This window comes from Schistocerca nitens, chromosome 4 (assembly GCF_023898315.1).
Source record: "Schistocerca nitens isolate TAMUIC-IGC-003100 chromosome 4, iqSchNite1.1, whole genome shotgun sequence".
NCBI lineage: Eukaryota > Metazoa > Arthropoda > Insecta > Orthoptera > Acrididae > Schistocerca > Schistocerca nitens.
This window is the reverse complement of record NC_064617.1, coordinates 338,186,920-338,331,098: the sequence shown is the minus strand read 5'-3', so window position 1 is coordinate 338,331,098 and position 144,179 is coordinate 338,186,920. Positions and strand designations below refer to the sequence as shown.

General features: G+C 39.5%; 4 protein-coding genes across 6 annotated transcripts; 2 read left to right on the top strand and 2 right to left on the bottom strand.

The window, feature by feature from the left end:
• Positions 1 to 38,217: 38,217 nt before the first annotated feature.
• On the bottom strand, positions 38,218 to 73,350 carry LOC126253418 (cytochrome c oxidase subunit 6B1). Of its 3 annotated transcripts, none has more exons than XM_049954741.1 (3): positions 73,203 to 73,350; positions 38,776 to 38,900; positions 38,218 to 38,517 (listed from the first exon to the last, which is right to left on the bottom strand). In XM_049954741.1, exons 2-3 carry the CDS (start codon positions 38,886 to 38,888, stop codon positions 38,346 to 38,348), a joined length of 285 nt encoding a protein of 94 aa, XP_049810698.1. In that variant the 5' UTR covers positions 38,889 to 38,900; positions 73,203 to 73,350; the 3' UTR covers positions 38,218 to 38,345. The 3 variants fall into 3 exon arrangements, with proteins under 3 accessions (XP_049810698.1, XP_049810699.1, XP_049810697.1); XM_049954742.1 differs by lacking the exon at positions 73,203 to 73,350 and adding an exon at positions 73,144 to 73,168; XM_049954740.1 differs by lacking the exon at positions 73,203 to 73,350 and adding an exon at positions 50,852 to 50,875.
• LOC126253416 (sarcoplasmic reticulum histidine-rich calcium-binding protein) lies at positions 51,021 to 52,717 on the bottom strand. The gene has a single exon (XM_049954736.1). The coding sequence runs from the start codon at positions 52,668 to 52,670 to the stop codon at positions 51,381 to 51,383; it is 1,290 nt and encodes a 429-aa protein (XP_049810693.1). The 5' UTR covers positions 52,671 to 52,717; the 3' UTR covers positions 51,021 to 51,380.
• Positions 73,351 to 73,964: 614 nt separating the features above from the next.
• Positions 73,965 to 128,780, top strand: LOC126253417 (uncharacterized). Its single transcript, XM_049954739.1, has 3 exons — positions 73,965 to 74,349; positions 74,465 to 74,598; positions 128,439 to 128,780. The coding sequence occupies exons 1-3, from the start codon at positions 74,191 to 74,193 to the stop codon at positions 128,551 to 128,553; spliced, it is 408 nt and encodes a 135-aa protein (XP_049810696.1). The 5' UTR covers positions 73,965 to 74,190; the 3' UTR covers positions 128,554 to 128,780.
• A 9,981-nt stretch (positions 128,781 to 138,761) lies between these two features.
• LOC126252292 (uncharacterized) lies at positions 138,762 to 139,584 on the top strand. The gene is made up of 3 exons (XM_049953173.1): positions 138,762 to 138,801; positions 138,864 to 138,901; positions 139,099 to 139,584. Exons 1-3 carry the CDS (start codon positions 138,762 to 138,764, stop codon positions 139,582 to 139,584), a joined length of 564 nt encoding a protein of 187 aa, XP_049809130.1.
• The last annotated feature ends 4,595 nt before the right edge of the window (positions 139,585 to 144,179 follow it).

Genomic DNA, 144,179 nt, shown 5'->3' with positions numbered 1-144,179 from the left:
GGGAGAAGAGAAGTTTGTGGCACAACTTGACTAGAAGAAGGGATCGGTTGGTAGGACATGTTTTGAGGCATCGAGGGATCACAAATTTAGCATTGGAGGGCACCGTGGAGGGTAAAAATCGTAGAGGGAGACCAAGAGATGAATACACTAAGCAGATTCAGAAGGATGTAGGTTGCAGTACGTACTGGGAGATGAAGAAGCTTGCACAGGATAGAGTAGCATGGAGAGCTGCATCAAACCAGTCTCAGGACTGAAGACCACAACAACAACAACATGCAGAAGTATGAATTTTGACAATACCACACATTTTACATAAGTCAGAGAAAACTGAAGACTCGAATTGTCGCCCCTGGTCAGTGGTGAGGTAAACAGGTGAGCCAAATCTAGAGATCCACGAATCTAAGAATGCTCGACTTACTGTCTCGGAGGTAATGTTTGGAATAGGCACAGCCTCAGTCCACCGAGTCATCCTGTCAATAGCTGTAAACAAGTAACGGAAACCCTCGGATGGGGGCAAAGGGCCTACGAGGTCGACATGAACATGGTGAAACCGGCCTGGCGGTTGGGCAAAACAGCCAAAGGGTGGAGAAGTGTGCCTGGAAACTTTGTTCTGTTGACACACCATGCATGCCCTTGCCCAAGACTGACAGTCACAGCGCATGTCTCTCCAGACAAACCGTTCAGTTACCAGACGGGTGGAATCTTTGACACCGGGGTGTGCTAATGTGTGTAGTTTGTCAAAGACCTGGCGTTGAAGGGGCTTAGGAATGAATGGCCGCAACGTACCAGTCGATTCATCACACCACACTAAGTCAGATATGCCAGGGAAAGTAGAGCGTACCGGTTGGAGAGAGGAGCTGTGGTCTGAAATTAACTGCATGGTATCGGGGTCTGCCGATTGCAACTGAGGTAGGTCCGTTAAGTCAATTAAGGTTGTGACAGCACCAACACGTGAGAGAAAATCAGCGATCACATTGTCCGCTCCTCGGATGTAGCGAATGTCATTTGTAAATTGCAAGATGTAATCGATGTGACGAAAGCGTCGTGGGGGCGGATCAGCCACAGGATTTTTTATGGCAGGAACCAACGGTTTGTGATCAGTGAGCACATAGAAATATCGTCCCTCAACATCAGTTGTGAAGTGTCTTATGGCCTCGTAAACTGCAAGTAATTCTCTGTCAAATGCTGAGTATTTCTTCTGCGCATTGTTTAGCTTTTTTGAGAAAAACTGCAGGGGGGTTGTAACATTGTTGTATGTCTGACTCAGTACTGCGCCGATAGCATTGTCACTAGCGTCAGTAGTGATAAACATTGTGGCGTCCGCCCGTGGGTGAGCAATAGTGACAGCGGAGGCCAACAGCTGTTTGAGTTCATTAAATGCCTTGTCCATGTCTGGTGTCGATGGTACCTGGCGGGTGCCAGAAGTTTGTGGGCCAGTGAGAGCATCTGTGAGAGGAGCCTGCACCGCAGAAGTGGCTGGCAAATGTTTCCGGTAATAATTAACTGTTCCGATGAACCTGCGTAATTCCCTATGGGTCTGAGGGCGTAGAATCTCGAAAACAGGCTTGATCTTGTCCTGTGGTGGTGTCAGACTGTCCGATGACACAACATAACTTACGAATGTGACGGATGACTGGTGCAATTGAGTCTTTTTATTGTTCAGTTCAGTACCAGCGGCTGCTAAAATATCCGTCACGGCTTGAACACACTCCTCACTCTGTTCTAAAGTAGAAGCAAAAACCAATATGTCGTCCATGTATACGAAACAAAAGTCTAGATGGGATAAAGCTTGATTGAAGTGCCACGTTTGGGGGGCGTTTTTCAACCCAAACGGCATAAATTTGAATTGGAACAGCCCGAAGGGAGTGGTTATGGCAGTCTTTTCAATGTCCTCCGGAGCCATAGGAATCTGATGAAATGCGTGCTTACAGTCCAAAACAGAGAAGTACTTTGCACCTGCGAACACATGATTGAAGTCTGCGATGTGTGGGACCGGATATTTATCAATGATCGTGCAGGCATTTAAACGCCTATAGTCTCCGACCATACGCCAAGTACCGTCTTTCTTTTGGTCAAACAGGATAGGACTAGCCCAGCAACCGGAAGAAGGTTCAATTATTCCCTTTTGTAACAGATCGTCCAATTGTTCTTTTGCAATTTTCATAAATTCCGGCTTGAGGCGGCGTGGACGTTGCGATATGGGCGGCCCATCGGTTACACGTAACCGATGAACTGTGCCGTTAGTGACTACTGCAATAAGTGGCGCGGCACGACAGTCAGATGTCCGTGAAGCAGAGCAGGCAGTGGCGGACAGGCCAAGCTGTGGCTCTGAGGGCACGGAAGTACAGGTGTGCCACCCGCTCGTAGGCTGCGTAAAGGCCGCACACGTGTTAACATGGGCGAGGTTGGTACACTGGTTCTTGGTAGCGGGCCGTGCCACTACGAGCGCTGTAGGCACAAGTGGGCGTGGCCGGACAGCAGATGGCCGTAGTTCATTGCCGCGAGCTTGGCAAGTTAATTGTCCATTCGGAACGCAAGGAGCATGAGCACTCGGGCATACCCTATCATTGCAAAAGGGGGTGCTGACACAGTTTACAGAGTTCACGACATTGTCGTTAACGTGCGCGGGCACGGGAACACCAGATTGGCACGGACTGACCTTGTCTGTAGCCGACGAGTCGTCTGCTTGTAGTGCCGCAAGGTGTTGTTGTGTGGAGGCCAACTCGTGGTGTACGTCGCGGAGATGCAGCAGCATTTCCATACGTTCCATCCGCAACTTCGAAGACTTGGCGCACTCCACTAGCCACTTGTTTGTCCAAGATTGCAGCTCCAAGGATAGGTTTACACACTTCTTAGGACAACACACATGTTTGGTATTAGCCGAACTGTCACTCGGCGAAGCGAAAGGAATATGTTTGTTAAGGGCGGGGTAAAACACAGTATTTTGCACAAAATCTAGTGACAACTGATAGTGCTTGAGGAAATCAGTTCCGAGAATAGGTTCTTCAATTGTTGACACTAGAAACGTCCACTCCAGCTTGCACTCGGGCGAAAGTTTCACTGTATAAAAAGTGGAACCCGAACACTATAGGGTAGACAAGTTCACTGCACGAAGTACTGTTTTGTGTGGTTGCACTTTATTGGTTGCTAAGCGAACCGGCAGCAAAGAGACGTCTGCGCCAGTGTCTACCAGAAAACATACACGTGATCGATAATCGCGAACATAGACTCGACCACACTTAATGTTATTGTCCGAAACGGAGTGCAACGTGGGATGGTGCCCGTTGTTTACATCGCAGGAGGTGGCACCGTAGCCTACCTGCAGTTGGAATTTGGGTAAGAACACGGTGACTGGCATTTGCGAGCTTGCTCCCCGAATCTCGCGTGGAAGAAACAGTAAGGTTGGGCGGGCCTGTGCTCCTGTGGGTAGTTGCTAGGTGACGGAGTATGTGCCCCAGAGTCTTCCACAGAGGCCGATGCACTGGCATTGCGAGGAGTTGAAGGTGCAGGCCGGGCGGCTAGTTTAACAAACTTGTTATTAGCAGCACCAGACAAGGGCGTGAAGTCAGAAAGCGTCTTAGTGCGGTCACGTCCAGAACGCAGTGCACGGAGCTCACGTTGCCTGGCGGAGTATGCTCTGTCGGCGGCGCGTAAACGTTCATTTACTGGCCTATCTTCATACGCAGAGATTGCAGTCTGGACAGGCAAAGGCAGCTTTTCAGTCCAGATTTCTGCGAGCGTGTCATCAGGCATAACTTGCTCTTCGACGAGAAGACGGATGCACCGCCACAGCTGGGACGGAGACCTGTCGCCGAGACGCTCTTCGTAGATGAGCTGTCGCACATTTTCTCTCCTGGTTTTAGAGACGCGCTCCAGTATCATCTGTTTCGCCACAGCATACTTCCCTGCTAGGGGTGGTGCTTTGACCAGATCGTAAATTAAATCGACGCGGTCATGAAGATGGTTCATGAGGCAGGCGAAGCGTGCGTCATCGTCCAAAGCACAGACATTGAATGTTTTCTCAACCAGGTTAAACCAGAACTCCAGGTGAGCGGGTTTGAAGTCTGGTAATTTCGGCAGATTCGGCACTGCAGTCACTGCGGAGGTGCGCCTATTACTTCGGACGGAAGTAGAGCATGCAGAAGATTGCGAGTCTGAATTATTGGCGTCCCGTAATGCGGGAATCGCGAAATTCACTTGACGCGGGGGGGGGGGGGGGGGGGGGGCTGCTGAGAAGCGGCGGATGCTCGAACGGTGTGAGGATCGTAGTCAAAATGTGCATTCTCATTGACGTGGTAGCTCGGAGAGAAGCCACAAGTGCTTAAGTACACCACTGAATGTCCGTTATGCACACAGTATTCACTCGACCATGGGTGGTGGGGCTGGTTGTAGATGTCGGAGTAATTACTGTCCAGCACAGAATTGTTGACTTGATTAGAAGCAACACAAGGATCCCACACACGTCCACTAGGATGCACACTCGGTGTGATATTTGCTGTTTGGCGAGCATTGAACACCTGTTGACTAGCCGGTGCGGAAGGATACACACGTGGCGGGAACTGATTCGAGTTTGAATTTACTACTGGATTTTCCAAAGTAGCAAAACCTCGCTCGACACCACGAACTGTATTGAATTGTGTGTTCGACACACGAGTAGGAATGTTCCGACCAACTCGCTGTGGAGAACACGTGGGAAGGTCCATGCTAACAAAGCCATAGTCCACGACCGTTGGCGGTTGGAAGATACTGGCGGCACTCGATGAATTCCACTGCATGTTCTGGCTGAAGGATTCTGAAGATTCTTGCGGCGTGTCCACTACAACGGCAGGAGTGCTGGAGAGATGTTGCTGGAATCCGGGCGGCGGTGAATACTGAAAGGGCATTGTCTGGGGCTGAACAAAGGCCCTCGCGATCGCGGAGAAACCCGATGCGGTAGGCACGTAAATAACCTTCGGGCGGTAACTCGGACACGTATTATACAAAACGGGGTCACCAGTGAGGGAATATGGTATAGTTGTAGGTAAACAACTAGAATTCTCTCATATACAGATTTATTCACACTTACCGTCTATACAGATACAAGTCCGGAGGCTAACTGCCGTTAGCGTCCAACATCCTGCCCCCAAAGCACTCTCCTCAAAGATAGCACACTTGCGCACCGAACAAATATCGATATTTATGGCGCTCTACGCCACACTTGTAGGTGGGAACGTGTTGTTTTAATAGTTTATGTTGTATGGCAAGTTGTTGATGTATTATTTTTGCTACATTGTCATGTCTTCTGGGGTATTGTGTATTTGCTAGTATTGTACATCTGCTTGTGATGTGATCTACTGTTTCTATTTGTTGTTTGCAAAGTCTGCATTTATCTGTTGTGGTATTGGGATCTTTAATAATATGCTTGCTGTAATATCTGGTGTTTATTGTTTGATCCTGTATTGTAATCATGAATCCTTCTGTCTCACTGTATATATTGCCTTTTCTTAGCCATGTGTTGGATGCGTCTTGACCGATGTGTGGCTGTGTTAGATGATACGGGAGCTTGCCATGTAGTGTTTTCTTTTTCCAATTTACTTTCTTCGTATCTGTTGATGTTATGTGATCTAAAGGGTTGTAGAAGTGGTTATGAAATTTCAATGGTGTAGCCAATGTATTTATATGAGTGATTGCTTTGTGTATTTTGCTAGTTTCTGCTCTTTCTATAAAGAATTTTCTTAAATTGTCTACCTGTCCATAATGTAGGTTTTTTATGTCGATAAATCCCCTTCCTCCTTCCTTTCTGATTAATGTGAATCTTTCTGTTGCTGAATGTATGTGATGTATTCTATATTTGTGGCATTGTGATCGTGTAAGTGTATTGAGTGCTTCTAGGTCTGTGTTACTCCATTTCACTACTCCAAATGAGTAGGTCAATATTGGTATAGCATAAGTATTTATAGCTTCTGTCTTGTTTCTTGCTGTCAATTCTGTTTTCAGTATTTTTGTTAGTCTTTGTCTATATTTTTCTTTTAGTTCTTCTTTAATATTTATATTATCTATTCCTATTTTTTGTCTGTATCCTAGATATTTATAGGCATCTGTTTTTTTCATCGCTTCGATGCAGTCGCTGTGATTATCCAATATGTAATCTTCTTGTTTAGTGTATTTTCCCTTGACTGTGCTATTTTTCTTACATTTGTCTGTTCCAAAAGCCATATTTATATCATTGCTGAATACTTCTGTTATCTTTAGTAATTGGTTTAGTTGTTGATTTGTTGCTGCCAGTAGTTTTAGATCATTCATGTATAGCAAATGTGTGATTTTGTATTGGTATGTTCCAGTAATATTGTATCCATAATTTGTATTATTTAGCATGTTGGATAGTGGGTTCAGAGCAAGGCAGAATCAGAAAGGACTTAATGAGTCTTCTTGGTATATTCCATGCTTAATCTGTATTGGCTGTGATGTGATATTATTTGAATTTGTTTGGATATTAAGTGTGGTTTTCAAATTTTTCATTACTATGTTTAGGAACTGTATCAATTTAGGATCTACTTTGTATATTTCCAATACTTGTAGTGACCATGAGTGGGGTACACTATCAAAAGCTTTTTGGTAATCAATGTATGCGTAGTGTAGCGACCTTTGTTTAGTTTCAGCTTGGTATGTCACCTCTGCATCTATTATCAGTTGCTCTTTACATCCTCATGCTCCTTTGCAACGCCCTTTTTGTTCTTCATTTATAATTTTGTTCTGTGTTGTATGTGTCATTACTTTCTGTGTAATGACTGAAGTTAATATTTTGTATATTGTTGGTAGGCACGTTATGGGGCGATATCTAGCTGGGTTTGCTGTGTCTGCTTGAACCTTAGGTTTCAGATACGTTATTCCATGTGTAAGTGTATCAGAGAATGTGTATGGGTCTGCAATGTAACTGTTAAATAATTTAGTTAGATGTGAATGTGTTGAGGTGAACTTCTTGAGCCATAAATTTTCTATTTTATCTTTTCCCAGGGATTTCCAATTGTGAGTAGAATTAATTGCTTGGGTGACTTCATGTTGCAAAATTATCACTTCAGGCATTTGTGGTAACATCTTGTATGTGTCTGTTTCTGCTTGTATTCACCGTGCATGCCTGTTATGCTGTACCGGGTTTGACCATATGTTGCTCCAGAAGTGTTCCATGTCTGTTATGTTTGGTGGATTGTTCATTTTAATGTGTGTATCTATTGTCTGGTAAAATTTCTTTCTGTTTGTGTTGAATGCTTGGTTTTGTTTCCTTCTATTTTCACTTTCTTTGTATCTTCTAAGTCGTTTGGCCAATGATTGTAATTTCTACTTCTTTTCATCTAATTGCTCTATTGCTTCTTGTTGTGAGATTTTACAAAACCTTTTTCGTTTTATGTCTGATATTTCATTTCTTATAAACTGTGTTAGCTGTCTGACGTCTGTTCTCAGCTTTTCTATTCTGATCTGTACCCTGTGTTGTCATGCTGGTTTTGTGGGTTTCTTCTGTGTGTTGGTTGGTTCTGATCTCTGCCTAGTGTGTATATTTAGTGTAGTGAGTGCTCCTATATAAACCAGTAGTTGTCACTCTTCCATAGTTGCATTTTCATTTATTTTGTTGTGTATGATGATATTGATAGTTGTTATTTTTGTTTCGACTTGTGGGTTATTTGGTGGTCTATGCAAGAATGGTCTGATGTCTATGTTTGTGTCTATATCTAACATGTGTGTCACTTCGTGTTCTATTTGTGCTTGTTCTGGTGGCTGTCTTAAGATTTATTTTTCCTCTGATTGTTTAATTGATGCGTGTTGTTCTTTGTTTGTTTGCTCTGGGATGTTTGAGTCCATTACTGTATTTTCTTCTTCTTCTGATTGCACATTATTTTGTTCCAGTATTTGTTGTACTTGTTGTTTGATGTTTTCTAATTCTGGCTGGGGTATCCTGTTATTTTTGATTATTACACGGATCTGATCAGCTAGTTGTCGTTCTGTTAAAAATTTTAATTCTGGGTATCTGGTAATAAATGTTGTGTATACTTATGATCTGTATCCAGTTGTGTTGGTTCCTAAGTTTGTTGCTTGGTAATAACAGAACATGAGGTGTCGGTTAACTTCATCTTACCATCTCATCCTCTGTCTTTGTTTTCCTTCTAGAGTGGTTTACGAAGCATATCCTGCAAAACACCTCTATTTGGATTTAAATCATTTTCCGTGTGGCTAGTAGTGTCGTTACCATTGTGGACGGGCATAGGGTTCAAGCGTCGTCCCCAACCATGACAGCGCTTGTCCGAGGCTTCATTAGTTCTGTCCTGAATGTTAAGTCCCATAGTGCTCAGAACCATTTAGTTCTGTCCTGAACCAACTAATCACACTAAAAGGGGGGTTAGCCCTATTAGTGGATTGTTCTTTTTGTCGCCTTTTACGACTGGCAGAACATACCGGAGGCCTATTCTTTTCCCCTTATTATTATTATTATTATTATTATTATTATTATATTATTCCTGTGTATTCTGAGGGAATAATTAAATTTAATTGTCATAAAGTGTTTGGATAAAGTCATGGGTGTTGTGCTAAATTGAGTGAAGAGTTGTTTTAATCATGTGTACTGTAAATATTAGGAATAGTATCTTAATGTTTGATATGTGCAATTCAAACACCTATGTATGTTAAACACAGAATTCTAATGTCAGTACATCATGGACTATGGTCCATACCTCATTTTGTAGGCATTCATCAGATGCTGCGTCAGTGCAGTCCAACTTATGTTGCTTGTGTAATAATTTCTTCTAATCCGCTAATTGCTAAGTAAGTGTTACTTCGAGACACCTTTAGTATATCCATGTATATTACCTTACTAGTTCATATTTTCTTTGCATGTAGCTCTGTTTATTAATGTACCATATATATGAACACTTTTTAATCCATTCTAATGTGAACCCTGTATATTTATTTTTTTCAATATAGATAGGCAAAACATACGCTGTGTGATGTGAGGGAGCTACTGAAAATCATACTTAGTACACAAAACAATGTTTCAGGATTCGATGTAAAAGATAGACAGAAATTTACCTATCCGTTGGAGTGTGTGATGAGAAATATAGGGAGGAAACTGAAAGATGTGGGTGGATCCACTCCCACACTCCTGTATGGCTGCACCCTTGTTGGTCCAGTTGACTTACAAGAGATCGTAGGTGCTGGGTAATGTGCTCAAGCATCTGTCAACTACATCAGTCTTGTGACTGAAATTTGTAAAATGCTAGCCAAGAAATTATCCTACAAGAAAAATTCGTGAACTATTTGTACTCACTGCTATGGACAGTGTTATTCCATATAAATGTATTTTTTTCAGGTGGAGGTATTAACTTCCTAATACATTATGTAACTTTAAGTAATGCTGTGGAAGGTTGATGTTCTATGACTGATGATTTGTTATGTTCAACACAGAAATGTGAGAACTTAAAAAGTTCAAGAGTACATTCTATGAACCATGTTGTAAATAATTATCAGAATCTGATAAAATTAGGCACTGTTAGGTTAGTAGTCATACATTTCAATGAATTTTCTTATCTCAACATTCAGTGTGTATTTTTTTATCAATTGTAAATGTATCTTCTAGGCTTCTATGTATGTAGGATAGTTTGTACGAACATTTAGCAAGTAGTGTGGAAGAAATTTATGATTGTGATCATAAATCTAGTACTGACTGCATAACAAGATGTATACATTTCTGATTTTACACTCCAATTTTGGTCTTCAATCTACTTGATTATGTCATCATTCAAAGCTATTTTTTATTCTGATTACCTGTACTTATCCTGAGTACTGCATTAGTGTATCTCATTGGAACTTGAGTTGTGCGCAAATTCGTGCTTAACTCTGTTTTGGGTACCCCTGGTCATTGCGACTGTGTGAGTGTACTCAACGAGTGTGTGTAACTATTGATTGAGGCTAGATACTTCCTCTGATTAGTCTTTACATGTGATTGAACTTATTGATGTATGAATATGAACTTTATTCATTTTGTTGTGTCGAAACATTCCTGCTCGTGTGTACCCAGTGTGGCTTCGATTCATGGGTCGGACCCCAAATTGTAAGCATAGGCTCAAATATTTTTCACTATTTTCTCCTTTCATGAGTCAACATATCCTTACATATTCTGGTTTATGTGGCTGATCGATTTTGTGCTATACTCCTACTTGTAAATGAGTATATTCTTTTGGTCTGTACCCGTCGTTGCGAGTTTTTCAAGTCAGGTCACTCGTCGTACACTTAGGGTCTGAATATTTTCTTTTTCTTCTCTTTTGATTATTTTGAAGATGTGACTTTATAGATGTAAACTTTCAATTTGTAATTCTAGTAATTTACATTGCCTCTGCACTTATTTCTATAGTGTAGTGTTGTAATGTTGTAGTTTTGACCTTGTATCATACATCCTGAGACAGAATGTTCCACAGATCTGAAAATCTAAATGCCATGTCCTCTTACATGTATAGATTATGACTTGTATAGTAGATTTTTTCTTGTGTTTTCTGTAATATGTTATGTATCAGATAGTTCTATCCATCTGTATTCTATCTTTTGTCATAATTTCGTACACTATTTGGCAAAGCTTATAGTAGGTCACAAAACATTGTAAACACATTGTTTCCATATTATGTGAGGAGGATATTGTAATGGGGCATCCTCCTCTAGCATTAGTTTCCCTTAACATAGTTGTCAATACCAGAATTATTTTTCAAATTTTTGACAGGTCAGTATTATCTCAGCTGCTTTTCTGAAAACTTTCATATAATTTTATACACAATACGTTATATTTCAAGGTAATTTTATGAAAAGGAATTACTTTATTTTTGATGTTACAATCGATAAATACTAGCTCTGAATGTACAGTTAAAATTATTTTTTTAGAAACATTTGAAATTAAGAACTATCAGCACACTTAAAATTTCCCTTATTAATTATGCAATCTAGTACTGTTTACTATGCTTATTTCTGGATTCATTTATGAAATAATAATCAAAACTACTAGAAATTCATTTGTCAAGTAAACATGTAAACCCTTTGGAATATTGTTACCCCTGCTGAGTGAGATAGTAGTAAGCATGCCTCTGATTTGATCAGACATATTTTTGTATTTTGGGTGAACAATATAATTTTGGCTTTGTTAATGTGAAAATTTAAAAGAATGTATGATATACTGTGGTTCACCAATAAGTCGAAATCAGACCAAGGCGCTGGGGCAGGGGTGTATGGGGTTCAGCCAAGACTGGAGGGCATCATCTCTCTAGGAAAACCGGCCTCAGTACTCCAGGCTGAAATTACTGCAATCAGGTCATGTGTGGAGGAGAATATGCATAGGTGCTACAAGGACCATAGCATCTACATCTATTCAGATAGCCAGGCAGCCCTGAAATCACTGGCAGCTCCCGCAACAAGATCTAAGATTGTTGCAGAATGCCACAGGGCTCTGGTGGAGCTAAGGGGAAGCAATAGGGTAAACCTAGTGTGGGTCCCTGGCCACTCAGGAAGGGATCTGTGGCAATGAATAAGCTGACAGTGTGTCCAGGATGGCGGCAACGACTCCATTCATTGGACCAGAACCTGTCCTGACAATCACCAAGGCTATGATCAAACTAGAACTACAGAAATGGCTTAGGAAACAGCATGTAGAATATTGGACCAAGGTCTATAAACAAAAACATGGTAAGGTAATGATGCCTAAGCCATGTTTTAAAACAAGCTCTGTAATCCTGGGATAGAACAGGAAAGATATTGAACTCATGACTGGACTGATGACTGGCCATGGGAATTTCAAAAAACAACCTACCGTATTTACTCGAATCTAAGCCGCACTCGAATCTAAGCCGCACCTGAAAAATGAGACTCGAAATCAAGGAAAAAAAATTTTCATGAATCTAAGCCGCACCTGAAATTTGAGACTCGAAATTCAAGGGGAGAGAAAAGTTTTAGGTCGCACCTCCAAATCGAAACAAAGTTCGTCTAATTGTAATATGAGACACAATGAGGTCGAATGAATGACGATACAGCTGCAGTAGTTTGGTTCGAGTCGTAAGCTTAGCAGTTACGGTTTACCAGGTAGCCATTGCTACGCGTCACGCGCTCCGTCCGTATTTATACGGATATCCTTCCTTTTTCACGTGCTTCGTCTGGTTTGAATTGATTGCTTATTTTTCTTTGATCTGATAAGTGCCGTTCTCTTTGTTATAGGTGTTTACGTCACTCTAAGCTGAAAACGCATTACTGTACTGTGTCATGCATTGTTTGTCGCATTCTGATAGTGCGTGTTTACGGCCTGTCGCCGCTCGCGGCGTGGCTTGCTTTTGTGCGCGCTACCGCCGCTTACAAATAAAAAATCAAGAGGAATCGTTTCATTAGCGAAACATTTGTTGTTACCTACACTACTGCTTTCTTTGATAATGATCAACAAGAACCAAATAATAGACTGCGTATGATAGATGATGTACTGAACGAAATTTTAGCGAAAATTTTTCTCCGTTTGAAAATCTTTGCAGGTGCCTTTTTAGTTCATTACATTCTGCACAGAAATTAGTCATCTTAGATTTAAAAATCTAGTCAGTTGCCGTGCTTCATTTCTGACTGTATCACTATCAGGCATAAGAATAATACGAATATAAACATGACATGATATGTATATTCTTCCGCGTTTGCTGTTGTCTCACTCTAGTTTCGTAATTTATTAGGCAGACAGGATTTAAATGAGATAGTAGCAAACACGAAACAATACATGGCAAAATGTTTATATTCGTATTAATCTTATGGCGAAGAGAATACTACATGTGATTCACAATTCATAAAAGCTCCTATTAGCAACCATCTCTTCTCACAGGTAGGAAAAAATTCAGAACGTAGAGTTGGCCATATTGACAAACTTCCCAAACAGTCTTGCCAGTCGGATTTTCGTAGTACATTGAAATGCTGCTACATTCGAAGATCAACAATACAGAATTTGTATTTACTTCGTTGGATAATGTACCAAAATGCAGTGGTCGAAACTCTGGGCGGAGGAAAAAGGCTCGTCTTCCACTTTTTTTTTAATTTATTTACTGACGCAGAGATGTTGGTGCCAGTATTTATCTTTGTGCCTACAAAGCATGCCTGTTTGGCGCTACATATATTCGACGGCAGAAGTTCGTTGTGGCGGCACCCACCAACATTTTTCAGAACTCCCGCTTGCTTTGCACTCGATTCTAAGCCGCAGGCAGTTTTTTGGATTACAAAAACCGGAAAAAAAGTGCGGCTTAGATTCGAGTAAATACGGTACATACAATGGGTATAATGGAAAAAGACCCTAAACGTAGGACCTGTGATGAAGATGAAAAAACTGCATCACGCCTAATCTTTGACTGCATGGCATTGGAGAGCAAGAGATACAGAATTTTTGGGACAACTAGACCTCAAGAAATTGTGTCTAACAAAAAACTGGTATAGGGACTCCTTGCACTATTTAAGGGCATTTGTTGGCTTTACTAGATATACACAGAGCGATATCGCACAATAAACTTGGTTTCGGTGCATGCGGTGGTGGGTTAGACCAAAACTGTTTTAGCTTCCCTGTCAAAATCAAATCAAATCAATGATATATTAAAATGACAAAATATATTAACACGACAACGAAAATTTTGCAACAACAATCTTCAAATTTATTTAGAACATTTCAACCATGAGGACCTAAAACGTGAAGATTCCAGCATCATGAATCAGACCGCTAGACAAGAAGTACTGCTAAGTAAACTACAAAGTTTATTGTAATCTCTGCTCCTCTCACATTTTTCATAAAAGACTTTGCTTATTGTGGACAATAACTGGAACTAGGAAGGAGGGGGGAGATTACAGGGCTAACAGATGTACATGGAAAAAAATGTGGTAATGTGAGCACAAAAACAAAACAAAAGAATATTGTAAATATATTTCCTGGGTCTAAATAGTGTCGCTAGATGAGTCACGAGTGAAATAGAGACTTTATGGACAATAATTAGCCTGCAAATGATTGATAAAATAGTAAGATACATGAACTTATATATTCAGTCTAAGACAGAAAGTGTACAGTATCAAAGAGAAAGGGATGCTGAGGAAACTACTAAGTGTGAAATAATGGCATTGTTGGGATTTCTGTATTAGTTCAGGACTAAGTTAGCTAACCACGCTAATGTTATTGAACTGTGGACAGCAGATGGCACAGGCATGGAGACTATGCGAGCTACAGACGATTTCTGTTCCTTTTACGTTGTATCCATTTTGATGACGAGCAAGAAAGGAGGTAACTGATAAACCTATTGCAGTATGACAAACATTAGATGAGTTTGGAGAGCTGCAAGAACAATTACAATGTAGGCAATTTTGTGGCAATATCATACAATGAAGGCTTTCAGAACCGGGTTGTATGGCCATGGTCCATGGAACTCTTCTATCCCTGATGTTTCGTCCAAAGCTATGTTGGACATCTTCGGAGGTGCTCCTGGTTGTGCTGAGTCTTGCTGACTGACAAGTTGGACGTCGAAGAATGCCCTAAATACCATGGAAAGTGGGCGTGGAGTGGATTTCACGTGATAGCAGAGATGAACCTTGTCAAGGATAAAATATAACTACCGATCATAGTACGCCAAAGATAAAAACTTCTCATCGTTTCTGTAGCACCACTGTCCATATATCACTGAGTTTCATAGCTTCTTCTTTTCTGTTAAAACTATCACCATGTTTATATATTTCGATGGCTTCTCTATATAGCCGTGGATAATAGTTCGTCATAGTATATAAAACTTCAGTTATGAAAATTTCACCACATGATCACCTTACTGAGGAGCATGTTTGCCATGGCTGACTTGTCTGTTTTCTCTAGTCAGCAAAGACTACACAAAAAGTTACGAGATTTCCTGGATCACTGTTCTTTTGTTTCGTATATTACAAACTAACTGGCGAAATATGGGATAAAGATTTTAGTTTTAAGAGATGCTAAAACATTCTCCACAAGTAATGGTTCAAATGACTCTGAGCACTATGGGACTCAACTGCTTGGTCATAAGTCCCCTAGAACTTAGAACTACTTAAACCTAACTAACCTAAGGACAGCACACAACACCCAGCCATCACAAGGCAGAGAAAATCCCTGACCCCGCCGGGAATCGAACCCGGGCGTGGGAAGCGAGAACGCTACCGCACGACCACGAGATGCGGGCTCCACAAGTAATATTGAAGTGTATTGTGGGAAGTAACCTACAGAACCAATTCCCCTGTGCTCTTGTAGGAAGGCTTGTTACTCACATTGAAGCTCTGGAATAAATGTTACAGTGGATAACTGGTACACCAGCTATTCCTTAGGCACCTTCTTGTTGAAAAAAGTGGCTATCATCCATCAGAACATAAATGAAAAAAAGGCAGCTATGCATGATCCTAGAACTGTTGATGAAGTTACAGGTAAACCAGAGATAGATTTAGACTACAGCATAACAAAGGGAGCAGTCAACACAGTCCACCAACAGCTGGGAGGTGTGTATTCCATGGCACGGATGACAAGATGATGGCCATTGGGCATAATTTAGGTGCTAATGGGCATAGCAGGAATCTATACCCAAATCATTTTTCATGAAAATGAGGCAAATCAAAAATAGAAGAGAAGAATTTTCTTGAAATGCTTAGGATTTTCCCTTATGAAGCCTCAGCTAGTGGAAAGAGCAAAGATTCCTTCACTTCCTGCCAACATAGCAACGTTCTTTGTTAAGTACAAAGAATCTTGCCACAAAGAAAAAGAGGACAGTGTGTGGCACGTTGCCAAACAAAAAACACTTCTACTACATTAGGTGTGATCATTCCATAGCTTTGTTTGCAAAGGACATATGAAAACCATGCATACATGTGAGAAGTGTCAAGCAGTTCTTGAAAATTCACAACACAATTAACTGTGCAGTTTGTGATAACTGATACAGTCTCATTATAGAAAGCCTATGTCATGTTATACTGCAATGAAAGAATGTTGTTGTACAGTGCATACTTATGAAGAGTATTGTGCCAGATTAATATAAGTCAGCTGCAGAAACAGTGTGAGATAATGAAGGTTTATTTTATTATTGCTTAAGTAAACCATGAGTTAGCTCATATAATGTAAGTTTAATCAAGTGAGTCATTGCAGACACTTTCTGCAGCAGGTAATTAACACATACTGCACTGGAAGGGTTTGTGATGTAGTCTGTGAAGCCCAGCCATTGTGCAGGAACTCGAGTTAGACAGGTGGTGCTCTGCATATATCAGTGTAAGGAATAACTATTTTTTCATCCCCACTTTAATGGGAGGTAGGTAGTTTTTACCCCCACTGTACTTTTTTCCAGACAGTAAGTGTTATGTGTAGCAAGGCTGGTTGAAATCAACCCAGCAGTTTAGGAGGAGAAGTGGAACATACATATATACATACATTTTCATAATATACAGAGAAGAGATATACTATAATCACTAGAACCAAGAGTGAATGATAAAAATGGATGACCAAAACAGAAATGCCCAGCTCCAAAAAGGCGCAAGGCAATGGTAATATTTCCCCTTTCAACACACCAGACAATTTGTGCATTTTGTTAAAAGTAATATTAAATTTGGACATGGGTTATAAAGTGACATGAGCAGGTCTGGAATTTAGAGGCAGAAAGTGCCCATTCCCATTAGCAGGCACAAACATGCATTATCTGTTGCAACAGATGGTCCAATAGCAGAAAATATTGGGATGAGGACCTATCACTCTCATGCAAAGAACTGCTGGAGCTAGTAATCAAGATCTATTTGCAGTTTGAGGCTAACAATTACATATTTTTATAACAAATATTAACAAAAAAATGGTTCAAATGGCTCTGAGCACTATGGGAATTAACATCTGTGGTCATCAGTCCCCTAGAAGTAGAACTACTTAAACCTAACTAACCTAAGGACATCACACACATCCATGCCCGAGGCAGGATTCGAACCTGCGACCGTAGCGTTCGCGCGGTTCCGGACTGAGCGCCTAGAACCGCTAGACCACTGCAGCCGGCGAAATATTAACAGCCACAGATATGAACCAAGAGATATACCTCCTTATTACTTTCCTGTATTAATTCCATTTGTAGTGCCATTAAAAGCAAAAGTTTTACAAAGCTATTGCCAATATTTGTCAAGCCAAAACAGGTGAAAATGACACTGTTGAAAATCTAATACTGAAACTTATCATGGCAATGAATCAGCACTGAGGTCTGGTCCAGGACACATTAAGTGTCACTCAAGATAACATGTAGTAATATTTTGATTTTGTGTGTCACTATATCAATCAGCTCTTGAGACAGAAAGTAGAGACTTTGAAAATATGCCATATCACAAGTGATTTTTGCATGACATATGTATTGATGACATATGACATATGTATTGATGACATATGTATTGATGACATATGTATTGATGACATATGTATTGATGACAGGTGAAGGCAAAAGAAAGAGTTTTGTGCAAGACTTACTGTTCAGTAGGAAAGTACATTTATTTGGCTACCTTGAATAAATATCAGTTAATGGCATCCCTTTCTGTTATTCAAGATGGCTGCACCATAAACACCATTCAAAACGTCAACCGCATGCAACAGAATATTTTCAGCCAGCAGATGCTATATTTGCCAGAGCAAAGTTAAAGAGTGAGTGGTACATATGTTACTGAGTCCAGACTGCTGCCATCTCAGGATAAGTTCTTTATCTGTACTGCAGGTTCTCATGAGAAGTGTGTCCCACAGCGATTCTATAATGGCACCAGTGCAGCCTATGGGTGAAGCAGAAGGAGAGACTTATGATATCAGCCATGAAGGTAGATCACACAGGACTGTAGTCTGCCTCCACTACTATGCATATTTTGCATTGAAGAAACAATGATGGCAATAAAAGGAAGATTCAGCAGTGAGACTAAAGCCAGGGTTAAAGGATGTCAATGATAAGATTCACTGATGACATTGGTAGCCTCAGTGAAAGTGAGGAAGAATTACAGGACTGTTGAACTGAATGAACAGTCTAATGAGCACAGAATATGGATTCACAGTAAACAAAAAGAAAGAAGGAGTAATGGAAGGTGGCAGAAGTGAGGTTACAAAAAACTCTACACTGAAATTGGGGACCATGTAGCAGATAGAGTAAAGGAATTTTGCCATCAAGGAAGCAAAATAACATATGATGGACATAGCAATGAGAATGTTAAAAGTAGACAACTACAGGCAGAGAATGCATTAGTGACTAGACATGACAAAAAAGGAAAAACAGTTCCACAGGGTCACAGACTGAGCAGTTACACCATTCTTGAAGGGGTATCAACAATGTAGGAAAAGATGTATTGCTACTTACCATAAGAAAAACATGCACAACTAAAAGACACTTAAAGTTTTTGGCCACAGCCTTCATCAGCAAAAAAGAAATACACACCATTCATACATGCAAGCAAGCACACCTCATGCAGACATAACCACATGAACTGGTTCTTGGGGGTGGTGTGACGATGTGGGGGTCCTCTCATCTCCCCCCATTCTCATCTCTCACCCTATTTATTTGCAGCCCTCTACCAACACATCCACCTGTCTTTTGTCTTTCCCCGCTCCTCTCTTTTTTCTCCTTGTTTGCCCACCTAGCTGGCCCACAACCTCCTGACTCTGCACCTGTTGGCAGTCTACTTCCTTATATTTCACCAGATGGCATTTCTCTCTCTCCCCACCTGTCAAATACTACCCCTTCCCCTTCCCTGCCCCTCCACATTGCTGCTTGCATCCCATGTAATAGTTGCATTCCAGCCCAAGATGTTGAAGTTGGCAGTCGTGTATGTGTGAGGTGTGCTTTCTTGCTTGTGTGTGTGTGTGTGTGTGTGTGTGTGTGTGTGTGTGTGTGTGTGTGTTTTACTGAGAAAGGCTGTGGCCTAAAGTTTTGACTGCATCTGTCTGCAACTTGATGTGTCTTCTTTACAGAAAGTAGCATTCTTTCTTTTCCTACATTATTGATAACCCTATCTGGAGTTGCCATTGTTTGCTTCTTCAAAGGGTGCCATGCAATAAGATTATCATTACAGATTATTTCTGGTGGCAATCACTGAAACATAATTTTCATGAGTTTGCTTCTAGAATGCTGTGGCAACATAATCAGAATAGCGTTTTCTTTTTTAATTATGTGTCTTATCACTAAAATATTGAATAAATGGAGCATGTTCACACATAATAGTATGTTACTGAATTCATACTATGTATTTTATGATACAATATACTCTACTCTGGCTGTTAGCCAAAATTTTTAAAATGAGCTTCAAATTGATGCATAGAAGGTGCTTGGGACAACCCATGCTGATTTTTGATAATGGAGCCATTCTCTTTCTGTAACTGCAGTTATGTACAGCACAGAAAACTTCTTATTGTACATACCATAGATTAAATTTTGTTTTCGTAAATGGAATGTGGTTATATGCCTTGTGCAAGTTACTATTAATATTTCTACAGCCCCTGTGGAGGTGGTACCTGGCGGGCTAATCATATTGCAAATATTCTTCTAACCATGTACCAGCAAACATTATTTCAATATTCTGAGCCACTATTTCAAAAGTCATATGCCCCTGTGGCCACTCTTGCTGTCGTGTCCCTCTGTACAGATAAACCTGATATGTGCTTCACACATTTCAGTCAATAAGTATTTTATAAGAAATCATTCTCAAGTACAAATTACAGTTTCTGCGCACGAATGAACCAAAGCCAATAATATGGAGGAATGAATAATATGAAGGATGTTGTGTAATGTACTGGTAAGTAATTGTAGGCGAAACTCACTTATTCACAGGTTGCTACAGTTTTGCAATACATCAAGTATTTAAATTGACATTGTTCCACATTTATAGTTATTACACATTTTTCATACCGCATCCGTACTTTGTCAATATCTGATTGGATATTGTTGTATTGTGTAATGGATCATACAACTTCATGGATAATCACATCATCTACAAAAAGTCTGAGACTATCGCCACTAGTGTACTACTTCTAATGACCCTACACACCTAACATTGCTTTTTTATTTGGGGATGACTCACTGCCCAATATAATACATGTTCTGTCTGTTAGAAGATCCTCAGTCCAGCTGTGGCCCTTGTTAGAAATCAGACGTGAATGAATATTCTTGGGAAGCTATTGATATAATACTGAACAAAAGGTCTAGAAATATTAGATTCTCCAATTATCTTGAAGCATTTGGAGATATATTATTGTTGTGTAACTTGTAGGCCCTACACTTATGATTAGCACGAAATTGGTTTTTAACAATTCACACTGGCTTCCATAATAACTTTTTTAGATAAATCATTATGCATTGATTTTTAAACTATTAAAATATCACTATATAACACTTGTTTCAGAGGCTAGAGAGAGACAATATTTATACTGTTTTGTGTTTTTATACACAACACATCAATTAGCTCTAAGTGAGCTGTTTCTGATTCTTACTATTGTTCATGTACAGGAAAATTAGCGGACGACACACCCAGTTTTGTTATTTCTCTCCCTTTACGATTCCCCCCCCCCCCCCCCCCACACACACACACACACACTTCCCCACCTGTCCCCTGCCCTCTAACATCCAGCACTTCACTGTTCAGATTCCACAAATCCTTAGCCCTCACCAACATAGTCCTGCAAAACCATACCAACCAAGCCCAAACCTAATTGCAGTACCTACTCTCAATATTCTCCTGCTATGCAATACCAAATTCCTGGAACCCATAACACACAACGAAACTCTTTGCCCTGCAGGAACTCGAGCAACATGCACAATGCCACCTCAAAAAGCTTTCCATTCTTATCACTTCCTACTCCCACCTTGGGGTAGCACTGTCCATCACCTCTACAACAACCTACAAACCTTCACCACATCTCTTCAAAGCTGACCAACTCTGCCTCACAGACCTACTACATTTGCCCCACCCCCCAAAAATCCTTCCCACCACCACACAGAATTTAGAACTTAAACAGACCCACAATGCAGTCATGAGCCTTTCCTCCAGAAGCCTTATCCCCACAGAAACATCACTCTTTTCGAAAGGCTTCACGTCTTGCCCCATTCCCAAATTCAATTATGTAGGACCTTCTCTCCTCGTCCCAGTCCCTACAGTGGAAACACTGCCTTATCGCAGTCTGTGCGTCTCACACCGCTGGAGGTTCGAGTCCTCCCCCGGGCATGGATGTGTGTGTTGTCTATAGTGTAAGTTAGTTTAAGTTAGATTAATTAGTGTGTAGGTTTAGGGACCAATGACCTGAGCAGTTTGGTCTCTTAAGACCTTACCGCAAATTTGCATGTTTTCTGAATTGCGTATGTGGGAAATTTCCCTGCAATACATGCTATGTTCGCATAATCCTCCTGGTCTCACCCCTTGGTAGTCACTCTCCTCACCCATCCAGCCCCTCCCTGTTCCCACTGCAGCACTCCAGCACTACACAGCCATTATTCCACCACCACACTCAGTCTTTTTATTTCTCTCCCTTTCCAATTCTTCTCTCCCCCTTTCCCATCTGTCCCCTGCCCTCTGTCTAACTTGCAGCACTTCACTGTCCACCACCCCAACCATACTATCCCCGTCCTTCCCCGACCCAGCCACCTCCTTACCTGCACCCAGTTGCCACACCAACCATGTACTAGTGCTACTGCTCACAGTGTGGTTTCAGTCGCCTGAGACTGCAGTTGTGTGCGTGAGATATGGTTGCATGAATATGTGTGTGTGTGTGTGTGTGTGTGTGTGTGTGTGTGTGTGTGTGTCTATTGTTAACAAAGTCTTTAATGACAGAGTTTTTACTGCGAGAGTCTTTTTGTTGTGGCTATCTGTGACTCAGCATCACCACTGTATGCTGAGTAGCAACTTTCCTTCTCATGACACTTACATTCCATCCGGGATTTTTTATTGTTTGATTTTTGTCTGACAGCTTTCCTTTGATCCTAACCCAGGGCTGATTTCCTTTGCTGCTATTTTCTTTTGCATCACTATACTCAAGGACCATCCTTCTTTCTCTTCTTTCCCGTGTTTCTCTTGTTGCCTTAAAAATCACTCTGCATGCTCTACTTAAGAGACACACTGTATCAACTGTCTCGGCAGCGCACAGCAGCCAGCTGCAAGATCACGCTGATTGTTGGTGCAGCATCTTATGTCCCACTTTATTCCTGCTGATATAATTAATCCTATACTTTCAAACTGATCACTCTTCTTGCATCGTTTCCCATATTGTTATGTGTTAACTCCCACACCTTTCTGGTGCCACACGATCTTATGTCTCATCCTACAGACCTATTCCCACACCCCACACTTTGTCTGTTCTATCCCAGTTCCCACTCACTAATTCCACCTCATCCAGCCATATCTGCCATCCCCCTTCTTCATACTTATCCACCTTCAGACCTGCTACCCACAGTAATATATATAGGTCTTAGTAGTTACTCTTTACTCTGATCCTTCTGACTTCTCGCCAAGTTTAATGACTTTTCGCTTTCGCTATCAACGACTCCCTCAGATTTCATCTTGCTCCCCCTTTTGCATCCATTTCATCCTTTTCGTGAATTTTCACACGTATATGGGTATATTTTTGCGAAATTATTCGCACTTAATTCTACATTATATACATAATTTTTCACATTTTTTTCCACCACTATGGATCCTTGCACCTTCCATCTGCGACAATACAGAAAAGTTTCCTTGTCCCTAGCCAGATCCCAGTCCCACATATTGTTCCTTCGTTGTTGCTTGGCTGATGGAATCCCCCCTCAATGGTCTTCCCATAAAATTACCCATGTCTGGCTGTCACCCCTCCTTCCACAATGACCTCTACCTATTCAGATTCTGCCAATCCTTAGCACTCACCAACATAGTCCTGCAAAACCATATAAACCAAGCCCAAACCTCCTTCTAGTACCTCCTCTCAATGTGCAAAATTCTCCTGCTATGCAATACCAAATTCCTGGAACCTATAACACACATTGAAACTTTTGCCCTACAGGAACTTGAGCAACATGCACAACGCCACCTCAAAAAACTCTCCACCCTGCTCACTTCCTACTCCCACCTTGGAGTAGCACTGTCCATTAACTCTACAAAAACCTACAAACCTTCCCCACATAGCTGACAAACTCTGCCTTGCAGACCTACTACATTTACCCCACCCTCCAAAACTCTCTCCCACCACCACACAGAATCCAGAACCTAAACAGACCCACAATGCAGTCATGAGCCTTTCCTCCGGAAGCCTTATCCCCACAGAAATATCAGTCTTTTCGAAAGGCTTCACGTTTTGCCCCACTCCCAAATTTAATTATGCAGGACATTCTCTCCTCGTCCCAGTCCCTACAGTGGAAACACTTTTATCAATAGCTTCCCAAGAATATTCATTCATGTCTGATTTCTAACAAGGGCCACAGCTGGACGGAGGATCTTGTTAGAAATCAGACGTGAATGAATATTATTGGGAGGCTATTGATATAGTACTGAACAAAAGGTCTAGAAATATTAGATTCTCCAATTACCTTGAAGCATTTGGAGATATATTATTGTTGTGTAACATGTAGGCCCTACACTTATGATTAGCATGAAATTGGTTTTTTACAATCCACACTGGCTTCCATAATAACTTTTTTTAGATAAATCATTATGCATTGGTTTTTAAACTTTTAAAATATCACTGTATAACTCTTGTTTCAGAGGCAAGAGAGAGAGAATTTTATACTGTTTTGTGTTTTTATTCACAACACATCAATTAGCTGTAAATGTGCGGTTTCTGATTCTTACTATTGTTCACGTGCAGGAAAATTAGCAGATGACATTAAGGTTATAGCAATGGTGATAAAAAAAAAGAGAGAAAGCTGAACACCTAGTGCTTTAGAAATGTTTTTATTTTTACTGTCTACTTTCAGTATAACTGTAAATAATTTGTATTTGAAGGAGAATTCAATAAATAAAACTGACTATAAGAATAAGACACAGAAAGATCACAGCATTACAGAGACCACCTTGTGGCTTAGGTGGAACAGTCTTCTAAAGCGGAGGCCGCTGATAGAACTGATCACCATCTAGAATTTTTTACTGTGGGAAAGACTGAAAAAGGATCCCTACTCATTCTTTTGAGACCAAGTGACAAATTGCTTGAATAAATATGATGTAGTGTTTAACACACTAGCCACCTAAGTGAAGCCAAATAAAAAGTTGTACCAGGCCAAAAGTCAGAGAACATACATAATTACAGAAAAAATAAGACAAAGAACTCAGAAAAAGAAAAACTCAATAATGTTTCATAAAATAGCAATAAGGCAATAACAGTAACATATGTATTAGTCCATAATTGTCTAGGGGTACATAACCAGCAGCAGCAAACACAAACAACATAAATTTGTAAAATATGAAAATTCCAACAGGTAAATATTATGGACATCTTTATTTTTAGACTTAGGTCATGCATAAGAAAGTCAGTCTCTAGCTGGTAACCAAAAATTAGGGAGAGGGAAGCAGAAGAAGAGAGGGAGATCAAAGGAATGAAAGAGAGAGTTTAAGAAGGGTAGAGAGAGGAAGAATGAGAAGGGTGGAGCGATGGGGTTAAGGAGAGAGAAGTGGCATAGAGAAGGATAGAGGATGAGAGGGAGAGGGTTACGGATGAAGAAGAAGCTGAGCGCAATGAAGGGGGAGGGGGGATATCAATGAGTATGGAGGGAAAAGGGAAGATAAATGAAGTGGAGGGCAAGAGAGAGAAAGAGAAACAGGGAGAAGAGAGTAAAAAGTAATGATGTAACAAAAGAGGATGATGATGAGGAGGAAGAGAGGAAGATGGAGGAGAGGATGAGAAAGAGAGGGAGGCAGGGTGAGCAAGTGAGTTAGGGATGAGAGGCAAAATGATAGAGGGGGAGCTGAAGTAGAGATGGAGAGAAGGGAGAGAGAAAGGGAGAGGAAAGAAAGGTGAGGGAAGAGCAAGTGAGAGAGAAACATTGAGGAAGACAATGGAAAAACAGAGTGAGACAGAGGGCAGAAGAGAGAAAGTGAACAGTAAGGGAGAGGGTGGGAGGGAAGAGGAGAAGTGAAAGGAGAAGGTGAAAGAGAGAGGGCTTGAGTGTGTGTGTGTGTGTGTGTGTGTGTGTGTGTGTGTGTGTGTGTGTGTGTGTGTTGGGAGGGGGGGATGGAATAGATGAGAAGTGTGAAGAGAATTAAGGCAAGAAGACCGGGGCGAATGACGGACCTAGGTTGTAATAAATTTTAGATATTTTTGTTGTTGCATTGATGAAGATGTAATATCATCATGAGATTATCACAATGTTAAAATGGTTGCAATTTCGTAAGGACCTCATTTTTTTTGGCACCTAAAGCAAACCAATTAGGTGTTCTTGATTTAGTTCACAAGCAAACTTTCCATTCATGCAAGTCTTGGAATAAGATGCTTTTGCTAGTCACTATGCAAGTTGACTGTATTATGTGATCAGGGTTAACATTCATCTAGAAAACCCTGGATATGTCCTACATTTTAACCTGCTGACTGACATCTGGAAGAGACTCTAGAATGATATTGACCATCTTGCAGTCTGACGAACTTTATTAAACATGTATATGCCTTCAGACCCTGTGCTTATTATTTGACTACAGCACTAAATGTAACTCCAAAATATTACGTTGCTGAAATAACTGTGCACCATATCAATGACTTTCTACTTCATGTCAAACAATGGAAAACCCAGGATGGAATGTAACAGTATTAAGAGAAGGAAAGTTGCTACTCACCATATGGAGGGAAATGTTGAGTCGCAGATAGGCACAACAAAAAGACTCTCATAATTACAACTTTCAGCCGTTAAGGCCTTTGTCAACACCACACACACACACACACACACACATAAATGCAACACACACACACATAAATGCAACTCACACACACAACTGCAGTCTCAGGCAACTGAAACAACATTTCAAGCAGCAACACCAGTACATGATGGGAGTGACCAATGCGTGGGAGTAAGGAGGAGGCTGGGTGGAGAAGGGGATGGCAGACAATGATTTGCTGCAAGTTAGATGGAGGGCAGGGGAGAGATGCAGAGAGGGCGGGGAAGTAGCAGAAAGGAAGAGAAGTAAAAACACTGGGTGTGCTGGTGGAATGACAGCTGTGTTGGTGTGAAATGGGAACAGGGAGGGGCTGGAAGAGAGAGAACAGTGAGTAATGAAGGTTGAGGCCAGGAGGATTATGGGAATGTAGCACGTATTGCAGTGAAAGTTCCCACCTCCACAATTCAGAAAAGTTGGTGTTGGTGGGAAGGATCCATATGACACAGGCTGTGAATCAGTCACTGAAATGAAGGATATCATGTTTGGCAGTGTGTTCCGCAACAGGGTGGTCCACTTGTTTCTTGGCCACAGTTTGTCAGTGGCCATTCATGCAGACAGACAGCTTGTTGATTGCCATGCCTACATAGAACGCAGCACAGTGGTTGCACTTTGCTTGTAGATCACATGACTGGTTTCACAGGTAGCCCTGCCTTTGATGGGATAGGTGATAGTGACCAGACTGGATTAGGTGGTATGGGACAGGTCTTGCTCTTAGGTCTATTACACGGCTATGAGCCATGAGGTAAGGGATTGGGAGCAGGGACTGAGTGTGAATTGATGAGTATATTGTGTAGGTTTGGTGGATGGCAGAATACCATGAGAAGGATAGCACGCAGGGCATTTAACAGTTCAGGGAACGACGAGAGGTAACTGAAACCCCAGCGGAGAATGTAATGCAGTTGCTCCAGTCCTGGATGGTACTGAGTTACGAATGGAATGCTCCTCTGTGGTCAAACGGTGGAAATTTGGGAGGTTTTTGTGCAAGGTTTGGAAGGATAATTACAGTCAGTGAAGGCTTCAGTGAACCCTTCCTATATTTGAAGAGGGTCTGCTCACTGCTGCAGATGCAATGACCATGGGTGGCTAGGCTGTATGGAAGGGACTTCTTGGTATGTAACAGGTGGCAGCTGTCTAAGTGGAGGTACTGCTGGTGGTTAGTAGGTTTGATAGGGACGGAAGTACTGATGAAGCCATCTTTGATGCGGAGGTCAACATCTAGGAAGCTGGCTTGCTGGGTTGAATAGGACCGGGTGAAGCAAATGGGGGAGAAGTTGTTGACGTTTTGGAGGAATGTGGAAAGGGTGTCCTCACCTTCGATCCAGAAAGCAGAGATGTCATCAATGAATCTGAACCAGGGGAGGGGTTTAGGATTCTGGGTTTTTAGGAATGGGTGCCCATAGTCACAACCCAGATTTGTCTGCAGGTAAAGCCTTCAAAGGAGAAGTAATTGTGGATGTTGATATAGTTCATCATCGTGACTAGAATGGAGGACGTTCATTGCTTTGGAATGGTTGATACAGAGTGTCTCTTAAGTAGAGCATGCAGTGTGATTTTTAAAGCGATAAGAGAAACACAGGAAAGAAAAGAAAGAAGGATGGACCTTGAGTATACTGATGCAAAAGAAAATAGCAGCAAAGGAAATCAGCCCTGGGTTAGGATCAAAGGAAAGCTGTCAGACAAAAATCAAACAATAACAAATCCCAAATGGAATGTAATAGTGTCATGAGAAGGGAAGTTGCTACTCACCATATAGCCGAGATGCTGAGTCGCAGATAGTCACAACAAAAAGACTCTCACAATAAAAACTCTCAGCCATTAACGACTTTGTTAACAACACACACACACACACACACACACACACACACACACACACACACACACACACACACACAAACTGCAATCTCAGGCAACTGAAACCACACTGTGAGCAGTAGCACCAGTAAATGGTTGGTGTGGCAACTGGGTGCAGGTAAGGAGGAGGCTGGGTCGGGGAGGGCAGGGATAGTATGGTTTGTGGTGGCGGACAGTGAAGTGCTGCAAGTTAGACAGAGAGTGGGGGACAGATGGGGAGGGGGGGAGGGAAGTATTGAAAAGGGAGAGAAATAAAAAGACTGAGTGTGGTGGTGGAATGATGGCTGTGTAGTGCTGGAGTGCTGCAAGGGGAACAGGGAGGGGCTGGATGGGTGAGGAGAGTGACTACCAAAGATTGATACCATGAGGATTATGCAAACGTAGCATGTATTGCAGGCAAATTTCCCACCTACACAATTCAGAAAACATGGAAATTTGCGGTAAGGTCTTATGGGACTAAATTGCTCAGGTCATTGGTCCCTAAACCTACACACTAATTGATCTAACTTAAACTAAGTTTGGCTATAGACAACACACACATCCATGCCCGAGGGAGGACTCTAACCTCCAGGAGAGTGAGCTGCACAGACCGTGATAAGGCACCTTAGACAACGTAGCTACTCCACACGGTGTGCAATTCAGAAAAGTTTGTGTTGGTGGAAAGGGGCCATATAATTCAGGCTGTGAAGCAGTCATTGAAATGAAGGATATCATGTTTGGCGGTATGTTCAGCAACAGGGTGGTCCACTTGTTTCTTGGCCACAGTTTGTCTGTGGCCATTCAGGCAGACAGACAGCTTGTTGGTTGTCAATCCTACACAGAATGAAGCACAGTGGTTGCCACTTAGCTTGTAGGTCACATGACTGCTTTCACAGGTAGCCCTGCCTTTGATGGGATAGGTGGTGTTACTGGCCGGACTGGAACAGATGGTGCAGGTGTTCCATGAATCTGAACCAGGTGAGGGGTTTAGGATTCTGACTTTTTAGGAAGTATTCCTCTAGATGGACCATGAATAGGTTGGTGTATGATGGTGCCATGTGGGCGCCCATAGTCGTATCCTGGATTTGTTTGCAGGTAAAGCTTTCAAAGGAGAAGTAATTGTGGGTGAGGATATAGATGATCATGGTGACTAGGAAGGAGGTTGTTGGTTTGGAATCTGTCGGGTCTTGTTAAACGTAGTGTTCAATAACGGTAAGGCCATGGGCATTAGGAATGCTCATGTACAGGGATGTGCCATCAATAGTAATGAGCAGGGCACTGTATGGTAAAAGGGCAAGAACTGTGGAGATCTGGTGGAGGAAATGGTTGGTATCTTTTATATACGAGGGTAGGTTCTGGGTAATAGATTGAAGGTGTTGGTCTACAAGAGCAGAGATTTTCTCAGTGGGGTCACAGTAACCAGTCAATGGGGCATCCTGGGTGTTTAGGTGTATGGACTTCAGGAAGCATGTAGAAGGTAGGAGTCAGGGGAATGGTAGGGATGAGTAGAGAGATGGACTCCAGGGAGAGGTTCTGGGATGGGCATAAGGATTTGAGTAGAGACTGTATATGCTGCTGGATTACTAGAATGGGTTCACTGTGGCAAGGTTTGTAGGTGGAAGTATCTGACAGCTGGTGGAGTCCTTCCGCCAGGTAATCCTTGTGGTTCAAACCAACAGTGGTGAAGCCTTTTTCCGCAGGTAGGATTATATGGTCGGGATCAGTTTTTAGATGGTGGACTGCAATTCTTTCTGTGAATATAAGGTTAGTTTGCATGTTGAGGGATTTCGGGAATGATGGTGATGCAAGGTTCCGAGATTAAGAAATTCTGTAAAGTTAACAGGGTGTGGTTTGGGGGCAGTGGTGGTGGATCGTGGTTGGATGGAGAAGTGAACTAAGTTAGGTAAGGTTCAATATTGTTCTTTGATTGAATCTGATTGGTGGGGTTGTTCGTGAAAAAGTGTTTCCACTTTAGGGACTGGGAGAAGGAGAGAAGGTCAGCATAATTGAATTTGGGAGTGGGGGCAAAACGTGAAGCCTTTCGAAAAGACTGATGTTTCTGTGGGGATAAGGCTTCTTGAGGAAAGGCTCATGACTGCATTGTGGGTCTGTTTAAGTTCTAAATTCTGTGTGGTGGTGGGAAGGATTTTTGGAGGGTGGGGCAAATGTAGTAGGTCTGTGAGGCAGAGTTGGTCAGCTAAGAAGAGATGTGTTGTTGAGGTGATGGACAGTGGAACTCCAAGGTGGGAGTAGGACGTGAGCTGGATGGAAAGCTTTTTGAGGTGGCATTGTGCATGTTGCTTAAGTTCCTGCAGGGCAAAGAGTTTCGTTGTGTGTTATGGGTTCCAGGAATTTGGTATTGCATAGCAGGAGAATTTTGCACATTGAGAGTATTATTAGATGAAACAACAGCTGGAAGCATCAGGAAATATCTCGGGATCGACGTAAGATATTTCAGTTTAAATTTTAAAAAAAAGGTAGTGTCGCGTGTTTAGCTTTGCAGCCCCTGGAGGGTTCTCATGCCGTTGGAATGGTATCAGCACTTTTACAGTGTTTAAAAGCTGAGGGCCTCAAACTACAAAATTTAATTGCAATAGGAACCAATAATGCAGCTGTTATGACTGGTTCCAGCCACAGCCTGTACACAATTCTGAAAACGCAACACAATGTTCCACATCTCATTTTGATACCTTGTGTATGTCACTCATTACAGTTGGCAGTAACGCACGCATCAGAAATCACTTTGCCACGAAACAGAGTTTCTGGTCCGTGAAACCTACACCTGGTTCTTACACTCGTAAAAGTGCCAAATTGGGTATAAAAATATTTTTCAGCTAATTAATTGCAGTGATGCACCATTAAAAATACTGAAAGCGTGTGACACACGATGGCTATCTATCGAACTGGCTATAGCAAGAATAGTTCACTACAAAAACCAAAACATTACTGTCACACATTCCACGTACAAATGTAGAGCAACTGACATACTAATACTTCAGGCATTCACCAATTACCGTTTATGGTCACTTGTAATTCTCCCTTGCCAAGCACTCAGAAATAACTGCCCCTGATAATCTCTGTCCATAAAATAAAAATCACTTTTAACAAATGGATGACTGCAGATCTCTGTGATTGGTTTCACAATGAGCTCTGTCTGTAAGTTGGTGATGGAGTGGAGACCCTCAAGTCTTAACACTTTGTAACATTGCGATCTCTTGTAGGACAATTCATCTAAAGAAATGAGATGAAAGAGGGAAATGGCCTAGTTTTGCCCAAAAGCCCACTGCCCAGTAAGTTGTTGAAATTGTTAAGGTCATTATCACAAACTGACCCTTTGAGAACTGCTTTGATAACACACCTTTGTAAAATTATATATGTACCACAAAATCAAACACCTAAGCTTGGACCACAGTTTGAAGAAACATCCTCTGAAGATTAACAGATGATTTTACAGTGCAGGCATCCACAGCTTACTTGACACATGTTAAAAATTTCTTTACAATTCATTTTTATTAAAATCTTGCAAAAGGCTTCTGGAAACTGCACTAGCTTTTGATAATGCTTTATTCCAATGTTATGTAACCTTGTAATAACAGTTTATCAACAGCTAACACAGTTTCCAAAGTCGTTTTAGAATATTTTAATAAATACTTTTAAATAAATTTTTTGCCTGAAGATGAAACTAATGACATAACAGTTTCTAATTCTACCAAATATTTCCATCAATTCACAATGAAAGTCAAAACTGTTAGAAACTGCTACTAACCCTTTTGCTTCTACAGATATGCTCTCTATATTCTGTGCCAAGTGTGGCTGTGTTATGGCTGTCATAAGACTGTGATGTGAGATGGCATTCCAACTGCTATGAGTTACATATCATCCAGCTTTAACAAAATTACTGGGTGAATAAATCTGATTTTTTGCACATCTTAGTCTGGTAGCTTCACTCAAAGGACTGAATTTATTTTCATTATTTGTCATAGTTACTGTGCTAGTCAATATAAATAAACATGGCATGAAATTTTAAATAGTTTGCACAGGTAAAGAAACATGTGCATGTGGTTGAGTTTAGCTAATACATTGCAGTGTATGCACATATACTGTATAATAAACAATCAAAACTTTTTTAAATCATCAAGATATGGAAATCTCCATCAGTGAGAGATCAGCAGAACAGGATGCGTTAACAAGTCAAAGTGCTTCAGGAAAACCCAGGTTCACACTGTAAACACATCTTCAGCATGTGGGAAGCAGCCAAGCATGACAAGTTAACCCTACACTGCATGGTGTTGCTGTTTGGCAACGCTAACTTTCATTACGTTTTTCGGGTGTACTTCTTGTTGCCAGATGGCAACACCATGTGTATTGTATACATTGGAGATATTCTAAGGATTTAGTTGATCGTTTCCTCCACAGAAGGCAGCACAGTCTTGAATTGAGGAGAAATGCAACAAAGAGCGCTCCAGTGAATTTTACTCACTGTTGAGCATTAAATTGCATAATGTAATTATAAACTGACAACTACTATCCCGTAAAAAAGCATGTTACAGAGACCTAATAGGAGTTGAAAACATATTAAACACAAATTTTTTTCTTAAAAGTAAGTTTCTGTGTAAAGAAAACTATGTGTCGCCATTAGGCAACACTATACATTCAGTCATGGCATTGTCGCATACTTGCTTAGAAAGCTTGCACGCAGTGCTGGCGAAATTTCTGCAATTTCAGTGAATTATGCTCTTTTATAAAATTAGGTATCATGAATCCTGAAAAAGTTATTTTGTGGATGACAATGGACGATTAAAGGAGTTGACAGAAGAAATTTGGTTTTCAATACCAGTTCCGAGTGAAAGTGAAGATGACAGTGGTGATGAAGATAAACATGTGACACCAGCAATAAATTCGTGAAATCACACAGTGAAACTGTTAATCTTGTTGAATCCAATGTGACTTCAAATTATTGTGATTGTGCTGGGCAGTCAATCAAGGCAGACACTGCAGTAGTTGCAGCAGGAACTACAACTGCAAGTACGAGAGGCGGTTCTGCTGCAATATTTGTGCAAGGTAAGAACAATACATCACAGATAAAGCAAATACGAGATGTGTTGAAGAAAGAGGTGAAGTATGTAGAGCAACCTTTTCTTGGAAAGGAAGCTTTACCAGATGAGCTATTAGCAAAGGAAACTCCATATGACTTCTTTTCGTATTTTTTTCCATGAAAATATTTTGGAGTTGATTTCACGCGAATCTAAGCTTTATAGTAGCCAGATGAATTTGTCTAAGCCAGCAATGTTACTGTAGAAGATGTTCAAAAGTTTATAGGTGTTTGTGTCCTCTCTTCTGCTGTAACACTGAAGAATGTGAGGATGTACTGGAATAACGTTGTGGGCCCATCAGTTGTACAGGACAATATTACTGTCAATAAATTTGAGCAAGTGAGGCACTTCTTACACTTTCATGACAACTTAGCAAATACTAATGGAGAAGACAAGCTGATTAAGATAAGACCTATTTTTAAGCACCTGATTGAGAAATTTGGTTCAGTTTCAATGGAGGAGTCATTAACTGTAGATGACCAGGTGTGCTACCAAAGCCAGGCACCATCTCAAAATGTACATGCCAGACAAACCCCATAAATATGGCTATAAACTGTTTTTACTGTGTGGTGCATCTGGGTATGCTTACAAAATGGAGATGTATAAAGGACATGAACACGAATGGGACAAGAATGACGCAGAGCCGCTGATTGTTAGATTATGCCAGAATGTACCAGAGAATGTAAATGACAAAATTTACTTTGATAATTATTACACATCAATACTGCTAATGCATTATTTGAAGGGAAGAGGCATTTTATCTCTAGGAACTGTTTGAAGAAATAGAGTTCACAGTAAGAAACTCCAATCTAGTCCCTGACTAAAGAGGAAAGGGGTAAAATACTCAAGTTTATTGGAAATTATGAAGGAACAGGTCTCAAGTGTCCTTCGGAAGGACAACAAGACAGTCATGTTATCCACATTTGTAGGAAGTAACCCTGCAAGCAATACAAAGACATATGATAGAAGTAGGAAGGAACATATTTTTGTATCTTGTCCAAAAATTGTGCAAATTTATAACAAGCATATGGGGGGGGGGGGGGGAGTGGATCTTCTAGACAGTCTCATTGGCAGATACAGAATCATAATGCGGAGTAAGAAATGGTACTTTCGAATATTTTACCATCTTGTTGATGTAGCCACAATCAACAGCTGCATTTTGTACCGCAGAGTTAACAGAATCCTGCAACCCAGCGCCTCAAGCTAAAGAGCTCAAAATAAGCAAATTTTAGGATTGAACTGGCTGAAACTTTCCTCAAAATTGGTTTCAGTTCTACAACAAAGAGAGGAAGGCCAAGTTTTATAGAGAAACCACCTAAAGACAGCTTCACACCATCCAACTAAAAATATCACAGATTCAATCAGGTCGGACACTGTCCTGTTTATTTAGATAAAAAGCAGAGGTGCAAAAATGAAAATTTCAAAGGTTATAGTTATACCATTATTAAATGCAAAACATTTAACATGGAGCTGTGTCTTAACAGGAAACGTAACCGTTTCACTAAATATCACGTACTGTGATTTCAATGTTTTCAGATTTGTTTCACAGAACTATCCTGCTTTAAATGCTACTGAAATCAATAATATGAAATTTAAATTCAAAATCAAAACTCATAAAATCTTTGTTCCATAAAATGTATTTGTTAATTTTCCTGTTTGATTCGCTGTTGTAAAAGTTTTGGCAACTGGAGAGAGTGTAATGTCTAAACTCATGATGTTGCCAAATGGAAACAAGTAATAAATAATGACTTTCACATTGTTAAATGAGTTATATATTTTTTCAGTATTTTCCCCCTTCAATGGTGAACATTTTCTATCATATATATTTTTTTGCACTAAAATAAAAATTCATGAAGTGTAGGGTAAAATAATCACAGCAGTTAGAGGTTTGTTGACAGTAACATACTGGAAGAGTCTGATTAGAGTGGTGATTAAAGTGTCGGAGTTCATTTTGTCATTGAAAGATTTTGAACTACTTTAAACTGCCCCAAGTGACATCTATATACTACAGACAGGGGCTATGGCAGCTCCTAGTACACTCACCCACAAGGAGCCAAAAAATCATAGCTACTTTTTAACTAATTATTTTATTCTTTAATTCATTTATATTACACACAGGCAACAGTCTCTTATCACATTACTATTAACACCCACATATCACTCATTTTGCATAAGTAACTGTTTTCTGTTTTGAAAAATGTACATTTATATTCTGTAAACCACCGTGATGTGTATAGCAGAGGGTACATCCCTTTGTGCCAGTTATTGGGGTTTCTTCCCATTCCACTCACATACGGAGTGCGGTTCGAATGACTGATCATCTCTGTGCTTGTAATAATTATTCTCATCTTACCCTCATGATCCATATGAAAATGATACATGGGGGATTGTAGTATATTCCTTAAGACATCATTTAAAACCGGTCCTTGAAACTTTGTTAATAAACTTTTGCAGGATCCCATTAGTCCTATATGGTATGGGTCCTGCACACTTGAGCAATGTTCTAGAATGGGTCGCACAAATGAGTCTACCACACAAAGGAGCCTGTATGATCATTCCATTTCATGTCCCTACAGTCTTTTACACTCAGGTATTTGTACGAGTTGCCGATTCCAACAGTGACTCACTGGTATTATAGTCATAGGATACTACTTTTTTTCGTTTTGTGAACTACACCACTTTGAAATCTTATAGAGATCCAACTAAATATTTATGCAGCTTCTTTGTGATATTACTTCATTATAGATAACTGTATCACCTGCAAAAAGTCTGAGGTTACTATTCACATTATTATACAAGAACAGCAAGGGTTCCAATCTGCTTACCTAGAGCACACCTGATGTTACTTCATCTGACAATAACTCTCCATCCAAGATAACATGTTGCATCCTCCCTACCAAAAAGTCCTCAATCCAGTCACAGGTTTCACTCTATTCCCCTTATGACCATACTTTTGACAATAAGTGTAGATGCAGTACTAAGTCAAATGCTCTTCAGAAATCAAGCATTCATCTACTTGACTGCCTTGGCTCTGAAAGCTTTCAGTATGTTATGTGATAAAAGACGAAGCAGGATTTCACATAATTGCTGTCTTAGAAATCTGTTTTTGGAATCCACACTGGTTGGCACAGAGGAGGTCATTTTGTTCAACATACCTCATTATGTTTGAGCTCAGAATATATTCTAAGATTCTGCAACAAACTAAAGTTAAGGGACGGTAGTTTTGTGGATCATTTCTACAAATGTATGCAACATTGTACTTTTTTTTCCCTATTATCCGAGGCTGTTAAGCTCTTGTCTACTTTATGCAATCTAGGTTCACCTACTAAATACAGCTTATGGAAAAATGCTTTTTCCTTTCTACAAACAGAACAAAGGCCACAAACTAGCATATTTTGCAGAATCGAAGGCATCTTCATCAACCGCACACAGATACATGAGAGACAGCACTTTCAAACCTCCTGCCAGTGTGCTGCTAAGACAGCTCACTCTTACACTGCTCACCATTCTCCAAGGGGTGTTGCCAAGCACAGATGTTGATTTGACAGTACTTCACTACTACTGACCATTGCATCATTTCAAGCAGCCACAATTCAGGGCTTCACCTCCAGATTTAGTACATCTACAGACTTATCAACATCAATACAGAAGACTGTCGTGAGGACAATACGTCAAACATGACGCTACAAAGCATTACCGCTATTCACTGACTTATGTTATTATATTTGCATTAAAGATCATTTGTTACAATCACCAACTCAACTCTCTCTGTATATAACTCAGCATAACAGAAGAACCTACAGCTATATAAAGTTGTGTGTATCTCTACTATTAAGTGTACAAAGTGTAAATGAATTTATTAATGTGTTAAGTTTTTGTACACATCAGACTGACTGTATTTACCATCTCTACTACAGACGCATCAGTCTGTACATTCTCTCCTTGCCCTGCAAGTTATTTCTTTGAAGAGTTGCTTCCACTCTGTTAATGCACCATAAACATACTTTTGCTTTTGTAATTTAAATATGCCAGTCCGTTGAATTATCAGTTTCAGAAAATACTCTGAACACACTCTCTGTATCATTTTTGACTCTACTGTTGGTCATTAAATTCTGCATAGAATATAAGAACACACAACTTTCATATTTTATGATGCAAGCAGGTAATAAAATATAAGGTGTTCTTTTTCTGAGGAATGAACTTGAGATTCACAGTATTCAAGACGAAGCGTATGCCTGTGTGTGTGTTTCTTTGCTGTGCTACAATATCTCTTAAGTGCAGTTATTTCCTTTCTCCACTAGATAATTTTAGTTAATTTCACACTTTAACAAGATTTAATAGTACACAAGCTTGTAAAACTGTAGCAGAGATGATAATATTCAATAAATGTGAAATTAACAGTAACTGATTTTGGCTATGTAATTAAGGTGACAATACTGAAAGAACTAATTTGCTGATAATATTACAGTATGGACTGAACACAAACTATTAACTACCTTCATGTGAGTAGATTTCCAAACTTCAATGTCTACAAACTGCAATATGTTAATGCACTCAAAAGAATCAGCACAAGCACTCAAACCAGCTTTACAACTGCGAGATAAAACCAAACCAGGAAATATATAGTGTTCATTTTGTACTCTTAAAGCTAAAAGTAACTTTCGACTGCCTGAACAACAAAGATATCCACTGGTTCGGCCAACCACTTAAGAATTGTCCTTTTAAACATACCTAAGTCACTAAGTTACAGTTTGAGCAAATCTGAATTGTCTTTGTGCTCAAAGCCTACACATAAGTTCACCCCATCAGAGGATTACCAACATCATGAAAGGTCGGTGACTAGGGAGCGTCGTCAAAGCTGCCACTGTTATCCTAATCCTCTTGGTAAAGAGTGCCTATAATTTGCATATGTGACAGTATATATAACACAGTTGGGAACATCTGTAACTGAAAATGCTGTTACACAAGTTTCGCAAGAGGAAATGAATTTATGATTTCCTCCCTACAACCATCGTAAGTCCTACCTGTTTAATTGGAGCAAAGTGAAGATGGGCTCATACCTGTATGTTGCAAACCCTCCTTTTTTCGTGTATTTTATGTTTCTAACAGTAATATTTAATAGAAATTACATATAGGATGCCCTAATGACAGTGTACATTCACAATTTTTCATACATAGTAAACAAACATTTACAACAGACAGACAGAGAGAGAGAGAGAGAGAGAGAGAGAGAGAGAGAGATCGATGGAACTAAGTATGTGGAAGTTAAGACTTCAAGAACAGATTCAGGAAACTATTTCTGACAGGAATGAAAAGTAACAAACAGCTTTAATTGTTCATTGCCACATTTTCAACTGTCAGGGACAATTTATTATATACACTAAAGTTTATGAAATTTGAAGAGCATCTTAAACACTCATTACCATCTTCTCAAGCATATTTTATCAATGTATTTACATGATCCATTTACAAAAGCATTATTAACCATTACAACAACACTACAGGAAAAACTGTCATTTCGTGCCTTAGGGCATACGTACACACAAATTACAGAATTTTTCCAGGAAATCTGCCCTCTTCAAGTTGTGTGTCCCATTTTTCAATCCACGCATTAGGACAAATGGATTTGAATACCCTCTTGAAATAATCACACGGCTCATAGTTCTCACCCTTCAGAGCTCTGCAACGATGAAAGTCGAGATAGCTCTGGTAACAGTACCTGAAACACACCTTAGTAGTAATACACCATGTTGTTCAAAAACTATTACAATTACGTAAGGCAAGGCATGTTACAGTAATCAGAGTTTGATTTCAACCGGTTTTGTTTCAATTCCTACAGTTACAAATAAATTTTACTCTATAAAAACATTAACAAGGTTTTTCTATTTAATACTGTTATTTTAAACATAACAAGACTATTTCCTGTTTCCTCACAATAAATAAATTCAATTCAACAGCCACCAAAACTTTTACTCACTTTGTTTGATTTTGATTTGGGAATCTTGGATCAAATGGAGCTGTTCGTAGCTCATGCTTTTCTTCTTTACCCTTTGCCGCAGCTTCGGTAACAGGCATTATGGCGGCAGGCATTCTATATAAAATCTGCAATCAAATACAATTCCTCACTTTATACATAAACGAAATCCAAAGACACCTGCTTTCATTTAAAAAGCAACATTCAATATATTTTATGTTAATTTCAAGATCCAATGAGTAATCACCCAAGGAAAAGTGGAAATTTGTCAGATTTCATAAACATTTCTTACAAAAGTTGAATTTCGAGACACTGGTAACCAAAATATATATGATCTTTACACACATCATTGGAAGAACAGCAATATCAGTGCAAATTTTTTAGTTACAAATTAAAACAGTCTTGATCACATAATTGTAATAAATGTTTTTACATGATCAGGATTGTTTTAATTTGTAACTTGACAAAATATATAATAACTGTAAACATTGTTTGACCACAGATGCCATTACATCTCCACAGCTAACCAACAGTCCCACAGGAGTTATACAGTTTGTAAGCTTTCCAACCATCATCCTTGAAGAAGGTTGGAACTGCTGGAGTTGGGTTGGACGATATAGGTCTCTAAAGGGTGCATCACATGAATGGGAAGTCTGTGAAGCAGCTGAGAATTACGTGCCAAAGTTACAGATTGGCCAGAATGTTCCTGAAAGTTCTAGAACACTGTATGGTGGGGATACCTTCCAGCTTAGAAGGGTAGGTGCAGTAGTGACAATTATTTTGACACACATTTTCACTGCTAGATGTGTGTCATGTGCTTCCTACCTCACTAGCCCGTCTAGGCTCACAGTGCAGCAGCACACATCCATATAAACATGTGCATCAGGATTCAGCACAATGGCAGTAAGTATAACACTGAGAATATTGTGGTCCGAACAAAAGTATTTTGACACTGTGGTTTATTGTTGGAAATAAAATGCCTATGCCAGTATAACGTCAAATACCTTTGGTTTACATTAGCTTTTGTTTTGTTTTCACGCAGTTCACGACACGCAGAATGACAGAGTATACAGCGGACCTCAAAAACAATGTAATCAATGCCCTATAGCGGACAAGTATCCGGCAGATGTCACTTGGGATTTTGGTTTGTCCTGAAAAATTTTGACTGTTGGGAATAAGAAGAAACAATTCACAGGAACCAAAGTTAATAAAGAACACACAGGCCCAGCAAAGTCACACTCCAATTGAAGAATCTCATAAGGATAATATCAAAGGGCGACCCAAAGAAGACTGTTGTTGACATAAGAACTGCATAAATTCCACAACATACAAATATGGAATGGTACTGTAAAACAGATTCTTAGAGTCTAGTCTCATGGCCAACACCCAAGCAAAAAGCCATTAATATCTACAAAGAACAGGAAAGCCTGACTTGAGTTTGCGACATCACACGACTGGACACAAACAGTGGTTGCGTGTGCTGTGGAGCAATGAAAGGATTCGATATGTTCAAAGGCCATTCAATGCAAGAAATGACGTCCAGTACCAAATACCCTTTGTTAAGCAAAGTGGCGGGAATGTACTGGTGTGGTGATCCATTGAGGTGGCAGCCCTCTGGTGCTTACTGAAGATATTACAGATTGTTTCAAATCTTGAGAATGCACGTTGCCCTACGCCAAAGATAAAATGGGACAAAACTGGGAATTTCAGCATGAAATTGATCCTAAGCTCACCTCTGCTCATGTCAGACTTTTTGTGAAGGATGCAAGTAAGGATACAGAAATGGCCTAGCCAAAGCCCACATCTCAGTCCAATTTAACATCTGTGGGAGAAACTTTATCAAAGGCTAAGGGAACAAAAATTCTCCAGCCTTTATCAATTATTGCGATCTTTGGTTAAAGAATGGCAGAAAATTCTTCTACACCATTTATTGGGCTACACTTATTGACTCCACGCCACCACACTGGGCGGCTCTAAGTTGAAAGCTTATGGAACCAAGTACTGATTGCTATCTACACCGACTCAAGTTCCAGAGTCTTTTAAACTGCAACATGACTTTCGTCAAACTACAGTAATTTTGTAAAATCTGTCTGTGATATTTGCCAGTTATGGAACACAATGTTCCGTGATATTAGCACAATTAGCTCTGTTAATCAAATGGCGTAACAGTTAAAGATTTTCTGTTGAATAATTTGGTTTTCTTATGAAAATGTGCTTGTCAAAATATTTAGTGTTGCTGTCGTATGAACAATGCTGAGATGCATGCATCGGTATACTCTTGAAAATCTATTACAGCAGATCAATGAGAAGTGAAGTAAATTTACATGAAAGGGAATTCCTTAAGGTAGCAAACAGTGTATTTAGTGGAATTTTAGTGTTCTAAGCAATAAATATAACAGAATATCAAAACATAAAAGAGAAGATCTTGCCAATGGCAAATTGAGTGAAGGAAACAGCAGCAAAGAACTTAAACAGACGAGGAGTGAGAAGCATGTTTAGCTTTACAACAGAAGAGAATGAATGGACAGAAGATATGTAACAGATTAACAATGAGATGAAATTAGATAAAAGGAAAGAGTGAGACACTCAAAAAGCAGACCGAGATAAACTGCTCAAGAAACAAAATTATGAAATGAGCTCAATAGAGTAACAATGAGTTAAAGACATTTACATGTTTCTGGGTATGAAACATTAACATTTTTACAATTTTCTGAATGTTCATTTTCACAATACAGAATATTCTAAGAACAAATGAAACCAACAACTAAAGTTCACAGCCTTGAGAAATGCTACAGACACGTGGATTAGGGGAGGAAAAAAAAAAGCATCTGTTACTGAAAACCATTTCCCCATAAGCAAAAAGAAGTCTTCCATACTCATACACAATTAGTAGGATGAAAATCACAATTCCAAAAGTGTATTACAGTACAGGATGAAAAATGCTTTAAAAATTACTGGAGAACTTTGTCAATGGCCAGTACTGCTATGTCAAGTAAAGAAGCTAAAAGAAAGATGAAGTAAAAAGTAATATAGCTTAAGTTCGCTAAAAAAATTATTATAATCATAAAATTTTCAATAGTCCTGTTCAATCACAAAACATAAAAATGATCACTTCTTCGCAGAAGGAACTAACCAGCAGTGAAAAGAAAAATTACAATAAAATAACCATCAGCACTGTGTGTGTGTGTGTGTGTGTGTGTGTGTGTGTGTGTGTGTGTGTAACAGCTCCTTATTGTGAAATCTTGTGTCTGTGGAAACAAATCATTACAAACCCACTGTTCCTCAGGACATCCTAATACTTTTGTGTTACACTTCACCTGATAAAAACCACAACAGCTGCTTTACAATGATTAATAAATTATAAGTAAATTCTTGACATAGTTACACCTTCAGGTAATAAATTGTTTATGTTTCATATCACAATGACCTTACAACTCTTTAATGGTAGATAACAGAAAAGCCCTCTCTTTCAGCATGAGATTGGCATCACAGGGTACAATTGTCACAAATATCATATTCCTCGATGGTACCATCTGACATCATATGTAATTGTTTACAAGATGCACTTTAGATCAGCCAATAGGCAAGCAAACATTGCATTTCTTTATCGAGAATATATTCTGCTATAACTAAGTTGTCATCTGCCATTTAAGTTGCAATAATGCCTGCAGGTAGCCACAGTAGTGCTCCGCAGATGCAGACGCGCATGCACACACACACACACACACACACACACACACACACACACACACACACACAAAATCAATCAATTTAAAGTATATCTCCTGCAAAAATTTCACAAAAATACTTAAGTTCATTTATGGTACAAGTACTTTAGCCAATATAATTCTTTTAGAGATACAGCCATCAAACATGCTCCACTGACTTTGTAGCAACTTTGAGACTTATCACCTTTGGCAGTATTTTCTTAAAAGAAACAGAACTTTGCAATCTTTTACAACTTTTTGTGGTCTTAAGAACAATAACAAAATATTTCTTCAGCAATTTTCAAATTGATAACTCAAAGGGAAGGTGACCAAAAAAATTAAGACACTTGAAAAAATGTTAAGTTTAGCTTTTTATTTCTTCAGAACTAACTGTGACATAAAACCGAAACCTCACCTCCATTAACTTAGCAATACAAGGTCTTCGAATGTAAAATTTGATTATCTTACTGCTTTCCAGCAGTTTACAAGTTCAGGGAAAAGTTCAAGCTTTTTGCAAAAACATCACAATTTGGTATTTTAGGCCACTTTTACAATAAAGTTTTTCCTGCAAACACTTTTAAACCATTTCCATTAGAAAGACCATGTTCTAAAACCACCTAGAAATGGGAGTTGGTTTTTCAATGTGAGCATATAAGACACTAAAAGACAATGACAAAGTGGAGATGCATTTAAAATATGCCCATTTTCCACTGGCACTCAAATCTGACGTCTTTAACAACGTTTTACAATTGTTAAGTATTCTTGGGGAAGGTAATATTTAAAGTCCTGATGACCAGAAAGTGAGATTGAGTCAAGTGAACTCTAAATACTTTAGAAGAGGGGTGTCTTTGGTCACTACTCATCAAGACAAATTTCAGACTGTTTTCCTCCTATAACAACTAAAGGATCAAACTGGTTCTAAACTTAGAAATTTAACTGTGAAGTAACAGGGCAATGGGCATCACGGTAGTAAAACAGTTGTACAACACCTGCAACACACATCGTATAAACTGTCTTCAACTATTCATTTTATTGGCAATCGAGGACTGCCACATGCTGGGTGCTATAACAGCACACATTGCAGTTATTCCAGCTCCATCATCACCTGGCTGGCAGTACAGTTTCCCCTCAATTTTTTTTTTTTTTTTGGCATACTAATGAAACCAGAAAAATTTCAAGTAGCCTGAAGTAAAAACATAAGCTTACGATCCTGAGAGATCTCTCTTCTAGTTTTGGCTGGTGACACTTACAGGAAAGAAATTTAACATCCTGCTTGGGATGCTATGTAAAGAAACCCTTATCAGGTTAGAGAAACTGTAGTAAACAAATCCACTGGTGGCTGCTGTTGCACAGCTATTGGGCATGACCCCTATGATTATGGGAATGTCAGTTTTCTCAATTTAAAAGAAACCCCGCAATGGTAAGGCTGTCATGGACCAGAGCAACAATTTACACAATTTTTCACCAGTACATTAATATTCTTCATAAGCTGCGAACTATGCGAACACAAAATTTGCTATACTTTAGACTTACATTAAATTAACGTGTTAATAGCACTGCGTAATAAAAAGACTCAAGTTTTGCCATAACATGAATCCTTTCAAAATAATGTTACGCAGATTGCTGTGAACTTCGCCAAAATTAATGGTTCTTTCCTTTTGACTATGGTGTAGAACTGTACGGCAGTTTATGCGCTGTGTATTGCAGCAGTTATGCAACAATTTTACAACCATGATGTCCAGTGCCTCTGTAATGCATAGTTGATTAAGACGTTTAGAACAAGTCTAATTCTGTATTATAGCAGGGAAACCGGCTAAAATTTGTCATGATGAGTAATGACGAAAGACACCCCTTTCCTGAAGTTTTTTTGAGTCCTTCTGACACAGGATTTTCAATATTACCTTCTCCAGGGAATACTAAACAACTGTGTGTCATCATTAATGATGTCAGACTTGAGTACCAGTGGAATATGGGCATATTTTCAATGCACCTCCACCTTCTTGTTTTTCAGGGCCTTATATGCTCAGATTACAGAACCAAATACAGTTTCTTAGGTGGTTTACAAGACTGTCTTTCTAAAGATAATGGTTTAAAAGATGTTGCAGAAAATGTATCTGTAAAAATAGGCAAAACTTCTCATTTTAGTGTTTTCAAAAATCATAAATTGTCCCTGAATTTGTAAACTACTGGAAAGCTGTAGGAGAATGAAATTTTATATTCTCAGACCTTGTGTTGGCAAGTTATTAAATGTCAAGTTTCAGGTTTATATCACAATTAGTTCTGGAGATAAAGAAAGCTTAACTTTACATTTTTTAAAGCATCTATTCTTCGACCAACTCTGCTTATATTATTACTCATAAGAAAATTGCTCAAGAAACCTATCATTTTTCTGAGAACATAAAAAGTTGTACAAGATGGTCTAGTTTTGTTTCAAGAAAAACTGGCACATACCGCTGAAAGCTGCACTATGAAGTCAAAAACAATGACTATTTCCACAACTATTGAATTGGTGATCAGGAAACTTTACCAATGTTTATTTGGAACCTGTGTAAATGTTCACACAATCTTTTATCAGGGTGTATACATTGAAGAGGAAAAAAAGTTCCTGGATTCTTCACGGATTTCTCAGTTAAAAATACACTTTCTCCCATATGAAGATACACTTTTTCCTTGTAACTGTAAAACTTATCAATCTTTTCAATGGTTGTGGTTTTATACACCAGCATAGAATTGCCCGGCACTTTAGAAAACGAAACTCATGTAAAAAAACAAGTTTTTGGGAAGATTTCTCACGTGCAGCAACATGTACACTGCATATTTTCGTATTACGGAAGTATAAATTCGAATTCCACCAAACACCCATTTCACTTTCTGAAGCATTGAAATCAAGATTGCGATGCACTTTTGTAAAACAGTCATAGCTCATGTAAGGTGATCTCGCCAGCCGAAGACAGCGGACATTTTTGAATGAGAGTCGAACGCTCTGTGACTTAATAAATTCATCGTACATTCTCGAACAGAGTTCATCTTGCGTAAAAGGAAATTTACTTTGAAAGTAACACTTTTCAAACAACCATTCAGAATATTTTCCTGCAGCCTGTTACAAAACAGGTTCGTTTCAGCAGCTCCCAGAGAACACCAGATAATAGGCGTCACCATGCTTGCGCAGCTACGATGACGCAGGAAGCCCGAATGTTTGTACATGTAAAACATTAAAAGATCTTACATTATGTCATAAAAGAAACAAGACATCAGAGGATACTCAAAGAGCATGGGAATTTTGTGAACCATACTAAAATGCATAATTCAGCTTAAAGTGCACCTTCGCGTGTCCAGATTCGGACATAAATTTTCTTGAGTACCAGTACTGTATTATCTCATGTTTGGTTCTTTATTATGGCATAATGCCATACGTGCTAGAAGATTGAAACGTGCACTTGAAATGCAGCGAACAGTTGAAACTAGCCAATAGAGTGGAATTAAACACTTCACTTCAAATAAATTAACTGCCTCAACAGAAAAAGTTAATAAAAACCAAATTTCTTTACCAAACCAACAAAAATAACTTCATTGTTCTGCAAGGTGATTAATGCTCGACTGTCAGAAAGGTGGAAATAAAATAAAATCTGACATTAACATATTTTAGCCTTCTGTAATTATGTGGATGTATTTTAATTCACTTGATAGCTCCCAGCCACAGAAACCGTTTTGTTTTCATTTGACGTGAGAGCAATAAACGAAGAGGAAACAGCAAAATCACTTAACGTAAACACGGGTCATGTGAAGACTACCACCTCCCCACCACAACTTAAGACTGGCTAAATGGCTCTGAGCACTATGCGCCTTTAAACTGCTGAGGTCATCAGTCCCCTAGAACTTAGAACTACTTAAACCTAACTAACATCACATACATCCATGCCCGAGGCAGGATTTGAACCTGCGACCACAGCAGTCACGCAGTTCCAGACATAGCCAAGAACCACTCGGCCACACCAGCCAGCCAACTTAAGACTCCTCAGTGCATCAGGTCCAGGTCTACAATATATCCGAACTGGGGCAATATTAGATAGTGGCACTCCCCCCTGCCTCTAGTATTTGAAGCAGGATGCAAAAAATTTAAAAAACAGACTTTTCAAAACTATTTTCATTTTGTAGCGCAATATTTTGTAATGGGTGCAATCAAACTATATTCAGGAAAGTGGAAATTAAAATGTCCAGTGGTGCCTCTCCTGCTCCCAGTCGGCCGGTTTAACAACTCGCAATTAATACTGGATAGGATTATTTGTAACCGGCAGAACAAGAACTGTTCCGAAAATTTGCAGTCTTTACTGCCTAACAGCTGTTTTGTGTGACATAAAATTAAATATGGGATACATAAAACCAGTAAAGACAAGAGACAAGCAAGACAGTACACATTTCTTCAATCCTTAAGTCACTGCATTTTTTTCTCTCTAATCTTGCCAGAGCTTTATATGGCATACTTTCCTTTCTGGGAAAGAATCTATTACCTCAAATTTGTCAACGTTTTGCTACATGAAAAAACGAAATGTCGTCATCTAATACTAGAAAATCTGATAATACAAATAGTACCCAAGACTGGTGTCGTTTCTCTATCTGATTACATGTATTTTGTCACCATCTGCTAGATAAAACAAAATAGGCCTGCCTAATATTGCAGCAATTGTTACACACACCAAATAAACGAGACTGTTTTGGCACAAATGGTAATTTTTATAACACGACAGAATATAATTCACGAAGTACCAATATCAAATGCCTATTAGGCCAACTACAAGCAAAAAGTTTTGTGTTAGGAAACAGCTTCACATTTTATTTATACTCTCCAGCTTCTGAAGCATGAGTTCGAAAAAAGTAGTAGTACGAAATTTTTATATAAATTTGGAATTGTCATATTCTTCCATAATTTGTGAGAGTCCCTGTTTATTCTCCTTCCTCATTCTAATAAACTATATAGTCTTCACTAATTCTGTAAAAATTCCTGCCAGTGTCAAAACATATTCTCTGGTTAACTTCACTAACCCTGCCACAATCACCAGTTTAGTTGTCCTGAGTTTATTCTACGGATAGGTGTTATTACGTGTTCGTACAACACATTTTCCGCACTACTCCCAGAATAGAATTTTAGCAGCTGCTAAGCCGGGAACTGTATAACTGGCCCTTACTAGTGTAGCGGTCTGGCCAAAAATTTTCTGTCAAACTTTCATTTTCTTGGATACACACAGAAGATAATAGATAATCTTTGTTACCTGTTATCCATGTTAGTCGTTTATTAAATATATGGATGTCGCTAGTAATTATAACAACGCTGATCATTTGCAAACCCAGTCAACCACATTAACAGCGATTTTCGTTCACCCGTTTGGCTTTATTCGGTACAGCTCGTACAGCACCATCCCCTTTTGTCTGCAGGAAAGTTTATGCCTTGATGCGATGGGGATTCCCGGGCAGACATCATGTACACTATTCATGCATTCAAAAATCAACTTACGATTTATTCAGAAATCAACTTAGAATTTGTTCAAAAATCAACAGGGATGCGTTTCAAAATCATATGAATAACTGAGAGATCAACATGCGCTGGAGCTAGGTGCTTTGTGAAACAAGGTCTTTTTCCACAATACTATGAATTTGGCTGCCTCTGTTGCCAGTGATCAGAGCGATATCCCTTAAACATTAAGAAGCAAATTATTAAGTGCATTACACTGCCACGTCTTTTTCTGCTCCATTCCAACTTTCTTTGCTCACACTGCTCTGCCTGTAAAGAGCATCACATATTCGTTCAATATACTTCTTTGGTATATAATGTCATTTGCTTTTCTAAGCTAGTCCCATATTTATTAAGTCTCCTTCTGGGAGCCACATACTAAGAATTCCATTTACTGAACCCACCCACAGAAGGAGATGAGTGGTCCAAGGATTTTAATTAATCTTTTTGACATAGAAACATGTACTCCCTCACGGAGAATACAAATTGAAAATGGGAACTTTTGATTTTGGAACCACTGCGTACTTCACGCAATACATTCTATTCAAAAAGATTTTTACAATCGAGAACTGCCAACATGAGTAACTTAGAAGTAGATAACCTCGAAGTAGATAAGAAACACAAGTAATACACTGAATTAAGGATCCATATCACTAATGTCAACTTGGAGGAGGATTTTGAAACACTTGCTGTGTTCGAACCTTATGAATTACCTCTAAGAAAACAATTTATTGACAAATAGGCAATATAGGTTCATAAAATATTGTTCTTGCAAAACACAACTAGCTCTTTAATGAGTGTATTGACACAGGCCGTCAGTTGTGTGACTGGATTTATGATTTCTTGTCAGAAAGATCACAATTCGTAATAACTGACAAAAACTGATCGAGTAAAACAAAAGTAATATCTGGCATTCTATAAGGAAGTGTTATAGGCCATCTTATTTCTGATCTATATAAACAATTTAGAAGACTGCTTGCAGATGATTGTCAATTACAGTCATGTGAAGTTATACGACGATAAAAATCACATGCAAAATTATTTAGACAAGATATCTGTATGATGCAACAAGTGGCAATTGACTAAATCATGAGAGGTATGAAGTCATCCACATGAGCACTAAAAAGAATCTGCTAAATTTCAGTTATGTGATAGATCACACAAATGTAAAGACAAATGTAAAGACTTAACTGTGTACTTGGGATTACAATTACGAATAACTTAAATTGGAATGATCACATAAATAATGTTGTGAAAAAGAAAACTAAAGACTGCCATTTATTGGTGAAACACTTAGAAAATGTAACAGGTCTACTGAAGAGACTGCTTGGACCTACACTTGCCTGCCCTCACCTGGAGTATGGTTGTGCGGTGTTGGATCCACATTAGATACGATTGACGGAGGACATTGAAGGAGGTCAGCTTGTTATTATTGCAAAATGAGGGATAGGATGCCATGGATACGATACATGAATTAGGGTGGCAACCATTAAAACAAAAGCATTTTTGCTGCAGCAGAAACTTCTCATGAAATTTCAATCACCAACTCCCTTAGAGCATGAAAATAATTTTGTTGGCACTCACTATATAGGGAGAAATGATAATCATAACAAAATAAATCACAGCTCGCAAGAAACGTTTAAGTGTTCATTTTTCCCATGCGCTGTTCAACAGTGGAACGGTAGAGAAGTATCTTGAAGGTGGTTCCAGAAAGAGCCCTCTGCCAGGCACATAACTGAGAATTGCAGAGTAAAAACATAGATGTAGATGCTCCAAGTAATTTAAGCTTTACAAAAGAAAGGCTTACACCTACTGAACTACTGCCACTGCCTTTTAGTGATTAATGACATGCATGACACTGTAAGAATATAACACGAAAACTTCACACACAAATTCAGTTGTCAGCACAAAGATTCTGAAGAGAGTCCTATATATATTGGTTGAAGCGACCACAACGAGAAGCCAGATAGTTGGGTAGAACTACACACAACCCTAGCACACAAATAACAAGATAATTGATTTTAACTGATCAACTGGAAATAAATAATAGCAGCTGACCAAAACAGCAATTATTCCTTCCACCTTACAAAGGAATTCCACACTAAATCTGCATCGTATCTCACTATATTAGACCAGATAATGCATAAGGTAGAGATGAAACTAAATAAACTTTCAGTCTAAGACTGTAAAGACCAACAGTTAATTGTATTTTACAATATGACATATCTCTTCAAACTTATATACACTTCATCCATTAATTCTTTTACACAAAAAGCGTATCTGTATGGGTCAAATGAAACTGACCATTCTTCATTAGTCCTTTAACTTGCCCAAAAAGTCAGATCCATAACATAACAACCCTGTTAGGCAAATTTAACTTTTACAATGAAATAACTGAAACAATCTTTTCTGGTTCCTATACATTACATGTACTTCACCCTCAACATGACTTAGCAAGTTAATAACTTAACAATGTAGTAGGACTCCTGGCAAGTATTGTGTTCATCAAAATAACAAGTAACACAAATTAATGCCATGTTATTTGCTAAAAATGTGAAGATGAGTCCAACACAGCAATATTTGGGAAAAAGTAAACAACAATCTGAAAATCTTTCAAAAAAATCATGAGTAGACTGTTTTTCACTGTCTGAGTACACACAAAAGAAAACAAACTGAACTTACTTCACAATCACCATGAAACATTGTTATGGAGTAGTATACAAGTAAAAATGGAAAACAATGACAAACTGTGGCCCTTGTTCCTTTTACTACAACCAATGATTAACAGTTTACAATGATGGATGTGGTATGCATAATATAAAATGAAGAAAGCATATACATATATATATATAAAAACAAAACTTACCAATATCATCAAAATTATTTTCAGGACCCTGGAAATAACAGCCAAAACACAACACCAGAAAGTTTCAACATCAACAATAAAGCATCCTCTCACATAACAGTACTTTTTTTCTTTGATGACAGTTCATTGCTGTGTCCACTAAACTAATTTGTTTACAGCTATAAATTGCTTCGCATTGTAGAGAAGTTCCCTAAGAAGGCATTACTACTATGCTGTAGATTCAAAAATATTTCTTATTTACAAGCAGCCAGTGGCAGAGTCTTTTTGGTCACTTGAGGTATTCCCCCACATCACCACAGCACTAAACACACTGTCAGTGTCTACCTCATTCAGTCTCATCCAGAAATAATCCTATAACTAAATACTTGACAAAAGTACACATCACAACATAAATAAATGCAGAAATTTTAATCTTCAGAGTTATTACTGCGAGAAGAGACTGTACCTATTCTCCAGAAAAAAGTATTCTTTCAAATTATGATGATCTCTTTTCGCACCTATTAAACAAAATTATTAAAAGTCCTTCATTTTATTTAACAAGTGGCCTTGTTTTTCCCTCTTCTTCACACGAGGCTTCCTTATATTTGCGCACCTCAGCCATATAAAGGGACCATGCATCTTTTGGTGGTTCTTCTTCCACTTCCTCCACCTTCCTTACTTTTTTCACCATTCCTGTAGGGAGCACTCTACCACCACGGCGTTTTCCAACAAGGGACGCAGTTGGTCTTTTCAAACCAACAGATGGTGCAGTTGTCTCTGGAGAACTTGCTGTAGCAGGTACACTGCTCTCAGCACTCTGTCCTGCCTCCTCAGTTTCCTTAACATCTGGTGGTTTATTGGCTTCTTGCATCTTCTTAAACATTTCCAAAAAGCTGCCATCATTCTGGAAAACATTTTGAATTCTTGGAGGTTCAACAACATCTCCTTTCGATTCCTCTTCATCATCATCATCATCATCATCCTCTTCCTCCATTTCTCCATAAGCCGTAACTGGTTTGTCCCATCTAACTGAGCTTTCTCCATACTTTGCTTCATCATCCGAGTACCTGGACGTACCACGGTACCTCTCCTCTCTGTGACGTGACCTGTTTTCTGAGTGCCAATCATCGCCACTATTTTCCCGGTGTCTGCCATAACGCCTTGAATTCTCAGAGTACCTTGGCTCATTATCGTACCTTGAATTTTCACCATATCTCCTATCATCAAACCTTGAATCATCACGAAATCTCTGTTCAGAGTACCTCTGACCATCTGGGCCCCTACTGTCTTCTGAACATCTCTGATCATCACGATATCTGGAATCATTGTATCTTGAATCTTCAAAATGCCTTGACTCTTCCGAGTATCTCGATTTTTCGATGTATCGAGAACTTTCTTCATATCCTTCACCTGACCTGGATTCTCTGTGGTAGCGTGATGATTCACGATACCTTTGCCTATCAACATATTTAGGACTGTCATAAAACCTGTCATCAACTCTTTCACGCTCCCTTACATTGCCCCCCCTTCTGTCCCTTGAACGTGATCGATTGTAATAACGATTGTCTCTAGATCTAAATCCACTCCTTGGAAACCTCTCATCTCTACCATTTCGTGACCTCGAACGTTCAGAGTATCGACCTTCTCTTGTTCTGTAATTTCCTGGTCCCCTATCATCATCCATCCCTTCCCATGACTGCCGTCGTTCTGGAAAAGACCCTCCCTCTTCAGGTCCGCCTGGTGGTCCCCCCGAGTCTTCTCCGGCGTCTCTGGGAGCCTCGGACTCCTGTTGGAAGGCAGCAGAGCTCGAACTGCCGCTGTCCAACCTATGATACACCATCACGTGGGATGCCCCTTCTCCTCTCTGTAGTCCACCTAAAAGGAAGAGAAACTGCCTGGTGTAATTAAGGTGCTAAACACTGTTTCATATGGAATTTGCCGGACTAAACAACTTCATTAAAATTTTCTGAAACCACAATCCATCATTGTAAGCTATATTCCAATAAAGCGAGTATTTTATCTACACTGCACATTTAATAACGGACAGCAAACATTTAGGGCCAGCCTCATTTAAAATCCTGTAAATGTCAATTTCCTTTTCGAGAAATCAAAAGGTAAATAGCAATCATGTGGATAAGATAATGTACAATCATGCACTCTTGGAATTTCAGTAAATAAAATCTCTAAATAGAGGACAATATCCTGGGCAATCTGCTCCCCCCACCCCCAACATACACACACATATGTAAATACAGACAAATCGCTCTATGTATAAATCCCCAGGATACAATAATTCAAACAACAACAAAAAAAAATGTTAAAGGGACAAAAATGTACCTCGCTGTTATAGAACATATATTGTCTCTCATAGCCGGTACAGACATTTTTTCCCCACCAATCAAACTTGCCACACAAAAAGATCATCTTAGACCGAGAAAACAGATATTGGATGGGAAAGGATGATGGGCTTGTCTTACAAAAATATGGATAATTTAATGTGTAAAAGAAATCTCTTAACTGAGCAACTCACTAAAAAGAAGTGATACAACAGGTGAGAGAAAATTACCAGAGCCAAATAAGAAGTAGGCTAAAAAAATGAAGCAATAATGTAATTTTTCCAATAACACTGCAAAGCTGCTGCATTCCACGACGTTAGGGCAAAATATATGACTTAAGGAACTAGCTACTGCAAGTAGTTGTCCATTTAGATAAGCTGTAAATGTCATTATCAGGCCCCACATTTAAATGTAGCAACTTCACTTGCCATACCATAGCCAAATATTTCATAATTTGTTTTTAGCACACACAATACAAGATAAATATTTTATATTTTCACGTGTCGCAAAAACATTTCAACACATCCAAATCCCACGTATGTTCACAAATGGGAACAGAAATTGCAGTTGTATGAACCAAAATTGTCACATTTTAAATAAACAATAGAATCCCCTCAAACGTATAACTTTAATGCTGAAAGATTCCTGCTTTTCGAAGTTGATAACTTCACTATATGAGAGAGGGGAGTGGTAGGGGAGGGAGGGAGGGAGGGAGGGAGGGAGGGAGGGAGGGAGGGAGGGAGGGAGAGCAAGCTCAGATGAACAGTGATGAGATTAGAAATCTATCCTGAAAAAGTATTTGATCACATGTTGATGCATTACACTAGTAGAGCTGGCCTGTAGTACTAGTGTTACAACTCTGCTCCCCCGAAATAAAAATTCTCAACTGGATCAAACAACCCTAAATCATGCTAAGTCAATCTTATGTAAATATGCATGTCTCTGTATCTGTAATTCTCAAGCCATCGTGTGGTGTCCAGGTACCAGTATTGTTTCCTCCTCCTCTGTTCTATTAACAAATTGTGCACAGGAAGACTTGCTTTTGGTGAACTTCAATACAGGAGTAATAAATTGTTTGACTTCTTACAAACAAATTAAACTGTGAACCTCTTAACACCTGACCGAGTGAGATGACAGTGGCGACACACCGGATTTATATTCATGAAGACAACTGTTCAAATCTCCATATGGTTGTCCAGATATAGGTTGTCTATGATTTCCCTATATCACTTTATGTAAGTTTTAAGATAGGTCCCTAAAGGACACAAGCAATTTCCCATTTCAAGCTGATGTTCCATCTACAGAGGGTATTATAATTAATGGCATAAACAGATACTGTTGAAAGCACACAATACTAGAAGCAAAAGAGTCTCAGTAAACAGAGGGTCAAAAATGCATATCTTAAGAGCTACGAACAATTTTTCCATCTTCGATACTGTGAAACAAATCTCTTCTACTGCAAGTTCTTTGCTTTCAATATTTAAAGATGTGGTAGTATGGACAATAATAAGAAAGAAACATCCAGCAAATATTTGCACTAAAATGCATACCTTAAAAGTTACAAGTACTTGATCATTAGAACAGTTGTGTTTCAAAGTAACAAAGATGAAAAATTGCTCGTAACTCTTAGAGTATGCATTTTCAACCCTATGTTTGCTGAGACATTTTTTGCTTCTAGTATTGTGTACTTTCAACTGTATGTGTTTAAGCCATAATTATGATACACCCTGTATAATGGCCTTGTCAATAGGTGCTAAGCTATAATCTTCATTCTTCCATGTTCATGCAGAGTGTGCCACTTCAGTTCATAAGAATATCAATAATGGTCTTCAACTCACGAAACAAACCCTTAATCAATAAAATAAATCAATTATTCTTTGCACGTGCATCACCTTATTAATCCTACCTCATAAGAGACAGTGACAAGCTGTATTCAATAATCTGCCTTACAGCAAGTAGATAATTTAGTCTTAAACCATTATCAGTGTACTTGTCTACACTGAAGCACTACTAAGAAAAGGCAGCTCCCCATCCAAAACACACTTATTATGTTGCCTTAAACACAGCAGTTGTAAAAGCGACACATCAGTATTTAATTGTGCAGATATTTTAAATTTTGTAGAATCCTACATCCAAATCATCTTGGCAGTCTTCACCCACTACCATGTACTTTGTCTTTATGTATATTTTCATTCCCCATTTTGAGAATAATTCACGCAGTTTCCTGAATGTGTGACATGGGTCATCAGCGAAGAGCAAAGAAAACGGTGTGTATTCTGCAGGGATTCCCATTCCACGACACTTTTTCTTCCTATTTTGCAAATCATCTTCCAAGCATAATTGGTGCTAATGAATGTCATCATCTTAAGACTCTTATTTATGAAGAATTCTTGGGAAATTTTGTTACCTACTTCAACCATATAGTTGCAAACTCTCATGCAAGCTTCTTATTGCCTGGACATACTTATTCCCAATAAGTTCTGTACTGCTACCCAAAACTTACTTAGTGGGACTGTATCATGTACCTTCTGTAGAGGAATAAAGTTAAGTGAACTCATTCCCCTTTCTAGCCTCATTTCAACGAGGTATTTAAGAGTGAAAATACAATCTGCACACAAGCTTCGAATCTAAGTACATTTTGCTCCTCTGACTTGTTTGCACTTTCATTTTACACTTCATTACTTTACTGTACAGTTGGGCTATTCATCAAATAGTACTAATTCATCTGTAATTTGCACAATCTTGTGTTTCCTTTATTAAATATGGATGAAATAATTGCTCTCTTCCATTCGTTTGGCAGTTAAACAACATTTAAACATCTATTAAATATTTCTGACGGAATTTCTAAAACAATACACTACATGGAGATTACTATCAGCAGAGGACTGAAAACTGTAACTGAGGTTCCCTACTTCAATAGTCGAGACTGAAGATGGCTTCAATGAGAGCTGCAAAAATGCTATACGTAAACTGATAAAATCACTTCAAAGACAATTTCAATTTGCCACTTATTGATAAAGTAATGCATTTGTAGAAGCTGACAGGTATATTTCTATCAAATCTGTGACCAAACTACTGGAAAATCATCTTGAATTAGATGTGAAAATCTGATGACTTACAATATGGAAAATTTCTACATAGTTCGGTTCAAGGACTTAGTTATGGTGAAAAATTTGGAGAAGATACCCACAGATTTTTAAAAATTAAGTACCTATTAAAATATTGAAGAACTGCAAAAACAGTAACATTTGTACTATGGGTTCAAAAGATATCAGATTTTGCAAAAACATATTATATCTACAAAAACTCAATAACACCTTAATGTTTTACTCATACAATATTGGTCATGAGAAAATTGCTTGCTCAGTTCATGTTCAAATTGCTGTCAAAGAAGCTGGTAGCGAAACAACAACTTGGTTTTTTAAATCCTATTTAATGGATTTCTTTCACTGACACTAATGTTGCTCAATTTGGTTATAACATATTTAGGAAGGTGGGAAACATACAAACATGCTTCTGTGAATCTGTAAATACCTAAAATCTGTGCAGAAGCACAGCAATGAGATCCCCAAATTGGTTTCCGAGTTGATTGAACACCATAACAGAGCTGACAGTTTACATTATTAGGCTGTCCAGTAAACAGCTGACCATAGTGGTGGAAGAGAGAAATCACTAACGTTTCCAAGACGACATAGCCAATCTGTACTGATAGAAACCTGTGTCTAACACCAGCTGCAAAAAATCTAAATACCATGTCCAAATGTGTTCAATTCAGTACTATACAGCTCCTCTGTGGAGATCAGGATGGATTTCTAAAGTGATAACAGTTGAAACATACGTCTCGTGTTCATGAGAGTTTGAAGACTATGTTAATGACATCCATGTTACACATTTTTGTATTTCGCTATGCACTAATGTATAATGAATACAGTATGTACTTAACCCATGTACAACCCATGACTCAACTGATGATGCTTCACATTACCTAAAATATAGTGTACAGAAGAATGCTTAAGATTAGATGCGTAGATTGGATAATTAATCAAGATGATCTAAATTAAACTAGGAAGAAAAATATGATGGGCACATTTGACTAAAAGATATCACCGGTTGATGACACATCCTGAGGCATCAAAGAAAAGTTAAGTTTTTAGTAAAGAAGTGAGCAGATTAAAATTATTGGGGAGGTCAAGGCTTGACAACAGTAAGGAAGTTAAAAGTTGCAACTGTTACGCTGAGAAGAAGAGATGACCGAACAGAATTGACTGGTGTGGAATGCTTCACCAAACCAGTCTTCAGAATGAACAACAACAACAACAACAACAACAACAACAACAACAGAAGAACAATGTTTAGTTACAAACAAAACATGACAATGTTGTGACAAATGTCAGTGTCTGTGATTCTCACCAAAGCTATCATTTACATATGTCTTTCAATAACAGAACTGTTCTAATATTCAGAATCACTTTCAGGAAATTAGTACTGGTACAATAACTGGCAGCCCTACTATAAACACTTTAAATCCAATCAGTTAACAACACACAAATCTCAATGGATATCGCAGCACAATTATGAGTACAGCATTAAATCAGCAGGCTGTGACAGTTAAATACTGTATTATGACCTTACGAACAATTCAAAAATGTAGCTATTGTGTTAATCTTGACAGTGAAAGGACAGATTTATCAGCAGCACAGAAAGAAATTTCGACGAGACAATTTTAACATAAGAGCAATGACACCAATGTCCACCACCAAACAGCAGGCAGTCCATCAGGTCACTTTGGAAAGCAGTGGAACAAATTAAAAATGTCTTTCAATTAAAAGTTCACTCCTACAAAATAGGCCTCAAATTTCTATGCTGCCTGTGTTCTAGACTACTCGTAACCATACGCTCAGTAAAACATTTACAAGCAGAGCTACTTTACATTAACCATAAAGGCAATTCATTGAAACAAAATTTGTTACTGTTTAAGGAGTAAATGGCTGCAACCAGGAAATGATTCGTATAAACATTGGAAAGAGGAATAATAACGCAATGGTGCATGTAAACTGCACATGAAGTATCAATTCGAAATTTAATGTATTATGTTCCTCTCTCCATCATTAAAATTAGGTTATGTTTACTTAACATGAACTATTAACAGTTTACTGACAAATTAGTGACATGCAAGTGAACTCAAAGTGAATGCATTTTTCTTTTTGAATATTTCTGGTCTGAGAACATACATACACCAGTCTCAAGAAGTTAAAGATAATAGAAAATACAGAACTTGGTGGTGGTGGTGGTCGTGGTGAAGAAAATGATAATGAAAAATCAAGAGAAGGGAAAAGAAACAGGGTAATGGACTATAAATATGGCAAAAATTTAATGTTCTGCCCTGCAAACCAATATATACCAAATAGCCCTATTACTTAAGCAATGCTTCATTTAAGTTTCTTCCAAGATGAATAAGTAACCATGTAAGCAACCACTATTTTACTCTCACTTAGCTGTTCTCAGCTACTAAAGGTATTTCTAAATCTTCCCCGACATGTTAGGTAGCAGATTTCTTGTGTAACTGTTGTGGGGTTAAATTTCCTTCAATTTCTTTACGTCTTTTTTTCCACACAAAGCAACTAAGTTGAAGTTATAGATCATTCAGATTTCAACCCCATATATCGGCCACCAACTACACAAGGCATGTTTTTTCATGTACACTAAATACAAGTTGTGACGTAAAATTACATGTATTTAGATCCACACTGTGTAAGAAACTTCACCCAATTTTCCTGACAGTTCTTCTAGGGAGGAAAAACTGAGAAAATCAAGTGAAACATAAGGAGGAGGGGGGAAGGGAGGAGGGGGGGGGGGGGGGAGAATAATCATACATAATGTTTTCCCTAAGAAATCTGGTGTTCTCCCTCTTCCTTTGGTCAAGTCTCTTGGCATTGACCAAACAACACCAGCAGAAAAATGTTCCTGTCGGCGCACAGAAGATGTGAATATGTCCCTCTTTAAAAAAGACTGACGGAAAAGAGGGAAACCATCTGTCTCACTCTTTATTCTGCCTTCCTACCAAAAAGTTTGCTTGCAAACATATTCACAGAAGATTCTAAATTCCTTTACCCTGTCTCTCTTTACACCCCAATGTCTTTTTTCCCACTGATTTACAGTATAGCCCAATCCACTGTCTCCTCTCTCTCACACCAACTCTTTTCATCTTTCTTTCCCACTGCCAGTGTCTTCACCATACCTCAGAAGCTCAAAAATTCTGGGTGCCCAAACTATTTTTTCACTTAAGTCCATATGTTTAACATTTCGGTCCCAAACACACCGTCCCCCTATACCCAAGTCTTAAAGCACATAGGTCTGGGGTCTGGGAGAATCCAGACCCCCCCCCTCCCCCCAAGCTAATGTATGGTCTCCATTAATTTGAATTTTTCATTTCCACTGTCTCCTCTTTTGCTCCCACTGCTTCTGTGTCCCACCCTCTCCCTTTCTCTTTTGCTGCCATTTTTTCTTCCTCACATCACCGTCTCCTTTCTCTTGTCCTCCCACTCGCACTATCCTTCCATCTTCACTGTCTATAACCACAAAAAAGTTTATGTTAGCATGGCATAATTTTCGGTGAGGAAGTATGAATTAGGACTGAGGCAGCTGGTTCCCCCATTTTTCCTTGTCTTTTTTCCCACTGATTTACAGTATAGCCCAATCCACTGTCTCCTCTCTCTCACACCAACTCTTTTCATCTTTCTTTCCCACTGCCAGTGTCTTCACCATACCTCAGAAGCTCAAAAATTCTGGGTGCCCAAACTATTTTTTCACTTAAGTCCATATGTTTAACATTTCGGTCCCAAACACACCGTCCCCCTATACCCAAGTCTTAAAGCACATAGGTCTGGGGTCTGGGAGAATCCAGACCCCCCCCCCTCCCCCCAAGCTAATGTATGGTCTCCATTAATTTGAATTTTTCATTTCCACTGTCTCCTCTTTTGCTCCCACTGCTTCTGTGTCCCACCCTCTCCCTTTCTCTTTTGCTGCCATTTTTTCTTCCTCACATCACCGTCTCCTTTCTCTTGTCCTCCCACTCGCACTATCCTTCCATCTTCACTGTCTATAACCACAAAAAAGTTTATGTTAGCATGGCATAATTTTCGGTGAGGAAGTATGAATTAGGACTGAGGCAGCTGGTTCCCCCATTTTTCCTATCAGTCTTTTCAATAGGAATGTATTCACCTCTTTTGTGCTCCAACAGGAGCATTTTTCTGCTTATATAAAGAGACTATCAGTCAGTAAAGTTACAGATCTAAGCCTAGTTTACACTATGACACTAGATTGCAGGCGACTGCACTACCGGCTACTGTGCATGCGCACCGCGCGTTTGTGCAACTCGTTGTTGAAACTAAACACTTTCGGTGTGTTCCAAATTTGGCAACACTAGTTGCACGAGTTTTGCGGTTGTGTGTTGGTAGAGCGTAGACATCTGTGCTTTGCATAGGTATTTGTGGGATTTCAGTGATGCTGATTACAAGAATAAGCAACATGTTGCTGCTCCTGAGACCTTCACATGCGATCATAACATAAGATAGTTTGACAGTATCTGAGGTGCAGGACAAAATTTATTGAATTAGGAGCACATATACAACTGAATTAAGAAAAATACAAGCAAATGTAATTCTAGCTGTGGAAATGCTTTCGTCTACAAGACTAAAATCCCATTGTTTGAGTTGGTAGACTTTTTTTTTAAGGAATATTGTTGACAAGACGGAAGGCTACGCAAATAAAGAAGCTGCATTCTTTATTCAATATTCATCTATTTAAAACGTCGCAGCAGTGCTCCCCATTCACATATGTTTGAATTTTGAAATATTGCCGCTGTAGAGATCTATCTTCAAGAGAGTAGTTTGCAAACCATTCTATTCTTAATGCAATGTGCTTCAAATAATTACTGCTGTTTATGTTAATAATTATTACTGTTAATGTTAGTAATTATTGGTGTTAAAGAAAACGCGCCATCACCACTAAAACAGCACCTTATCAAGTGTTCTCGATTGTAATGCACACAATGTGATATGTAATTTAAGTTCTGGCGACAGTGCTTCATGTATTACGTATCTTTATTCCGTATCGCATATTAACTCTATTTAGAAGAAACGTGAACAGTTCTGGTGACATTCTAAGATAATTAAAAGAACTTCTTGGGTCTTCCATTATAAATTGTATCAGCAACCGAGCTGACGTCTTTTCTTCATCCAGTCACAAATCTAAGCAAGTTTCTTATTTTTTTTTCTTATGCAGCTATTCCACGCAACAAGCTTTTAACTTCATCACAACTGGTGTGACGTTCAGCTGCCAAAACTTTCATTTCAGACACGACTCAGGAACCCACAAAACGACGAAACTGAAGTGTTTACTGGTTTTGCCGTGTCTACAATCAAATATGAAACCATTTGTGTACAACTAATTCCACGCAACGAGTGGCGCAACCCAATGTCATCGTGTAAACTAGGCTTTACGTACTTTCACATATGAACAACAAATAAGTGTGCATAATATAAGATTAAAACAAAATTGTTTGCTTTACATTTTTTTCTGGATACTTTGTTCATCAAAAACACCCAGATTATGTTTTTTATATTGTTATAAATATTTTACTGAATTTTCAGTCTTTACAGTTTTACATAATGTTTCGCAGTCAATGCAAGTTTTTCAGGCATATTAAGACCCTTTTTTGTCCATTTTTCTCACTGCAGTACAGCTTTGGGCGTGCAGTGTTTGTACAGGTGTGAAGTGCCCACTATGCAGAGAGAGCACTTCACGTTTTATTGGTGAAAAAAAATGTTGATTAATAACAGTCTAGTAACCTCAGAACCCTTGCGATGACCCTAGAACCCTTGCCATGTGTTCACTATTTGAGTTAAGACTATGTTTACACCTGAGACCAGATATTACTTGCATAAGTACAGTAACTTTGAACCTCTGGATCTCTGTAACATACGATATCAAAACAGATAAAACATCTTAAGCATATACGGTAAAAATTTCAATGATTTGCCATTAATAGGCATCATAGACATCATAGACATGGTCATATTCACAATCAGTACTTTTAACATGCTGAAAATCAAAGTTTTTCGCGTGTAACTTGACAACCGGCAGAGCTTTTCGAAAACTGGGGAAAAAGTGTTTCTAGATCAATAATCTACAGAAAATTTCTAATTTCTAAGTTCCCTGAGAATATCATCTTTAAAAAAATCACGTTTTCTCAGGAATCACCCAATAAATGGTGTTTATCAAGCCACTTAAGAATCACTCTACACCATCATAATACAAAGGAACCAATTGATTTGCTCAATTTGCCTGGGGGCTAGAAGCAGTGTGCAGCATTTAAATTACAACCCTTTACTGTGCGATAGCTACAGTATGCCAGTTCGTTCAGAAGATACACAAATGTTTGCTACGCAAAGGAATAACCAAAACATTTGACCCCTTACATCTTTGAGCAATAGACAAAAATCTCATTTTCATGGTCATGTTAATACGGACTAGTAGAAAACAATATATTTCCTGCATTTATTAAGTGAATATACTTATCAAGATTTCACACAAAAACAAGAGATCAATGACAGAAAACAATACACCAACAGTGACAAAATATATGCCACAACTATTACATCAGTAAAAATTCTCCAATTATAAGGTATTCATTAGTCAATGAATCTACAAGGAAAAGTAAAAGCACAACGGTACCTATAGCTGAACTCTATTTAGAAATAACATGCAAGTTAAGAACTAACCAGGTATGATTACATATATGTGCAGTTACCAGGATTGTTAAGACAACATGTAAAACCTTACAAGTTTTGATATTACTGCTATATATCACTACTGAAGTCATTGTAGCCTCATAACATGTTCAATTGTGCCTCTTTTTCGTATACACATGAAATAAGGTCTGCCATGGGCAACAGTTAATCTACACAATATTAGGGACACTATTTTTTGTATGCTGCAATGCACCTGCCCCGATACCATTGTTGTTTGTTTCAACAATGAAAAACAAGGTTGGATACTTTTTGAACAACCCCTGTATCTATTTTTCCATCCTTTCTGATCCTGGCTTTCTAATTTTATCTCCTTTTTAAATGATTTATTCATGAGTGTTCATTTCAACTATTGGTTTTAGTTCCCGATTAGTAATGCTTCTTTTCGAGACAGCATACACATAATGGTACATTCCAATTTTTGCATTGGTTTCTGGCTTCCCAGAGCACTTTGTTTTGTGGAAACAACACATTAGTGCATTAGCAAACTTGACTTTTAATGTTCATTCACAATACCATCTGAAAAATGGCTTTCGGTAAATCTTAAAGAGGATTCTCGTTATTGGAGCGTCTGTCTGCCGGCTTTTCTGTATTCTGTTCCATATTTTACTAAAATAGCCATGAAAAATAGGTGAAACTCTACAAGTGCCATTTTTTTTTTTGCACTGTAACTGACCTTTGGCAAGCATTAGCTTTTAAAATTCACTAATCCAGAAAACAAACGAAAGTTTCATAAATCATTTCACACACTTCCACACAGTAGAGTGTCACAACAGTAAACTTCAGTACACTGAGGTTTATTGACTTTTTCACCAGAATTTCTTTCCTGCTTCTCTCTTGTAACATCACAGATTAACAATCAAAGTCACATAACAAACTAAGCTTCTCCTCACTTCAGTCACCTCTGTAGTTTTGTTCTCCTCACGTCAGTTACCTCTGCAGTTTTGTTATGTTGCGCCTGTTGTCTGAACAGTTGTGCTTACGGCTGTTCCACGGTTGTGAAGCCAGAGATCCAGGTCTGGAAAGGAATACCATTGTAGAGATGTCCCTGCTCAAAATATGGTCTCTTAAGTGTTGTCACATAGCCACTACTGAGCGAGGTGGCGCAGTAGTTAGCACACTGGACTTGCATTCAAGAGGATGATGGTTCAAACCAAAGTCCGGCCATCCTGATTTATGTTTTCCATGATTTCCCTAAATCTCTTCAGGCAAATGCCGGAATGGTTCCTTTGAAAGGGCATGGCTGACTTCCTTCCCCATCCTTCCCTAATCTGATGGAACCGATGACCTCGCTGCTTGGTCCACTTTCATCAAAATAAAGCTTCTGTTATGGACTAAATGTGCTGTGAAACATTGTACAAACTTTTAATCAACAAAATTCCTAATTTTAAATAAACTGTCACCACCTGTGACGCCACACCTGCTACTGAAGTGTAGCGATTTTCGAAAGTAAAATAAAACGGCATCGGGACATTATTTTGCTGAAAACTGGAGTTGTCAGGCTATAAGTATGGACCAATATTCGTTTTCAACTTTTTACTTTGATCCATTACAAGATAAATAGCAACAAAACAAAGTTCTTCAAATCCAGTATCATTCTGCCTTGACAATCAAGAATGCATAGATTCACAAGTATATTCCTTTGTGTATACACAAAATCAACGTGTTTTGTCTGCCATAAAATTCTGACAGAGTATTATAAAAAAATATACAATGCTCAAGTCATTAACCAGATGACATTTGCGCCCTGAAACCGACTGATCAAATGCATGCTTTAATGGCTGGAAATTTATCTGTTTCCAATCAAAAGTGACACTAAGGTTTGCACTGTTCCAAAGTGTTTTGCTATCATATTCCGATTCATCCGATTCTGAACATCTGCCAACTTCATATTTTGTAGAAGTGTCAAACTAGTGTGCTGTTACCAGGTGATGTATAGGGCTGAGTACAATTATTTTGAGCTTCTGCTGAAGACTCAACACTGCTACAATGTAAGACCATTCATAAACACTATCACTCCTAGTATCTCAATCATCTTTCAACCCACACAAATGCGGTAACGTGACAGTTACCTCACTGAAAATGTTAAGTTCATATTGAGAAAAACCACAGAATGCCTAGTCAAAATCTAGAATAAGAGCCCACAGTAACAAACGTAAATGAACATGAACCATGTAGCTGGAACACTGAAAATCTAAGGGAAAGAACAGTGCGGAAATTATTCTCTGCTTGTTGACACGTCTGGAACCTGCAGGTTCCTGTGACTCAGCAGGCTTACACTTGTCCTCAGCAGTGAGGGGGCAGGTGGAATGGGGCATGTAAACACATCAACCCACAGATCACACACAAAATGCAACCACAGCACTGGGAAACAGCAAAGGATGGCAAGTTCACTTGTCCACAGAAGTCAAAGTGTTAACAATATTCCTTGGCAGGTGGATGATTGCCAAGAACAGGCCCCTGGTTTCCACAATATTGCACCAAAATTTTGGAAGAAAGATATAATTTATAGTTGTGCGAGTCCCACCTTCAGTCTATACACTTGAGTAAAATCAACTCAAAGTTTAAAATAAAGTAGAAAATTTCCTACATTCAAAGTATGCCTTTGTTTTAATGTGAACTTTAGTTCCAACATTATAAAACACATTACCACATTTGCGGATAATTGCAAATATCTCTCCTACTGCACTTAGCTCCATAGTCTATATAATTTGTTGCAAGAGCAATTACACTATTCAGCTCCTTTACAGGCTTCATGCTCACTGTCATTCTTTCCACTCTTTCAATAGCAACATTTCAGTGAAAGTCAACCCTCTCTTGAAAAACAACATTTTTCTGTACAAAATGTTCTTTCTTTCTTTGTATAGGTAATCCCAATGCATACTGAGTTACACACATTACCAATAATGCATACTCTCCAACTTATTCCTTAAATTTAATTTAGTCGTGCCTTGATCGTATGCAACAGAACCTTGCACCATACTATAAACTCTTTATCACCAAACCTAAAGTTCCACTATCACATCCAACCATTTGGAAGCTGGTGGTAAAAATAATTGTCACTAAACAATGGGTCATTCCATGTCAGTTCAACCAGGGGCTCCAGCTCATAGTCTCAGATTTGACTGAAATTCAGTACCCTAATTCTACCATGTGTGGAACACTCATGTACAAAGTATTAGTTTCCCCTGCCAATTAGTTCCAGAATTATGACTTGTGAAAGAAGGTGGCATGACCCAGAAATTGCAACACGCATCTGGCAATCTACCTTCAGACCCAACTTCAGGTCTTAATAACTTTGAAACTATTCCACAAAGTCCAGTGAAATTTTTACAACCCAGTAACATCCACTTAGAGAACACACTATGAATCAAAACGCCAACAACATATTTCTGAGGGAAGATAAATTCCGAAGTGTGATTAAAAAAATGTAATACGTTAAAAGGTACATATTGTAGGTGCCCTCTATGGCAAATATAATTCACTCAAAAAGGGTATGAATTTTTTTGTGGTAAGCTTAATGTGGCCTAAACACACACAGAACTCATCATGCCCATATCAGTCACAAAAACAGAGTTACATACACACAAAAATTTGAAAAATTACCTGAAAAACATGGATTTTCTAAGTGTGGTAGCACAAAAGGGACAAGTGCTATCCAAGCCAAATTTCACACACTGCATAAGTAGACCATAATGATATATATCTCAAAATTTCAGCATGTTATTGCAAGACAGTTGTGTACAATGGAAGTTGACAGAGGTATTTGGTGATGTGGCCATTGTACCACAACACAATTTTGTAAAAACATATCGTAAACTGTTCTGACTCTTCTTATCCTCTCCCACAACTGTTTAATCACTAAGCAACAACATACAGACAGATTAACACAACTTATCATTAATGTTTACTGCACCTTAACAGCTAAAAACCAGTCAATTGTGCTTTGAACAGAAGTTCTCCCACACTTTAGCTACTGTACTCTGTACATTGAGCAGCAAATTGTACTGTCTTCCTGGCACTGTGGTAGGAACTGGAAATGCCTATGAATATGTTCAAAAGGAATCTAACAGCTGTATGCTAAACATGGCCAATGAAATGATCTTGCTGGTGCCATTAAGTTCACAAATACATCACCTTCTGCTTCACAGCACTCTGCAACACATCCTAAGTACCATTTGTCATCCTAAACAGCAATAACATAGCAATCTGGTTGTATGTTGCTGCTTTTGCTTCTGAATCCTGAGTTACACACACTGTGAAGACACATGTTGTGCATGAATCTATAGTTATAACCGAACAGTCTGCTCACCTGCACATTGTCAGAGTTCTCTGGAGAGAACTAATAATGGCTCCTTGTGCCTGCAGCAGTTTTAACGTGTTCTAGTCTGCTTTTTAGCCACTCTTTGACTGATTTCACCTCATCTTTCGAAACACAGAATGATTGTATGCGAGAGATATTTTTCTGTACCCAGGTAAATAATTGAAGAGGTGTTAGAATGTGACCTCCTATAGGGTGCTGCAGACTAGTTCGTGATGCCATGCGCTTAATGGTAGCACCAATACCATCACATACATTTTTACCATGACTTGTTGCGAAAAAAATTCCATTCTGCATGAATCTGAAAATCATGATAATGCATGCATAAATTTTGGAGATTTTTACAGTTTTTGTACTATTAGCTGCCCCATCACTGAAGTATTTCGCAAAATGTATGTGAGGCAGCTAGTTTTTCACATATGCCATGACAGTGCGAATGTTGGCATGAACTGCAGTGGCATCATGAATTAAAAGTCACTAAAATCGCACAGGTTCATGACAGACACATCACCTGATTCACCTCTATAGTAAATCACAAATGGCTGGAGAGTTGCTTGACTGTTGTCCCAATGATATCCTTGGATGGCATCTTTAACTATAAATTCATAATTTTCAGAAAAGTCTAGTATTTACTATAATTTCATCTTGTTTCAAATTACCCTTACAAAACTGGAGATATGCTGATTCTGCTGTTGCTGTGAAGCTGAGTGTGGTCAGTTTGTCTGGTTTTTGACAACACATTTCAACAAAATCTTCCACTGTACTTTGCTTTGTTTCAAGACTTGTGAGATCCATGTGTGCCCATTGTTTATACGAAACAAGTTCACCATACAGTTTGTTATTCGTGTGTTCTGCAAGAACATCAGCTTAGCATTGTGATGGGTATCACATACACAAACATTGTGTGTGCCCCTTGCACTTACAGGCACAACCCATTTTGGCCGAAGATTGAAAAAATATGATAAACCTACTTTAGTATTGGGATACTTTTCCTTGAATCCTACATACAGTTCTGATATGTTGCATAGCAACAGTCTTTTTTGCATCTGTACACATACATTTCCCATTTTCACCGTTACCTAGTCTTTTTTCCAGGCATTATTCGGCGGTAGTCATTATTTTCATAAAACTTCGACACTAAAACCTTTATTTCTGAACTAAATTGCTTACCCTGAGCCTGCTGAAGTTGTGAAAGCACTCCTTGGGTTGCTTTTATTTTCCTAGCTTCCTTTTCCACGTATGTAGAAACATTGAATTCCTTTGCAGTGTAGTCAATACACCAGCTAGAAGGTGCAAGGGTAAGAATAGCCACTTTTTTTCTGGCATGTGGATATGACATTTTTCTTTCAAATCCATGCACAATTTTGTCCAAATCAGAGCATTTCTGGCATGATTTCTGTTTCTTTGGAGCACATAGTTCTTCCTCTTCCACCATTAGTGTGTCAGCTATTTTGTGTTTTAATTCAATTTCAGCTTCTTGTAGTTTTCTTCTACCATAGCTGGACCTGTCTCTTTTCCCAACTTTGTGCGTCTTCATGGGAGACAAACCAAGAGCAGTCTTTGAAGTATTTAACTGCTCATCCGCTTTGGTTGTAGGTGGCTGATACTCTTCGTCACTGTCATGTAAATTATCAGAATATTCTTCACATTTTAGCAGTGTAACACACCTGGAACATAACTTTTGTCCTGGTTTCATGTTAAGTCCCATGCACTTATTCACTTTCAATACTGATTTTATATCAATTTCTGAGGCTGCACTTCACTGTCTTCTTATGAATCCGAAATGGATCAAAACAACTTCTTTGTAGGAAAGAATACTTATCCAGAAACACTTTCATATGATAATAACAAACCCTAAAGTTTCCTGGAACTGTACTACTACTGCCCACAGGGTTTATCCCGGACCTCCATAGCAACATATCTTGGTCCGATTCATCCAGATCATACAGTACAAAAGGAATGCCACATTTTGTTCATTATGTTGTTTTATGACATTCAGATGCTTGTGCTCTACTGATACCGCAACTTGTTTAAACAAAAGCACCACTAGTACACTCTTCTGTCTCCAAACTGACTTTCCACAACAGTACTGACCTGTCTGAACTAGAATCTTAAAAACATGAGTAACCTGTAATTGTTGTTTGTTTCCTTTGTTGTTCCTGCCTAACAATGACTCATTCTGTCCCTGAAAACTAATGTTGTTTAACTTTCTGTTGCCTGGTGGTTCCGAAGAATTGCTGCAGCTTTATCTGAAGCAAGCTGTCTGCATCATCACTATTACTTGCTAAATCGTGTTAAAAGAAACACAACCAAATACATCTCTTTCAAATTTTATTGGACACAAATGCCTTGCAATAACAAGTTGAAATTTGGCTTGGATATCACTTGTTCCTTTTGTGCTACCACACTTCGAAAATCCATGTTTTTCAGGTAATTTTTCAAGTTTTTGTATTTTCGTGTGCATGTAACTCTGTTCGTGTGACACATGGGAAAGATGAGACATTAAGCTTACCACAAAAATTATATTTGGCATAGAGGGTGTGGTGTCACCGCTAGACACCACACTTGCTAGGTGGTAGCTTTAAATCGGCCGCGGTCCATTAGTACATGTCGGACCCGCGTGTCGCCACTGTCAGGATCGCAGACCGAGCGCCACCACAAGGCAGGTCTCGAGAGACTGACTAGCACTCGCCCCAGTTGTACGACGACTTTGCTAGCGACTACACTGACGAAGCCTTTCTCTCATTTGCCGAGAGACAGTTAGAATAGCCTTCAGCTAAGTCCATGGCTACGACCTAGCAAGGCGCCATTAGTTACTTCATGAATCTAAAGAGTCTCACTTGTATCATCAAGAATGCTGTATACCAAAGGACGATATAAAAGTTAAGTGTTCTAGTAGCTACGTTCTTTTCTTTATCACATTCATCACGTATCCTGTTCCAGACTTCGCGCCAGTCGGCGTGTGTGTACGTGTGCCCTTTCGGCTACCCGTCTCTGTGGACTGGCTGCCTTGTCAGTCCACTACAGAGGACACCTACAATATGTACCTTTTAACATATTACATTTTTTTTTAATCACATTTTGGAATTTTTTTATTTTCCTCAGAAATATGTTATTGGTGTTTTGATTCATACTGTGTGTTCTCTATGTGGATGTTACTGGGTTGTAAAAAATTCACTGGACTGTGCGGAATAGTTCCAAAGTTGTTAAGACTTAAAGTTGGGTCTGAAGGTAGATTGCCAGATGCGGGTTGCAAGTTCTGGGTCCCGCCACCTTCTTTCAAAAGCTGTAATTCTGAACTAATTGGCAGGGGAACTTAAAATTTTGTACATGAATGTTCCACACTTGGTAGCATTGGTATGCTAAATTTCAGCCAAATCTGAGACTATTAGCTGGAACATTTTCTCAAATTGGTTGAATTGATATGGAATGAACCCAGATGTTTACCTCAGAGGTTGAAAAACAAATCCAACCACTACCACTAAGACACAGATGTCTAATTAAGCCTCTAGCAAGACATTCCACCACAAGACCACAAAATCCAATAAGTGGAACTCATTACATACCACAAATGCTGAACAATGCCACACATTTTACCACACCATTAGAGGATATGAAGTACATTATGGCCTCAGAGTTAATGCAAATGTTCTTTTTCTTACCTTTACATCCAACTATCTCTCCAGTCAATGTTGTTCATGTCCTTTTGGACTATTTCTGAACAAAAACTTACGTTTTTGATTACAAAATCAAGAACTTGCCTAATTTTAAGGTAAGTTATTGAAACTCCTGTTTGAAAAAAAAAAGAAAGAAAAAACCACTTTTGTTACTATATATTTGAGGTCCTTTCACTTGGTTCCCAAAAATGTGTATCTCATTTATAATTATCACTTTTGTACATGAAAGCTTTATCCACTTACAAAACAAACACATAATGGTTTGTTCTTAGATCTGGAAAATTTGTGAACTTTCCACAATGAGACCCCTATGACATTTAGAATCTGAGGATGATGTTACTATGTATATACTAAATAATTACGTCAAAGACAACTGGACTTATGTATTCTGTACTGGCAGTAAATGAGTAACTTTGTTACATATTAGACACTTGGATCCATTGTGCAGTTTGTGAACTGCAGGCCACTGGGAGTAGAAGTGCACTTAACAGGCTCAGCTGCAGTTAGTAACTATTAATGTAGTGAAAGGTAGGAAGTGAACATAACAAATCATGCATCAGATGGTTAGACAAGATGGCAGAACCAATGAATATATACCAATATATACAAAAACCAGTAACCAACTTTATAATCAACAGCAAGATCAAAAATCATCAATCTCGCACTGTCCATGTCAGAAAAAAAGTAGTACATTTTATCCAATGTATCATACTGTTGTGCCAAATGGTCGAACGATGAATAAATGAGTAAATAAATTCTATTAGGGTACAATGGCCTACAGTAGAAAGAAGTTAATAATTAAAGTTGCACAGTATACACTTCTATTTCTGTTAATACTAATGAATATTTGCAAAATTGCATGCATAATCAGATTGTTATCTTTACTATTTTCCACAATACACACACACACACACACACACACACACACACACACACACACACACACACACACACACTTTTGCTTGCAGCCTCTCTGATGAGGGAGAATTTAGTTTTTAATTTCAGGATTTGGAGTGATTCTACATGTTGAATGAAATCTGCAGAAGTAAAACTATATCCAGAAGTCACATTTCTCTGCAGCATACTTCACCTCCATAGAGGGCACAAATGGTTTCTAATAAGGTGATTCCAACTGTGTTGTTACATACATCAAAAATTATTTTATATATGATCGATAAATCAAAAAGTTCTGCACATGCACAAACTGATTCTGCAAAACTTTTTGGAAATGAATGCCAAAACATGTACTACAACAAAATTGAACTTCCAAAACTTTGTTGTAAGAATCAATCTGGATAACATAAAATAGGACTGCATAAAAGGCGTTCAACAGTTGATTCATCATCAACGCTGTGAAAAGAAAATTCAAGTTCTTTTTCTTGCACTTCCCATCTCGTGCCACACGTACAAAACGGCTGAATTGCGGAGAGATTGATGACTAAATGGATTCCACCTACGAAGTAGACAAATTAACGCAACCCAAAAATCGCAAAAAATAGGGATGAAATTTAAACTAGTGCAAACGTTAAGACCCTGTGACAAGCAGAAATCGCGTGACATTACCATATTTTACTGCAGTTGAGCTACTCGTCAGCATACACAATTCTTCAAAACGACTGGTGTAACACACTTAACAGGCGTGCAACACGAAGTTCATTACGTTTAGGAGCTGTTTGCGTAATGTATTTTTTGTGTCTGAAAACATAATACAACTTCATAGGCATCAATTAACCCACGAAGAAGAAATACAATTTTGGAATGCCGGAACCTCTTTGAAAGCTGCAGATTTCCTCTAAGTCACTAGCGATAATTTAAACAATTCTAAAAACGAGTAAACGACGCAAACTACACAACAAAGTACCTTTCAAAACTTTCTTCGCGCACTGGAATACGGTGGTTCACTACCAATTCATTTACGTTCTACCGGCTAAGTTGGATAGAGGGTACACTGCTGATAAGTAAGGCTTAAATAACCAAAATAAAGAAAAAAACTTATCGTCACTAAACGGCTCTTGCTATCATGTTATCCAAATAATCTTTCCAGCAATATTAAGCAAGGTGCTGATCAATAGTACTCCCTGTTATTACAAATGAATTGTTCATGCAGTTTAATCGTTTACTGTGGCACATGTCAACCAGGGGAAAGCGTAAAAACACCGGAGATCATTACCTAAGAATCAGTTAACGTCTTTCCTACTTTTAACTTAGGAAATACTCCTAAATTCCTACCTCTTTCTACTCGGGTAAAATGGCCGAAAACCAAGGATGTTACACCAAAGACTGCGTTCTGCGAACTATGAATTGAACACTCGACTTCAACTTTTAAGTTCCGTAATAATGCGAAGCTGTAGATGCTGCCAAAATATTGAAACATTTAGCAATCGTTTAATTTCCTGAATCCATTTAATTAGATAATAGTGCAAATATCGACTCAGCTTTCAATACGAATGCAGATTCTGGATTATTCTTTCTCGATAGATTTTTCTTCCGCTTGCGTTTATCGAAATTCTCGACGATGACGAAACGTATATCCTACCGACTTTTCCACACTTTTCAATTCACATCGATTATTAGCGGCTTTCTGACAAGTTTAAAAGGCTGCTCATAAAAAGAAGAGACGACATAGTCTGCCCCACTCAGTTCCACGAGAATTAAAAACGACAACAAACGTGAATGGCGTTATTGTTGCTACTAAATATTGTCAATAGCATCACCAAACAATGTTGGAATAAACCAGTAATTAGTGCAATATTAGAATGGTGTGTTTGCATTAACTTCATGATCTATCAAATTGTGAAACATAAACTTTGAACAAGAAAAAAGTAATGGAGTGAAAACGAAATTAATGGTGTAATTTCAAATAAGGACATTCATGCGTGACACATTTAACCTTAGTCGAAGCATCCTTGTCGCGGCCCGATTAAGGTAAAAGAGGGAAAGAATCTTAATATACAATTTTATCACCGGTTCTACATCTTTTCATACTCGTATAACGTCACACATACTACGTCAAGGTAAATCAGTGTTTCAGTCATCGGTGTTGTTGACTGCCTTTTTTAGGTGAATTAGGTACATATCTTTGCCGATAGTGCTGTTGCGCTAAACGAGAAGAATACAAATGGGAATGCTAGCTACTTGTGTAAATTTCATGGACGCTCGGAGCGTTGGAAGGTAGATATTTTCCATTGACAGATAGGCATGAGTGCTTCATCGAAAAATGTTGTCGTTGTGGTTTGACAACTTTGTTGTATATTATGACAATTTATCCATGTACTACGTTGTAAGTGTAATTATGTCATTCATGGCACTTTTTCTGGCGTGGTGGTACAGTTACTACAATAATGGAACAGAACTAACTTCTGACCAAGCTCTGATGGTAAGTACATAGTAAAGAGCAGCCGTTCCCTTTACATATGTGTAAGCAGGTGAGGACTGTGTGTCGTGAACTATGTAACGACAATGATTTTTAAAAAGAAAACGTCCCATTTCAGAGCGAAAATAACCAATGTGAAGGCGCCGTATCTAAGAGCGGACTGCTAAAGAAAATAAAATTGGCTCGTCATGAGGCAATTGAACAAGAATTGGCAGCAGGACTCACAGACCAGCAGCTCCAGCAAGAGAGAGAGTAACTAACCAAAAGAAATAATAATAAATTTAACAGAATGCATTTTTAGATGTGTGTGTGAAAGATCTAAAGAGTATAACCGTATTTAATTAATGTGTTTCGCGTTTGAGAGTACAGAAACTTTTGTTTTTAGAGTTTTTGTTTGTCTATACACTTCTCCCAGCAGGAAAGACAAAACTAAAATATATACAGTATGCAAGATTTGGAATCAAAAATCACTGAATGAAGTTAAGGTTTCTAAAGGATATATTTGCACTGTTAAATGTTTTCATATTCCCTTACATTTCACATCCTAACTTGAAAACAAGTTGAATGGTGGTGCTCAGATGTATGGTACATGTGGCTAGTGCTCAGGATTTTGTCCTATGCACATTTTAATGCAACAAAAAGTAAAGCTCTGCCTCATGTTGTAATAGTTCTCTGATTCTGAATAAAGTAAATTACTATTTATTGCAGCAGAAGAAAAAAAGAAAAACCAGATCATCGCCTTGCGGTAAACTCTGTGATATATTACATTGCTAATGCTTATGTTAGAGTTTCTGCGGATTGGGATTTTCTTCAAACCAATATTGATGTGCTCTGGTTGTCTTAATTGGCTTACTGTGTTCTTTTTAGTGTATTGCATCTCTTCATGGAACACAGTTGATGCCCATTTGTTTAAATACTCGCAGAAATTTAAATGCCAAAAGTAATAAAAAGACAAAAATATATCATTACTGGTTCCAGAGTTAGAACAGTTTTCCTCCATTGCAAGCATTATATATATTTACAAGAGGATTAGAAGTAGTGATCTATAAAACTATCTCCCAGTATCACTGACAATCATTTGTTTTAGAACAAGTACTGAGCTCAAATATAATTCTGTGCCTCCTACTTGCCAGCTAACTTCCAAAAACATTGGTCATGTGAAACCCAATTCGCACTTATCCCATATAACATCCAGAAATCCATGCAGCATGGCAACAAGGTTGACATAGTATACCTTGATTTCCAAACAGAATGGGAGACAATGCTCACATAAACACACATTAACAAACATTATCAACTAAATTTGTGAGAGTAGATTGAACATGTCTAGGGTATTGAGGACACAGCATATTATCTTGGATGAAGGATCATTGACATATATATTTATTTAAACATGAAATCATGATATGGGGCACAAGTTATAGCAATACGTTGCTGTAGGATCATAAACCTTTCTGTTACATAAATTTTTAAATATACATGCACTCTAATGGACAGAATGTAAATACATATACATCACAATGATTCTAAGCAGCGATCTGTATTTTAAAATATAAAGTCAACATGAGCAATATTATTTTTATTTATTTAACCATCTTCACATTCATGGTTAATACATTTTGGGTGGAATTAAAATTACAGGTGACACATATTTTGTCTACATAAATTCAGCAACAGAATAAAAGCTGGAGCATTACATCGGTAACATTCTTCCCGAAAAAGTTTCGACTGACCAAGGCAGGCTAATTTTTTGTAGAGCAAACTGCCTATGTACCTCATACTGTCATGGCATTTACCTGGTGTCTGATGTTTCAGATGAATGTTACCATCATGACATTGTGATGATCACACACATTATTACTTGTTTTAAGAGGTTGTTTTCATAGAGCCAGTGTAAGAACCTTTCACAACTGTCAACTATCTCAGCTCTCATCTCATCTTCTCAGCCTTTTCCCACATCATGTGGGGTTGGCATTGCTTTGCTGGGTCCTCCTCTTCCACAAGTGCCTATCCAGTGCTTCTTCTTCGAGCCATCCTTTCTTCCATAGGTCCGCTGCTACCTTGTCTTTCCATCTCAGTTTCGGTATTCCTCTTCTCCGTGATCCTTCAACACCATAGCCTACTTTCTTGGATCTTTTTCCCTATGGGCCCCACTTTCACTTTTCCCCTGTGTTCCCCTGATGTACTCATTCCGTAGTCTATCCTTTCGTGTCACTGCACTCATCCACCTTAACATTCTCATTTTTGCCACTTCCATATCTTTCTCTTGGGCTTTTGTAATTGGCCAAGTTTCTGCGCTATACAGCATCGCAGGCCTCGCCACAAACTTGTGAAGCTTTCCTTTCATTCTGCAGCCAACCTTCTTTTCACCCAGTACTCTGCTCAGTTTCCTCCAGTTCAACCATCCACTATTCATCCTGTGTTGTATTTCGGCCTCCAGTCCACCATCACTTCGCATTTAAGAGCCTAGGTATTTAAATTTCTTGACCAGCCTCAGTTATTCTCCTTCCAGGTTAATATATAGATCTTTGGCACCCTTTGTACACATATACTCTGTTTTCACCGTGCTAATTCTCATTCCCCTTTCCTCTAGAGCTTTTCTCCACTGTTCAAGCTTGTCTTGAAATGCCTCCTGGGTGGGTTCACAGATTACAACATCATCGGCAAACATCATGCTCCAAGGTGCCTCTTTTTTTCACATCTTTGACTAGTACATCCATGACAAGGTCAAAGAGATATGGGCTGAGAGCAGATCTCTGATGTAGTCCAAATCTCACTGGAAATGCATTTGTTGCACCTGCACTGCTCCTGACTTGTGTCATTGCACCTTCATACATGTCTTCTACCACCCTGATATATTTTTCTGTCAGGCATTTACTTCTCAGACATTTCCATATCTCTTGCCTCGGCACTCTGTCATATGCCTTCTCAAGATTGATAAAGGCCATATGCATTTCGGCTTGTACTTCTCTGTGCCTCTCCATCAGTTACCTTAGTGCAAATATTGTGTCGGTTGTTCCTTTTCCTGGCATAAATCCAAACTGTTCTTCATATACTTCAGTTTCTAGACGCAACCTCTTCTCAATTATCCTTTCCCAGATCTTCATTGTGTAGGACATCAGTTTAATCCCTGTCTAATTGCCACAGTTTTGGGTATCTCCTTTCCCCTTATTTATGGGAACCAGTATACTGCTTTTCCATGCATGTGGCATTCTTTCTCCTTTCCAGATCTTCTGCATTAAAGCCCAGAGAATATCAGTTCCCTGTTCTCCCAGACTTTTCCATGCTTCTATTGGGATTTGGTGTGCCCCTAGGGCCTTCCCATTTTTCATTTTCTTCATCGTGTGTTTGACTTCTTCTCTACTTATACTTTGTGCCATTCCTTCATTTATATCACTATCCTCATACTTCTGTCATACATTTTCCTCACTCAATTGCCTTTCAAAGTACTCCCACTACCTATTCAGGATTTTCTCAAGGTCGTGTAATACTACACCTGATTCATCCTCATTGATTTTATGTCCTTGGTTGCCTTATCTCTTGCTTTAGCAATCCGTAAGAGTTGCCTGCCATCCTGTCTTCTTTCCAGCTCTTCATATGCCTCTTCCATTGCCTCAGCCTTTGCTTTTACCACTGTTCTTTTTGCCTTCTTTTTTGCAGTCTTGTAGGCTTCCCTATCCTCCTGTCTTCCTGTTAAGTCCCATTGTGGTTCCCCTCCACCCCCCCCCCCCCCCGCACTCTCACTTTTATCACTTTCTGAACCTCCTCATTCCACCACCATGCCTCCTCATCTTCTGGTGCTCCCTTTCCTGTTGTTACACCCAGCACATCTTTTCCAGCTTTTGTAATTACATTGCTATAATAACTCCACCACTCCTGTACATCCTCTGGTAATTTAACTTCTCTTAATACTGTTTCCTTGAACTTTTCTTGCAACACTTCTTTCAGTTTCCACCACTTTATACTTTGTTCTCCTCGCTTGATACGTTTACATTTTGTCCCCACTACCATTTCATAATCGGCCTCTACAAGTTTGTGATGCGCAACCACACTTTCACTGTATATAACCGTGGTATTCTTTATTTCCTTTATGTGTTTCCTTCTGGACAACAAGTAATCTAACTGACTTTTATGGTCTCCACTTCTGTACATTATAAGTTGTTCTCTTGTACAACTGAAGTAGGTATTGGCGATCATTAGGTCAAATGATACGGCGTATTCTGCAATCTTGTGCCCTGCTGCATTTCTTTCTCCATAACTCCATCCACCATGAATTCTATCTTCTCCACTCCTCCTCTCACCAACATGTTCCAATTATCACCCTTTCATTGTATGGCGTTTCCATTGTTACTCCATCTAGGATTTTCCAAAATTTGTCCTTCTCTTCCTCCGAACACACTGTCTGGGGTGTATACACACGTAGAACTGTGATGACTTCTCCTCCGATAGTAAGTTTTATGCTCATGATTATGTCATTGATTCTACCCATTACACAGACTTCTTGTTTTAGATCTTTATCCACAATAATCCCTACTCCATTTCTGGACTCTTTGTCTGCACTGCTATAGAACAACTTGTATCCTTCTGCCAATAGTTTGGCTTTGTCACCCTTCCACCTGGTCTCTTGTAAGCACAGGATATTTACCTTCCTTTTTTGCACCATGTCTACAATCTCTCGACTCTTTCCCTTCAATGTTCGTATGTTTAACGTTACGACTCTGATTTTGCACTTCATTCCTTCTTTCGCACCCTCGTCTTTTGTTGGATTCTTCACAAAATGTCTCTCCCGGAGATCCGATTGGGAGATTATTACTCCAGAACATTTACTTTGAGAAGTATCCACTGTTGTTTTGGTTTGGGCACAAGTGGTTCCCCCCCCCCCCCCTTCCTGATGCCAACCCTCCTCCTTTATCCGGGCTCGGGACCAGCAACAGCAGTTAACGAGCTACTCAATCCACTCATTACCTGTTGCAGGCGGAGTTATGTCAGCTCTCATCTTCTGTGGAGAAATGTTACAAGAGAGTATGTTTGTAACACTGGCAAATAACACAGTTATTGTGAGATTAGGTGTTGTAGTCATTGATAAAGAGAAGGAAGAGGGGAGGACCTAAGGTTGAGAGACTCTTGATATAATTGGTATTATATATGAATAGCTCATTTTTTCCGTCATGTGTTATTATTTCTACTAGCTGCCCTCTGTTTGATAGATATGACTGAATCCACTCATTACAGTCTTTTCTTATACTTTAATCCTCCAGTTCACTTAAGAGCAGTGTGTGTCTGATTAGATCAAACACCTTTATCATATCAGTGAAAAGCCCAGAAGCATAATGTTTTTCATTACATGCATGTATTATGTGGTAAGTAAATGAAAATAGCCTCATTAATGGATTTATTTAGAAAAACAGCACTATTGTGCTGCTAGTAGGGAGCTATTTTAAAGAAAGGACATTACTTGAGTATATACAATTATTTCTATTATTTTGGACACAAGTTGGGAGGAGGGATATAGGTCGGTAGTTCTTGAACTCATGCTTGTCCCAGTTCTCTTGTAATAGAACTATCTTGGAGGTTTAGAGTGATTGAGGGAAAATGCCAGTGTCCATGGAGTGGTTGATTATGCTGCAAAGTGGTTGTATTACTTCATCATCAACCTATTTCACTGCATAATTAGGTAAACCACCTAGGCCAGATGAGAGGGAATTTTTCATACCCCCAATAATTAGGAGTACCTCCTTCAAAGTTGCAGGTACTATAAAAAGTGATTTGTCAGATCTTTTACACTTTGACACTTTGGAGAAAGAGATTTTGTTGGTGGAGAGCGACTAACTGAAAGACTGCTAGCAATTTCAGGAAAGTGGTGAACGGATTACAAATACGAGGCACATCCAGAAAGTAAGTTTCCCTATTTTTTTAAAAACAGATAACATAGTTATATGAAAAACTTTATTGGCAACTGGTACAGCAATGTTTTATGTATTTTTCGACATAATTACCAAAAGAATTGAGCCTCATGTCATAGTGTAGGATCAACTTCTGTATTCCTGTGTCGTAGAAGTCTGCCACCTGTGACAGGAATCAGCATATGACAGTTGTCTTAGCTCTTCGCCTTTGTCAAAACACTGACCAGATGACACGAATTCCTTGAGGTGCAAGAAAAGAAGGAAATCACTGGAAGCAAGATCAGGACTGTATGCTGGATATCAAACAGCTCCAAGCCGAACTTCTGCAAAACAACTGCTGTGCTCCAAGCCATTTGGAAATGAGAATTGTCATGGAGCAGCACTACAACTGCAGTTAGCATTCCACGCCCCTTGTTCTGAATGGCACATCGCAGTTTTCACATTGTTTCACAGTAACGGTCTGCGTTCACTATATCACCTCCAGGTGGGAAGTGAATGAGCAGAACGCCCTTATTGTCCCAAAGCACGGTGCAAACCCATGTTCTGCACCGATGCACTCTCTTTGAATTTCATCTTGAGCAGAGATCCACTGTGATGCCAGTGCATTGACTGTCGCTTGGTTTGCCATGTTAAGTAAAAAATCCATGTCCCATCACCATGACAGTACTGTCTAGGAGCTCATCGCCATCATCGTGATACTGCTGCAGAAGTGTCTGTGCTGCTCCAAAGTTTTTTGTTTTGTGCTCAGGTGTCAGGTCTTAAGGCACACAATTTCTTGAACAGCAGGTGCATAGTGACAATTTCATGCAACAAAGATCATGATATCTGCTGAAAATAGCTGCTGAGCTTTGTAATCATGAAGCAACAGTTCCCCAGGATGCGCTGCCACACCAACTGAACCAGGTGATTATTGATCAGGAACTCACTCTTCATCATGGACACTTTGACAACCTTCGGAAAATAGCGTACACCACTGACCCACCACCTGTTTGCTCATGATATTCTGCCCATAGATCTGGCAGAGCCGACAATGAATTTCAGTGGGCACTATATTTTGCGCATTAAGGAACTGTATCACTGACCGAACCTTGCAGGTGACGGGAAAACAAATAACAGACACCATTTCGGGCAGTGCACCCGTGTTGCAAAGTTTTTCTGACCATACATTTTATTAGACTCATTTATGTAGGCTTTATTTGCTAATTGTTTTGCTTTAGATATTACTTTATGAAGGTCCTTCTTGTTAAAAGTGAAATAACTGTGGAAATTTGGATCATCTGTTTTTATACTTTGCTCATAGAGGGACCTCTTGGTTTTACATGACATTCTTATACTTTCTGTGATCCACCTATTATTACTTTTCCTTGCTGGATGTTGTACATTGATTTGTTTTACTGGAAATGCTGGCCCAGTACATTAAGGAATAGTGAAGTTTTCTTATCTACATTATCTTCCTTGTAACATCCCAGGACTGAGATTGAAGTAGATTTTTAAACATGCCCATATTGCTAGGGTTTTTGGTCTGTCTTCGTAGATGTAATAGGGTGGTGACTTGTCTTCCATTTGTCATAAACTAAGCTGTAACAAGATACCCTATAAAGTGAGGTGGTGCAGTGGTTAGTATGCTGGACTCGTATTCAGGAGGACAATGCTTCAAATGTGCATCCGGCCATCTAGATTTTGGTTTTCTGTGATTTTCCTAAATTGCTCCATGCAAATGCCGGGATGATTCCTTTAAAAGGACATGGCGTTTCCCATCCTTGACACAATCCAAGCTTGTTATCTGTCTAATGACCTCCATGTCAATGGGATGTTAAACTTCTTTCCTTCCTTCCTCTCAAGATACCCTACTGGACCAGTCCAGAAATGGGAGAGATTCTAGGTCCAGGAATACTGCATCTATACAGCTGCTTGAATGACATGTTATTGTAGTGAGATCCTGTACTGTATTTTGGATATTGAAGATTATTAGAAGATTAATGATGTGACTCACTGTACCTGAAATGTTACCAAAATTTATTTTAAAATCACCACACAATGTGCTCTCCTTATCTTTGGACTTGTAAAAATACATGACATTCAAGTCTGTCCAGAAACTGGGATATGTTGCTGTCAGGAGAATGGTAAATGCAGACTATTATTATGTTAGGCTGCTTGATTTCTGCAGCATAATGCTCAAAATGTTTCTTGATATTCAGGTGGTCAGTTTTGTTGCATTTGCTAAATACTGTACCCTCTTTAACAATCATTATACAGTCCCCCCTTCTCTGCTGTTACATCTGCAGAAACTGTTACCAGCTGTACAATTCGGAAAGTTGAAGAATGACATGTTTTGACTTTTGAGCCAGTGCTCTGTGAAACAGGTGATGTCAAACTTGATACTGCTGTCTGGCAGGTAGACTTCAACTTCTACCTGTTTGTTATTTATTGGTTGGATAGTTTGATAATATATTATAATGAAAGCTGAGTCTGAGATCTGGTGGAGGAAGGGAGGGGGGTAGTCTGTATTTCTACATTGCAGTCCCGTGTGTGTGTGGGGAGGGGGAGGGGGAGGTGTCCAAATTCCATAGGAATTGGTCCACTCTACTGGTTTCCATGTGTAGGAGCACCCATGACAATAATATATTTATTTCTGCTTTCATTAATGAGATAAATCTCTTCAAGAGCCCTGATTATGCAAGAAGCTAGTATCCTACTGCCACATTTGTTGAGATGGATACTGTGCTGTGGGGAATGTTTCTTGTCATAAATGCTGATAACATAACTTCAGGTATGTCCCAGGGAAATGTTCTGGAATCCTTGCTGCTCATGTTGTATGTCAGTGAACTTACAGAATGTTACTAGTAACCTCAGACTTTTTGCAGATGATGCGGTTACCTATGGGGTAATACCAGTGAGAAGCTGTCCAAATATTCAGCCAGATTTTGATAGGATTTCAAAGCAGTGCAAAACTGACAACTTGCTTTAAAGATTTAGAATTGTAAAATTCTGCACAAAATGCAAAAACCTATTATCATACGATGATAATACGAACGAGTTACTACTGAAATTGGTCAACACACACAGGTATTTTTAGCATATTGTTCGTGACACCCCCTCCTACCACTATAAAAAAATAATTGTTTCCCCACAATTTTTTCCACTAATTTTCTTCCAGTGACTGGACTAGGAGAATGTGTAAATGTTTTAATTGCCTGTTTGTTCTCAGCTGTTCCTATTTGCATGTAGGTGCTTTGAAGCAGTTCACAGTTGTGTGTAGTTCTTCAGGTGTAAGAACTGGATAAATATTGTCGTCTCCATATTGTATCTGTTATCCGGGTATGCCTTACCAATATTTTCGAGCAGTTTGTGGTTTGTTGAAAAAATCATCCATGTAACTGGTATCTATGTCTTTCCTTCATTTTTGCCATGTGTGATGGTAACTTATACGCAATAAAATATTATCATGCCATAAAACCATCCTATTGCTCCTAGCACATCTTCTATCCTTCTAACTCAACAAACTCACACTATATTGTCTAGTTCTCCTTATAATCACTGAATACTTTCACTCATCTATTTGGCACATCATTTACCATTTCCTAACATCATCCCAATGGAACATAAAAATCCCCTTCTCTGAATCCCTCCCAGCCTTTCACATCGACCTTCATCAACTCAGTTCATGCAGGGTCCTAGCCCTCACAAACTTGATACTGCTTAAACACCACTTCACAGCACAGACATCCGTGAACCACCTCTGTTCGCTCCACGAGATACTGTAACTGTGAAATCGTCACTACATCACAACATCTCTGATGTAGAAACCCTTGCACCCCAACACCGGGAGGTGGATTCCAGACACCATCTCCATAAATTGTACAACCTGTTGACGTCCTACTCATGCCTTGAGACACCACTATCCATCAACACCCATCATTCTCACAGTGAACACCCTCAACAACTCCTCAAAGCATGCAGATCCTGGCTAGCTGACCTCGTCAGTTTGCCACATCTTCCTAAACTCCCTCTCAGCACCCCACAAAACCCAGAATTGAAGCAAACCCAAAACACTGTTGTTAACCTCTCCACCAAAAACGTCAGTCCCGCAGAAGTTACAGTCCTATCCAAAGACCTAACCTCCATTCTCACTCCCAAATTTAACCACGTTGGATTTGTCCAAGACATGCTCTCCTTCTCCCAAACCCTACAGTGGAAACGCCCTTTTTATTCCCATCAATCCCTCCAACCAAAGCCAACATTGAACCCTGCCTCACCCAGTCTATACCACCATTCAACCATGACCCTTCGCCCACTCCCTACCACCCCATAATCAGCTTACAGGTATTTATTACCTCTAACTTGGCCTCGCCATCCTTTCCCAGCCATACACAATCTGAAAACAGACACAGACCTAATCATCCTCACTGTAAACAACGGCTCTACCACCATTGTGATGAGACGCAGTGACTACCTGATGGAAGGCCTCTACCAACTGTCTGTTTCCAATCCCCACTGAAATCCATAGGCCCTTACCAGAACCTCTCATCTGAGCCAGTCTCTTTCCTCACCCCATCAACTACCTGACACCCACCTTCTATATGCTCCCCGAAAATCCACAAACCTGACAGTCCTGGACACCCCTTTGCTGCTAGCTATTCTGCTTCCACTGAAAGAATTTCTGCTCTTGTTGACCAACACCTCCAACAAATTGTCCAAAACCAAGCCTCCCACATCAAAGACGCTAAGCATTTCCTTCGCAGACTTTCCATCATCCCCATCCCTTTATCTCCTGGACCCCTACTCATCACTGTTGGTGCCACCTCCCTATACACCAACATCCCTCATGTCCACAACCTTGCCACTATCAAACATCTCTCCCAACATCCTTCACACTGTAAACCCACCACCTCTTTCCTTATACAACTTACAAACTATCTCCTGACCCACAACTACTTTTCCTTTGAAGGGAAGGTTTACAAACAAATCTGCAGCACAGCCATATGCACATGCATGGCACACTCCTAAGCCAACCTGTTCAAGGATCATCTAGAGGAAATCTACTTAGCCTCCCAACTCCTATTCTGGTTCAGTTTCTTTAATCATATCACCATGATCTGGACTCAGAGCCAAGACACCCAATCTGCATACATTCCTTCCCGACTTCAACACATTTTCTCCCATCAACTTCAACTGGTCCTCCTCTACCCTGGACGTTGACTTCCACCTCTCTGATGCCTCCATCCACACCTCTGTCCACATTAGTAATTGCACTTCAACAGCTGCCATCCCTTCCACAACAAAAAATCCCTCCCACACATCCCAGCCACTCATGGACAACGTATCTGTAGTGACAAGAACTCCCTTGCCCAGTATGCTGAAGACCTCACTAATACCTTCACAGACAGGCAAAAGCTCCCAAACTTAGTCCACAAGCAGATTTCCCATGCTGCATCCTTACTCAACCCTGATCCTCCCACCACCCCGAAGAATAATTTACAAAGGAGCACACACCCCCTCGTCACCTAGCATCAACCTGGAATGGAATAACAGAACCACAACTTTCACCAGGGCCTTATCTCTAATCCTGCCCTGAAATAAGGTATATCCTACCTAAGATCCTTCCCACCCTTCCTAGAGTGGCAATCCATCACCCACCCAACATACACAACATGTTAGTCCCCTATGCCACTCCCAATCCCAGAACCTTGCCATATGCCCCTGTGGCAGACAAAGGTTCAAGAACTGCCAAATCCACCCACCCAGCACCACCTACTTCAGTCCTGTCACAGGCTTATCCTGTGCTCTCAGTGGCTGGGCCACCTGTGAAAGCAGCCATGCCATACACAATTTCTACTATAAACACTGCACAGCCTTTTATGTTGGTACGACTTCCAACCAGCTGTCCACCAGACTGAATGGCCACCACCAAACTGTTGTCAAGAAAAAAAGTGGACCACAAAGACGCACTGCATGTAGCTGGGCACAACATGCTCAATTTAAATGGCTGATTCACAATCTTAATCACCTGGAACCACCACCAGTTTCTGTACACTGCATAGGTAGGAATTATCCTTACAACACATCCCCTCCTCCTTTAATTTCTGGCTTCAATCTCAGGTAACCCACTGTTCCTGCACCCTCTACCAAACAATTTCCCTTTCCTCTGACCTGTCACTCTCCAATTCATGTCCCCACATCACATTCAGCATATTCCACCTGCCACCAGCTACTACAATCAAGCCAGCCCATATACCTGCATTCCATCCCTCTCACATTGCTAGCTAGCAAACTGGCTGCCCTCCTCCAAGCTGCTAGCCACCATCACCAGTCTGTCTCGTGTCTCCCACTCTCTCTCCCCAGCCCATCTGACACTACCCCCCCCTCCCTGCCCCCCTTACAGTCACCAGTCCACCTGCAGAACTTGTGAAAGGATAACTCCAAAAATGTAGCAAGTTTTCTTTCTTTTGTGTCTGCCCGCCGTCTGTTGAGTGGTCTCCTTCATTCATAAAGTATTTACGTTCTACAACTACTTTTGTACAACATTTAAACTGGTATCTAAATACTATTGTTTTCATCACTTCATTTTCTAGAATCCAGAAGTCTTTTTCTGCTGAGTTTACCATGATATTTTAAAGGGCAGCTCATTCCACCTTTACTTCTTATGTGGTGACTTGATGTTGAGCCAACTGGTCTTAAATTGGGCCTTAATACTCTGTGATGTCCATTTCACTTTGAACATAGTAGTCATGATTTGTTAAGTTTACTTACCAGATTGTCAGGTTATGGTATAACAATAATACACTAGTGTTTGGATTGTTGGTGCATCTGTGTAGTACTTGAGTATTCTGGTAGTTATGATCGGATATTGGTCATAAAAAGGTCATTCTCAGCACACTGGCCAAGAACAATTAATCCATTGAGATTGCAGTTTGCTACCCACTTACCAATCCTATGACTATTGAACATTCAGAACAACAAGTGTATGATAGAAGAAGGAAGAAAAAACAGAAGAAGAAAATGCTGTTGGCTTGATATTGTTTAACTAGAATTTCAGCTTGTCAGTATGTTAGCTAGGGCTGTGATTTTCTAAGCTTTTCACTTCAGCACAAGCAGCAGGAGACAGTCTCAAGCTAAAAAATTACAAGACTGTCATGGACGGGAGTATACTTGAATTTATTTGTGGCCTATACACTGATGTAGCTGTTATGAGCTGAAGCTAAAGTAGTTTCTCCTCCTCCATCCACATACACAATAGGCATTTCAGGACTTGCTGAAGTTGATTCACAGATATAGATTTAGCTAGGCCTTATTCACATCTGGCTTGTACATCTACATGGTGTATTCCATTACCTATTGGGGTGCACTGTGTTGGGGTTGAAGACTTAAATTTGTCTCTGGCACAGTTATATGTGCCACATCAGTTATGATCTTAATTTGTCAAAAATTCTTGTGAGTCATTTTGTAACTAGTGCAAGAGTTTTTCATTTTTCTGATTGTAGTAATTCACAGACTCTTGTCAATGTTTAGAATTGTTACTCACTTTGTAGTATGACAAACACTAATTTCAAACAGTATAGGTTGAGCCATGTGTTACATTTTGACCCTTTGCTCCTACAAATTAAACCATCACTTGGAATATATTCGAATTTTTGGAAAATCGTGGTTTGCACCTGGCTGTGTTGTCACTTTATATTAAACAACCAGTTTTGGTTGCAAATAGACTATTCTCAGGTATAATGCGACATCATAATCAGACGTATGACAAACCATAAATATTAACAAGCATCATGTCATAAATGAAAGTTTTAATTCAGCTATGAAAATGGAACACGTAAGGCCCACAGTGGATGAGTGGTGAAGCACATAGCCATTTCACATAGTTAAGTTAGTTTCATGTTCCATGGATCCTTTGCACTAAATATTAGAGTGATGTGGAACGAGTCATTTCAAATTATTTTTCACATATGGCTACATGCTGATCACTTAAAAGATATTCATTAGTAATTCCTACTCACCACCTTTCACACATTACAATAATAGGAAATTAATGCCTCCACGTAGAAATTTTTTCAATTTGGTTTCAAATTTTACTTTGCTAGCTGTTAGACATTTTATATCACTGAGTAAGTGATCAAAAATTTTGGTTGCAGCATTATGCACCGCCCCCCCACCTCCCTTTTTTGTACTATAGACAACATTAATGTGGCAAAATGAATGTCATTTTTTCTTCTGCTATATGTATATTGTTATCTGTTTTGAACTACAGTGGATTATTTACAACAAACTTCATGAGGGAATAAATATACTGTGAAACAGTAATCAGAACTCCATAGACAGATCGCAGGTGAGCACCACATATTGTTCTTAACAGCACATTTCTGAGCAATGAAGACTTTCTTCCTTAAAGATGAGTTACCTCAGAATGTTACTCCACATGATGTTATTGAATGAAAATAAACAAAATATGTGATCTTGCGAATTTGTCTGTCCCCAAGAATTGCAGTGATTCTAAGTGTGAATGTTACTAAATTAAGGTGTTTCAGGAGTTCTGGACAGCTGTTGACTTATCTACAGCTGTACAAAATAGTTAGGAAATTAATTTGCTGACTGAAAATTCCTTGACATCGGCTGTATTAGGTACAAATCTAGTACCCAGTAGTGACATACAAATTGTGTGACCATTATCCGAAGTGGTTGAAAGCAGCAACTATTGATAAGCGAGCAATCCAAGTTCAAGTACCAGTCCAGCACAAATTTTCGTACGTTACAATTGGGTAGTATACTGACTTAGCAAATGTCATGGGATAGTGGTGCACAGATTGGACAGGTGTGTTATATGCACACCACAGTCACATGTGCCAGCTGCAGTTGTGTAGGAAATCTTAGATTAGATTTAGTTTTCATTCCATAGATCTAAAAATGAGATGATTCTCATGGGCGTAGAACATGTCAGAAAGTTGTTGTTGTTGTTGCTGTTGTTGTCTTCAGTCCAGAGACTGGTTTGATGCAGCTCTCTGTGCTACTCTATCCTGTGCAAGCTTCTTCATCTCCCAGTACCTACTGAAACCTACATCCTTCTGAATCTGCTCAGTGTATTCATCTCATGGGCTCCCTCTATGATTTTTACCCTCCACACTGCCCTCCAATACTATATTGCTGATCCCTTGGTGCCTCAGAAGATGTTGTACCAACTGATTCGTTCTTCTAGTCACATTGTGCCACAAATTTCTCTTCTCTGTAATTATATTCAATACCTCCTTATTAATTATGTAATCTACCCATCTAATCTTCAGCATTCTTCTGTAGCACCACATTTCGAAAGCTTCTATTCTCTTCTTGTCCAAACTATTTATCGTCCATGTTTCACTTCCTTACATGGCTACACTCCATTCAAATACTTTCAGAAATGACTTCCTGACACTTAAATCTATACTCAGTGTTAACAAATTTCTCTTCTTCAGAAACGCTTTCCTTGCCATTGCCAGTCTACATTTTATATCCTCTCTACTTCGACCATCATTAGTTATTTTGATCCCCAAATAGCAAAACTCATCTACTACTTTAAGTGTCTCATTTCCTAATCTAATTCCCTCAGCATCACCTGACTTAATTTGATTACAGTCCATTATTCTCGTTTTGCTTTTGTTGATGTTCATCTTATATCCTCCTTTCAAGACACTGTCCATTCCATTCAGCTGCTCTTCCAGGTCCTTTGCTGTCTCTGATAGAATTATAATGTCATCGGCGAACCTCAACATTTTTATTTCTTCTCCATGGATTTTAATTCCTACTCCGAATTTTTCTTTCCTTTACTGCGTGTTCGATATACAGATTGAATAACACCGGGGATAGGCTACAACCCTGGCTACAACCCTGTCTCACTCCCTTCCCAACCACTGCTTCCCTTTCATGTCCCTCGACTCATAACTGCCATCTGGTTTCTATACAAATTGTAAATAGCCTTTCGCTCCCTGTATTTTACCCCTGCCACCTTCAGAATTTGAAAAAGAGTATTCCAGTCAACATTGTCAAAAGCTTTCTCTAAGTCTACAAATGCTAGAAACGTAGGTTTGCCTTTCCATAATCGATCTTCTAAGGTAAGTCATAGGGTCAGTACTGCCCCACATGGTCCAACATATCTACGGAATCCAAACTGACCTTCCCCGAGGTCAGCTTCTACCAGTTTTTTCATTCGTCTGTAAAGAATTCGTATTAGTATTTTGCAGCCGTGATGTATTATACTGATAGTTCAGTAATTTTCACACCTGTCAACACTTGCTTTCTTTGGGATTGGAATTATTATATTCTTCTTAAAGCCTGAGGGTATTTTGCCTGTCTCGTACACCTTGCTGACTAGATGGTAGAGTTTTGTCAGGGCTGGCTCTCCCAAGGCTGTCAGTAGTTCTAATGGAATGTTGTCTACTTGAGGGGCCTTTTTTCGACTTAGGTCTTTCAGTGCTCTGTCAAACTCTTCATGCAGTATCATATCTCCCATTTCATCTTCATCTACATCCTCTTCCATTTCCATAATATTGCCCTCGAATACATCACCCTTGTATAGACCCTCTATATACTCCTTCCTCCTTTCTGCTTTCTCTTCTTTGCTTAGAACTGGGTTTCCATCTGAGCTCTTGATATTCATACAAGTTGTTCTCTTTTCTCCCAAGATCTCTTTAATTTTCCTGTAGGCAATGCCTATCTTACCACTAGTGAGATATGCCTCTACATCCTTACATTCGTCTTCTAGCCAGCCCTGCTTAGCCATTTTGCACTTCCTGTCGATCTCATTTTTGAGACGTTTGTATTCCTTTTTGCCTGCTTCGTTTACTGCATTTTTATTTTTTCTCCTTTCATCAATTAAATTTAATGTCTTCTGTTACCCAGGGATTTCTACTAGCCCTCGTCTTTTTACCAACTTGATCGTCTAGTGCCTTCACTATTTCATCCCTCAAAGCTACCCATTCTTCTTCTACTGTATTTCTTTCCCCCATTTCTGTCAGTCGTTCACTAATGCTCTCCCTGAAACTATCTACAACCTCTGGTTCTGTCAGTTTATCCAGGTCCCATCTCCTTAAATTCCCACCTTTTTGCAGTTTCTTCAGTTTCTACAGTTCATAACCAATAGATTGCAGTCAGAGTCCACATTACACCTGGAAATGCCTTACAGTTTAAAAACTGGTTCCTAAATCTCTGTCTTACCATTATATAATCTATCTGAAACATTCCAGTATCTCCAGGCCTCTTCCATGTATACAACCTTCTTTCATGATTCTTGAACCAAGCTATGCTCGCTCTGTGCAAAATTCTACCATGCAGCTTCCTCTTTCATTTCTTACCCCCATTCCATATTCACCTACTACGTTTCCTTCTCTTCCTTTCCCTACTCTTCGAATTCCAGTCACTCATGACTATTAAATTTTCATCTCCCTTCACTATCTGAATAATTTCTTGTATCTCATTATACATTTCATCAATCTCTTCATCATCTGCAGAGCTAGTTGGCATATAAACTTGTACTACTGTGGTAGGCATTGGCTTCGTGTCTATCTTGGCCACAATAATGCGTTCACTATGCTGTTTGTAGTAGCTTACCCGCACTCCTATTTTTTTATTCATTATTAAACCTTCTCCTGCATTACCCCTGTTTGATTTTGTATTTGTAACCCTGTATTCACCTGACCAAAAGTCTCGTTCCTCCTGCCACCGAACTTCACTAATTCCCACTATATCTAACTTTAACCTATTCATTTTCTAACCTACCTGCCTGATAGAGGGATCTGATATTCCACACTCTGATCCATAGAACGCCAGTTTTCGTTCTCCTGATAATGACGTCCTCCTGAGTAGGCCCCACCCGGAGATCCGAATGGGGGACTATTTTACCTCTGGAATATTTTACCCGAGAGGACGCCATCATTATTTAACCATGCAGTAAAGCTGCATGCCCTCAGGAAAAATTACGACTTTAGTTTCCCCTTGCTTTCAGCCATTCGCAGTACCAGCACAGCAAGGCCATTTTGGTTAGTGTTACAAGGCCAGATCAGTCAATCATCCAGACTGTTGCCCCTGCAACTACTGAAAAGGCTGCTGCCCCTCTTCAGGAACCACACGTTTGTCTGGCCTCTCAACAGATACCCTTCCGTTGTGGTTGCACCTATGGTACGGCTATATGTACAAGGGCCATGGTTCATTGGGGGGGGGGGGAGAGATCAGAAAATATTACATAAAATACATAGAACATTTGAATATAATATTCACCTGATTGATCATTTGCCAGGAGATTGTCAGGATATCTTAATACAGTACGGTAAATTGAAATTGCTAATATTTACGGAATTAATACCCTGTAGGAATGAAACATAGTTATGTACTGCATGATAATTAATCTTTATTGTTGTGACCAAATGTTGCCAATACTGAAATACAACAGACATTTTTACTTAAGCATGCGTAACAATCTCTGTAAATATATTCATCTGTATAGTAGAATGAGTTTAAACTGTGCATTATCTGAGACCAAGTTTCTTCTGAGAAGTGGTTGTGCAAGTGATTTATTTAATATGTAGCATCGTTGTGAGCCAACACCGTTCAAATGGGGTATATTGGTTGGTGCCTGGTGGTTGGGAATTTCAGGTTTGGCAGTGATGCTGGAATTCGGCTTCACACATTCAACCATGTCCAATGTGTATTGTGAACTATTGAATTAGGCTGTAACAGCCCACAACACAAACTACCAGCCATCCATCTGCCATATATGACCATGACCGGGAACAGCAGAGATGAATTGCCAATAGTGACGTAAGGGCTACAGTGCAACAAACCAAGGCTCAGTTCAACACAGGACGTGGCAGACAAGTCTCCCAGTGAACGATCTGTAGGAACATGGGTTCCATGGGGTATGGGAGCCAGCACCACACATTGGTGCCACTGTTAAACCAAAGTCATCAGGCACAGTGGCTTCCATTTGTCACCAGTCACCAGGGATGGATTCTGAAACAAAGGCATATGGTTGGATGAATCACGATTTCCACTGCACCATGCCAATAAGAGGTACCGTTTGTGGCTCAGATCACATGAATGGATTTATCCCACGTGCCAAGAAGATGTGGTCCAAGGCATTGGTGTCTCTGTTATGGTCTGGGTGCATTTTCCTGGTATGGAATGGCCCTCTTGTTCTTATGGAAGGGACTTTGAATGGTCTACAGTACGTTTAGCTGCTCAGGGACCATCTCCAGCAATTTTTGCCCTTCCAGCACCCTGATAGTTCCGTGGTGTTTCAACATAACGTGCAGCCAGATCACTCCCATGTTGCCCGTGAGTGATTCCATGAACATGCACAGGAGGTCCAGAGATTGAGATGGTCACCCCAGAGCCCAAATTTGAACCACATCAAGCATATCTGGGATGTCATGGAATGCAGGCTCTGTGACATGGATCCTCCACCCACGAACAGACCTGAATTGGCTACCACTCTGGAAACAATTTGGTGTCAGCTGCCTCCAGATAAGTACCAGGGACTTGTGCACTCACGAGAGCGTCTCACTGCAGTCCGCAATATTAGGTGCGTATCCCATAACATATGCTAAATCAGTGTGGATCTATACCTGATACAGCTGACATCGAGGAATTCAGTCAGCACATTAATCTCAAAAGAACATTATTTACCATTTCTTCTGTTGCTGTGTGTGTGTGTGTGTGTGTGTGTGTGTGTGTGTGTGTGTGTGTGCGTGCTTGGGTAGATTATCATAGTAGTATCATAAGCAAAAGAACCAAAAGAACTAATTCTGCTTGTTGCAAATTAGAAGGAATATCGTTTACATGTGTGAAGGGCAATAGCAGACCTAAAATTGAGCCACAGAGACCCCATAAGTCTTCCTCCCCCCCCCCCCCCCCCAGTCAGAATAATACCTCCTGATTCCATTGGTTGAATTAGTAAGTACAACTTTCTGCATTCCTTTGGTTAGATATAACATTATCCTTTTGTTGGCTATACCATGAATCCCATAAAACCTCAGTTTATCAAGGATGTTGCCATTTGCTCAGTCAAATGTCTTAGATGAGTCTCAGAAAATACCAACCGGCACTATTTTGTTGTTTAATGTCTGTAAAATTTGGTGAGCAAATGCATAAATGATATCATCATGGTGAGGAGTCAGTTGCCTTTCTCATCTTTAGTTGCCTTTTTATAAGCTTGTCACCTTTTTCTCAATCTTTTTTTGCTCTCTTAGGAATAAAATCATCATTTACTTTTCTTGACAAGTTTTTGTATTCATGTTCATTCAGTTAACTTTTTGGAATGCTCCAACTCAATCTCAGCAAAATATAAGTTGAACTTTTAAATTACATATGGGCCACATCAGTTACAATTAGAACTTTCAGATCAGACACAACCTTCAAGTTCGGTACAAATGCTAACAATGCTAACTTTTATTACCAAGGATACTTCCACCACCACTGAATTGACTTGGACGCTTGGATAACGAAATCAGTGATTTCCAGTTACGCTGTGGATTTGTCAATTGATACCATATTTATGCGAATCTGATCACTGTCAAATGTAATGCACAACCCAATTTTAAAAATTAGGATTACAAGAAAATATTTTGTTGGTGCATCACTGATAGGCTAAATCTATTTTACCCAAAAATGGATATGTACATGAACTATCAAAACTACAACAATTTTTAAGTGACCCATTGTTAAGTAACAAAGTTGCCTTACTTTATTACCTATATGATATGCAACAAATGTTACAAATGTTACTTATCATTATTCACTCATTTCATAATTACTAGTATTCTTAAAGTCCACATGAGAAATAGATTCCTTTCCTTTTTAACCGTCGTCATGTGTCATTCCATAGCATGTAACCTTCAATGCCTTCCAGATGACTTTAAATACAGCATTTCGTGAATGATTTTAGGACCATTGGTGCTACAGTACTTTTCCAGACCAACGTAATCCAGTGTGCAAAATAGGGGGTGCAGCATGCTCGATTTTCCCTGTCAGTCAGGCCTTGGTTTGTTTCGCAAAATCATTTTTCGTACTGTTCCTGAATGTAAACTTTCAAAGGTGTATTTGTACTAATGTTCAGAGGTTGTAACACAGTGGTCATTCCTTCAGTAATACTGAGAAGGTCACTGGCTAGTCTGTGGATCTTCTTTTTTACATCATCGGTGAGATGACCATGAACTGCATTGAGACAAAACATTGATGGGAGTCCAGAAACCTCACCAGGATGGAGGTCCCATATGTTTTGGAGTGACTCGAGCTTTACAGTTTGTCATCTATCCCTCCTCTTGATTTTGAACAGTGATGTCATCAGGGAACAGCTTTTCATTTTTAGGGGTCTTGCGGCTTGTCGGCCACTATTCAGATGCGACTGCCAGCATTAGAGTGATGTGCTGTTTTTCACATCCAGATGTTCTGATAGTAACTTCTTTTCTCCCCTTCACATCAGTTGTGTAATTATGTGACATATCAAACCAAATTGGTGTTTCATAGTTGTTGCCTATTTGGCCCATCAAAAAATTCTTCTCTTTCTGAAATTTGATGACATACTGTTGAATTTTTTTTCTCGAAATTACGTGGAAGCTTTCAGCATACAATTCTAGAGCCTCATAGAGATAAGCCCACCCATTTCATAAAGCAGTCAACCGATCCACAGCTATACTTAAGCTCTTACCTTGGTATATTAAGAACTGTAAACACCTCTTTTGCTTTGTGTCTTATAGTGTCACTAGTCACAGGTTGCCTACTCTTCCACCTTTCATGTACAAATTCCAAATCTTTTATTTCAATGTTGTGATGTCTTCCTTTGTGAGGGCCAGTGAATTTCTTTCTAGTAGTGTTAAATGCTAATAATGCCAATTTCTGTTACTTCCATAACTGAACATTACTCTCACCCCCCCCCCACCCCCCTTTTCCTGTTACCATAATTTTCAGCATAAAGAATTACCATACTCTTCAGACTAGCATCATACAATGTTCTTCTCTGCTTGCCTTCCATTTTGTGATACCTAATGCAAACACACTATGTTGTTGTTGTTGTTGTTGTTGTTGTGGTCTTCAGTCCTGAGACTGGTTTGATGCAGCTCTCCATGCTACTCTATCCTGTGCAAACTTCTTCATCTCCCAGTACCTACTGCAGCCTACATCCTTCTGAATCTGCTTAGTGTATCCATCTCTTGGTCTCCCTCTATGATTTTTACCCTCCACGCTGCCCTCCAATGCTAAATTTGTGATCCCTTGATGCCTCAAAACATGTCCTACCAACCGATCCCTTCTTCTAGTCAAGTTGTGCCACAAACTTCTCTTCTCCCCAATCCTATTCAGTACTTCCTCATTAGTTATGTGATCTACCCATCTAATCTTCAGCATTCTTCTGTAGCACCACATTTCGAAAGCTTCTATTCTCTTCTTGTCCAAACTATTTATCGTCCATGTTTCACTTCCATACATGGCTACACTCCATACTAATACTTTCAGAAACGACTTCCTGACACTTAAATCTATACGTGATGTTAACAAATTTTTCTTCTTCAGAAATGCTTTCCTTGCCATTGCCATTCTACATTTTATATCCTCTCTACTTCGACCATCATCAGTTATTTTGCTCCCCAAATAGCAAAACTCCTTTACTATTTTAAGTGTCTCATTTCCTAATCTAATTCCCTCAGCATCACCCGACTTAATTCGACTACATTCCATTATCCTCGTTTTGCTTTTGTTGATGTTCATCTTATACCCTCCTTTCAAGACACTGTCCATTCCGTTCAGCTGCTCTTCCAACACTATGTAGTAGTAGGCTAACAATAATATAATGAAGTTAAGAATTACAACAGTGCATTGTGACATAAGGAACAGTACCTAAATTTCAGCCTTATTGACAGTGAATGATGAACCATATTTCCAGAAACATATATTAGAAGATGCAAGTTCATTGTATTACATATTGAGTTTTGATGAAACTACCAATATTAAAGATAAAAAATAATTACAAACAACTGTTACATTTTTGCCAGAGAAATAGTTTTGCATAGTAGTGTGCCACCTAAGAACATTCATTATCGGCAAAACAGATGGTGAAACATTACATTATAAATTAAATGAAACACTTTTTGAAGACTGCTTGCCCCTAAATAAATGCCTTAAACTGGGATCAGGCAGATCTAAAATCAATAAAAAAAAAGTGTTTAGGCTTTTAGAAGTTTTTCATAATGAACTCTTACATCAGATAATTAGCTGTCTCTTGAACAACTACTCGGTAGCAGGAAAGTAAACGAAGAGCTTTGTAAACTGGAAGAATGTGACAAGTTGCAACTTCTAAAGAATGCCTAAACACATGGCACTGCAGCTTGGAAACATGATGAAGAAAACTTGCTTATCAACTGCAACTCTGAAAAATTTTAGGTTTTTTAGAGCCCATATGAAGAACAAAGAGCAGAGGCTATGTGGCATTTAAGGGTTGCAAATATATGATGCCATTAAATATCCAGCAAGATTACTTATTAGATAAGTGGAAGGCTCTACATTTTAGAAAAGATGTCCCAACTTTAGATAACAAAGGTATTAACAATTACTGTCAGCAGTACATCTCAAAAAGAGACCCTTCACCCATAGAGTTAAAGTATCCAAATGTTTCAAAACTTGTTAAGGCTCATCGTACATTGTCCCATGGCAAGGCAGACATAGAGAGAAGATATTATGTTTAGAGGCACAGATTAGGAGAAGACAAGGCAGCCATGGCCGAATGATTTTCAAACTGGGTTTTGACTGTGAGAGATGCTTGGGGATGATAATCCCATAATTTTTTTGTGCCCATTGACTTACAGCAAGCACATGCAAATTACAGGGTGTTAAAAAGTGTTGAATATTTTGAGAGGTGGAAGGACCCATCAAAATAAGAAAAAATTTCTAGTAAGCACGAGCTCTAAAATGCATATCTTAAGAGCTATGAGCACTCTTTAAAGAGAAGAGATGTGTTTCACTGTATTGAAGATGAAAAAGTGCTCATAGCTCTCATGTTACTTGTTTTAGAGCCCATGTTTACTAAGAAAACTTTAATTAGAAGAAAATCAATAAGAGGAACGATACTAAAGGCATCTTGAAGATGAGATTAAAAAGATTATTAATATGGGGGAAAAATTGACTATGAGTCAGTTGCTCTGGAAAAAAAAGAAAAAAAACTTCTCTCTCAAGCTTCAGCTAAACTGAAGAAAGCAATTGAAAAAAATGATTTAAAGGCAGCAAAATTTGCCCTGGGTATGCTTCAGGTTGTACAAATAATGACAGTAGGAGAAAGAGTGAAAGAAAGGGAGATGGAAATCATTCATAAAAATCTTGAGAAGACAAAAATGTAGTATGATTACTATATTTTTTGCTAAGGTTCCAAGAAAACAATAACCCAAAAATATTTTGTTGTTTATGCAGTATTGAAGTGTAAAATGTCATCAGTTGTAAAAAAGTAGTGTAGATTTTGTTTGTGAATTGTGATTACCAATAATAAATTACCATTTTAGCTGCAGGTATTAACAAATTTTATGAAGGGAGGAAAATGGCCATGCCTCATCCAGGACCATAATAGGGAAATTTATTATATTCTTTATTAGTCATTTTATAGGATATTATCAAAAATGAAAACAAGTCATTTGTCAGACAATGGAAAACCCAGGATGGAATGGAACAGTATTATGAACAGGATAATTGCTACTCACCAATATAGCGGAGATGTTAAGTCGCAGGTAGACACAACAAAAAGACTGTCAGAAAGTGAGTTTTCAGCCAACAAGGCCTTCATCAGAAATAGGCAAAACACACACACACACACTCTAAACACAACTCACACACATGTGACCACAGTCTGTGGCTGCTGAGGTCAGACAGTGAGCAGCAGCACGTGATGGGAGAGGCAACTGGGTGGGGCTAAGGAGCAGGCTGGGGCGGAGAGGGGGAGGGATATCAGGGTAGGGGTGGGAGATGGTAGAGTGCTGTTTGTGGGAGCGTACAGGTACAAGATGGACAGATGGTAGGGCAGCTGGGTGCAGTCAGGGGGGGTTAAACGAAGGGCAGGGGGTAATGAAAGGGAGAGAAGCAAAAAGACGGTGGGTGCATTGGTGAAATAGAGGCAGTGTAATGCTGAAAAGGGAAAAAGGAAGAGGCTAGGTGGGGGGACAATGACTAATGAAGGTTAATGCCAGGAAGGTTACAGGGACATAGGATGTATTGCAGGAAGAGTTCCCACCTGTGCAATTCAGAGAAGCTGGTGTTGGTGGGAAAGATCCAGATAACTCAGGCTGTGAAGCAATCATTGAACTGTAGAACATCATGTTGGGTGGCATGCTCAGCAATGGGATGGTCCAGCTGTTTCTTAGCCGTGGTTTGCTGGTGGCCATTCATGCAGATAGACAACTTGTTGGTTGTAATTTCCACGTAGAATGCAGGAAATGGCTACAGCTTAGCTTGTAGATCACATGACTGGTTTCACAGGTAGCCCTGCCTTTGATGGGATAGGGGATGATTGTGATGGGACTGGAGTAGGTGATGGTGGGAGGAGGTGATGGCTGACTGGACAAATAAGGCACAGGAGACCTGTTCTTGTACAAGATTGGGAGGGTAATTATGGTCTGTGAAGGCCTCAGTAAGACCCTCAGTATATTTTGAGGGGACCGCTCCTCAGTGCAGGTGCGACAGCCATGGGTAGATAGCCTATGGAAGGGACTTCTTGGTGTGGAATGGGTGGCAGCTGTCGAAGTGGAGGTATTTCTGGTGGTTGGTAGGTTTGACATGGACGGAGGTACTGAGGTAGCCATCTTTGAGGTTAGCTCAACATCGAGGAAGGTGGCTTGTTGAGTTGAGAAGGGTCAGGCGAAGCAAATGGGGGAGAAAGTGTTGAGGTTCAGGAGGAAGGTGGATAGGGTGTCCTGACCCTTGATCCGGATCACAAAAATGTCATCAATGAATCTGAACCATGTGAGGGGTTCGGGATTCTGGATGTTTAGGAAGGATTCCTCCAGGTGGCCCACCAATAGGTTGGCATAGATGGTGTCATGTGGGTGCCCATAAGCATACCCCAGATTTGTTTGTAGGTAATACCTTCAAAGAAGAAGTAATTGTGGATGAGGATATAGTTGGTAATGGTGATTGGGTAGGAGATTGTAGGTTTGGGATCCATTGGGCATTGGGAATGGTAGTGTTCAGTGCATGGTGTGGTAAAGGAACAGGAACTGTGCTGTGGAGAGTTAGTGGAGGAAATGGTTGGTGTCTTTTATGTAGGGGAGTACGTTACGAGTAATAGGCTGAAGGTGTTGGTCTACGAGAGTAGAGATTCTCTCCATGGGGGCACAGTAGCTGGCTACAATGGGGCATCCTGGGTAGTAGGCTTTATGGACTCTACAAAGCATGCAGAAGAAGGTGCGGGGAATGGTAGGGATGAGGAGAGAGATGGACTCTGGGGACAGGTTCTGGGATGGGGATAAGGATTTGAGGAGAGACTGGAGATCCTGCTGGATTTCTGGAATGGTTTTACTGTGGCAGGGTTTGTAGGTGGATGAATCTGATAGCTGGCAGAGTCCTTCTGCCAGGTAATTCTTGCAGTTCAATATAACAGTGGTGGAGACATGTCAACAGGGATGATTATAAGGTCAGGATCAGTTTTTAGGTGGTGGGTTGCAGTTCTTTTTGCATATGTAAGGTTAGTTTGCATGATGAGGGATTTGGAGAATGGAGGTTAGGCAGGGTTTGACATTAAGAAATTTTGGAAAGTTAACGGGGTGATTTGGGTAGGGGTGAATCACGGTTGGATGGAGGAGTGAACTGAGTCAGACAGTGTTCTATATTCAGTCTTTGGTTGAATCTAATTGGTAGAACTGATGGTGAAACAGTGTTTCCACTTTGGGGACTGGGTGAAGGACAGAAGGTTTGTAACAAGTCCTGCATGATTTAATTTGGCAATGGGGCAAAAGGTGGGACCTTTGGAAAGGATTGATACTTCATCGAGGCTAGGGCTTTGTAGAGGTGGTGGATTGTGTTAGTCCAAGGTAGGAGTAGGAAGTGAACAGGGTTGAGAGTTTTTTGAGGTGGCATTCTGCATGTTATCTGGTTCCTGGAGGGCAAGAATTTCAGTGTGTCATAAGGGATCCAGGAATTTGGGATTGTACAGCAATAGAATTTTACAGATCAAGAGGTGGTATTGCAAGGATGTTTGGGCCTGATTGATATAATTTTGGAGGACTATGTTGGTGACGGTTAAGGATTGGCGGAGTCTGAACAGATGGAGGTCATTGTGGAAGGAGTGGTGGCAGCCAGAGATGGGAATTTGATGGTAAAGCCATTTGGGGCGACTCCATGAGCCAAGCAACAATGCAGGAACAGTACATGAGACTGGGTTCTGGCTAGGGATCAGGAAACTTTTCTGTATTGATGCAGATTAAGCAGCAAGGATCCATGGTTGTGGATAAAAATGCATAAAAATACGTAATAACATAGAAATACATAAAAAAAATTAACCCAGAGACGTATGAAAAAATCTGAAAATGGATGAAACAGATGAAATAAGGGAACAGGATGAACTCACAAAGAAAAAATAAATAAAAAGATTGTTATTTCGTTTGCTGGTTTTTGGCTGGAAAAGTGTGAAGAAGGGGAACAGCAGATGCGACTAAATTAGCTAAAGCTAGATGGTGCAAGCTGGAATAGAGAGGAAAAGGAGTGTGGGGATAGAGAGTGGTTGGTAGGATGAGATACAAATTAGTGTGGCACAGGAAGGTACGAAAAATAACACACGAAAATTCACAGGAATGACACATGAAGAGTGATCAATTAGTAGGTGTAAGATTAATGATATCGGTGGTAGTAATATGGGACATGAGATGCTGCACCAACAGTCGGCACAGTCTTGTAGCCAACTGTTGTGCACAGCTGAGACAATTGATACAGTGTCATAAGTAGAGCATGCAGTGTGGTTTGTAAGGTGACAAGAGAAACCTGGGAAAGAAGACAAGGAAGGATGGACACTGAGATTAGTATGCATTAGGAAATAGTAACAAAGGAAACAGCACTAGGTTGTGGGATGGAAGAAAAGCCACCTGTAAAGTCAGATAATAGAAAATCCATAATGGAATGTAACAGTATTACCAAAAGGATAGTTGCTACTCAACCCTGGCTGACTCAGTTCCTCCTCCATCTAACTGTGACCCATCACCATTGCCCCCAAATCACACCCTGTTAACTTAAGAGAATTTCTTAACCTCAAACCTTGCCTTACCATCATTCCTCAAATCCCTGAACGTGTAAACTAACTTTACATCCACAGAAAGAACTGCAACCCACTACCTAAAAACTGATCCCAACCATAAAATCCTACATGCTGACAAAGACTCCACCTCTGTTGCTTTGAACCGGAAGAATTACGTGGCAGAAGGACTTCACCTATAAACCCTGCCACAGTGACCCTATTCCAGAAATCCAGCAGGATATCCAGTCTCTCCTCAAATCCTTACCCCATCCCAGAACTTCTCACTGGAGTCCATCTCTCACCTCACCCCTACCACTCCCTGCACTACTACCTTCTACATGATTCCTAAAGCCCATAAACCCTATCACCCAGGATGCCCCATTGTCGCCAATTACTGTGCCGTCACTGAGAGAATCTCTGCTCTCATAAACCAACATTTTCAGCCTGTTACCTGCAACCTACCCTTCTATATAAAGAATAACAACCATTTCCTCCATTGACTCTCCACAGTTCCTGCTCATTTACCACATGGCACCCTGCTCATCACTACTGATGCCACCTCCCTTCACACTAACATCCCTAATGTCTATGACCTTACAGCCATCGAATTCTACCTTTTCCAGCACCCGATGTATTCCAGACCTACAACCTCCTTCCTAGTTGCCATGACCAACTATATCCTCACCCACAATTACTTCTCCTTTCAGGGCATTACGTACAAACAGATCTGGGGTATGGCTATGGGCACCAGCATGGCACCATCATATGCCAACCTATTTGTGGGCCATCTAAAGGAATCCATCATAAACACCTAGAATCCTGAGCCCCTCACCTGGTTCAGATCCATTGATGACTTCTTCATGATCTAGATCTAAGGTGAGGACACCTTATTGGGATTCATCCAGAACCTCAACACCTTCTCCCCCATTCACTTCACCTGGTCTTACTCAATCCAACAAGCCATCTTCCTCAATGTTGAGCTAACCTCAAAGATGGCTACATCAGTACCTCCGTCCATGTCAAACCTACTAACCACCAGATATACATCCACTTTGACAGCTGCCACCCATTCCACCCAGTCCTTTCCCTACAGCCTTGCCGCCTGTGGCTGTCGTATCTGCAGTGATGTATACTGAGTGTCTCACTGAGGCCTTCGAAAACTGCAATTACCCTCCCAGCCTTGTACAAAAACAGATCTCCCGTGCCTTATCCCTCCCATCGCCCACCACCTCCCAGAGTCCCACCATCTGGCCACAGAGGAGCATTCCCGTCGTGACTTAGATGTAAGACCTGTCCCATTCATCCTCCCACCACCACTTACTCTACCCCATCACCAGCATCACCTGCCCCATCAAAGGCAGGACTACCTGTGAAACCAGTCATGTGATGTAAAAGCTAAAGTGCAACCAGAGTGTTGCGGTCTATGTGGGCATGACAACCAACAAATTGTCTGTCTGCATGAATGGCCATTGGCAAACTGTGGCCAAGAAACAGCTGGACCACCCCATTGCTGAGCACGATGCCTAACATGTTGTTCTTCATTTCAACGACTGCTTCACAGCCTGTGTTATCTGGATCCTTCCCACCAACACCAGTTTCTCTGAATTGTGCAGGGGGAACTCCCCCCGTAATACATCCTATGTTCCCGTAACCCACCTGGCCTCAACCTTCATTAGTCATTGTCCACCCATCTAGCCCCTTCTCTGTTCCCATTCCAACACTACACAGCCCTCTATTCCACCAACGCGCCCACATTCTTTTTGCTTCTCTCCTTTTCCACTACCCCCTGCCCTTCCTGCCATCTGTTTATCTCCCGACTGCATCTAGCTGCTCTACCCTCTCTCCTTCTTGTCCCCGTACACACCTACAAACAGCACTTTACCATTCCACACCCTTATGCTACTATCCCTCCCCCTCCCCCTCACTGTCTCAGCCTCCTCCTTACCCCCACATCTGGTTGCCTCTCCCATCTTGCACTGCTGCTCGCTGCCTGGCCTCAGCAGCCAGAGCCTGTGGTCATGTGTCTGATTTGTGTTTGCTTGAGTGTGTGTGCAAATGTTGCCGACCTTGTTGGCTGAAAGCTCACTTTCTGACAATCTTTTTGTTGTGGCAATCAGCGACTCGGCATCTCCATTGTATTGGTGAGTAGCACCCACTCTTTTCATAATATTGAACAATTCATTTGTGCACTATCTGTTTATCGAAATAATTTATTACCTTTCAGTAACCTTTTAAAAATATTTTATCAGCTTTTAATCACCTTTTTCTAATATTTTGTCATGTTTTTCAAGTGCCACCATTGCTCCTCACTCTGCATTCTCAGAAGAGCATCTCTTCTGAAATCCAAACTGTGATTTACTGAGAATATTATTGTTACTCTGGTGGGATACTATTCTAGAATACATTATCTTCTCAAAAATTTTGGAAAATAATGTTAATAGTGAAGTAGGTCAGTAGTTATTGATATCTCTTATATTGCCTTTCTTATCCAGAGTTTTCACAACTTTTACAACAGCATATTTCAGTCTTTTTGGAGAAATGCCTTGAGTCAGTGATGCCTTGCATATTGCCGATAAGACAGGGCTTATTATATGGGAACAAATTTTTTGTACTATGTTGGAAACAGCATCAAATCAAGATAAGCTCTTATTTTTGAGAGAATATAAGAATTTCTTAATTTCATGGGAAAAATTTGGTTTTGCATTTATATGATTGAATATTCAGCTATGATTTTTCTCTTGAACTTTTTCTCTCTGTATTTTGTACTATATTTAAGATTTGACTATTAAACATGTTTACTGCCTGTGACTCATCATTTACAGCTAGCGATTAATTTAGTAGCAATGTTATCCTATTATCATATTTTCTTCAGTGAGTTGTTGGAATTACTGTTTTTTTGACACAGTGCAAAAGTTCCTTGAAGTTTTAATAACTTTTCTTAGTGATTTCCAGTAGTTTTTGTAGTGTGGAACTACTGCAGAACTCTATTTGTTTTTGCCAGAAGGTACATTTCCCTGTTTCTTCGTGATTCTTTGTTTTTTTACATGGCTGTTTAATGTGCTTTATGATCAGCTTATGTGGAAAGCTGTTTTCAGATTTATTGTGGAATAGATTAAATTTTATGTCAGCATTTGCTTCATAATAAATTTCATCCTGAGTCATCTCTAGCAAATTATTCTTAGAAAAATTTGTTCTGAAATCGTTCATTATTCTAACCAGTATCCACTGAGGAGTATCCACACTGTAAGACACCATCTTATTTGTCCTAACTAACTTGCCTGATGATCAGAGAGAGCATTTGTACTAGGTATTCAGTTATTTTCTTGCTTTGAGCTTCATCAAAGAAAATAATATCAATTGGGGGCATACTGTTTATACCCACCCATGTGGAAAGTTAATTACTGAACTCAAATTGTAGGATCCAAATGAGGTTTCCAAATTATTTTTTCTATCAGAATCCTTTAGGAAATCTACATTGAAATCACTGCGGACTATTAAGTGCTTGATGCTGTCTTACAGTGTAGTAAGGAATCCAAATTCCTCGTCAACAGTTCAAAATTTGCCAGTGGGCATTTACACGTATCAGTCAAAACATTATGACCACTACCCACTGCGACGTTGGGTGCTGCCTGGTGACGTTGCAGGCACGTCACATGATAACAAAAGTATGTAAGTATAACAGATATGCACGGGGATCTCTGTACCAAAGATATGGGCTGCAAATGGGGAAATCCATTGAGATGAGTGACTTTGACAAAGGACTGATTATTATTACGCAGAGCCTGTGAAAAAAATATCTCAAAAACAGCAAAGCTGGTCGAATGATCACATGCTACTGTCATAAGCATCTATGGAAGAGGTAGAAGGAAAGTGAAACTACTACTAGGTGCTAAATGGTTGGACGTCCATGGTGCTTCATAGAATGTGGGGTTCGGAGGCTTGTCTCCTCTGTAAAGTAGAATAGATGGTGGTCTGTGGTATCACTGCCTAAAGAGCACAATGCTGGTGCATGCGCAGGTGTTTCGGAGCACACCATTCATTGTACATCTTTGAATATGGAGCTCTACAGCAGACCACCCCTACGTATTCACATGTTGACCCAACAACATCATCAGTTACAATTGCAGTGGTCATGGGATCATTGGGATTTGACTGTCAGTCAATGTAAATAAGTCAGCTCCTTGGGGCCTGTGGTAGTAATCAAAGACATACTGACAGCAGCGAACCACCTGCATCTCTTCATGCTTGATGTCTACCCCAAAGGCGATGTCATCTTTCAGCACTACAAGTGTCCATGCCTCGGAGCCAGAACCATGCTACAGTGGTTTGAGGAGCATTATAATGAACTCACATTGTTGTCTCGGTGGCCAAAGTCATCTGATGTAAATCTTATGGAACCCTTATGAGTTACTAATTGGTCACCATCACCATGTATGCAAATCAGTGGCGTGTTATTTATGGATTACATGACCTATTTGCAGACATCTAATGCCACATATCTCCACAAACCTACAAACAAACTGTCAATCCCTGATATGCAGAATCAGTGACGTATTTGTTCCGAAGACAGACAAAGTTTTGTCTTAACAGTGTGTATACAGTTACAATCAAAAGTGAATGTTTTTCTTGTATTAATTCACAAGCATACACTTCTATGTGCTGATGACTACAAAATCTTCTCACTCGATGCTTTTGAATGTGTATTCTGTCCTTTTCCAAATTAGTTCTATGTTAGTAAGACGCTAGGGTGTAACTTCTGTAACACTGTGGTCATGTGCTGCTCAGGCACAGAATGTCTCTTATCATTTCATAGCTTTCTAAAAACAAACTGTCAAGAAGCTTTACTATCGGATGTAATAAGCTAACCTTACTTTTCTGTGGAGCCTTCAGCATTTTGTAGGACTCTTTTGTTATTTTAACTGTTGTATTCTATAAAATGGACTCTTTGTTTCCATTTTTCTTCCAGATAATAGTGTTTGTCTCTGTATTCTTTGAATCTAATATCTAAATTATTGTGTATTGTTGTTTTTTATTATGAATATTATCATCTGTCACTCCCATAAAAACCTGAATATGATTTAGAAGTAACCTACATTACTTTTTTATTTGTTTGTCTTCCTCAGTGCAAAAATCTTTGTTTGGCACACAAAGAACAAACAGATTCTTGCTATCTACTCTGTTGTGTCCAACAATTCCTGAAAGCCATATGAGATTGATCCACCATCCTAGAAACTGGGACATATACATTTGACAGCCGTTGTACATACCAGGTTGATAACAGACAGAAAAAAAATTAATACTTGCCTTTACATGGTGTAACAGGTGTAAGTTCAGATATTTTTATATGCTGTTCCTTAATATGCAAGCACCTCTGTTTTTTTTCCTCTTCATTGCACAGTCTTCCCACAAACAAGTCACAAACTTTACAGCATGATATTTTCTGCATGGTCGTAACTAAGTGGACTACACCTGTCATTATAGACTAACCACTTTGCATCCACATGTCCACACTTCCAACACCTGACCTGCTGCCCAGGAGAAAGTGACCATTAATGGCTTGCTCTTGCCACAAGTACTTAGAGGTACTACCCAACCTAAAACATGTGACATTTAATAACTATAATTATTAATCTGCAAATGATGTACTGGTGTAGTGTTGTTGAGTATGCTGTCCTCAGTCACTCAGTCAACAATAGAAATATCTACACTTTGACCTGTTCCATTACACACACACACACGGACGGACGGACGGACGGACGGACGGACGACTAATGGGTGGCAGCAAGTAATCTTCATTGCACCATTTATGCAAGAACAAATACTATTTCTTGTCAGTCACATGAAGAGTCTAAAAGTGTTGTTCATTATCACTGGCCTGTCATAAAACAGGTCTCATGTTTAAAAGGTTAAAACCTTGTCAGACAAGCACTCTAGCTTGGCCCCTTATCATTCATGGGCAGTACTCTCACCAAATTGAATAATCTTGGCAAGACTCTTGAGCTGGCTAAAAATATCGATCTGCCAGATCTTTACTTACCTCCCAAACTCTACTGTCACACATGTAAATTTGTAAACAGTAAGAGTAAACACTGGGTGAAATGAACAAACCAAAAAGCCCCTCCTTTAATGTTCTTTACTTTTACTTCCTGGAAATATAATAACTGCAGCAGCTATATAAAATGATGTTTCAGTAAATTATCCATCCTGGGTCCAGCACTGGATGCTGTAACAAGCTTCTAACAGACTGTGAAAAAAACATGAGATGCTTTTGCAAATGTACTTTCAAGAGTTTCCAACGTTCACCTGACTGATTTACTAACTTCAACAATTTGTTCTAAGTTTTTATATAACTATATTGTTGACTACATGGAGACAAATAGTTATCAACCTCATGTAGTCTTTCACTGCAGGTCGTCGTGGCTGCAACATCCTTTCTACATTTTGGCTTATTATACTCTCACTAAATAGCTTTTTAACTCATTTCAGAGTTCTTCTATTTCTTTTCACATGCAGTACTACCCATTCATAGGGATAAATTAAAGGTGAATTTATTTTCATACTGCCATGTCAAAGAGCACACAAACCTTTTTAAAAAAAGCCTCGTCACTACAATAAAGAATCCTCTCTTGAACAAAGCAATTGTAGCCTTAGCCAGTGTGTCGGCACCATTGTCTCTACATCTGGGGGGGGGGGGGGAGAGAGAGAGGAGAGAGAGGTGGCATTACATTCTTGGTATGTTCAAGATTTCATCTGCCACTTGAATAAGTGATAGCTGAAGTAACTGCCAAGTTGCTACCAAAATATAATTTCACGCTACTGCTGCTGTGTTGCTAGCAGTATCTATTTAACTATTTCCTGTACTGTCATCACAGTCTTCATTCTTAACTGCAGCTTTGCTTCTGGAAATTCAGCTGTGCATAGTAAATTTTTTCATGGGTATTCAGACTGGATGACGTAAGAGTTACAGTACTACTTTTATTGAGTTTCATTATAGTTACAATAACGAAATGATGTCTGACCTTAAATAAACACACTATCTTGTTGCTTCAGATACACAAATTCACAGTCTGATGTATGATTGCATGTCATATAAATAAACAAATAGCTGTTTTGGCTTGTATTTGCTTTGTTTTATTGTACAAGTTCAATTTGGCAACTGCTCTCCTGTTCGCACATAGCCACTGTCTACTCTGGCACTCTTTAATATGAAAATGAAAATGCAGCATCAAAATTTTTTCTGATATATTTGCTATCTTTAAAGCCCAACACTATTTAACCAAAACCGTAAAGCTTCTTTGTAGTCATACTAAATCAAACAATGGAAAAATCCAGGATGTGATATGGCAGTATTAGAAAAGAATAATTGTCACCACATAGTGGAGATGCTGAGTTGCAGGTAGGCACAACAAAAGGACTGTCAGAAAGTAAGCTTTTGGCCAACAGAAATAGACAGCACACGACCACAGTCTCTGGCTGCCGAGTCTGGCCTCGGCAGCCAGACTGTGTGTGTGTGTGTGTGTGTGTGTGTGTGTGTGTGTGTGTGTGTGTGTGTGTGTGTGTGTGTGTGTGTGTGTGTGTGTAGGGGGGGGGGCAGTTATCTATTTCCAACAAAGGCCTCGTTAGCCAAAAGCATACTTTCTGACAGTCTTTTTGTTGTGCCTATCTGTGACTCAGCATCTCCACTCTATGATTTGTGGGTATACTGTTCTATGGTTTGTGGGTATACTGTTGTAATACCCACAGTATCAAAGCCATCCATTCTTAATGGTACATTCATGCAGATTACACATGGAACATACAGATTAGTCAATTTAGTCTTCTTTTTCTCTCTAAAGAAGGTGTTGGAATTATACTCGCCACTGTGTGGTAATCCCTGTTCAGTATTTTCAACACATCCCTCTTGTGCAATTAAAGTCTCTTGGGTGCCTTTTCTTTATGCAATTTCTCTTCTCTCTGTATAGTCATCAGTTGATTCATTGTTAACAAGCAAGCAACATGATCCATGAGCAATTTTTTTCCTATAGCTATCTGTGCATAAACTGTTAAACAAAAGAGAACATTACTCTTTACAAGTATGTAGATTGCCATATGGCCAATGTTATTTGCTGTAGCAGTTGGGCCTACACTTCAGTTTGTCAAAAAACACCAGCAATACATCATATTTGTGGTGGTGTAACTTTATTTGTAGATAATGTGTAAATGTTTTTCACTATATTTCTTTTCATATTTCCTTCTGGGCCTCAGTACAAATGAATTTTCAATTTTAAAGCAATTACACCTATCATCTCCCAACCACTCACAAATATACCTCAGAAAAATTTCAGATCAATTTTAATACAGAAGAAGGCCTTTTCCTGTGCCTATCTGCATTACAGTAGTATTTTAACTTCTTTTAATTTTGGCCACTAAATAATAATTTATTAAATGCATTTGATGATCTCATCAAGAGCATTCTTATAACTGAGGGTAACGTTTTTGTAGAAAGTGTCTATCTATGAATCAAACAGTGGCTACTAGAACAGTTTTTGGCATAATTTTTTTATAAACTATATAACGCATTTGACAACACCATTCATCACCTTCACTTGATCAGTACTTATATCAATGTAGTTGCCCAGTGGCATCTTATTTTCTTCCAGAAAATAATTTTGAAGACCAAAGATTTAAACTCCAGTAGTACAACCAGTCATCTTCCAGAGAATTATAGCAATAAGCTATAATTTTTTTTTTTAAATAGTAGAACGTTATTTTTTTCTAACTTGTCACTGTAACTCTGTGGTGAATAACTGAATAAGCTTTATTCATAACTTCATATAATGAGTAACATTTATTATGTTTACTAGTCAAAATAAATATTCTATTCAGTTATTATTTTGTAAGTTACAGAGAAAAAGCCTTACCTGAAACACCCTGTATATAGATTAAACTACAAAGCCTAATGTGGTCACCTTTCTGGTAATAGAGGACAAAATGATATGGTATGCTGTGGATGCTTGTGCTCGTTGAAGATAACTTTCAGTTTAAACGGCTAGTGCCAAAATCGCACCTCATGCAGTCATTCCTCAAGGTTAAATTCCCCATCTACAAAGTTGCTGTCTGGTATCTGATTCATGCAGCCTTATTCACAGTCAGTGTTGCATCTGTATCGATGATCTAAATCAGTAACTGGAAGCAAGTGTTGGTTGGTTATTCTTTTTTTATTAACTTCATAGAAGCATTAATTTTCATTGTTAAGTCACTTTCTCAAATGTCATGAGGTGTGTAAGTTTTGGAGAACCCATGGGTGATCTCCATGGAACCCCAGGGTTCTGCAAATCACAGTTTAGGAAATGTTGCTCCAGCAAATGCCTACTGAAATGACTTACTAACATTCAAACTTGTATACAGTGTTGACAGTTTTCTCTTTTCAGAAAAGTATTTCTTGATATTGTCAGTCTGCATTTTATGTTGTCTCCACTTCAGCTGTTGTCAGTTATTTTACTACCTAAATAGGATAACTCGTGTACTGTTTTTAGCATTACGTATCTAAGTCCCTCACTGCCACCTTATTTAGTTTGCCTTCATTACATTACCCTTTCTGTACTGTTATTGATATCCACCTTTTCAAGACACTGTACACTTTGTTCTAAAGATCTTCCAAGCCCTTTATCATGTGTGATAGAATTACAATGTAATTGGCAAATCACATAATTTTTATGTCTTCTCCCAGAACTTTAATACCCTTTTAAAATTTCTCCTTGGTTTCTGTTACTCGTTGCTCAACATCAAGACTGAATAACCTGAAGGAAAGTCTACAGCCCCAACTCACTCCATTCTCAACTACTGCTTCCCATTTATGTCCTTTGACTTAAACTGGAGTCTTTCTGTGCAAGTTATAGATAACCTTTCACTTCTTGTATTTTATCCTTGGTAAATTTATAATTTCAAAAAGTTTATTTCATTCACCATTGTCAAAAGTTTCCTCTAAATCTTCAAGTGCTATAAATGTATATTTGTCTTCTTCGGTTTAATATCCAAGATAAGTTGTAAGTTAATATTGCCTACATTTCTCTGGAATCCAAACTGATCACTGAAGTCGGCTTCTACCATATTTTCCATTGTAAACTGATTGTTTAGTAATGTTATCAACTGTCAGGGTGTATGTTTTAGAATCAGACTTATTACAGTCTTCTTGAAGTCTGAGGGAATTTCGCCCATTTCATCTACTTGCTTTATTTTGTCATGTATGACTTTCTTAACATTCTTAATATGTCTGTAAGAAAGTTGTCTAATGCAGAGCCCTCACTGCAAATTAGGTCATTCAGTGCCATGTCAAATTCTTTTCCAGTATTGTATTTCCCATCTCATCTAGATCTGCTTCCTCTTCCATTTCTGTATAATGATGTCTTCAATTTCATTTCCTTTGTATAGACCTTCTATATATTCCTTCCGTCTTTCAGCCTTCTCTTCTTTACTCAGTACAGGCTTCCCATCTAAGCACTTAATATTCTTTTCTCCAAAGACTTCATTAATTTTCCAATAGCAGTAACCTTTCTTTCCCATAGTCATGCATGCCACTACAGCTTAGCATTCATGCTTTATCATTGTGCACTTTCTGTCAGCCTCATTTTTTAGACATTCATATTACCTGTTTCCTGCTTCATTTGCTGCATTTTTATATTTTCTCCTTTCAGTCAAATTCAATATCACTTGTGTTATCCAGTTATTACGAACAGGCCTTGTCTTCTTGCATATTTGATCATCTGCTGGCGTCACTATTTTTATCTCTCAAATATTTACATTTGGTGACGAACTACAATTCCAAATATTAAAATTTATTGCCAAAATTTAACTTCACTGAAATAGGTATAGATTTATTACCGAAAGTGGCACATGGAAAATTTGTGCAGGACAGGACTTGAATCTTAATTTCCCTCTTATCGCAAGTGGTTGCCTTGCCACTTCAAGCTCCTATATGTCACACATTTATCCATTTCTTCTCATAGATTATTAATTTAATTTAAGATTATTATTAATTAAATTTCAATATTTCAAACTAGGTGGTCACCAAATGTGGCCTGTGACAAAAAGGACGGCGATAGTTTAAGGCTTCTCGATGTGTTAATGTGGAAATCATGAGGTATGTGAGTGTGAGTAAATGAATTAAAGTGTGTGACATGTGGAAGTTTGGGTCAGATTGATGAGCATGCTCAGATAGCCTAAGTGATGAGGCGACCACTTGTGATAATTGAGAAATCTGGGTTCGAGTCTTCGTCTAGTAAAAATTTTCATGTATCACTTTAGGTAGGACATCTATGCCTCTTAAAAGTTAAGTTGAATTTCAGGAATAAATTTCATCTCTCAAAGCTACCAGTTCTTCTTGTATTGTATTGTTGTTCCCTATTTGTCAGTCATTGCCTGTCACTCCCTTTGACGCACCCAAAAAACTTCAGTTCTTTCAATTTCCTAGCTTTCTACACTTTTCCCACTTTTAATCTGCTGTTCATAGCCAGTATATTATGGTCAGAATCCACATCTGTACTTGATAGCATTTCCCAGTTGGATATCTGGTTCTGAAATCTTTGTCTGTTATTGTACAGGTTGTACATAAAGTCTGGGAGCACTTTCAGTTATTTATTGCACAAGAACTAAACATTGTATAGATGTCATGCATATTGCATTTTGAAGAGAAACTCTGAAAGTTTTTTTTACAAACATTCGATATGCGAATCATGTGTGACCCAGCAGATGGCAATACGGTAATCGAATTTTTGCCATACCCGTCTCAGCATGGCATTGTCAACTGTGACAGTTGCTTCCCATATTGCCTCCCAGACCTCTGCTACATTACATGGTAGGGGCAGTATATACACCAGATCTTTAATATGTCCCCACAGAAAAAAGTCACATGGAGTGAGATCTGGTGATCGGGGAGGCCATTTCATGAAACAGCTGTCCCCTTCTGTAGCTCGGTCGATACATCAATGCAGCAACTCCATGAACTTCATGATGAAAGATGAATGGAAAGTCCGATTGCACTTGAGGCATCAGCCATTGCCGCAACATGTCCAAGTAGGAATATCCAGTGACAGTGCTCTCGGCGAAGAAGAATGGCCCGTACAGTTTTCTACGTGTCAAGGTACAAAAAAGATTCAAATTAAATGTATTTGCCTGGATGCTTTGTACCCCAGATTCAACAATTATGCCAGTTCACTTTCTCACTTGTGTAAAAAGTGGCTTCATTGCTAAAAATTAAGTGATCAACAATGCCATCCGCATACTCATTCAATTTTTGCAACTGCAAACAAAACTCAAAACGCTTGTCTCTGTCATTGTCATTGAGCTTTTGCAGTAGCTCAAATTTGAATGGTTTCATAGACAGCTTCTGTCGCAGGGCTTTCACACTGTCACTGGAACCATTTCGAGTTCATGGGATGCACGATGCACCAATACCTTTGGACTCCTTATGGATGTCTCTTGTATGCACTCCACGTTCACTCCACTCACACTGGGATGTCTGCTTCTCTTTACTGGGCACAAGCAACCCGTCGTAATGAATTTGTTGTGCCAATGGTAAATGACCTTCCTTGTGGTTGATTTTTTCTGAACTTGGTTCTTAACACCTATTGAACAGCTGTAGCACACTTGTTTTTGTCGAACTCTAACACACAGAAAGGTCACTCTGCACTTGAACTCGCCATGTTTGTGACTAGCACTGACTATCAGCAGATTACCAAACTATGCTGTGGTGGTATACGTGAAAAAAAATGTTCAGAGTTTCTCTTCAAAATGACATATGTATGATATCTGTACAATGTTTGTTTCTTGCACAATAAATAATTGAAAGTGTTCCCAGACTTTTGTGTGTACTTTGTATAATCTGTCTTAAACCTTCTGGGTTCTCCAGGTCTTTTCCATGTATACAACCCTCTTTCAAGATTTTTAAACCAAGTTTTAGCAATGATTCAATTATGCTCTGTACAATATTCTACCTAATAGCTTCCCCTTTCATACCTTTCCCTCAGTCCATCTATTATTTTTCTGGATTTTCCTTTTTCTGCTGTTGAATTCCATTGCCGTCATAATTAAATTTTTGTCTCCATAAAATACTGAATTATTTATTTTATTGCATGCTGCATCAATCTCATATCATCATCACATCTGCAGATCTAATAGCCATACAAACTTGCACTATTGTGGTGGCTGTTGGATTTTGTCTATTCAGGCTACAAAAATGTATTCATTATACTGTTCATAGTTGCTTGTCCACATTACTATATTCTGTTCATTGTTAGACCTAACCCTTCATTATTGTATTTGATTGTGTGTGTTAATCCTGTACTCAAGTAACACTTATTCCTGATATATCTCACTTCTTCCTATCGATTTTCCTTTTTAAATTCTCTAACCAACATACCCAATTAAGTGATCTACTCACTATATAGTGGAGATGCTGAGTCACAGATAGACACAAGAAAAGACTGTCACAAATAAAGCTTTTGGCCACTAAGGTCTTTGTTAACAATAGACACACACACACACACACACACACACACACACACACACACACACAGATATATGCAAATGCACCTCTCATCCATGACTGCAGTCTTGGGCAACTGAAACCACACTGCGAGCAGCAGCACTAATGCCTGATGGGAGTGGCAACTGGGTGGGAGTAAGGAGGAGGCTGGGATGGGGAGGGATAGTACGGTGGGGGTGGAGGACGGTGAAGTGCTGCAGGTTAGACGGAGGGCAGGTAAGAGGAGGGGGGAGGGGGGGAGAGTAGCGGAAAAGGAAAGAAGTAAAAAGACTGAGTGTGACGGTGGAATGGTGGCTGTGTAGTGCTGGAATGGAAACAGGGAAGGGGCTGGTTCGTGACTTTACTGGAGTAGGTGGTGGTGGGAGGCTGTATGGGACCGGTCTTGAATTTGTCTATTACAGGGGTATGAGCCATGAGGCAAGGGGTTGGGAGTAGGGGTTGTGTAAGGATGGATGATTATATTGTGTAGGTTAGGTGAATGGTGGGATACCACTGTGGGAAGGGTGGGAAGGATAGTGGGCAGGACGTTTCTCATTTCAGGGCATGACGAAACGTAGTTGAAACCCTGGTGGAGATTGTAATTCAGTTGCTCCAGTCATGGGTGGTACCGCATTAAGAGGGGAATGCTCCTCTGTGGCCGGAAAGTGGGACTTCGGGAGGTGGTGGGAGACTGTAAAGATAAGGTGCAGGAGATTTGTTTTTGTACAAGGTTGGGAGGATATTTAGGTTTTTGTGACGGCTTCAGTGAGACCTGTTGCACATGCCAAGCAGGGATATTTTATTACCTTTGGTAGCATTCCTTTCAACACTTGTAGTCATTTATTTATAACAGCTTTATAGTCGCTGGCTTTGTTTCTAGTGAAGACTTTTCACTTCGCCAAAACACAGTGTAAACGTTGTTACTGTATTGATAACAACACTTCCATTGTGTTTTGGTGAAGTGAAAAGCATTCGTTACAAACAAAATTCTGCAAAATATGTAAAGTATTTGTGTATGCTTCTCAATAACTAATGAGAACACAAAAGAAAAAGAATCTGCTGAAGCAAAACATGACGAACAACTAGTACATGTTGATATACAAATGGTCTTACATAAGCATATAATGTAAAATTAAGACCTGAACAAAGAAACCCACTGATTATGGCATAGAGGATCCGAAACATGTTGGAGTCACATGTAAAAACAGTGTTTTGCATAACAGCTGGGTCTTATATCCAATAGACCGAGCGAGGTGGCGCAGTGATTACTACACTGGACTCGCATTCGGGAGGACGACGGTTCAATCCCGTCTCCAGCCATCCTGATTTAGGTTTTCCGTGATTTCCCTAAATCGCTTCAGGCAAATGCCGGGATGGTTCCTTTGAAAGGGCACGGCCGATTTCCTTCCCCATCCTTCCCTCACCCGAGCTTGCGCTCCGTCTCTAATGACCTCGTTGTCGACGGGATGTTAAACACTAATCTCCTCCTCCTCTTATATCCAATAATTTTAACTGCAAACATGGCAAATGTAAAATCAGCAAGTCCAAATGAAGAATATTAAATTGGACCGAACACCACTTCAAGATGGCAAACTTCCAAAATCAAATATGGAAAGATCTTTTGGAGAAAAAGTTTCACTTTCCTGCACAGCAAGAAAGTAGGAGAAGGCTACACTGGATTTGGTCGGTAGGCACCTAGAAGGCAGCAATGAATCAGAGAGTGTTTGCCATCACTCAGACATCAACCAGTACATGAGCAGTCTCAAACATAACCAAATCAAATACATTCATCAGCATGGAAAGGCTAGATTGCTACTCACCTCATAGAGAAGACACTGAGTTGCAAACAGGCGCAATGAAAAAGAATGCAAGAAATATTCATTTTTTGGGTTAAGTCTTTTGTCTGACGTAGAAAACTAGCACACATTCACAAAAACACAACTTGCACACTTATGGCCACTGTTTGCTATGGCACTAGACCCCATCTGCAATTGCATCTGAGCTTAGCAGCAATCGTAGCTGGGGTGGTAGTAGGGATACTGAAGAGGCTTGGCTGGGGAGGGAAGGAATAGGAGGGAGGGGGGGGGGAGATGACAGTACTGCCTGGGACATGTTGGAGACAGTATAGTGGACTGCAAGGTGCAGCATTTGGAAGTTATGTTGGGGGGGGGGGGAAGGACTGTGCAGAAGCATTGGGGGGGGGGGGGATGTGTAGTACTGGAGTAGGAGCGAGGAAAGGATAGACAGGTTATAGACAAGGACTAGCTAAAATTGACACCAGTGGAGTTAATAAGAAAGATAAGAAAGAAGGATATGTTGCAGGGGTAGTTCCCACCTGCACAGGTTCAGAAAATCAGGTGTTGGTGGGAAGAATCCACTTGGTGCAGTCTGTGAAGCGGCTGTTAAAGTAAAGCACATAAATCTGGGTCGCATGCTCAGTAACTGGTTGGCCCAGATGCCTTTTGGTCATAGTTTGGCAGTGGCCATTATTGGGGACAGACAGCTCGTTAGTCATAATGCCAACATGGAATGTAGCACAGTGGTTGCAGTTAAGTTGGTAGATTACATGGCTGCTTTCACAGGTGGCTCTACATTTGATGAGTTAGGAGGTGCCACTGACAGGCTTGGAATAGGTGGTAGTGGGAGGATCAATGAGACAAGACTTGCATCTAGGTCTGTTGCAGGGATATGAGCAATGGGCAAGGAGTCAAGAGCAAAGGCAGACTGTAGAGATTTAAAGGATATCGCATAGGTTGGATGAGTGGCTGCATACAACTGTGGGAGAGGTGGGGAGGATACTTTTTATTTCAGGTCACAATGAGATGTAGTCGAAACTGTGGCAGAAAATGTGATTCAGTTGCTCCAGTCTTGGGTGGTACAGTGTCACAAAGAGGATGCTGCTTTGTGGCTGGACAGTGGGTATGTCAGGGATAAGGCATGGGAGATTATGTTTCTGGACTAGTTCGGAACTAGGCTGTTTTGAAGGGACTTCTTGATATGAAATGAATGACAGCTGTCAAAGTCGAGGTATTGTTGGTGGTTGATAAGTTTTATGTAAGTGGAAGTGGTGATGTAGCCATCCTTGACGTGGTTAACATCAAGGATTGTGACTTGGGCTGAGTAGGACCTGGAGAAGTGAAAGGGAGAGGAGGTGTTGAGGTTCTAGAGGAATGCAGACAGGGTGTCATCACCCTTGGCCCAGATTATGAAGATGTCATCAACGAACCTGACCCAGCTGAGAGGTTTGGGATTGTTAGTCATCAGGAATGATTCCTCTAGATTGCCCGTTAAGGACTGTGCCATGCAAGTGCCCTTTGTTGTATGAGGGGACACTGAAACAAAACCAGAATCACATTGCCATGGGTGGAGCTTGTGTAGTACACATTTCTGTCGCTAGGCATGTATATTGTAGCTCGTTGCCAGTTCAGTGCCACCTGTTGATGATGCCAAGTTCAAGTGAACAATGTGCAGCTATGAAATCTTGTTTTTCTACTCAGTAAAAATGCTGCTGAAACTGTTTAACTGTTTTAATGTTGAAAGCATCTTACCAAGATGATGCTATGGGAAAAACTCAAGTGTACAAGTGGTTTGCTTGATTAAAAAATGGTGACATGTCTATTGATGACAGACCTCATTCTGGACGTCTATCAGCTGCCCAAATTGATGAAAATATTGAAAAAATTCGAGAGCTTGTGCTCGCAGACTGTCAACAGACATGTTTGGAAGTTTTAAGAAGATTTTGCAACAGTGTTCATCAAAAAAGACCTGATTTGTTACAGACAGGAGACTGGTTATTCCACCATGAAAAGGAGCATGAAAGGACATCAATTTGACAACATTGAAGAAGTCGAGAAGGAAAAAAAAAAACAAGGGAAGAGCTGTCAGCCATTTCTAAAGATGACTGCAAAAATGTTTTGAACAGTGGAAGCACCAGTAGGACAAATGTGTTAGTTGTAATGGAGAGTATTTTGAAGGGAATAAGGTATAGTATTATAAACAATTTGAAAATATATAGCTTTTAAAAAATAATTCCTCCTCCCCCCCCCCCCTCCCCCCTTGTACAACAGATTTTTTGTAGGTAATGCATTCAGAGTAAAGGTACTGTGAATGACGAAAGAGTTGATTATGGTGATAGAAAGAGGTTGTAGGTTTCAAATCATCAGCCGTTGGGAAAGTTAGTGTTCACTAACGCCAAGGCCATAGGCACTGGGGATGCTGGTGCAGTGGAAGGCGACATTGACATTAACAAGCCGGGCACCAAGTGGTAAAGAAACAGGAAATGTGTAGAGTAAGAGGAAATAGTTAGTATCATTTATACTGAAGTGTAATTTATGGTTAATAGGCAGAAGGTGTTGGTCCACAAGAGCAGAGATTCTCTCTATGGAGGCATAGTAATCAGCCACAATGGGGCATTCTGGGTGGAAGAATGTAGGTGTATGTGGCATGGTAGGCCTGGGAGGGGGGCGGGGGGACTGGGGAGAGGTTCTTGTCTGGACCTAAGGATTTGAGGAAGGATTGGAAAAACTGCTGAATTTCAGGAATTGGGACACTGTGGCAGGGCTTGTAGGTGGACGTATCTGACAGCTTGGAGAGTGTCTCCACCAGGTAACCCGTACGGTTCGTAACCACAGTAGTGGAGCCTTTATGGGAAAGTAGGATTATAAGGCCAGGATCAATATTTAGGTGGTGGATTGTGGTTCTTTCTACAAATGTGAGGTGGATTTCAAAGTTGAGGAATTTCAGGAATGATTGTTAGGCAAGGTCAAGGTTAGCATTCTGGAAAGTTTATAGGAGATGAATTTGGGGCAGTGGTGGTGGAGGAGTAAATTGAGTCAGGCAGGCTTCAACATTGGTTTTTGATTGAGTTTGATTGGTGGGCTCAGTGGTGAAAAAGTGTTTCAAGTGTAGGGATGGGGAGAAGAAGAGAAGATCTTTATGAAGCCAACCATGATTGATTTTGGGAGTTGGACAAAAGGTAAGGGTGGGCAGCAATCTGCAGCTGTTTGCTGATGATCCTGTGGTGTACGGTAAGGTGTTGAAATTGAATGACTGTAGGAGGATGCAAGATGACTTAGACAAAATTTCTAGTTGGTGTAATGAATGGCAACTAGCCCTAAATGTAGAAAACTGTAAGTTAATACAGATGAGTAGGAAAAACAAACCTGTAATGTTCGGATAGAGCATTAATACTGTTTGCTTGACACAGTCACGTCATTTAAATAATGGATGTTATGTTGCAAAATGATATGAAATAAAATGAGCATATGAGGATTGTGGTAGGAAAGGTGAATGGTTGACTTCAGTTTATTGGGAGAATTTTAGGTAAATACCGTTCATCTGTAAAGGAGACTGCATATAGGAAGCTACTGTAACCTATTCTTGAGTACTGCTTTAGTGTTTGGGATCATTACCAGGTCAGATTATAGGAGGGCGTGAAAGTAATTCAGAGGTGGGCTGCTAAATTTGTTACTGGGAGATCTGAACAACATCCAAGTGTTATAGAGGTGCTTTAGGAACTCAAATGGGGATCCCTGGAGCGAAGGCAAAATTCTTTTTTAGGACCACTTTACAGAAGATTTAATGAACAGGCATTTGAAGCCGACTGCAGAAGTATTCTACTGCCACAATACACATTTTGCTTAATGACTAATAAGATAATATGCAAGAAATTAGGGCTCATATGGAGGTATATAGACAATCATTTTTCTTGCACTCTGTTTGCGAGAGGAACAGAAAAGAAAATTTCTAGTAGTGATACAGGCTACCCTCTCTCACACACTGTACAGTGGTTTGTGCAGTATGGATGTAGATGTAAGAAATTTGGAATTGACTGATACTGTTGTGGACTGAGGCTTTTGGAGGACAGGTTCATAACAATTGCAAGTCTGTTCACATTTTGCAACACACATTATTAATTCTCTAATAAAACTGGAAAACTCAAAAGCTTTACTCCAGGAGATTATAAATAATGTGGAAGAGCTATTTGACTCTTAAGAATATGAAAAAATGCAGTGGCAAAACCCGTGCAATGGGTCATGAAACATCCCCCCCCCCTCAATTTGAACAGAATTTATTGTAAATGCAGAAGTAATTGATTCTGTAATCAATTTTCAGTGCATCTCAGCAAGAATTGTATCTTGAACCTTAAAAACACCAATTAAAATTTAAACCATCATAAATGTCCATGGAGATCATCTAATAAGTGTCAGGAAGAAAGTGTAATAAGAGTTTTGGGATCTCCTTGAGCAGACAGTAATTCAAGTAAATAAAAACATTGTTAAACTCTGACTGTGAGCTATAAGTCTCCAATTCAGGGAAATAGAGAGATATAATCGAGAAATGGGCTCCACAGAAACATGACTAGGTACAGCTGTCATCAGATAGCACAACCTCATCTCCAAATCTGCTTACTTAAAAAGCAGTTTAACCAAACTTAAAACTTAGGAACATCCTAACTGCAGAAAAGAGAGACAAAAAAGGGTAATGGCCGCTGGATCACACATAGATAAATCCTTTCATAGAGAAATGTATGACATTAAAGTACTAAGAGAAGTTAGCATGGTATCTGACCATTACATAGCCACAGTGAAAATTAAATTTACACCTCTAAATAAGAATCAACTGAAAACCAACAAAGAAAAGTGGAATTGTGACCTGCACAAGTCAGATGACAATTGCCAAGAAATTACACAAACCATAAGATTAACTGACAGTTTAAAAGAACTGATAGCAATTTCCAAAAAGAGGATGAAAATTTAACCCCCTTTAACTCACGTAAAAGATTTGCCTGGTAGACTTCAAAACGTGACACAGTTTATGAAGAGATACCAGACAATGTTAAAATTTTAAACCTACAGAACAGAAGGAAATTCCATCAATCTCAAAGGTATTAGAAAAATTTTTCACCCAACAGTGATGGTACTTGAGAGGTAATATTAGAAAGATGTGTTCAACTCAGTAGAAGAAAATGACCACAATACCAATTAAAGTTTATTACAAAACCTTTGGGAGACTTATACAAAAATAAATCCTCTCACCCCACTCCTTTAAATTAGTGATGAAAAGTGAGAATTGAAAAATGACACATAGTCAAAAATGCTGAAAATCATGGAAAAAGCGTTTGGTTAACTTTTTAACTGTGAAGAACCCAGGAAACTTCTAAAAATAACAAAAATATGCCAGTAAAGACTAACCCTGAATGCATAAACCCCCAACTGCTCAAGAGGTGGAAGCAGCACTCAGTGAGCTGCAAAACTACAAAGCTTGCAGAGAAAACAAAGTTTCGGAGAAATGTGGAAGTATGTCACTGACATGGCTCAGACCTCCATATGCTTGGCTCCTATCAAAAATTTTGCTTACAGTTTGTGAACATTTGACCATGGCTGCGATCCACTCCTCCTGCAAAAACAAGACGAGCAATTGAGATAACTATGGTATGGACTGCACATACAAATTTTCTCCAGAATCTTCTAAAGTAGAATTAAATAAAAACTAGAGTAAGATATATGTAATAGCAGGGATGCTTCAGACTCGGGAGAAGCTGAACAGAACAGATTATTGCTTTAAAACTATAGGAAACAAAACAACTCTGTTGCAGTTAGCTTAGTAGGTTTTAAGAAGGTGTACGACTGTGTCCATAGACCTTCAATATTGAAAATTTAAAGACATTTCTGCCTCCACTCAAAATTAGTCATATTGACAGGATTCACCTTAACCAACACAAAATCCAAAGTCAGTTTCAGAGGAGAATTTTCTGAGACATTCCCCACAAAAATGAGGTTAAGACAGTGAGACTGCTTGTCTGACCCCTTCTGTTCAACTGTTCATTGGGATGTATGATGAGAGAATCATGCAACATTAAACCAAACATAATCAGAATTGGAAGACCCAAAGACATCATAAATTTCAACTCTCCCTGATTCATTCATGATCTTGTTGTCCTGATGAACAACATTCAGGAAACCCAACAAGGAGTTAAATCAGTACAGGAAATCACACTGAAGATCTGCCTCAGAATATCCTTTGGAAAACAGACATTATTTTAACTGGCCCTACACTTGTAAACAAAATAATAGTGAAATTTAAGTATTTAGGCAAAACCAACAGACAAAAGCTCAGTATATCTTCCAAGAATACATACAACAATACACTGAGGTAACAAAAGTCATGGGATACCGCCTAATATTGTGTCAGACCTCCTTTTGACCAGCATAGTTCAGAAACTTGGTGTGGCATAGACTCAACAAATCACTGTAACTCCACTGCAGAAATATTGAGCCATGCTGCCTCTATAGTCATCCATAATTGTGAAAGTGTTGTCAGTGCAGGATTTTGTGCAAGAACTGACCTCTTGACTGTGTCCCATAAATGTCCAATGGGATTCATGTCAGGCAATCTATGTGGCAAAATCATTTGCTCAAACTGTCCAGAAAGTTCTTCAAACCAATTGCAAACAATTGTAGCCTGGTGACATGGCACAGTATCATCCAAAAAAATTCCATCATTGTTTGGGAATATGAAGTCCACAAATTGCTGCAAATAGTCTCCAAATAGTCAAACATAACCATTGCCAGTCAGTGATTGATTCACTTGGCCCAGAGGACCCAGTCTATTCTATGTAAACAAAGTCCACACAATTATGGAGCCACCACCAGCTAGCACAGTGGCTTGTTAACAATTATGGGCCCATGGCTTTGTGGGTCTGCGCTACACTCAAAAACTTCCATCTGCTCTTACCAACCAAAATCGGGACTCGTCTGACCGCACCAGTTTTCCAGTCGTCTAGGGTCCAACCAATCTGCTGCAGCCGATGTCATGCTGTTAGCAAAGGCACTGGCATTAGCCATTATGCCATAGTCCATTAATACCAAATTTTGCCGCAGTCTCCTAACAGGCAGGTGCATCATATGTCCCACTTTGATTTCTGTGGTTATTTCACACAGTGTTGCTTGTATGCTAGCACTGACGACTCTATGCAAACACCCCTGCCCTCAGTTGTTAATTGAAGGTGTCAGCTACGTGTTGTTCTTGGTGAGAGGTAATGTCTAAAATGTGGTATTTTCCGCACATTCTTGACACTGTGGATCTTGGAATACTGAATTCCTAACGATTTTTGAAATGGAATTTCCTATGCATCTAGCTCCAACCAACATTCAGCGTTCAAAGTCTAATTCCCATCATATGGCCAGAATCATGTCTGAAATCTTTTCACATGAATCATCTGAGTACAAATGACAGCTCTGCCAATGCACTGCCTTTTTATACCTTGTGTACTCAATACTACCGTCATCTGCATGTGTACATATCGCTATCCCATGGCTTTTGTCACCGCAGTGTAAAGACCTCTCAGTAGCCACAAAACACTACAAACATTTACACACCTAGAAGTAATATATCAAACCATTCTCAAAACAACAAACACTGTAGAAATAGGCATCTTACTCAAGATAAAAAGATAAATAATCAGTGTACATAAACAAAAAAAATCTAGAGAACAGACACCTGCCACTAGCTTCCAACAAAAGAGTCTACAATAGGTAATGAGCATGATTAGGGAGAAATGGATTTCATTCTTCGGACATCCAGTGAGGACACAATCAGGAATGTAACACAGAAATTTTGTAACAATAGGAGCAACATCAGATGGTTTATGTAAATCAAGGAATGTATGAGAGAACTGCAAAGTGCAATAGAATATTCTAAAAAACAAAACAGACAAAAATTGATAAACTCAAAGACAAACTAACCAAGATCAACAAACAAGCAATGAGAAGAGTTATTTAAGATGAATAAAGTAAGTTTACTTGTGAGATAATGAAACTGAAAAATCCTTTGCACAAAAGCTGTTTAAACTGGTCCAATGAAGGCCATAAAATGTAAAATAAATCAATAACAATTGAAGGAGTAAAAGTAACAACACATGAAGTAGTTGGTGCTGAGTCATCGACAAACACAACTCTAATTTATTCCATGCTTTTTATGTACATGTGTTGTTCTGTTTGGAGATAAATGGTTATCAGTCTGTTAAAAGAGCCAGTTGTCACTTAGTTACTGCATCTGACAGCCCCTTTGGTGCATGGTGGTTCCAGTTATTTCTCTTAACTTCACCCATTCATTCATTCATACAAATATAATACATCGTATTCCATTCATTGCATCAAGAAGGAAAACCTGTCAGGGGTATGGAATGATTCAAGGTATACTTCTACATAAGACAAATACATCATAGAAACTTAATCTGTATGTTGTATTAAAATAAATTATCACCATGTTGCTTAATGCTATTTACACTTGTGACATCTACATCATTATGACCAAGTTGTATAGTGAATAACTTACAAATTCATAAAGAAGTTACTAAATAGTCTGTGTTGTTCTGTACTCTCATACATGATGAAGTGTATTTTAAAATAAAAGTAGACAAGTGCCAGCATATACACCAAAATTGCATTTTTCAACATTATGGCTGTTGTTGCACAATAAACAGTCATTCACTTCTCCTTCTGCAATAAGTTACTACTCATTTATAAATTCTCCAGATAAATTTGTATTTCTGTGGTAAAGTGATATTCAGTAAGCATTTTCAGATTTAGCTCCTTCTTCATTACAGAAAGAGCCTTTGAAAAAAATAAAATAAAAAATGAGAAAACTGTAGGTGTACTTAACAAGGAAACTAAAATTATTTAAAGTATGCTGACAGTGTTTAAACATTAAAATAGTTCCCACAAAAGACAATTAAATTTTTACACTGTCCCTTTGTGCTACAAAACACACCTAAACTAAAGTTATCGAGCTACATGAAACACCGTACTTCAAGAGTCTTACCCCTGAAAGAGAAATCCAGGACTTCGTCTTCTATAGAGATATCAAATTCTGAAGGTGGCAGGAGTAAAGTACAGGGAGCGAAAGGCTATTTACAATTTGTACAGAAACCAGATGGCAATTATAAGAGTCGAGGGACATGAAAGGGAAGCAATGGTTGGGAAGGGAGTGAGACAGGGTTGTAGCCTCTCCCCGATGTTATTCAATTTGTATATTGAGCAAGCAGTGAAGGAAATAAAAGAAAAATTCGGGGTAGGTATTAAAATCCGTGGAGAAGAAATAAAAACTTTGAGGTTGCCGATGACATTGTAATTCTGTCAGAGACAGCAAAGGACTTGGAGGAGCAGTTGAACAGAATTGATAGTGTCTTGAAAGGAGGCTATAAGATGAACATCAACAAAAGCAAAACAAGGATAATGGAATGTAGTCGAATTAAATCGGGTGATGCTGAGGGAATTAGATTAGGAAATGAAACACTTAACGTAGTAAAGGAGTTTTGCTATTTGGGGAGCAAAATAACTGATGATGGTCGAAGTAGAGAGGATATAAAATGTAGACTGGCAATGGCAAGGAAAGCGTTTCTGAAGAAGAGAAATTTGTTAACATCACGTATAGATTTAAATGTCAGGAAGTCATTTCTGAAAGTATAGCCATGTATGGAAGTGAAACATGGACGATAAATAGTTTGGACAAGAAGAGAATAGAAGCTTTTGAAATGTGGTGCTACAGAAGAATGCTGAAGATTAGATGGGTAGAACACATAACTAATGAGGAAGTATTGAATAGGATTGGGGAGAAGAGAAGTTTGTGGCACAACTTGACTAGAAGAAGGGATCGGTTGGTAGGACATGTGTTGAGGCATCAAGGGATCACCAATTTAGTATTGGAGGGCAGCGTGGAGGGTAAAAATCGTAGAGGGAGACCAAGAGATGAATACACTAAGCAGATTCAGAAGGATGTAGGTTGCAGTAGGTACTGGGAGATGAAGAAGCTTGCACAGGATAGGGTAGCATGGAGAGCTGCATCAAACCAGTCTCAGGACTGAAGACCACAACAACAGAGATATAGTCCATTGTATGAAATTGTGGATGTAAGCTTTCATGTTGCTGAACTTGGGTTACAGACTCTCAGGTAGCTGTCATAGTACTGAGCTCATGAACTGCATAATAATGTCACAGTTAAATGATCTGCTGCCAACTAGAATGCTGCAAGTTAAACTGAGATTCTACGTTTCATCTGATGATCTTCATAGTAAGTGTCTGTGTGGAGGTTTCCAGCAGGGATAGTACATATAGGTGCACTTCTAGAAGGCCCAGTAGAACAAGAAGGTACAGCACATTTTGCCATCCCTGTTCCTGGTGCTCCTAGTTAAACTGACTCACCATTTTACTCATGAAAATGTTAGTTACGAAACATTTTGCTGCCACATTGCGCAGGTGCTCTTCATAACATATTATCTGTTTTTACAATAATGAAGTTTCCAAAATGGACCAATCAAATCTGTTAATGTATAACAAAAATCCTTCAGCTTAGTTTCATTTTGTCATGTATTGTAAGCATCCTTGAATCCAGTAAAACAGGTTTTTTTGCTCATTAATAGTATTATTTAAAGGATCTTATGTTCACAAATACTCTTCTTGGTGTTTTTCAGAACAGAACAGGCTCAGTTGGCTGCTATTTTTAAATTACTGCAGGAGCAAGAGGAAAAATTTCAAGTATCTTCAATGGAGGAATTGCAGGAGCAGCTGAAACTTTATCGCCGATAAAAGGAGCTAGCTAATTCTGCTGCTGAAGAATGTATAATTTATAATTCACAGGTCCATTTGTTGTATGTAACATAAAGACAGTTACTTTCTTAAAATGGAACACAGTTGGTGCTAAAAAATGTTAAAATGCACTGATATGCATAAACTATTTTTATATGTCCTTTACAAGTGTGAACAAATGATTTGCATAATATTTATAAAAGATGTAATAAAAGTTATTTGTTGTATGAGCCTCTCCCTTCTTTATTAATGTCATTGAACCTGCAAGAGCAACATACATTTTACACTAGATAAACATCTACTTTATTATTGAGCTGTGTGTGATATTTACAACTCTAACCATTGAATCTGTGTGAAACGATGGTAATAAACCATAATACTGTGTCTTAAGTGGAGCTAGTTTTATAATGCACACTAAAAACTAAACTCTGTCCGAACAGGCCTTGGAATGCCCAACGGTACCGACTGTCCGCTGTATCATCCTCAGCCCACAGGCATCACTGTATGTGGAGGGTCATGTGGTCATCACAACGCTCTCATGGCCATATGTCAGTTTACAAGACTGGAGCTGCTGCTTCTCAATCAAGTAGCTCCTCAACTTGCTTTCCAAGGGCTGAGTGCACCCTGCTTGGCAACAATGCTCAGCAGACCAAATGGTCACCCATTCAATTGCTAGCCCAGCCCTACAGCACTTAACTTTGGTGATCTGACGGGAACAGGTGTTACCACTGTGGCTAGGCCATTGGCTATAATGCCCACTGTATAGACAAATAGAAGACATACAAAGAGAAGACATACAAGATCAAATAGATAACAAGGCCTAGTAGAAATATTTGGATAACACAGGAGACATTGAATTAAATTGATGGAAGGAGCAAATGTAAAAATGAAGCTAGCAAGGGGGAATACAAACATTCAAAAAATGAGGTTGACAGGAAGTGCAAAATGGCTAGAGGACAAATGTAAGGATTTAGAAGTATGTTTCACAGGAGGAAACATAGATACCACCTACAGGAAAATTAAAGAGGTCTTTGGAGAAAAGAGAAGCAGATATATGAATATTGGAGTTCGGATGGAAAACCAGTCCTAAGCAAAGAAAAGAAAGCAGAAAGGTGGAAGGAGTAAGTGGAGTGTCTATACAAGGGAGATGTACTTGAGAGCAATATTATGGAAATGGAAGAGGATGTAGATGAAGATGAGATGGAAGATACGATGCTGCGAGAAGAATTTGACGGAGCACTAAAACACTATATCCAAACATCTCCGTGAGTAGACGACATTTTGTCAGAATTACCGACAGTCTTGGGAGAGCCAGCCATGATAAAACTCTTCCATCTGGTGAACAAGATATATGAGACAGGTGAAATACCCTCAGACTTTGAGAAGAATGTAACAATTCCAAAGAAAACAAGTGCTGACAGGTGTGAAACTTACAGAACTATCAGTTTAACAAGTCATGATTGCAAAATACTAACATAAATTATTTGTAGAAGAATGGAAAAACTGGTAGAATACAGCCTCAGGAAAGATCAGTTTGGAAATGTATGAACGCACAATGCAATACTAACCGTAAGACTTATCTTAGAAGATAGGTTCAGGTACAGAAAATCTGTTTGTAGACTTAGAGAAAGCTTTTGACAATGTTGATTGGAATACTCTGTTTGAAATTCTAAAGGTGGCAGGGGTAAAACACTGGGAGCAAAAGGCTATTTACAATTTTTACAGAAACGAGATGGTACATAAAAGAGTCGAGGGACACGAAAGGGAAGCAGTGGTTGAGAAGTGAGTGAGTCAGAGTTGCAGCCTGTCCCCAATGTTATTCAATTTGTATACTTAGCAATCCTTGTATAAAAAATAGAAATCCTTGTATAAAAAATAGATCACAGCCTCGTCGTTCGCCCTGTCATCTTCAACTGAAATAAGTGCCCCGTCTCTAACTATCTAAGCGATGCGTTAAATTCCAACCTTCTTGAGTTCTTTAAACATATTAGGCGAATTACCTATTCGTTATGAATTTTAAATGTTTTACGTTGGTAGATGTAGTGTGATATCTGCTACTTGAAGACGCGGGCTTCACGTTTGCGGGGACCGATTACCAACTCCCTGGACGGCCATCCAAATTTAGGTTCCTCGTGGTTTTTCTAAATCGCGTAACACAAAAACTGGGATTTCCGTCGAATTTTTGCTGTCTTTTTTCCAAGTCAGACTACTTCGTCATAAATAGGACGTTAAACGCTAATCTTCATCTCTTCTTCCTTCCTTCCATTTAGGTAGTTTGTAATAACATTCTTCCTCCATTGAGTCTACCTTCAATATCATCACAGTCGGGACTAGTTTCTTGCTCGTGATATTGGTCCTATCAATGCACAAGAAATTGTAACTACATGACCTTCTACAAGTTGGGGCTGTTGACAGTGTACGTTGTTTGCTGACTGCTTGATAATGTAAAATCGGGAATAGTAGACACAAAAAGAAAAAAGAAAATGTGAACTGAATTATTGTGAAAATGAGCATATTGCGTTGCAAGATCAAATTACCAGAGTTTCATTGGCTTTCGAGTAAAGAAATGATGGGAACCTGGTTCAGCGAAGTAAAAATGTGTCGGCAAGAAGTAAAAATATGTCAGCAAGATATGGAGATTAATTATGACGCTATGCAAATTTTTACCCACTCTAAAAGAATTACAAGAACACAATGGTTACCATGAAAAACCAGAATGTTAAATACTAAAGAGGTGGATAAATTTCATAGAACAACATAGCCAATGAATGTTTTCTGAAAGGCTGAGCGGGTGAGGAAAGAGATAGCTGAGGTACCACATTCAACGTGGACAAGAGTGTCACTGACTATGAGTTGTGGCCCATCTGCCACAAGATCTGACTTAGAATTTTCTTGGGTTCTCGATCAGATCTTGTGCTTTTTCTATCTAAACCGCTAAGCGGATCTGAGGCTTTCATACAGTCACTCGTTGACCAGCATCATGCGATGGTAGGAGACAGCAAAACGAAAACCGAAATTTTAAATTTCACCTTTAAGAAATCGTTCACACACAGGAGAATCGTATAATCATACCATTGTTGGACCACCACACAGAGTCCCGTATGAAGGACAAAGTAATAAGCATTTCTGTCGTGGAGAAACTACTGAAAGAGTTGAAAGCAAATAAGTTGCCAAGTCCAGATGGAACCCCAATTCCATGTTACGAAGGGTACTGGCCCCTTAAGTAGCATCTTCTGTTTAATACTTTTCCGCTTTTTTGTGGGTCGCCTTTGTTCCAAACCAGGCTCCTAACATTTCGCAGGAATGCTTCTGCCTGTTTGCCACAGTTACTGATCTCTAACTGTATATAACAAGAATGAAAGAACTAACCCACAAAATTACAGACCAATGTCCTTAACATTGGTTTACTGCAGAATTCTTGAACATATTCTGAACCATGGACCTTGCCGTTGGTGGGGAGGCTTGTGTGCCTCAACGATACAGATAGCCGTACTGTAGGTGCAACCACAACGGAGGAGTATCTGTTGAGAGGCCAGACAAACGCGTGGTTCCTGAAGAGGGGCAGCAGCCTTTTCAGTAGTTCCAGGAGCAACAGTCTGGATGATTGACTGATCTGGCCTTGTAACAGTAACCAAAACGGCCTTGCTGTGCAGGAACTGCGAACGGTTGATAGCAAGGAGAAACTACAGCCGTAATTTTTCCCGAGGGCATGCAGCTTTACTGTATGGTTAATGATGGTGGTGTCCTCTTGGGTAACATATTCCGGAGGTAAAATTGTCGCCCATTCAGATCTCCGGGCGGGGACTACTCAGGAGGACGTCGTTATCAGGAGAAAGAAAACTGGCGTTCTACGGATCGGAGCGTGGAATGTCAGATCCCTTAATCGGGCAGGTAGGTTAGAAAATTTAAAAAGGGAAATGGAAAGGTTAAAGTTAGATATAGTGGCAATTAGTGAAGTTCGGTGGCAGGAGGAACGAGACTTTTGGTCAGGTGAATACAGGGTTACAAATACAAAGTCAAATAGGGGTAATGCAGGAGTAGGTTTAATAATGAATAGGAATGCGGGTAAGCTACTACAAACAGTATAGTGAACGCATTATTGTGGCCAAGATAGACACGAAGCCCACGCCTACTACAGTAGTACAAGTTTATATGGCAACTAGCTCTGCACATTACGAAGAAATTGAAGAAATGTTTGATGAAATAAAAGAAATTATTCAGATAGTGAAGGGAGACGAAAATTTAATAGTGATGGGTGACTGGAATTCGGTAGTAGTGGGTGAATATGGATTGGGGGTAAGAAATGAAAGAGGAATCCGCCTAGTAGAATTTTGCACAAAGCACAACTTAATCATAACTAACACTTGGTTCAAGAATCATAAAAGAAGGTTGTATACATGGAAGAAGCCTGGAGATACTGACAGGTTTCAGATAGATTATATAATGGTAAGACAGAGATTTAGGAACCAGGTCTTAAATTGTAAGACATTTCCAGGGGCAGATGTGGACTCTGACCACAATCTATTGGTTATGAACTGTAGATTAAAACTGAAGAAACTGCAAAAAGGTGGGAATTTAAGGAGATGGGACCTGGATAATCTGACTAAACCAGAGGTTGTACAGAGTTTCAGGGAGAGCGTAAGGGAACAAATGACAGGAATGGGGGAAATAAATACAGTAGAAGAAGAATGGGTAGCTTTGAGGGATGAAGTAGTGAAGGCAGCAGAGGATCAAGTAGGTAAAAAGACGAGGGCTACTAGAAATCCTTGGGTAACAGAAGAAATATTGAATTTAATTGATGAAAGGAGAAAATATAAAAATGCTGTAAATGAAGCAGGCAAAAAGGGATACAAACGTCTCAAAAATGACATCGACAGGAAGTGCAAAATGGCTAAGCAGGGATGGCTAGAGGATAAATGTAAGGATGTAGAGGCTTATCTCACTAGGGGTAAGATGGATACTGCGTACAGGAAAAGTAAAGAGACCTTTGGCGATAACAGAACCACTTGTATGAATATCCAGAGCTCAGATGGAAACCCAGTTCTAAGCAAAGAAGGGAAAGCAGAAAGGTGGAAGGAGTATATAGAGGGTCTATACAAGGGCGATGTACTTTAGGACAATATTATGGAAATGGAAGAGGATGTAGATGAAAATGAAATGGGAGATATGATACTGCATGAAGAGTTAGACAGAGCACTGAAAGAGCTGAGTCGAAACAAGGCCCTGGGAGTAGACAACATTTCATTAGAACTACTGACGGCCTTGGGAGAGCCAGTCCTGACAAAACTCTACCATCCGGTGAGCAAGATGTACGAAACAGGCGAAATACCCTCAGACTTCAAGAAGAATATAATAATTCCAATCCCAAAGAAAGCAGGTGTTGACAGATGTGAAAATTACCGTACTATGAGTTTAATAAGTCACAGCTGCAAAACACTAACGCGAATTCTTTACAGACGAATGGAAAAACTAGTAGAAGCCGACCTTGGGGAAGATCAGTTTGGATTCCGTAGAAATATTGGAACACGTGAGGCAATACTGACCCTACAACTTATCTTAGAAACTAGATTAAGTAAAGGCAAACCTACATTTCTCGCATTTGTAGACTTAAAGAAAGCTTTTGACAATGTTGACTGGAATACTCTCTTTCAAATTCTGAAGGTGGCAGGGGTAAAATATAATTAGCAAAAGGCTATTTACAATTTGTATAGAAACCAAATGGCAGTTATAAGAGTTGAAAGGGAAGCAGTGGTTGGGAAGGGTGTGAGACAGGGTTGTAGCCTCTCCCCGATGTTATTCAATCTGTATATTGAGCAAGCAGTGAAGGAAACAAAAGAAAAATTCGGAGTAGGTATTAAAATTCATGGAGAAAAAATAAAAACTTTGAGGTTCGCCGATGACATTGTAATTCTGTCAGAGACAGCAAAGGATTTGGAAGAGCAGTTGAACGGAATGGATAGTGTCTTGAAAGGAGGATATAAGATGAACATCAACAAAAGCAAAACGAGGATAATGGAATGTAGTCGAATTAAATCGGGTGATGCTGAGGGAATTAGATTAGGAAATGAGACACTTAAAGTAGTAAAGGAGTTTTGCTATTTGGGAGGCAAAATAACTGATGATGGTCGAAGTAGAGAGGATATAAAATGTAGACTGGCAATGGCAAGGAAATCGTTTCTGAAGAAGAGAAATTTGTTAACATCGAGTATAGATTTAAATGTCAAGAAGTCGTTTCTGAAAGTATTTGTATGGAGTGTAGCCATGTATAGAAGTGAAACATGGACGATAACTAGTATGGACAAGAATAGAATAGAAGCTTTCGAAATGTGGTGCTACAGAAGAATGCTGAAGATAAGGTGGGTAGATCACGTAACTAATGAGGAGGTATTGAATAGGATTGGGGAGAAGAGAAGTTTGTGGCACAACTTGACTAGAAGAAGGGATCGGTTGGTAGGACATGTTTTGAGGCATCAAGGGATCATAAATTTAGCATTGGAGGGCAGCGTGGAGGGTAAAAATCGTAGAGGGAGACCAAGAGATGAATACACTAAGCAGATTCAGAAGGATGTAGGCTGCAGTAGGTACTGGGAGATGAAGAAGCATGCACAGGATAGGGTAGCATGGAGAGCTGCATCAAACCAGTCTCAGGACTGAAGACCACAACAACAACAATATCTGGTGTGTGAACAAGTAAATGGGATTCTCATTAGAGCAACCCTTCTGAAACCCAAACCCCATATGAGAACACTGGTCTAGAAATCTGCAGAAAATGGCTAGAGTGTTCAGACATTCCACTTGGCTCCAAACCAAAGACCCCGATCAACACTGGGAACAATTTTGCAAATTGTGAGCTCTGCTTGCATCGTTAGTGCTGATATGAGCGACAACTTGTAGATAACTGCACCCTGCATGCTGAATAACCACAAGCAAGACCTCCTCCACATTTCAGATGAGGTACCCAGCAGACATACTGAGTGCACATTGGCTTTCTTTTTAGCCCTGAGTTCTGTCTGTCTAAGGAGCTCCATAACATGCCTAACATTGGAGCTCCCAATAACCAGTAAACCCCTCCCCTTGTGTGCATACTCGAACCCTACTGAAGCAGCACCAACCTCTCTACTTGTGGGGTTAATGGGCAAGGCCGAGCAGCCAGTCTCCACATTGGCGCTCCACCTCGAGTGATGAAAATGCATTACCACCCTTCAGTCACGCTGCTGTGAGGGAAGATCCACCATGTCGGGTGCACTAGGAGGTGCCTGGAAGCAGAGCCCATGGTCAGGACAAGCAACACCTGAGCTGTCCCATGCGATGTGCCAGGTTGTCGGCCACCGCTACACCTGAAGCAGCAGCCTGAAGGTGACTGACCATGGCCAAAATTGCCTTCAGCTGTTCACAAACTGTGGCCAACTCCTCCTGCATCCACACACAGCAACCACACACCCTAACTATCCTGACAAGACTAACTGAAGATGTAAACTACGAAAGCAGACACAATCCCAGATATGCAACATGCTAACCTCCTGATTCGTCACCAATGGACGCTGGTGATTTAATGAGCTAAGTAGCTGGCTGTTCAGTGAGCAACTACAGTAAAACTTCATAATTTCATTTATACGTTTTTCTCACTTATTTATTTATTTATTTTTTTCGTGTCCCAGCTTAATATCCACAGAGAGCAGAATTAATGATGCAGTGTTTCAGAGTGGGTTGCCGGGAAGTGGATTGGTAAGGCCGATATTAGACTATAATAACATTTGATAGTGTAATAAGGAACTTCGTCAAAGTTAGGCATTGGTCAAGTTTTCTTTGATCAAATCTGGTGCCTCGCCTTAGATTTTATCAAAGGAAGTGTTAGCTTATGTTGCCTGCATGGAGAAATCAACCGCTTGGGGCGCTAGCATCGCTGCAGTTCTCTGTCCTTCGACCAATATCTATAGTCGAAGTCTCTGACACACAATGTTTATCAATGATTCAATGTGGTTCCCAAATTTACATCGTGCGTCACATATATAACGAAATTATAGAAATATTCGGAGCAGATGAAGCACTGTGTACCTTACGACGTCCGAATACAGAACAGAATAAAAAGTGAGAGCTATAAAAAATTGCGGATGCTATTAGCCGTTAAGTACTGCCAGGATATACCCCCGAGCATATAAAGGTGAAAATCTACAACTTCTGTGGAAATAAAAATTTTTCATGACTGTAGTACCTATAAAATTTATTTGCCTTCACATATTCCTCCTCCAGTGCATTATAAATAGCTTCAAACGTTCTGGTATTATTTTCGTCAATGTGCACTGCAGCGCTATAACGCTATACCGGTACTATAAACTAGAGTAGCTACAAATCGCAGTATTACGGTAAGTCTGTCTTTCGCGGATCTAGCGTTTCTGAGGAGAGTGTTCAGCTTCATAATATGAGGAGCCACTTTCCTGAGCACATATTGGAATGTACTCACATCAATTCTCAAAGGGATTTTCATGCGACTTTTCGTCATGGACTTGCAGCTCCCGTTGCAAACTTTGTTGTATATCTTTCGCATCTCGCCGTGAAGTTCACGGCTTCACCTAACTATATTTCCTTTTCTTCTGCTTCTCTTGCAAATGCAATGACACTGCATTTGCAGGGCAAGCAACTGCAGGCCAGGTATAATTTTTCGTACAGCATCGGTGGCGTAGTGTGTTGATGTTGGCAACGACCATTCATAGCTGGGAATTCATTTCACTACGAAGTAAATAATTTAATCTGTTCTTGCTCTATAGTTGACAGATTCTTGTATGTACCCTTGTCCACTGAGTAGATTGGGTATACTCGTAAAATGAAGACTTCATAACAAAACATTTGCATTATATGAAGATGATGATGTCAAGATCAGCATACTACAACGCCGATGCCGTAAGTAAAATTGAAACAGGCGTCTAAAGCTAGCGAAATGAACTTTGACTAAATATTTGATGACAGTGTAATACCCCATTTGCGCCACGTCAAAGATCATTGTCAAAGAAAATTTCATAGTATAATACCGGGCTAAGCTCCATCTATTAACACAGCACCGCGATTGCCAACTAGAAAATCACTTTGTTGCGACCATCCGAATCCAACTAACATCTAATTTTTAATATGACAGACTTGGGATTGTTTTATAGATCGACAGATACGCAACAATAGTTTAAACTGCAATAATAGTGTCGTCACAAAAACCAGATGTTATACAGAGACTGTATAGTATTGGAAGTATAGTACAACATATGAAGCTTACTATTATGGCAATGGTGATAGCCATAGGAAAGGTTGGTAGTAGATGTAGCACTCACTTAGTTTTCGCGACATTACACGACTTCTGCCGGACTAGGGCACAACTGGACAAGAATTGTTGCATATCACTCGGGAACCTCGAAACACATCACTCCTCATATTTTATAGGTTATACTACGGTATTACTGTATTTCTAATTATTTTGAGAACTGGCTGCATGAGAGGAAGAAAAATGAGAGGCTGAAAAGCTACGAATTTTGAGAGTTGTGAAGGAAAACAGTAATCGAAAGCGAGTGGATATTGCCAAGGAATTTCGAATTTCTGCGTCTACTTTAAATTCTATAGAAGCAAAGGCAAAGCAAATTGAAGATAGTGCATGTATGTTCGAAATTTCTACTATTAAGCGGACACGCACTCAGAGCGGGAAATATGAAGACGCGGAAGATTGTTTGTTGCAGTGGTTCAGGCAACATAGAGCAGAAGGCATTCCTATTAGCGGCCCAATGCTTTGTGAAAAAGCAAATGAATTTGCAGTTCGACTCGGTGTGGAAAATTTCAGTGCTTCATCAGGTTGGCTCCACAACTTTAAGGTAAGACATAGCATCAGCGAAAGCAAAAGTGTCGATCCCGAGACAGCGCGAGATTAGAAGGAAACCTGTTTGAAAGAACCATGCTCCTAAAAACATTTTCAATGCAGATAAGACGGGCTTGTTTTACAAAGTGATGGCATTCAAAGGCGAGAACTGCCACAGAGGAAAACAAAGTAAACAACATGTAACAGTTCTGTCATGTGTTAACAGTGATGGGAGTGAGAAGCTCCCCCCACTTACGATCGGGAAATTTGCCAAGCCCTGAAAATTAACACGCTCCCCACAAAATGCGCTAGTAACAGGAAATTATAGATTACGACAAAAGTTTTCGAAAGCTGGCTTCGAAGTGTCGATGCGAAAATGGGTGCAGCAGGCCGGAAGATTTTATTGTTCATAGACAGTGTGCAGCACATCCTCCCCTTACTTCCTATTTGAGAAATGTGACTGTGGAATTCTTTCCAGCGAATTGCACGTGTGAGCTCCAGACACTTGACCATGGAGTAATACATAATTTCAAGTTGCATTATTGCAAAATGCCCGTGCAGCACGCCATCATGTGTGTAAACATCGAAAAAAAGGAAAAATGAAAAATAAACATTTTACAGGTAAGATTTTTACCTGCCATTTATTTCATGTTGTGCTACCAGAGCCAAAGAACACTTCGAAAAATTATGAGTGAATTTGTTTCTTCTGATAGGCATTGCACTACACTGTAGCTTCATGGTACAGAGTTTCAGATGATACCATTTGGAACTGTTTCCGAAAAGCCGGATTTGGAAACGAAGTCCATGATCATGGTGGAAATGATCATACTGACGATATTTCACCTAATGATGAAGAATGGAATCGACTAGAAGAGCAGGCATCATTTGAGAATTACGTGAACGATGATGAAAACCTCATCACTACAGAACCCATAACTATCACTGAGATAGTTCAATGTGTACTGCGTGACCTGGACGAGGAAGAAACTGACGATGAGGATGACACAGAAAAGCCTCACCATTCCTCCATGACGTTTAACAATGCAGCAAATGCGTTAGAAATAATTAAACAATTTGTGACACGCCACAATGTTTCTGACGAACTAATGACAGAGTTATCCCATTTTGACGGCACAGTGTATGGTACTACTGCATCAAAGAAAAAACAAGCAAAATTTATGGACACTTTTACGAAATGACCTTTTCTTCTGTGTAGAGGTTTACGTTGTTTTTATATCTTTGTTAAGTATGGTACAACGTAGAACGTTAATTTTTATTTACTGGATTTTTCATTTGTGTTTACCAATTAATTTCATAGTACGGTGCTATATTTCACATATACGTTTTTCACACTTATACGTTTTTTCTCTGTAGTCCATTGAAAACCATTTGAACGACGTTTCACTGTACTGTGCTACAGACTGAATTAATTTACACTTACAAAAATAGGAGAATAAATCTCTTAAATAGGAAAACACGCATGAAATTTAATAAATATGCTACGAGGAAAGCACAGAAAAACGTAAACACTTAACTTGTCGCTCTGTAGATGTATATTATCTGTGACTGGCTGGCTTAAGGCCCGTCCACACGCAACGATCTGTCTGCGCAAATGTCTGCGCACATCACATGTGCGCAGACAGATCGTTGCGTGTGGACAGAAGATTTGCACCAACCTGAGGTGTGTGCAAACCTGGAAGTTGGAGTTGGAGGTTTGAGCGAAACCTTTCAAATCTGTAGGTTCAAACCACATCTGCGCAGACAAGTTGGAGCGTGTGGACAGGAGATCGCCGCAAATCTGGCGCGAAACAGCTGTTTGCTCAGTCTAGTGTTTGTATTTGTACGCACAGAGCATTAAAATGGCTGATACTCGTCAGTGTTCTCGAGAGTTTGTAAGTGAATTCATTGAAATATACAGAAACCACCCATGTTTGTGGAAGATTAAAAGTAAAGAATATAGTGACCGAGACAAAAACAGCAGCATACAATGCTCTAATTGAAAAATTGCGGGTAGTTGACGCCTCGGCAAGCAGAGAAACGGTAATAAAAAAATAATTTCGTTGCGAATTGGCGAAATTATTTGCGGATGGATGTCGAAACTTATAATTATCTCTTAAAGCTTGTAACCCCTCATATTATGAGAAAAAATACTTTTATGAGAAGGGCAATTTCTCCTCATGAACGGCTGGCGGTAACATTAAGATTCCTAGCAACAGGAAGGAGCTACAAGGATTTGGAATTTTCATCTGCAATATCGAAACAAGCATTGAGTGAAATAATACCCAACAGATGTGAAGCTATTTACGCTTTCCTGAAGGATGAGTTCATGAAGGCAAGTCAAGTAAATTAAGTCTGCCAGCGAATTGTTTACCGAAAAGAGTTATCCAAAGTTCAGAAATCTAGAAGATCTGGTGTAGGAGTAGATCAAGTATACCAGCCAACGTTATGGTATTTTGATCTGCTTGTCTTTCTTAGTGATCAAGAAACGCCAAGACCAAGCAGGAATACAATTGAAGATGAAATTGGAGTGCCAATGTGCGAGGAAATGGAACACAAGGTAATGTAAAACAAAACTGGTTCGCCCTGCAACTCTCGCAGTAAATTTACGTGAGAAAACTGCTTTCGCTTTAGCAGCCACTGTCTACACCATTTTGACCGCTTTCTCTGTTTCCTGCGGTTGGTCTGAATGTTTTTTGCAACACAAGTTGCGAACACAGACCACAACAGAACTTCCTCCATTTCTATATTTCAAAATAACTGAATTAAATTTTGACGTTTACGGGGATCGTAGTCGCTTGCCACTGATATTTCATTTCTACACCGACAGATGGCAGGCGAGTAGTAGATTGGGGTTTGTGTCGTGTGAACACACCACATTTGCAGCGACCTTTTGCATGTACAGATATCTGCGCCGATGTCTGCGCAGACAGATCGTTGCGTGTGGACCGGGCTTTAATAAATGGGCCGGCAGTTGCTTTAAAAAAAAAATGGAGCAACTACTGTGCTATAGACAGAATGAATTTACACTTACAAAACGCGAGATTAAACCTCTTAAACAGAAAAACACATACGAAATTTAATAAATATACTATGAGAAAAACAGCGAATATTGTTTGGTTAGCAGCAGAGTATCACAGTGGGAGGGGAGGAGGATATTAATCATTTTAATACACAATAGAGTCAAAATGCTGGTAGAGAATGAGATTTAGTTTCTGCAGTTATGGATGGTACAGAGTCATGAGTGGCTGCTCCTTAGTGACAGGACAGTGAGGAATGGTAAGTGACTGGGAAAAGGCACAAAAATGGTTCAAATGGCTCTGCGCACTATGGGACTCAACTTCTGAGGTCATCAATACCCTAGAACGTAGAACAACTTAAACCTAAGGACATCACACTCTTCCATGCCCGAGGCAGGATATGAACATGCGACAGTAGCAGTCTCACGGGAAAAGGTACAGGTGATCTCTTTCTGGACAAGGTAGGGAGTGTAATTTTGGCCTGTGAAGGCCTCAGTAAGACCCTTACTCCTCTCTACAAATGCACCTTCTCTACAGATGCTTGACCAAGTTGTATAGAAGATGTGGAATGGGTTACAGCTGTTGAAGTCCAGGTGTTGTTGGTGGTTGGTAGGTTTGATTTGGATGGAGGTGGAGGTCAATATTGAGGGTAATGACTTGTTGAGATAAGGACAAGCAGATGAACTGTATGGGGGAGAAGGTATTGAGGTTTTGGAGGAATGTGGATATGGTGTCCTCATCCTTGCCGAGATTGTAAATATGTCATCAGTGAACCTGAAACAGCAGTTAGGGATTCTGGGCGGTTTTCATACTGTTATTGTTCTGTCCCAGATTTACCATTGTTTGATATCTTGACAGCCCTGCATTTTGAAAAGATTTTTTTTATTTTTATGACATATTACTCCTGTCTGTTGCCTGCCAGAAAGATACAACTTAAAACAATTATAGGCAACTCCATGGATATCCTAGTTTTATCATTTCCTTAGCTGCACATTATGCTGTATCAGATGGAATGCCTTAGATGGGCCCAGAAACAGTCCACAGCACAATACATGTGGGTCTACAATGTTCAATACAAGCTTCAAGAGGTCGAAGATTATTGTTTCAATAGATTTTTCCCCTCATTTAGGGTGTTAACTAGTATTTTATTTCTATTTGAAAAGTTAGATAACATTTCAGGTATGACTCTAGACTGTTATAGAAAAGCTACATAATAGTGAGTTGGGTGTGTTTCATTGTATATCTTATGTATCATCCATTTGTGAAGTGTTTTTAGCGTTGATTGTTTTTTATGGTTGACTGTTTTAGGGAACATTCCTGTATTAAATGATTCATTGATTATATTAGTTACCTTAGAATTTATTTGGAGTGAACTTTGTTTAATGAAATTTCATGTTACTCATGACAAAACAGCCCATAGGAGAACATTAAACTGAGAAATATTTTCCTGTCAGCTTGCTCCCACTTTCTGTCAGATGTTTGCATTTGTGGAATTGTGTTTAAGGCACCAAGGGAACTGAAACACACAAGGGACTTACCTCCACGTTGACACATTGAGATCCTATTCCTCAGAAGTCTATCGAATCACCACAGGTCATTAATGGCACAATGTGGGAAAATAACAGAGCACTCTTGATTGAGTCACTGATTAAAGCCATTGGTAGGCACAAGTTTGTACTCATTGTTCTCAGATAATATGCTGTTAACCTTTTTTTTAAAAAAAAACGTTCCTCTAGATTTTTTGCTCAGATGCCTGTTGCTCAGAACCTTTTGCTAACTGTCTACTGTATGGATTATGCAGCCATAGTATGCTAAAATATCTCTGGCATGGACCTACCTTTATATCTGTATTGCACCATACAAAGGGGTAAAATGCAAGATCAGGGTCAAGACCTTACTTACATGTTTCATGCAGCAATGTTGTCAGTGCTAGCCATGAGGCTGATAGTAATGAAAGGGAGCGGGTTGGGGTCTGATTCTATGCAGCGTATGGGAGAGCAGTGGACAGATGTGTTCCATAGCAAGAGGGAAAGGAATATTGTCAAATTCATGTCATAATATCACACACATTGGGTTCACCAACTCACAACTAAGTTATCATCTTCCAACCTAACCTAGACCTCAGGCAGTAATACAGATCACTCAGTCAATACAATCTTTATTCATTGGCTTCTCCAGTTCACAATGAAATTATCACCTTCCAACGAGGATAATGGAATGTAGACAAATTAAATCGGGTGATGCTGAGGGGATTAGATTAGGAAATGAGACACTTAAAATAGTAAAGGAGTTTTGCTATTTAGGGAGTAAAATAACTGATGATGGTCGAAGTAGAGAAGATATAAATTGTATGCTGGCAATGACAAGGAAATCGTTTCTGAAGAAGAGAAATTTGTTAACATCGAGTATAGATTTAAGTGTCAGGAAGTCGTTTCTGAAAGTATTTGTATGGAGTGTAGCCATGTATGGAAGTGAAACATGGACGATAAATAGTTTGGACAAGAAGAGAATAGAAGCTTTCGAAATGTGGTGGTACAGAAGAATGCTGAAGATAAGGTGGGTAGATCACGTAACTCATGAGGAGGTATTGAATAGGATTGGGGAGAAGAGAAGTTTGTGGCACAACTTGACTAGAAGAAGGGATCGGTTGGTAGGACATGTTTTGAGGCATCAAGGGATCACAAATTTAGCATTGGAGGGTAGCGTGGAGGGTAAAAATCGTAGAGGGAGACCAAGAGATGAATACACTAAGCAGATTCAGAAGGATGTAGGTTGCA

Bases quoted from the DNA above. Each gene is read 5' to 3' on its own strand.
- LOC126253418 (XM_049954740.1), bottom strand. The intron at 38,518-38,775 runs GTGAGTAAAAGT...GGTGTGTTTCAG, and splicing joins CCAAATCAAAATCAAACAAA to GTACTGTTACCAGAGCTATC.
- LOC126253416 (XM_049954736.1), bottom strand. From the start codon at position 52,670: ATGGTGTATCATAGGTTGGACAGCGGCAGTTCGAGCTCTGCTGCCTTC.
- LOC126253417 (XM_049954739.1), top strand. From the start codon at position 74,191: ATGTTGTCGTTGTGGTTTGACAACTTTGTTGTATATTATGACAATTTA. The intron at 74,350-74,464 runs GTAAGTACATAG...GTCCCATTTCAG, and splicing joins CTTCTGACCAAGCTCTGATG to AGCGAAAATAACCAATGTGA. The intron at 74,599-128,438 runs GTAACTAACCAA...GGTGTTTTTCAG, and splicing joins CAGCTCCAGCAAGAGAGAGA to AACAGAACAGGCTCAGTTGG.
- LOC126252292 (XM_049953173.1), top strand. From the start codon at position 138,762: ATGGGTGCAGCAGGCCGGAAGATTTTATTGTTCATAGACA. The intron at 138,802-138,863 runs GTGTGCAGCACA...AATTCTTTCCAG, and splicing joins GATTTTATTGTTCATAGACA to CGAATTGCACGTGTGAGCTC. The intron at 138,902-139,098 runs GTAATACATAAT...TTCTTCTGATAG, and splicing joins TCCAGACACTTGACCATGGA to GCATTGCACTACACTGTAGC.